Source organism: Gopherus flavomarginatus, chromosome 20, assembly GCF_025201925.1.
Source record: "Gopherus flavomarginatus isolate rGopFla2 chromosome 20, rGopFla2.mat.asm, whole genome shotgun sequence".
In the NCBI taxonomy this organism is placed as follows: domain Eukaryota; kingdom Metazoa; phylum Chordata; order Testudines; family Testudinidae; genus Gopherus; species Gopherus flavomarginatus.
Window position 1 is genome coordinate 4,415,231 of NC_066636.1, and position 140,203 is coordinate 4,555,433.

The 140,203-nt window shown below is 53.9% G+C and overlaps 5 protein-coding genes across 9 annotated transcripts; 2 read left to right on the forward strand and 3 right to left on the reverse strand.

Moving 5' to 3' along the window:
* Positions 1 to 5,069: 5,069 nt before the first annotated feature.
* LOC127038380 (trypsin-like) lies at positions 5,070 to 8,416 on the forward strand. The gene is made up of 6 exons (XM_050930957.1): positions 5,070 to 5,109; positions 5,573 to 5,729; positions 6,398 to 6,651; positions 7,254 to 7,390; positions 8,111 to 8,259; positions 8,332 to 8,416. Exons 1-6 carry the CDS (start codon positions 5,070 to 5,072, stop codon positions 8,414 to 8,416), a joined length of 822 nt encoding a protein of 273 aa, XP_050786914.1.
* Positions 8,417 to 14,183: 5,767 nt separating this feature from the next.
* Positions 14,184 to 28,988, reverse strand: LOC127037981 (kallikrein-15-like). The gene is made up of 7 exons (XM_050930296.1): positions 28,826 to 28,988; positions 27,080 to 27,247; positions 20,696 to 20,778; positions 18,371 to 18,524; positions 17,401 to 17,654; positions 15,963 to 16,099; positions 14,184 to 15,046 (listed from the first exon to the last, which is right to left on the reverse strand). Exons 3-7 carry the CDS (start codon positions 20,733 to 20,735, stop codon positions 14,894 to 14,896), a joined length of 738 nt encoding a protein of 245 aa, XP_050786253.1. The 5' UTR covers positions 20,736 to 20,778; positions 27,080 to 27,247; positions 28,826 to 28,988; the 3' UTR covers positions 14,184 to 14,893.
* A 10,814-nt stretch (positions 28,989 to 39,802) lies between these two features.
* Positions 39,803 to 74,040, reverse strand: LOC127037941 (dual specificity tyrosine-phosphorylation-regulated kinase 1B-like). 4 transcript variants are annotated; one of them, XM_050930144.1, is made up of 12 exons: positions 57,102 to 57,660; positions 50,198 to 50,346; positions 49,748 to 49,867; positions 49,303 to 49,491; positions 48,208 to 48,355; positions 47,357 to 47,643; positions 46,582 to 46,728; positions 45,620 to 45,760; positions 44,341 to 44,644; positions 42,590 to 42,753; positions 42,303 to 42,359; positions 39,803 to 41,280 (listed from the first exon to the last, which is right to left on the reverse strand). In XM_050930144.1, the coding sequence occupies exons 1-12, from the start codon at positions 57,229 to 57,231 to the stop codon at positions 40,861 to 40,863; spliced, it is 2,256 nt and encodes a 751-aa protein (XP_050786101.1). In that variant the 5' UTR covers positions 57,232 to 57,660; the 3' UTR covers positions 39,803 to 40,860. The 4 variants fall into 4 exon arrangements, with proteins under 4 accessions (XP_050786101.1, XP_050786102.1, XP_050786103.1 ...); XM_050930145.1 differs by lacking the exons at positions 42,303 to 42,359; positions 57,102 to 57,660 and adding an exon at positions 73,830 to 74,040 and having other exon boundaries at positions 42,647 to 42,753; XM_050930146.1 differs by lacking the exon at positions 42,303 to 42,359 and having other exon boundaries at positions 57,102 to 57,655.
* A 2,710-nt stretch (positions 74,041 to 76,750) lies between these two features.
* FBL (fibrillarin) lies at positions 76,751 to 80,947 on the reverse strand. Of its 2 annotated transcripts, none has more exons than XM_050930241.1 (9): positions 80,866 to 80,947; positions 80,203 to 80,298; positions 79,535 to 79,711; positions 79,091 to 79,185; positions 78,677 to 78,847; positions 78,334 to 78,466; positions 77,880 to 77,992; positions 77,169 to 77,314; positions 76,751 to 76,973 (listed from the first exon to the last, which is right to left on the reverse strand). In XM_050930241.1, exons 1-9 carry the CDS (start codon positions 80,873 to 80,875, stop codon positions 76,952 to 76,954), a joined length of 963 nt encoding a protein of 320 aa, XP_050786198.1. In that variant the 5' UTR covers positions 80,876 to 80,947; the 3' UTR covers positions 76,751 to 76,951. The 2 variants fall into 2 exon arrangements, with proteins under 2 accessions (XP_050786198.1, XP_050786197.1); XM_050930240.1 differs by having other exon boundaries at positions 80,182 to 80,298.
* Positions 80,948 to 130,262: 49,315 nt separating this feature from the next.
* LOC127038381 (CD276 antigen-like) lies at positions 130,263 to 134,310 on the forward strand. The gene is made up of 4 exons (XM_050930958.1): positions 130,263 to 130,428; positions 130,691 to 131,038; positions 133,451 to 133,744; positions 134,000 to 134,310. Exons 2-4 carry the CDS (start codon positions 130,768 to 130,770, stop codon positions 134,308 to 134,310), a joined length of 876 nt encoding a protein of 291 aa, XP_050786915.1. The 5' UTR covers positions 130,263 to 130,428; positions 130,691 to 130,767.
* The last annotated feature ends 5,893 nt before the right edge of the window (positions 134,311 to 140,203 follow it).

The window sequence follows — 140,203 nt, forward strand, 5'->3', positions numbered from 1 at the left end:
GTCTCTCCAGCCTCTGTATATAGGCTGAAATTTTCTCACCCCTTTGCTGTCAGGAATTAAGGAATTTACAGTAACTGTCCTCAGGGCCCTCTGCGCTCCCAAAGGTATTATCAAGGGCCTCTAGGCAGTCCTTCACACTGACCCCAGGGTCAATGAGCTTCAGGGTGCGAATTCCATCTAATGCTGGACCACTAAGGCTCTCTATTAGACATCGTTGCTTTTCTACATCGGGTACGGCCCACTCCCGCAGCATTTCAGTGGTATGCTCCAACCAGGGTTCAAACTCCTCTTCCCCAGCAAATAACCTTAACTTACGACAAGAGTTCGACGTAGCACAGGCCAACACAATCTTTTCCAGTATATGCCCCAGTGCTTTTGCCCAATCATAGGCTGCGTCTGCCGCCCCGAGCTAGAGGCTGCAGGACCGGGGCCCAACAAACCCGACATATTAGCCATTACACAAACAGTAATTTCCTCAAAATATAAAACAACTATTTCCCAATACAGTGGGACACTCAACAGGTGTTTGCAAGGGGTACTGACCCAGGGATCCCGGACGAGCCCCCAAAAATATAACCCTTCTGCCCCTTTGAGTTGGCAGCAACAAGGGCCGGGTTCAGTATCCAGGGGTTCCGTTTTAATAACACCTTGCATAACCGGCTCGAGCCCCCACCCAGTGACCTGGGACACTTACATACCACACCCTTCTGCGCGCCTCTAGGAGGCAATACTTCCCCTCTGGCAAGCACGGAGTCTGAGTGTAGCAAAATCCTTTTAATAAAGGAAGGAAACAATGCAGCATTCCATTGAAGAAACACCACAAACAGAATTATAACACAAACCATAAACAAAACCCACCTTTAAGTACATTTGGCAATGTCCTTTTTTCCTTAGGGTCTTAAGTTCAATTACCCCAAAGTCCAACAACCCAAAAGTCTTTGGTCAGTGCCTCCCCAAAATTTAAGAGTTTATTTGCAGAGCTTTACCCCCCCGCAGTCTGGGTGGAAATGGTGGGGGGAGTCCACACCGGATGTTAAGGGGCAGCTTTCATGGGCCAGGGCCAACTGCTTTGCCTTTCCGTGGAGTTCTGCTGCAGCCTTCACCACACCCAGCTCCACCACACCAGCTGTGCCACTCCTCCAGCTGTCCCTGCAAACCACTTCACTCCACTCACCCTTCCGTGCACTGCTCTAACACTCTGCAAACTGCTCCACTCTGCTAGCTGCTTAACGATAGGTCTTTAGGCTCCCCCACTGGTTAACACAGCACTCAGTGATTTCAGCTCTTAGTAGGGGAGCCCTGGTACTGGTGCACCATTGGCCCAACATGAATTCAGCTTAGCAGTCTCTAGATGGATTTCTAATGGAATCAAAATTAGCTCTACTCTTTGACATTGGGGAAGAGGAGAATGGCAAGGCAAGGCAAGGCAAGGCAAGGCAAGGCAAGGCAAGGCAAGGCAAGGCAAGGCAAGGCAAGGCAAGGCAATCAGGTACACACCCCAGACACCAATCTCTCTCAATTCATGGGGTTTTGGAACCCATGTCCCATGTTTAGCAAGTACCACCCAACTGAGGTTGAGTCATCTTTGTCACAAAGCAGTCCCACAGCTCCCCATTCACACAATCAGGGTGACAAACTTTTTTTTCTTCCTGCCCCAAATAACAAAGAAATTGGGGATCCCAGAGCTGTTAAAATAACCATTCCAGTCTGCTGTGGGCTTATGCTAAGTGGGGGGTGGATACCAATGCAAATATTCAAAATCTCTTTCCACACTCTTTGAAATTCTTGAATTCTTTCCACACTCCCTATAATTCACCACCAGGTGTCAGGGTAGCGCCCATCCTGACTCTGCTTACACATCTATTTATCTATCTATCTATCCTCAGGCACCCCCCATCCCCATACACCCACTCTATCTATCTATCTATCTATCTATCTGTCTATCCCCAGGCACCTCCCATCTCCATGCACCCACTCTATCTATCCCCATGCACTCTATCTATCTATCTATCTATCTATCCCCAGGCACCTCCCATCTCCATGCACCCACTCTATCTATCCCCATGCACCCTATCTATCTATCCCCAGGCACCCCCCCATCCCCATGCACCCAATCTATCTATCTATACCCATACACCCACTCTATCTATCTATCTATCTATCTATCTGTCTATCCCCAGGCACCTCCCATCTCCATGCACCCACTCTATCTATCCCCATGCACTCTATCTATCTATCTATCTATCTATCCCCAGGCACCTCCCATCTCCATGCACCCACTCTATCTATCCCCATGCACTCTATCTATCTATCTATCTATCCCCAGGCACCCCCCACATCCCCATGCACCCAATCTATCTATCTATACCCATACACTCGCTCTATCTATCTATCTATCTATCCCCATGCACCCTATCTATCTATCTATTTGTCTATCTATCCCCATACACCCGCTCTATCTATCTATCTATCCCCATACACCCCCTCTATCTATCTATCTATCTATCTATCTATCTATCTATCTATCTATCTATCTATCTATCTATCTATCCCTATACACCCCTCTATCTATCTATCAATCTATCTATCCCCATAAACCCCTCTATCTATCTATCTATCTATCTATCTATCTATCTATCTATCTATCCATCCCCATACACCCGCTCTATCTACCTATCCTGACAATGGAACCGCTAAAAGATCCAAGCATTGAGGACAGGTCGTGCCCAGGAGTATAACAGGAAAAAGGGGACAAGGGTGAGAAAGGGGAGATTTCTGTTCTCCTGGAAGGCAAAGGGCCTTTGGGGAAGGGGCTAGCTCATGGTTCTGTGTCTGTACAGCACCTAGCGCCACAGGTCCTGGGCCCTGCCTGCCGCTCAGAGCTGCTCCTGTAATACCCCTAATATATAACAACGATAAATATAGGCAGCAAGGGAATTCCCTCTGTGAAGGAAAAGCTGATGGCAAGCTTCAGGAACATGGCTGTAGCCATGAAATGAATCAAGCTCTGAAACATGGCCCAAGAGAGGTCCAAGTACCATGCGGGTTCAAAGGGGTATGGAGCTGAGTTACTACTTAGGACACCTGGGTTGTAATCTCTTCTCAGCCATTACGGGGGCCACTCAGTTGTCTTGTCTGTGCCTCAATTTCCCCCATGTGTAGAACAGGGATCATGATATTAACAAGAGCTGGTCAGCAAATGCCCATTCATTGAAATTGAGACTTGCCATGGAAGCAGCTTGATTGTGATGAAGTTTGGTTGGATTCATACCTCATTTCCTGGCCGCTCACCTGCTGGGCTACCTTAGAGTCAGGGAGACCGGGACAGCCAGGGTCTGCAGCACAATGGGGCCCTGATCTCAGCTGGGGCAGGGACTGTCTCTCACTGTGTCTGGGCAGTGCCTGGCACAACGGGGCCCTGATCTCAGCTGGGGCAGGGCCTGGCTCTCACTGTGTGTCTGTGCAGTGCCCAGCACAATGGGGCCCTGATCTCAGCCAGGGCAGGGACTGTCTCTCCCTGCATGTCTGGGGAGCACCCGGCATGATGGGGCCCTGATCTCACAGGAAGGTGTGTTGCGATGAGGTCACCTAGGAATCGGGGCAGGATTCTCCCCTGCTGTCTGGCACCTGTTAGAGTCAGCAGATGCAGAAAGCTTATGGCCCATCAGAACGCCCCCCACTTGGAGCAGGTGAATAATGCCAGGGAGCAGGGGAGAGCCACAACCAGAGGGCAGAGAGAGGAGAGGAAGGGGAGGGAGCAGGAGCTGCTGGGCAGCCAGGTGCAGAGAAATGTGTCTGGGTCTGGGCAGTGCCATGTGAGCCCAGAAAGGAGGGAGGGTGTGAGAGAGCCGCTGGCTTCAGAGAGGTCAAGGCGAACAAGGAGATCATGGCAGAGCTTGGCAGAGTGGAGAGGGAGGAGCCGGACTGGCACAGACCTGGAGAACCAGGAATTGAGGCTTTGATTGCCTGGGTCATGTGGGGCCGATGACTGGTTGCTGGTCCGGGGGATGTGTTCTTAAGTACAAGAGAGAACCAACTTGGGTTTGGATCTAATTGTGACCTTAGGGCATCTTCAGATCCACACAGGATGCTGGTGGCAAAAGTGCTTTCATCCCACACACGTTAGTGGGCTCCACAGAGGAATCCTGAAATTGATCGGGGGGGGGGGGGGAGCCACTGCAATGACACTGGAGGCAAGACGTCTGCACTGCAATTGACACTGGAGGCAGGGCATCCACACTGCAGTTGACACTGGAGGCAAGACGTCCACACTGCAATTGACACTGGAGGTGGGGCGTCCACACTACAGTTGTCGCTGGAGGCGGGGCATCCATACTGCAATTAATTCTAGGGGCAGAGCATCCAGCCTGCTATTGATTTAAGAGAATTGTGGGGCCACAGTAATTGACTTTAAGCGTCAGACTTGGTAAGGGTAGAGAGAAGCGAATTGGTCTGGAGGGGGAGCGAAAGGGAGGGCTGTTTTGAGGGTGCAGGTGGGAGAGATTGGGGGGATGAGGGGGTGTTTCTTCAGAACCCTGAGATTGTGGCTTGGGGGCAGAGGGGCTGGGGGCTGGGGCTTAGGATGGGGGAGACATTTCAATGTTTCCTAAGCCATTTCCCACCACCACCGAATTTCAGCTCCAGGGGAAATTTCAAAATTTTGGTTTTCATGGCAACAAATTTTTTGAGATTTCCCTCCAGGAAGAAAATTCCCAACTTGCTGCAGCCATACATCGAGGGGGGAATGTGGTGGGAAGGTGACACAAAGGAACATGGTGGTGCCAGATCATGACCATCTTCTCCTGGGCGACACTTTGCCAGAGGGACCCGGGTGGCGTTGGGGCCCAGCCAGAGAGTGGCTTGCGGGAGGCACAGGAGAGGAGGCGGTAGCTGGGGCTGTGAGCATGGACAGGGCTGTGGGCATAGCCTGTGCCATAGGAGGAGCAGGGACAAAGCAGTTGTGGGTGGAAAGGAGGAATCTCTGTTCCCCTGAATGATGCCCGTTTGGTCTCCCACTTAGTGACTTGGCAGAGAGACCCGCTTCAATACAGGCCTTTAGCAGGATGGCTATGGAGCTGCTGAAGATCGTGTTGGTGCTAGTGCCAGCAGGTAGGTGTGTGTGTGTGTGTGTGTGTGTGTGTGTGCGTGTGCGTGTGCGTGTGCGTGTGTGTTTCTCCCTGCTGCCCCCTGCTGGAAAGGATGAGTCCTGGTGTGTGTATGTGTGTCCCTGCTGCAGGGAATGAGCCCTGCTCTGTGTGTGTGTGTGTGTGTGTGTGTGTGTGTGTCCATGCTGCCCCCTGCAGGAGGGGATGAGTCTGCTCTGGGGGGCGCGGTACTCGTCAGCCCTCCTTCGCTTGCATTTATCATGTGGGCCAATTCCCCCTCACTCCCTCAGGAGTAAATCAGGAGTCACTCCTGTGCAGTCAATGGGGCTGGCTCATTATAAAACTGGTGTGAGACTAGAACCAGGCCCTTCGTTTTTATTGCAACTGTCTCCACACACACACACACACACACACATACACACACACACTCCAGCGTTGCAGTGCCGTGTGTTGCTCTTCCCTTGCAGTGATGGCACAGACAGACACGCGGATCATCGGGGGCTACCCCTGTGAGAAACCCCTGCCCTGGCAGGCCGCGATCTTTGATTCAGTCCGGCTGTACTGCGGAGGAGTGCTCATCAGCAAGGACTGGGTGCTGACGGCTGCTCACTGCCAACTGCCTGGGTAGGCCAGGGGGAGAGGTGTCCCTGCTGACCCTGCTGGAGGGGATGAGCCCTGCTCTGTGTGTGTGTCTCAGGGTCTGCGCAGCACCCGGCACAACGGGGCCCTGATCTTGGTCGGGGTCTGGGCAGCGCCCGTCACAGCGGGGCCCTGATCTCAGTCGGGGTCTGGGCAGTGCCCGGCACAGCGGGGCCCTGATCTTGGTCGGGGTCTGGGCAGCACCCGGCACAGTGGGGCCCTGATCTTGGTCGGGGTCTGTGCAGCGCCCGGCACAATGGGGCCTGATCTCAGGGTCTGTGAGGCGCCTGGACCAACGGGGCCTTGACCTTGGTCAGGGTCTGTGCAGCACCCAGCACAATGGGGCCCTGATCTCGGCCGGGGTCTGCGCAGCACCTGGCATAAAGGCCTGATCTCGGTCGGGGTCTGTGCAGGGCCTGGCTCAACGGGGCCCTGATCTCAGTCGGCGTCTGTGCAGCGCCCGGCACAATGGGGCCCTGATCTCAGTCAGGGTCTGTGCAGCCCCTGGCACAATGGGGCCCTGATCTCAGTCAGGGTCTGTGCAGCGCCTGGCACAACGGAGCCCTGATCTCGGTCAGGGTCCAGCAGCCTGATCTGTCAGTTGTTTTGCAGTCAGTTTCCCCAGACAAGCAGCTGTTTGCATTTGCTTTCAGCACCACCAATGTACGGCTGGGCGAGTACAACCTGCGGCAGCTGGATGCGACTGAGCAGCTCCGGATGGCTGCGAAGCTCATTCCCCACCCCAACTACAACAGCGCCAACAAGGACAACGACATCATGCTCATCAAACTCATCACCCCCGTGCAGACAAATAACAACGTGCACCCCATTGCACTGGCCAACAGTGCTGCCCCACCAGGGAGTGTCTGCCAGGTGTCCGGATGGGGCACCACCACCTCCCCGCTACGTACGCTGACCCATGGGACACAGCAGTGAACGTGGGATCTCTGGGCTCTTAATACATGAGCTGCTGAGCCAGCTGCATTAGCCATGGCTGCAGCCCACTCAGCCATGACTAGAGGGAGATATTGAGTCAGTCACATGTTGCCTTTGTCCCCAAATTATTTTCCAGATACTGAGAAAATTTCCCATCCTGAACCAGGAGGAAAAATTATATTTTTGTTATTTAAAATTTTCAATTTGGGGCCCATTGTAGTCTTTTGTTTCAATCACTTCAGAAAGTTTCCTTTCGCTTTCAAACTTTCCCCTTTTTTTCCCTAACATTTCAAAATAAAAAGTTGTTTCCACTCACACCCCCTCAACATTTTCCAGTTTGAAAATGTTGAAAAACTCTCAACAGTTTTGAAACTCTGTTATCCAACAAAGGGTCGAGTCGGGAGAGTGGCCAAAAACTCCCCTGTTCAACAAACCGGCACGTTTCAGTGCAAAAACCATTTATTGAGCAATTCTCCACCTGCGCTGATTTTCCCTTTTTGTAGCCCAGATCGTGCAAATGAGAATTCAGAGCCATTTATCTCTGATTTCTTCTTTTTCTTCTGCACCCAGCAGCATCATTCCCGGCCATGCTGCAATGCGCCAACCTCAAGATCATCTCAGCGGCGGAATGTCAAAAAGAATATTCCAGCTTGGTCAGTGACAACATGCTGTGCGCCGGTGTGCCAGAAGGAGGCATCGATTCTTGCCAGGTCTGGGGTGTCGTTGCAGATACGTTGGGTAGATGTCTGGGAAATGGGTTTCCTGTCCCGTGAAAAAATTCAGTGCTGACAAAGCGTCATTTTTCAATGGGAAAATGTTTTGTCAAAACTTTCCCAGCAAGCTCTACGTTTGATCTCGAGTGGCAGAAAGAGGATGAGGGACTGTAGCTGGCAGAGTGTCATAACATATTCCCAGATTTGGACCTTAGCGTCCAAATACAATGGGTATTGTGGAGTCCAGGCCAACCCCTTCTCAGCCCCTCACCGTGTCGTAGAAGCATGTGGGGATGGGTGTTGTAGAAAATTCCCCATGTGTGGGGCATCAGGGATCGAACCTGCCACTGCTGGGCCTTCAAGGAGGCCGAGCAACAAGGAAGGAGACCAAATGTACAAGAGGGACATGATCTCGGTCAGGGTCTGTGCGGTGCCCAGCACAATGGGGCCACAAAGCAGGGGCAACTGGGAATATTAGGGGCAGGGTTTCAGCACTGCAGTTGACACCAGGGCGGGGCCAGCCTGGGTTCTGCCCAGTTCTGTTCCATGTGATGTTTTATGCAAATTATTTCAGCAGTTGATTTGCATATTTGCCTACCCTGCTCCAAACGCATGCTTGCCTCCTTCCTCTCCACTGAGCTATTAACCCCCCCCCCATCCCCCATGGGCATGTCGGGGAGGGGTACACAGCTGGTGACACCAGTTCTATCTCCACAGGGTGACTCTGGAGGTCCTCTGGTATGCGATGGGATCCTCCAAGGCATTGTGTCCTGGGGGCTGGAGGAGTGCGCCCAACCTAACAAACCGGGTGTCTACACCAAGGTCAGCAAATACATCAGCTGGATCCAGCAAACTGTACGGGGCGGGTGAGTCGCCCCGGGAACCCCAATAAAACATGAGACACACACCCATGCCTCCGTGTCTTCTTCTGTCCTCAGAGCCCTGGGTTCCCGGGGCAACAGCGGATGCAGCGCTGCCATGGTGATGGGGCTGGCGGCCCCTCGGTCCCCTGAGTGCATCTAGCTCTTGGGTGGAGCTAGCCAGAGAAATGGAATTTCTGTTGATTAAGAGTCAGGCTCAAATTCGAAGGAAAAGTTGAAATACTGGAATTTCCTGCGCAAGGAAATTTTTCCCCAAATGTTTGGGTGTTTTTTTTTAATTGCTGCTAATACACTATTCCTAGCTTCCAGAGCCAGAAGGGGGCTCTGGAGAGTGGAGATCAATTCCCTACCCTAACACAGATGCTCCACGTGTGACTGTGGGCAAATAGCTTGGTGCCTCGGTTTCCCACCAATAAGCTGGAGATTGGCACACTGCCCTGCTGCCCAGGGGCATTGTGAGGATAAATACATGAAAGGTTGCTCAGATACTAAGAGGAGAGGGACCAAATAAGCACCTAAGATTGACAGACCATTCGGGTGAAATATCCTTTCCAGGATGCGGGAACACCAGGCTACCAAGAATGTGGGTCACACTCACAGGCTGCGGGGGCCAGTGCCCTGAAAAGCAGCTACTCTGGGAAGGACCCAGGAGTTCTGGTGGAACCAAGAGCCCATGAGCGTCCCAGGTGATGCTCTGGCTGGAGAAGCAGGGGGCTAGTGAGTAGGAGCCAGGCGGCAGGGTCCCCTCTGGTACAGCGGCAAGCAGAGCATGAGCGGAGACTGTGCCCAGCTTTGGGCCGGGGGGGGTGCTGCATGTCAAACAAGACATCAAGCAACTGGGGTTCAGCAAAGAGCAGGAATGATCTAAGGGCTAGAAAACCTGCCTGAAGCCAGACACTGAAAAGAGTTCGCGCCAGTGAGTTTCTCCCAGAGAAGGTGGAGAGGTGATTAGTTCCATTGGCAGCACCCTGTGGAGGAGATTTTGGGGAGCAGAGGGCAGACAAAGGCAGAGCAACACTTGACAGCTGACAGACAAATCCAGACTGGAAACAAGGGGCAGATTTCTCCCAGCGAAGGGAATTGATCCTTGGAACATGGGCCCCAGGGATGGGACAGATGCTCCTTCCCTTGGAGTCTTACCATAGAGATCCATAGGGATTTCCATGGAGATCGAGCTCACCCACTAGATATGGGTTTGAAATCGATGAAGGGGCAGAGTTAAGGGCACACAAGCAAGGGGGCAGAGTTAAGGGTGTGCTAGTTCAACCCCGAGACCTGGGCCTGAGGCGGGGATTCGGGGAAAGGTTCTGCAGCCTGGGTGAGGCTGCAAGGCAGAATGGTTCCTTCTGGCCTATAGATCCGTGGGCTGTTGCTTCGATGCTAGTGTAGCATCAATACACCATGGCACTGAGGGGCTTGTGCACTCTCCCCCACCCCACAACATCCACACTGCCCCTGTGTGGACGTGAGTATCAGTATCCCCATTTTGCTGATGGGTAAACCGAGGCACAGAGTGATGACATGAATTGCCTGAGTTCACACAGGGACTGCGTGGAAGGGGAAAGAGTTGGAGCCAGATCTTGTTAGGCCCAGACCAGTGTCTTAACCCCCGAGCCAACCTCCCTACAAAGACAAACACTCATTCTTTATTCTGAAACCGATCTGCCCCTATCCATTTAGCTCCTTGCAATTGCCCAGGGCACCATCTCAGGCTGTATTCTGGCTTGTGTGTTCACCTGACGCCCCAGATTTGTCCAGCGCCATGGGAAAGGGTTGCCCCCGCCCCGTGCAGAAAGGTCCTTTAGCTTTCACAAGCTATAAAGCAGGGGACGGGAAATCAGCTGCTGTGGCTTATGGGGGAACTGTCCGAATCTCCCAGAATGCAATGCAGCCCATTGGTTGAAATCCTCCCAAGGCAGCTGTCCCTGGATCACCAGCGGTTGCACCAGTCTTTGAAGTCACTAAGTGCTTCGTAAGTGGCCTGGGCCCTGACAATGGTTGTCATTATGATGCAGTAGTTCTGTTCCAACTCCGACTTCCACGGGAATGATGCAATGGAGCAAATGCCTTGCCCGCAGCAGGCCATAAAACCGCGTTCATTGACTTGCTGCCAGAGTAAATGATTTCCAAGGAATAAGCTTAATTAACGTGGATGTTCCAGTAGAATGAGGAGGGATAATTTTTGCAGGGGGGCCACTCCATGAATTTTGGTAAATCACCACAGGCCGCACATTTCTACACTATTAAGGGAGGCAGTTTGGGGGCTAAGAGGGAGTTTGGTGCAGGGAGGGATTCTGACCTGGGGCAGGGGTTGGGGTACAGAAGGGGGTGCAGGATCTGGGAGGGAGTTTTGGGGCAGGAGAGAGCTCCGGCAGGTGCACAGTGTCGGGGTGCAGGAGAGGGTGAGGGGTGTGGGCTCTGAGAGGGAGTTTGGCGCAGTAAAGGGCAGGGAATTGGTGTCTGGAAGGGCTGCAGGGGCTGGGAGGGAGTTTGGTGCAGGAGGGGGCAGGGGATTGGGGTGTAGGAGGGACTGCAGGGGCTGGGAGGGAGTTTGGTGCAGGAGGGGATTCTGACCTGGGGCAGGGGTTGGGGTGCAGGAGCGGGTGCAAGGTGCAGGATCTGGCTGGGAGGCACTTACCACAGGCAGCTCCTGCCTGCTATAGCCCCACACCGCTCCCGGAAGCAGCTGCAGCTGACTGCTGCTGGCACATCTCTGCACGCCCCTTGGGGGGAGGGGACAGCGGGTTTCCATGTGCTGCCCGCACCCGCAAGCACTGCCCCCGCAGCTCCCATTGGCTGGTTTCCAGCCAATGAGAGCTGTGAGGACGGTGCTGGGGACGAGGCGGCGCGCGGAGCTGCCTTCCCTCCCACACACACCAGGGATGCGCAGAGATGTGCCAGCAGCAGCCAGCCGCTTCTGGGAGCGGCGTGGGACCATGGCAGGCAGGCAGCCTGTCTGAGCATCCCGCTGCGCCATGGGACTTTTAGTGGCCCAGATTCAGAGAGGGCAGAGGAAGCCAGACAGAAATGTTAGACAGGCCGGATCCAGCCCACGGGCCGTATTTTGCCCATCCCTGCAGTAGAACCTAGAGGCCAGGATTAGACTGAGGTGACGCTGTTCAATCCAGGGGTTCTCAACCTTCTTCTTTCTGAGGCCCCCCACATGCTATAACAACCCCACTGCCCACCTGCACCATGACAACTGTTTTTCTGCATATGAAAGCCAGGGCCAGTGTTAGGGGGTAGGAAGCAAGGCAGTCACCCGGGGCCCCAGGCGACAGGGCTTGGGGTGGTGGGGCTTCGGCTTTCTGCCCTGGGCCCCAGTGAGTCTAATGCTGGCCCTGCTTTGTGGCCCCTTCAAAACCCGCTCGTGCCCCTACCCGGGGGCCCCGGGCCCCTGATTGAGAACTGCTGCTTTAATCAACACTTTTTTGCCTATGAAAAAAAAATGCAGGTTCAGCACCATGGAAACAATTTGTGTCAATTTCCCCACATTCTTTCGATCAGAAAACACCCTAAAATAAAATCTGCTCGTACTTGAAATGTCATCTTCTTCTCCACCTCGGCCTGTTTGGGTTCGAAACGCCGTGTCCTTGCATGCAATGTGCTGCTCCAAAAGGATTGTAAAAGGATTTTGAAAATGTGCAGCATTGAAAAAAGTGTCAAATGGCTGGGCGCTGACGCTTAGGCCTGAAGGGACACTTAAGGCCAGAAGGGACCATCGTGATCATCTAGTCTGACCTCCCGCACAATGCTGCCCAGAGAACCTCGCCCACCCGCTCCTGGAATAGAGCCCTACCATCTGGCTGAGTCACTGACGTCCTCAACTCACATTTAAAGACTTCAAGTTTCAGAGAATCCACCATTTACACTAGTGTAAACCCTCAAGTGACCCGTGCCCCACGCTGCAGAGGAAAGTGACCCCCCCCCCCAGGGTCTCTGTCAATTTGACCTGGGGGAACATTCCTTCCTGACCCCAAATCTGGAGATCAGTTCGACCCTGAGCATGTGGGCGAACCCACCAGCCAGACCCCTGGGAAAGAGGAACTCAGAGCCTTCCCCGTGCAATGTCCCATCCCTGGGTATCAGACACATTTGCTGCTAAGTCACAGAACGGCTACATGCCATTGTAGGGAAACTCATCACACCATCCCCTCGTGAGCGGCAGGTATCAAAGGCTGGCGGAGGCTGAGCCTCCCCAAACAGCCTGCATGGCCCGCCCATGTGCCGCCCCCAGGTGGCTCTTCCCCCATGGCCAGGGCCCACATTGGGGCTAAGGGAGGGGAGAGGCGTGCCACCCACCTGGCATACCGGATCTGGGGGCGCTCGGGCATGGGGTGGCACTTTGGGGCTTTCGCAGGAGGGGCAGGGCTTTCAGACTGTGACTTGAGCAGCTCCCCTTTACCACGAGCAATCGTCAGTCTCCTGATGTCACCTGACACTATTTCGAGCGAAAATTTTCTGAGTGCTGGTCTACACCGGGACCTTACATCGGCCCAGGGGTACATCACTCAGGGTGAGATGAAAAATCCATATCCCTGAGCGACGTCGTTAAACTGACCTAACCCCCCATGTAGACAGCGCTAGGTCGATGGAAGAGTTCGTCCATCAACCTAGTAACCGTCTCTCAGGCAGGCGGATTCCTACGCCGGGAGGAGAACCCCTCCTGTCAGCATAAGTAGCGTCTACACTGAACTGCTCCAGTTTTAAGGGTACCATAGGCGCTGACTCGGTGGGCACTCTGGGGATCAAGCACCCACATAAAAAAATAGGGGGTGGTGAGCACCCAGCAGCCACAGTGGTTCCTCCCCAGAGCTGGTCCCGCATCACCTGTCGGGCGGAGCCCCATGGGAGGCACTCAGAGCAGGGGCGGCTCCAGGCCCCAGCACGCCAAGCCGCCGAAGGCAACTTGCCTGCCGTGCTTGGGGCGGCAAAATGCCTAGAGCCGCGCCTGGCTCAGAGAAGGGGGCAGAGCGGAGGGAGCAGCAGGCGGGCAGGGAGAGGGCAGGGCAGGAAAAGGTGGAGTGAGGGCAGGGCCTTGGGGAAAAAGCAGAGCAAGGAAGGGGCCTCGAGGCAGAGCAGGGGTGGAGCACACACCGGGAAAAATCAAGTCTTCCCTGTGAAGGGAAGACTTACCCTAGGCGACTGCCAGTGGCTGCCTGAACCCTAGCGGTGATGATATCTGGGCAAACCTGGCTGACGCACCGGGGATGGGAGCCAGGGCCTCCAGAGCTAAAAGCAGGAGCTGCCACAGTGGGGCTCCATCTCGGACAATTTTTAAATCACAACTGGATGTTTCTCTGACAGATCGGCTCTGGGAAGGATTTGGGGGCATTTGTGACAGAGCCGGTCAGAGGGTCCCTGCTGGCCCCAGAATCTCTGAAGCTCTAAATAACAACATTTGGCACAAGAAACAAACATCATTTTTGTTCTAATTTTTTCATTTCTCATCCCCCCTCCCCCAACACATTCCAAAATGAAACATTATTTTCATTTGAGATGATCAGAGGAAATGCAAATTTTCCCCCATTTTTTTCCTTATTGGAAAAAAAAAAGAGGCAAAGATTTTTTAAAAGATGAGAAAAAAGCCCTATTTCCTTGCAGTTATTTATATTTTCCCACTGGGAAAGATGTGAAAAAAATTGTTTGAACCTCCTTAGAAACTTTATTCCTGTTTTTCTGCTGGGAAAAAGATTTTGTTGCATTCCGAACTTTTCAAGTTCACACACACACACACACACACAGAGCGTTTTCCAGTGAAGAAGGGTTTTGCTGAGATCAAAGTCTTTCACTATTTTCAAGTGTTCCTAGGAAAAAAAGGTTTTGTTACATTCAAAATTGTTCACTTTTTTATTCTGTTTTTCAGGAAAAAAATGTTTTTGTCGAGTTACACTTTTTTCACTTTTTTACCTCATTTTTCTGAGAAAACAAATTTTGAGTAAATTTTTTTCACTTTCCCCCCCCCCCTTTCTTGGGTGAAAAATAGATTTTGTCACATTCAACAATTTTCATTTTTTTTTACCCCATTTTTCCAGTAAAAAGATTTTTAGCTAATTCCCTTCACCCCATTTTTTTCTAGTGGAAAAAGCATTATCTTGCATTCAAAATCTTTCACTTTCCTTCCTGCTTTTCAGCAACAAAATAATCCCAGCAAAATGGCGTTTTTTTTAATTTTTTTTGTGTGGCAATTCCTCAGTCAGTTTTTTACTCCTTCCTACGTTTTTTCCCAGTGGAAAACACTGGGGGGAAGAAAGCTTTTACAAAGGGAGAGAAAGTGAAGGAGAAACAGCCCACACCCATTTCCTCTCCCGCTTTAGACTTTTGGGGAGGGGGTTGACTTGAAAATTGAAAAAAATTAAATGAAAAAGCAAAAGGAACGTTGGGAAAGAGGTCGGTTTTGAGCATTTTCATCAAAAAATGGGGAACTGAAATGAAAAAAATTTCCAGCAGAATTTTAAAAATTAGCAATTTTCTTTCAAAGTTATTGAGGGAGGGAAAAACCACTCGTGAGCGGGAGCACAGGATGCACAGGCCAAGGGGGGGGAAGGGGGGAGATGCTGAGGCTCAAGGGAGAAGCACCTGGTTTATTCTGGGGTCCCAGTCACAAGCAGGTGGGGGCTCAGTTTGCCCACATGGTGGCCAGCAGCCAGTCGTAGTATTTACAGACGTTCGTGTAAACGCTGGGTTTCATGGTGGAGACGCAGGGCACGTCGCCCCAAGACACGATGCCCTGCAGCTTCCCGTTACACACCAGCGGGCCGCCGGAGTCGCCCTGAGGAACCCACAGGGAAAGCGTCAGAAAACAAGGACAGGACACATGAGGTCACAGGAGATGTCTCCTCACCTCACAGACCAGCCTCCTGCACCTCCCCAATGCATCCCCTCAGTGACTCCCCCAGAGACATCCCCTCACCCCACCGACCAGCCCCCTGCACCTCCCCATTGCACCCCCTCAGTGACCCCCCCAGAGACACCTCCTACACCTCACAGACCAGCTCCCTGCACCTCCCAAATGCACCCCCTCAGAGATGCCCCCCAGAGATGCCCCCTTGCCCCACAGACCAGCACCCTGCACCCATCACACCTGCTCAGTGACCCCCAGAGACACCCCCTCGCCCCACCGACCAGCCCCCTGCACCTCCCCAATGCACTCACTCAGTGACCCCCACAGAGACACCCCCTGCATCTCCCCATTGCACCCCCTCAGTGATCCCCCCAGAGACGCCCCCTCATCCCACCGACCAGCCCCCTGCACCTCCCCAATGCACTCACTCAGTGACCCCCACAGAGACACCTCCTGCATCTCCCCATTGCACCCCCTCAGTGACCCCCCCAGAGACGCCCCCTTGTCCCACAGAACAGCCCCCTGCACCTCCCCATTGCAGCCCCTCTGTGACCCCCCCAGAGATGTCCCCTCACCCCACAGACCAGCGCCCTGCACCTCCCCAATGCACCCCCTCAGTGTCACCCCAAGAGACACCTCCTTGCCCCACCGACCAGCCCCCTGCACCTCCCCATCATACGCTCTCAGTAATCCCCCAGAGACACCTCCTGAGTGGTGTTATCCCCCTCGCCCCACAGACCAGCCCCATGCACCATCCCATCGCACCCCCTCAGTGACCCCCCCAGAGACACCCTCTTGCCCCACCGACCAGCCCCCTGCTCTGTCCCATCACATCCACCCTCACCTCACAGGAATCCGTGCCCCCGCCCTTCAAGCCTGCACACACCATGTTCTCGTTGACATGCCTGGGGAAGTCGGCCGTGCACTGCTCATCGGAGACAATGTGGATCATGGTGCAGTAGAGGATGATGGAGATGTTTTCTGGAAGAGACAGATTGGCCATTGTTAGCACAGGCACTCAGGGATGGAGGGATCAGCTTTGGGCCCATCTAACCCAGTATCCCGTCTCTGAGACGGATGGCGTTAGAGGCAGCGAGATGGGGGATGATCTGCCCGGCCACACCTCCAATTACACCTCCTCCTGGAATCCCAGAATGTGGGGAGATGGGTGTGTATAGATAGATAGATAGAGAGAGAGAGAGAGAGAGAGAGAGAGAGGGGGGGGGGTGTATGGGGATAGATAGATAGATAGATAGATAGATAGATAGATAGATAGAGAGAGAGAGAGGGGGGGGGTGTATGGGGATAGATAGATAGATAGATAGATAGATAGATAGATAGATAGATAGAGGGGTGTATGGGGATAGATAGATAGATAGATAGATAGATAGATAGATAGATAGATAGATAGATAGATAGATAGAGCGGCTGTATGAGGATAGATAGATAGATAGAGGGGGTGTGGGGGGGATAGATAGATAGAGTGGGTGTATGGGGATAGATAGATAGATAGAGGGGGTGTATGGAGATAGATAGATAGATAGATAGATAGATAGATAGATAGATAGATAGAGGGGGTGTATGGGGATAGATAGATAGATAGATAGAGGGGGTGTGGGGGGATAGATAGAGAGAGGGGGTGTGGGGGGGATAGATAGATAAGAGTGGGTGTATGGGGATAGATAGATAGATAGATAGATAGATAGATAGATAGATAGAGGGGGTGTATGGGGATAGATCGATAGATAGAGGGGGTATATGGGGATAGATAGATAGATAGATAGATAGATAGATAGATAGATAGATAGATAGATAGATAGAGGGGGTGTTGGGGGGATGGATAGATAGATAGATAGAGTGTGTGGGGGGATAGATAGATAGAGGGGGTGTTGGGGGGATAGATAGATAGATAGATAGATAGATAGATAGATAGATAGAGTGTGTGGGGGGATAGATAGATAGATAGAGGGGTGTGGGGGATAGATAGATAGATAGATAGATAGATAGATAGATAGATAGATAGATAGATAGTCTCCCCAGTCACTAGTTGTTTGTTTCACACACTAGCCGAGGATCCCTGGAGGTGGCCAGTGAGGGGGTGGGGGCCTGCGAACATCACTCGAATATCTCCAGTCCCTCTGACCCCCCTACCTTGGGCACCCTCTCCCCCAGCAGCATGCCCACGGCTTCCCCGCCCCCATGCCCACAGCTTCCCCTTCCCCCACCCCGTGCCTATGGCTCTGAGACAGCCGCCCTCCCCGCCCCAATCCTGGCCTCCCTACCGGGGGCGTTGAGAGCAATGCCCCACCCCGACACCGAGCACAGCTCGCCGGGCTCCGCACACCGGGAGGCCAGGCCCAGCGGCTGGACGTAGCGGTTGAGCCTGGCCGGGGTCTGCAGCTTGAGCAGCATGATGTCGTTGTCGTGGTCCGTGCAGTTGTAGTCGGGGTGGATGATGCTTTTGGCCACGGCTTTGTACTGCTCGGTCCCCTCACGGACATACAGGTTGTAATCCCCCAGGCGCACGTGAATGGGGCTGCAGGGGAAGCAAAGAGCTGGATTCACCCGTCAGGCCACTGCCCCAGGACTGAGACGCCTGAATCTGGCAGGGTCTCAGCTTTCTGTTAAAACAAAAATGGCCTTTCTAGCCCTTGTGGTTTTGGAGAAAAGGTGGGGAAAGGTCTGAGTCTGCAGAGAGCCTGAGCCTGTGGCTGGAAGGGGGGTGGGAGCTGCACTGGGTGTGTCCAACCCAGCAACACTGCCTGGTTCTGCTGAGAGCCTGAGCCCATCACTGGGAGAAGGGGGAGCTACCCCATGTTTGACCAACACAGTGACACTGGCTGGGTCTGCAGAGAGCCTGAGCCCGTCGCTGGGAGAGGGGGGAACTGCCCTGAGTGTCACTTACACAGCGACGCTGCCCGGGTCTGTAACGCAGCAGGTTTAAAACAAACAAAAGGAAATGTTTCTTCACACCACACACAGTCAACCTGCGGAACTCCTTGCCAGAGGATGTTGTGAAGTCCAAGACTATAACAGATACATGGAGAACCAGAAGCTGGGAATGGGCGACAGGGGATAGGTCACTTGATGATTCCCTGTTCTGTTCATTCCCGCTGAGGCACCTGGCACCGGCCACTGTCGGCAGACAGGATAGTGGGCTAGATGGACCTTCGGTCTGGCCCAGTCTGGCCGCTCTTATGTAATCCAAACCACACCCCAGGCCCCACCCACCCCACACTCAGCCCCACCTACCCAGTCAGGCAGTGGGCTGCAGTCAGGACCCATCTACTGCTGATGAGGGTGGCACCACAGTTGTACTTGGAGCGTTCGAAGATGGCTGCCTGCCAGGGCTGTGCGTGGGGGTGGCACGGATGCCCCCTGAGCTTTAAACTGCCCCAGGCTGCAACTGGAAAAATAAGATGCAGATATAGTGGCAGATCGTCGTCGCTCTCCTGGGATACTAGAGAGCAGGGGCTGAGCTGGCTGAGCAATGCACAGGGATGATGGCTGAGCAGGGGGACAGGCCCCAGCTGAGATCAGGGCCCCATGGCACCGGGCGCTGCCCAGATACACAGCCAGAGATCAGTGCAGGGCAGCGCCACAGCCAGAAGCAGAAAAGCCAGGCACCCAGAGTGCCCATCTGCAGGGCCGTCCTTACCCATACGCAAAGCACGCAGCTGCGTAGGCACCAGGGAATTTGCTCCAGCCCCTGCCCCGCCTCTACCCCATGGCCCCAGCCCTGCTCTGCCCCAGTCCCGCCTCTTCCCGCCCCTGCCCAGCCCCACCCCGACTCCTCATAGCTCTGCAGCAGGGCCGAGGCGTTGCATTCACCAGCGGCAGGAGTGTAGCCACCCAGCTCCAGCCACACCACTGGTGAGTGCTGGGGGGTGGTTGTCTCCTGCCCCCCCAGGCAGTCCTGCCCCCCATGTGGAGGCCTGGGGCCCGCCCCCACGCTCTTCCCTGCAGAGGCCTGGGGTCCCACACACACCCCTGCAGGGGGGCTGCCTCAGAATAGCTAGGGACAGCCCTGACCATCTGGTCCTGCCCCCCCAGCCCCAGGCTGCCCCTCCTGCAGAGCCCAGGCTGGAGACTCTTCCCCAGGGAGCCCTACATCCAGCCCAGCTCCGGGGGTCAAGAAAGAGCACCTTTAACTCCACCCTCCTGCCTGTGTGCCCTTAACTCTGCCCCTTTATAGATTTCAGGTCCATATCTGATCATTGAGCTAGCGGGGAGCTGTTAGATGGAGATGCCCGAGCTTGATGGAAGGGGATGAAATTGCAACACTACAAACTAAATATAGATTGTCCTTTGGTAGATGCAGACTGAGCCATGGCCATTACAGCCATGCATGCAATGGGGTGTGTACATGGCGCTGGGTCCCGGCCACGTGTGCGACAGGGTGTGTACGTGGTGCTGGGTCACGGCCATGTGTGCGACAGGATGCATACGTGATGCTGGGGCGAGGCCACGTGTGCGACGGTGCGTGTACGTGGTGCTGGGTCATGCCCACGTGTGTTGGGCTGTGTGACATTCTGTACCTTGGGGAAAAGCCCTGTAACCCCCATATTCCTCATTTATATATAAGTGTGATCTTGCATATAAAGCAGGCTGTGTGAGGTATCAGGGGAAAGGTTATGATCTGCTGAAAGACATTTCTCTATCCATATATGTATATCATTAATCCATACAAAGTTATGAGAATTGTGTTGTATGGTTGTCAATGAAACATGCTTCAAAGTAGCAGCCGTTTTAGTCTGTATGCGCAAAAAGAACAGGAGTATTTGTGGCACCTTAGAGACTAACAAATTTATTTGAGCATAAGCTTTTGTGGGCTATAGCCCACTTCATCGGATGCATGCAGTGGAAAATACAGTAGGAAGATATATACACAGAAAACGTGGCAGAGGGGCATTGCTGGCATATGATGGCATAGGATGTGCCAGCAATGTCCCTCTGCCATGTACATTGGCCAAACCGGACAGGCTCTATGCAAAAGAATAAATGGACACAAATCAGACGTCAAGAATTACAACATTCAAAAATCAGGCAGAGAATACTTCAACCTCCCTGGCCACTTGATTACAGACCTAAAAGTTGCAACATTACAATAAAAAAAAACTTTGAAAACAGACTCCAAAAGAGAGACCGTTGAACTGGAATTAATTGGCAAACTGGACACCATTAAATTAGGTTTGAATAAAGACAGGGAGCGGATGGGCCATTACAGAAAGTAAAACTACTTCTCCATGCTTATTCCTCGTCCCCACCAGTTCCCCACATCTTCTTGTCAATTGCTGGGAATGGGACATTTTCATTACCATGGCAAACAGTTCTTTTTCTCTCCTGCTGGTAGTAGCTCACCTTAACTGATCACTCTCCTTAGCGCGTGTATGGTAACAGCCATTGTTTCATGTTCTCTGTGTGTATATATTATCATGCGCACACAAACACACACACACACACACACACACACACGTGCACACGCACACGTTCATGCGTGCACACGCGTGCACACGCGCACACATGCACACGCACATGTGCACACGCACACGTGCACACGCACACGCACACACTAACCTGCAGTCCCCAGGAGCAGCACAATGCTTAGCAGGTTCATGGGGCTCGGTCGCGGTGATGGGCGGGGCTAAGGGCTGCTGGCTCTGGAGGGGAGATGGAAAAGGGGCGTCACTCCTGCTGAACTGGCCCCGCCCACTGCTACCTGCTCTGGGTTTGATGCCTGATTCTGATGGACCTCCTGACAACCGGCCCGGGGGGCAGTCCAGTGCCCATGGCTTGACCCATCCTTAGCATATCTGGCACAGGCAACATGGGCACTGGGAACGGGGCAGAGACGTACCTGCCTATCCATCCATCCCATAGACACCTCTTCCATTCTTCCCCCCGCCATCCCATAGACACCCCTTCCATTCTTCCCCCGCCATCCCATAGACACCCCTTCCATTCTTCCCCCGTCCATCCCATAGACACCCCTTCCATTCTTCCCCCGTCCATCCCATAGACACCCCTTCCATTCTCCCCCCGTCCGTCCCATAGACACCCCTTCCATTCTTCCCCCATCCATCCCATAGACACCCCTTCCATTCTTCCCCCGTCCGTCCCATAGACACCCCTTCCATTCTTCCCCCGTCCGTCCCATAGACACCCCTTCCATTCTCCCCCCGTCCATCCCATGGACACCCCTTCCATTCTTCCCCCGTCCATCCCATGGACACCCCTTCCATTCTTCCCCCGTCCATCCCATGGACATCCCTTCCATTCTTCCCCCCGTCAATCCCATGGACACCCCTTCCATTCTTCCTCCGTCCATCCCATAGATACCCCTTCCATTCTTCCCCCGTCCATCCCATAGACACCCCTTCCATTTCCCCCCCGTCCATCCCATAGACATCCCTTCCATTCTTCCCCCGTCCATCCCATAGACATCCCTTCCATTCTTCCCCCCGTCCATCCCATAGACACCCCTTCCATTCTTCCCCCGCCATCCCATAGACACCCCTTCCATTCTTCCCCCGTCCATCCCATAGACACCCCTTCCATTCTTCCCCCGTCCATCCCATAGACACCCCTTCCATTCTTCCCCCGTCCATCCCATGGACACCCCTTCCATTCTCCCCCCGTCCGTCCCATAGACACCCCTTCCATTCTTCCCCCATCCATCCCATAGACACCCCTTCCATTCTCCCCCCGTCCATCCCATGGACACCCCTTCCATTCTTCCCCCGTCCATCCCATGGACATCCCTTCCATTCTTCCTCCGTCCATCCCATAGACACCCCTTCCATTCTTCCCCCGTCCATCCCATAGACACCCCTTCCATTTTCCCCCCGTCCATCCCATAGACATCCCTTCCATTCTTCCCCCGTCCGTCCCATAGACATCCCTTCCATTCTTCCCCCCGTCCATCCCATAGACACCCCTTCCATTCTTCCCCCGCCATCCCATAGACACCCCTTCCATTCTTCCCCTGTCCATCTCATAGACACCCCTTCCATTCTTCCCCCGTCCATCCCATAGACACCCCTTCCATTCTCCCCCCGTCCGTCCCATAGACACCCCTTCCATTCTTCCCCCGTCCGTCCCATAGACACCTCTTCCATTCTTCCCCCCATCCAGCCCATATACACCCCTTCCATTCTTCCCCCAGACATCCCATATACACCCACCTTCCATTCTTCCTCCATCCGGCCCATATACACCCCACCTTCCATTCTTCCCTTATCCAGCCCGCATACACCCAGCCTTCCATTCTTCCCCCATCCATCCAATCATGCATCTGTCCCATATACGCCTGTCCCCATTCCGCTATCCCTCCCCATCCATCCCAATAGATAGATAGATAGATAGATAGATAGATAGATAGATAGATAGATAGAATGGGTGTGGGGGATAGACAGATAGATAGATAGATAGATATAGATAGATAGATAGATAGATAGATAGATAGATAGAGGGGGTGTGGGGGATAGATAGGTAGATAGATAGATAGATAGATAGATAGATAGATAGATAGATAGAGTGGGTCTGAGGGATAGATAGATAGATAGATAGATAGATAGATAGATAGATAGATAGATAGATAGAGGGGGTGTGGGGGATAGATAGATAGAGAGAGAGAGAGAGGGGGGGGGTGGGGGATAGATAGACAGATAGACGGGGTGTGTGGGATAGATAGATAGATAGATAGATAGATAGATAGATAGATAGATAGAGGGGGTGTGGAGGATAGATAGATAGATAGAGTGGGTATATGGGGATAGATAGATAGTGGGGGGGTGGGGCGGCAGATAGATAGATAGATAGATAGAGGGGGTGGGGGATAGATAGATAGATAGAGGGGGTGTGGGGATAGATAGATAGATAGATAGATAGAGGGGGGTGTGGGGATAGATAGATAGAGGGGGTGTGGGAATGGATAGATAGAGGGGGTGTGGGAATGGATAGATAGATAGATAGAGGGGGTGTGGGGATAGATAGATAGATAGATAGATAGATAGATAGATAGATAGATAGATAGATAGATAGATAGATAGATAGATAGATAGATAGATAGTTTTGTATCCCTGCACACATTTCTCCAAGGAGCTGAGAGCTGTCTATAAATGATGGATGAGATTTCCCAAACACTCCCACCTCCACACACCTACCACCTGGGGTCCAGGAAGTGTCAGATGTGGGACTGCCCCCCACCCCCCAAAGCTCAGTTATAATGATCCCTCGCTCCCTGCTGCCAGCTCAGACCCCAGGGATTCCATCGTCAGCCTGGCCTCCATGCGCCCAGTTCCCCTGCGGACCGAGTGGGGATGAAGCAGGTGAATTCCCCCCGCCCCACATCCACCCCTGGAGACACCCGCAATCCCCCTCGCTCCTCAACAGTGGACTCAGCTCCCTTACCTGGCCAGGGATCAGCACCAGACACTCGGCTCTGGAGGACACTAGCCAACGCCAGCTGTCTCCACCCTCCAGCCATCCTGCTTTTAACTGCCCGTCCAGCCGGCCTGGGTGCCAGGGGCAGCATTCACGGGGCACCAGACGCCAGCTGGCCTCCCCGCCCATACCTAATAAGTAGCTGGCGCTCTCTAATTAGCACCACTGCTAATCCGAATAATGAGGCTTCCAAGGGCTTCGCCCCAGCCTCATCCACGGCATGGCTCACATGGCCAGAGAGTTGAGCCATACCAGCTGGTGCCACGTTTACCAGCCGTGGTAGTGCCCAGAAACATGTCACGCATTTCTGGGCCCTGACTGTGATCTGGCAAAAGGAAGGAGTGCAGAGTTCTGCAGGGCTCTGGCTGGTATGCAGTGGTTTGGCAAAGCAGCTGTTCTCCTGGAGGGGGTCCCTGTTTTCATTTTCAAAACAGCCCGCGACTCTAGGGGTGGGGATGGGAAGATGACCTTGAAAAGGGGAAGCCAGAGTGAGCAACGCAGCAACCCTGCCTGGGTCTGCCGAGAGCCTGAGCCCATTGCTGGGAAAATGGGGAGCTGCCTCAAGTGTGACCAACACAGTGATGCTGCCTGGGTCTGCCGAGAGCCTAGCTTCTGCTGTAGTCATAGGCATGAGTGTCTCCAGCAGCCACTAGTCTGGTATGAGAGATATGGAACCAAGGATATGCTCGCTTGAGGGCTTTCCATGAGTGGCAGGACCACTCCCTTGATCTGGAGTCAAAGGAGGGGATGAATAATTGGAAGTGAATTCAAGAGTGGCTGGGGGACACAGCTGGGTGTAGTTCCTAGGCTGCTATGGGGCCCTGATCTCAGCTGGGGCAAGGACTGTCTCTCACTCTGTGTCGGGGCAGCACCCAGCACAGGGCTGTGGTTTCCAAAGCAGACGAAGGATTTATGAGTGGCATTTCATGGGGCGACAGCCTGACCCTGCTGAAGTCACTAGATTTGTCAGGGAGAACCAGGATTTCACGCCATGGTGTCTAATTCCCCTATCCTGGACAATGATCCCACACTTTCACAGGCCTTGGGTGGCAGGCCAGTCCTCGCCCACAGGCAACCTGCCAACCTGAAACATATTCTCACCAGTAACTGCACACCGCATCATAGGAACTCTAGCTCAGGAACCAATCCATGCAACAAACCTCGATGCCAACTCTGCCCACATATCTACACCAGCGACACCATCACAGGACCTAACCAGATCAGCCACACCATCACTGGTTCATTCACCTGCACGTCCACCAATGTAATATACGCCATCATATGCCAGCAATGCCCCTCAGCTATGTACATCGGCCAAACTGGACAGTCTCTACGGAAAAGGATAAACGGACACAAATCAGATATTAGGAATGGCAATATACAAAAACCTGTAGGAGAGCACTTCAACCTCCCTGGCCACACTATAGCAGACCTTAAGGTGGCCATCCTGCAGCAAAAAACCTTCAGGACCAGACTTCAAAGAGAAACTGCTGAGCTTCAGTTCATCTGCAAATTTGACACCATCAGCTCAGGATTAAACAAAGACGGTGAATGGCTTGCCAATTACAAAACCAGTTTCTCTTCCCTTGGTTTTCACACCTCAACTGCTAGAACAGGGCCTCATCCTCCCTGATTTAACCACCTCATTATCTCTAGCTTGCCTGCATATATATACCTGCCCCTGGAAATTTCCACTATATGCATCTGACGAAGTGGGTATTCACCCACGAAAGCTCATGCTCCAAAACATCTGTTAGTCTATAAGGTGCCACAGGATTCTTTGCTAATTCCCCTAGGCAACTCTGATTACCCTAGCTTAAATCTGCAGGCTCAGTCCCATGCTGTAAAATGGAGGTGATGGCCCCGCCCCATCTCAAGGGGTTGCACCGGGGAGCGGTCCAACCCACTTGCACAAAGTCCATTTGTGTCACTCCAGCGCCATCAGACAGTCAAGTACTGCCACCTAGTGGACTGTTGCAGAGGGCTGGGCCCCAAATATTTTCACAAATTCCAAAATGTTTATCCCAAAGTGGGACTAAAAAGCCAAAATCTCGAAAATTTTTATCAGCCGAGAAAACCGGACATTGTTTTCGGCTCTGGCCCACAGACACGGTCTGTTTGGATCATTTCAAAAAGGGTTTTTTTTTCATTTTGGGGCTCTGTTTTTTTAACCTTTTTACCGGGCTAATTCACTTAAGAACTAAATATGTTCATGGAGGATCGGGTCCATCAATGGCTTGTCACAGACTCACAGGTCGTGCCCACTCGTGGCCCCGTGCAGTCCGTGGGGGGTTCCCCTTTAATGATACAGCCCTTCTCGGGGGTCCACTCTCTCTCGGGGTCAGGCTCCTCCACCTCCCGGAGCCGCACCTCTCTGAGCCTCAGCACGTCTGTCTCTGCCATGGGCCCCCTCCGGAGTCTACGCACTCTGGACCCCTGGGGCCTCCAGTCCTGAAAGGGTTGATGCTACCCTGATCTCTAGCCTGGCGTGACTCTCAGCCAGCGTAACACAGGAGGGTTTATTGAGCGTGTGAACCCAGCACAGGAAACTCTCCGGCCTCAGGCCTGAGTTCCCTCAGCACAGCACATTCCAGTCTCCCTGCACTCAGGCGGGCCCTGCCTGCTCCCCCTTTCCAGCCCAGAGTGTCCTTGCTTCCCAGCTGGGCACCTGATATCCCTGGCCCCAAGCCCCACCTCTGTCCATTGTCTTCTTTCCAGGTAAACAAGGTTGTAAAAAGGGTGGCCTGGACCTCCTCTCCTCTCAGCCCTCCTGTGGCTGGAACAGGCTGTTCAGGTCACCGGGGTCCTCTCTTCCCAGCCCATTGTCCTCCCCCTGGCCAGAACCGGCTGTGTCTCCTGAGCTGGGTCTCTGGGTCACCAGGTCACCAGTCGCTGGGGTATCCATCCTCCCGGCCATTGGCTGGGGTCCCAAGTTCCCTCTCTGGTCCTCTGTACCAACAAACAACCTCTCCCCTCACCTCGTTAAACCAGTAACACCCGGGGACACTGAGTCCCCCTCCCTCTGCATGCACCCCACTGGAAAATATGAAAAAAAAATACAAGAAACTCCCCCACTCCATCACATGGCTATTAGCCAGGATGGGCAGGGATGGTGTCCTTAGCCTCTGTTTGCCAGAAGCTGGGAATGGGCGAGAGGGGATGGATCAGTTGATGATTCCCTGTTCTGTTCATTCCCTCTGGGGTGCCTGGCACTGGCTGCTGTCAGAAGACAGGATCTAGATGCACCTTTGGTCTGACCCAGTGTGGCCATTCTTATGTTCCTATGTTCTTAAAGTGCCATAGAAAGAGTCAGCTCAAGCCAGAAAAAAACAGACTTTGTTTCGTTTTTAAAATGTCAAAATGAAACATTTTGATACTAGCACAACTTCCCAGCCCACTCAAAATATTTTTTTTCAAATTGGAAGATTCATGGGAACCGCCCTGTTTACAAAGTTGCATTTTAAACAATTCAGCATTTTCAATGAATAATCATTTGGTCAATAAATCCCCCATTACCTGACTCCGTAACAGATTTCTGTGAGGCGTCTGATGTCACACACAGCTATGGGAATAACTGCTTTTTCCACCGGATAGCTGAACCAATAGATTCCGGTCGACACAAAATGAATTCTTTTCCCATTTGTCAGTATTTTGCTTCATTTTCAGGTCTTCTAATCGAAACTGCTGTGAAATTCAAAACAAAAAAAGTGTTTCAAATAAAATAAAAACCTCAAAATGTTCCAAAGTGTTGCAAATGATGAAATGCAACATTTTGATTTTTTTCTGTTTTTTTTTCCCAACTGACACAATTTGGAGAATTCAACTCAAATTTTGAAAATATTTTGATTGAAAAAAAAATTCTGACCTGAAAATGTTCACTCAGTTGCAGCGACAAATGCCAATTTATCACTGAGCCCCTGGTGCAAAATGAATAGCCTGATTATTACGTATTATAGCAAGGCCCGCAAACTCCAGGCACAGACCAGGAGACCCTATTAGGGTAAATAGATTTTAAACTGGCTAACTGATAGATCTCTTATCATAGCAATGAGGCGGAGCCTCCATTACTCCAACTTTTCCTTGAGATTGGGCAGCTCTGTCCAAAAGCTCCACTCTAGCTCATACGCCAGATATTACTCCTGGGAGAATTCTGCACCACTCTGCATGCACATAATTTATGTCCCCCGCAGATTTCTTTGCTCCCCCGAGAAAAATGACTTTCTGAAGGGGGAAGCAAAGGGAAGCCACAAGAGCGGTCATGTGACCCTCCCCAGCAGTTTTGGGTGCCCAGGGCAGCTGGCAGAGAGGTAAATCACTGTAAGGCAGGGGGCAGGACTGGGGAAGACCCGGCTGCTGGCTCCTACCCTGTGCCAGGCTCAGCTGCTAGTCCCGGCTGGGCTGGGGAGGAGGGGACTTCCTCTTCCCCTGCACGGCATCCAGATCCATAACAGACCCACCCCCAGATTTCTCCCCCAGCTGTAGGAATCTCTGCGAACTGCCCACCCATCCCTCCTCAGCTGCAGAGGGAGGGGTCACTGTATAGGGAGCTGTTCCCCCATCTGCCCAACCCCCCATGCATCCAGACCCCATCGCACCCACACCCACCCATTGAGCCTCACCCCCCCTGCACCCGGAATCCTCCCTGACAAGCCCCACTCCCCCTGCACCTGGACCACCTCCAATGAGCCACCTGCACCCAGATCCACACTCCACTGAGCCCCAACCAGCTTCACCCGGATCCCCACCCCAGTGTGCCCCACTCCCCCAGAATCTGGACACCTCCCACTGAGCTCCCCACACCCAGCCCCCCTGCCGAGCTTTATCCACCCCACACCCAGATCCCTCCCTGCTGAGCCCCAATCACCTGCACCAGGACCCCCTCCGGCAGATTCCCATTACCATTGCACCCAGACCCCCAACAAGCCCTTGTGCATCCAGATCCCTCTCCCCCCACCCCACTCAGATCCCCCACTGAGCCACTCGCATGCAGCTTGCCCCACATTGAACCCTCTCAACCCCCACCTGGATCCCCCCTCACTCAGCCCCTGCACACTTGGATCCTGCCTTGCTGAGCCTGCCTGCCCACACCTGGTGCACCTGGCACTGAGGGGCAGGGCCCTGGGGTGTTTCTGGGGCAGGCCTGGTCCTTGCGCTGTGTCAGGGTTGGGTGCAGCCTCCCCGCTGAGTCCACACCCCCTCTGGTCTTAAATTCTCCTCCACCAGCCAGATCCATAGCAGACCTAGAGCAATGCAGCCACTTACCTCAGTGGTGTCATGTGTCAGAGGGGTAGCCGTGTTAGTCTGGATCTGTAAAAGCAGCAAAGAATCCTGTGGCACCTTATAGACTAACAGACGTTTCGGAGCATGAGCTTTCGTGGGTGAATACCCACTTCGTCAGATGCACGCAGTGGAAATTTCCAGGGGCAGGTATATATATGCAAGTAAGCTAGAGATAATGAGGTTAGTTCAGTCAGGGAGGATGAGGCCCTCTTCTAGCAATTGAAGTGTGAAACACAAGGGAGGAGAAACTGCTTTTGTAGTTGGCAAGCCATTCACAGTCTTTGTTTAATCCTGAACTGATGGTGTCAAATTTGCAGATGAACTGAAGCTCAGCAGTTTCTCTTTGAAGTCTGGTCCTGAAGGTTTTTTGCTGCAGGATGGCCACCTTAAGGTCTGCTATAGTGTGGCCAGGGAGGTTGAAGTGCTCTCCTACAGGTTTTTGTATATTGCCATTCCTAATATCTGACTTGTGTCCGTTCATCCTTTTCCGTAGTGACTGTCCAGTTTGGCCGATGTACATAGCTGAGGGGCATTGCTGGCATATGATGGCGTATATTACATTGGTGGATGTGCAGGTGAATGAACTGGTGATGGTGTGACTGATCTGTTTAGGTCCTGTGATGGTGTTGCTGGTGTAGATATGTGGGCAGAGTTGGCATCGAGGTTTGTTGCATGGATTGGTTCCTGAGCTAGAGTTCCTATGGTGCGGTGTGCAGTTACTGTTGAGAATATGTTTCAGGTTGGCAGGTTGTCTGTGGGCGAGGACTGGCCTGCCACCCAAGGCCTGTGAAAGTTTGGAATCACTGTCCAGGATGGGTTGTAGATCCCTGATGACGCGTTGGAGGAGTTTTAGCTGGGGACTGTATGTGATGGTCAGTTTTCACACCTCAACTGCTAGAACAGGGCCTCATCCTCCCTGATTGAACTAACCTCGTTATCTCTAGCTTGCCTGCATATATATACCTGCCCCTGGAAAATTCCACTACATGCATCTGACGAAGTGGATATTCACCCACGAAAGCTCATGCTCCAAAACGGCTGTTAGTCTATAAGGTGCCACAGGATTCAGTTAAGATAAGTTCCTGTCTGCATCCTAAAAACTTGCCCATACCAGTATTGCCCTGGCCTCTTCTTTTGTCATTCAGTGTTAAACGCATTCTAAACTATATGCATTTCCTCACCTTTTGAGGGCAAAGCCAGACTTTTAGGCACTTGCTCCCCTACTTGGTGTAAACTTTGCTTGTACCAATCAGAAACGAACACACACAGTTTTTGGGCCCCGTCCCCTATGACACTTCTATGATGTCATAGTGGGTACTTTAGGCTGGTCTGCCATGTGCAGGCAGAAGTGGAGAAAGAAAAACGAATCCTGTGTACCTTGTGCACACCCGTAACCGAGCCTGATCACCTCGAAGCCTCTCTCAGCTCACGTGTTTTAAGCAGAGTTTCTACGTTTGCCGGTCGTTATGAGTTGGTTTGTATTCATAAGTATTGGTTATTACTAAATGTTGCATCTGTGCTTATAAATATTGTTTACTGCATCTTTGTTTATAAATATTGTTTGATAGTAAATACTTTAGCCATTGTATGTTTTAAGTTCCATTAACCCTATTAGCTAATCATACGCTGCTCCCCTACCCCTTGTAACTATACCCAGTAAAACTTTAAATTAATTAATTTTAGTTGTGTGCGTGCCTGCAGTTTGCATCGTGACCCATACCCTCCTTGCATCCCTTACCTATACAGTCTATTGCCACGTGCAGCCTGGTAAATAACAAGTCTGTATTTTTCTTTTGCCCCTAACAGTACGTGGCAATCTACAGATTCTTTGCTGCTTTTACCTAAGTGGGTTCAATGAAGAGCCCATCTTATCGGCACTGGCCCCTAAACTGGCCCCTAGGCCCCACAGCCCCCCCCCTTGGCTGCCTCTCTGCCACCAGCGTCCCCCCACCCCTGACATGTGGGACAGTCCTCTCAGCACATATAGACCTACCAGCTCCATTTGCATAGACACCCTCCCCCTACACACACACAGCTGGCTAGGTGTCTGTCTGTCTCTCTCCATACACATGCCGCATTAGCTAGCTAGCTATGCCCATTATACACCTGCACCTATCTGCCCATCTATCTCCACACACACCCCTCACCTACTTACCCATCTCCATAATTCACCCCATCTATCTAACCCACACGCCCCCTCTAGCACTGCTTATCGATCTGTCTATCTCGGTACACACGTCTGTCTATCCATCCATCCCCATAATACACCCCATCCCCTCTATTTGTCCATCCCCCGACACACCTCTCATCTCTCTAAGTGCTTCCATCACATTTTCCCTTCCCTGATTCTGCCCTTCCATGGACTAGCTGGTTCCCCGGACACAGAGAAGGTGGCAGGTCCAGCAGCGAGAGGAGTTGGTCCTGTCTACACTGCAGAGGAGGCAATCTAGGCATATGGGGGGGGCAAGGAATCAGACTGGGTCCTGTCATTGTCATTTACTGCCCAATCACCAGCTACCTGGCAATTCCCCAGCCCTGGGCCCTGACGGGCCTTACTGAGAAGCCTGCACTGGGCTGCGCCATCGGAGGGTTTTTGTGTGGTGCCTGGGAGGAAACCCATTCAGGGGAACAAAGCTCAGAGTGGATAGAATCAGGATTTGAACCCAGCTCTCTGGGGAGCAAAGGGCCAGGGCCAGGGCTAGGGCTAGGGCTAGGGCCTTACCACTCAGCCCTAATGAGAAAGTGCCTTAAAAATCACCACAATCAACCATCATCAGAAACGGGACTGAGAGGCTGCAAGTTGGAACTGAGGTGCATCACTGGGGGAGGCTGCAGCTTTGGAGGCTGAGGTTCCTGGTCTGAAATGGGGGGCTGCAGGTCAGGAGTGAGGTGCATCATGTGGGGGGGGGCTGCAGCTTTGGGACAGAGCTGTTTCTGTGATGTCTTCCCTGGGGTGACTTTCTGTCTTATTTCAGGGTGCGGGGCAAGAGGCAGGTGATTTAAGGCAAACTTGGCTCCAGGGTCTGCATCAGCTGGAACATTTCTGTACAAAATAGTCTTTTGGGAACAAGGGAATGGAGCACATAGGGCCACATGGGGGCGCTAGACCCTCAGGAATGAAAACCAAATGGGGTTATTCCCTGAGCTATGGACGGGTCACAGGGCTGGAGTCCTAGAGGGTTGTGGGAAAATCTGGGCTGGGAGGGAGGGAGGCTTTCTGCAGACTCAGGCAGGCCTCACTGCACTGATTACACTTGGGTCACAATTGACAGATTTGCTCTGCATCCGTCGTTATTGCTGCTATTGCTGTTAGGGCAGTGCCAGGAGACCCCAGCTGAGAGCACGGTGCTGCCCAGACACAGCGAGAGACAGTTCCTACCCTGAGATCAGAGTCCCGTTGTGCCAGGCACTGCCCAGACACAGCGAGAGACAGGCCCTGCCCCAGCTGAGATCAGAGCCCCGTTGTGCCAGGTGCTGCCCAGACACAGCGAGAGACAGGCCCTCCCCCAGCTGAGATCAGGGCCCCGTCATGCAGTTGTTCTCAAACTTTTATACTGGTGACCTCTTTCACATAGCAAGCCTCTGAGTGCGACCCCTAGGGTGACCAGACAGCAAATGTCAAAAATCAGGATGGGGTGGGGGGTAATAGGAGCCTATATAAGAAAAAGACCCAAAAATTGGGACTGTCCCTATAAAATTGGGACATCTGGTCACCCTAGCGATCCCCCTTATAAATTAAAAACACTTTTAAGTATATTTAACACTATTATAAATGCTGGAGGCAGAGCAGGGTTTGGGGTGGAGGCTGACAGCTCACGACACCCCCGTGTAATAACCTCATGACCCCCTGAGGGGTCCCAACCCCCAGTTTGAGAAGCCCTGGTGTTATGCCAGGCGCTGACCAGACACACAGCAAGAGATGGTCCCTGCCCCAGCGGCGATCAGGGCCCTGTTGAACCGCGTGCTGCCCAGACAGTCCCTGCCCCACAGCTTGTCTGAATAGACACGGCATGGTGGTGGGTAAACTGAGGCCCCCAAAGGGTCACCCCAGCAGGTCACAGTGGGGCCAGGCCAACTCGGGCCAGGCCAATGCGGGTCATAATGGGGCTAAAACAGCACCCGCCTGGCCCTGCTCCTCAGCTGCAGAAACTCCCCGCACCCCACTAGACCCCACCCTGCTGCGATTGTAGCTGACACTCACTGCCCCTCTGCAGTGGTGAGGGGGCTGGGCTGGCCAGGCTCCCTTCCTGGGGAATGGTTACAGGTTGGAAGCGGGGTTGGGGTCAGTCCAGTCAGGTGGGAGTGGGGCAGATTTGGGATTTGAGGGGTTGAGGTACGAGAGACGGTAGGGCCTGGCTCGGCAAAGGGATCACTGGGGTCAGGGTGGTGCTGAAAGGGAGGGCTCAGGGTAGCAGGGGAGTGGGGCAGGTGTGAGGTCGCATCAGAGGTTGGGGGTTGGCGTGTATTTGGGGTCACAGTTGAGGTTGGTGGAGGGTTTGGGATCAATGGGGGGCTTAGGTTTGGGAGGGTTCAGAGGGCTCAGGATTTGGGGTCACAGATGGGGGACATAGGTGGGGGGCTGAGGTATTGGAGGGGAAAGCTGGGGTGGGGTTGTGGGGGTCAGTATATGGGGATCACAGTTAGGGTTGTGTTGAGGGTCAGGATTTGGGGGCATAGCTGGGAGGTCTGCGGGTAGGGGGGTTGGGTCACAGCTGGCACTGGGGGGGCAGTCTCAGTCTGTGAGAAGGGGGAGCCCTGACTGTGACTTTGCTCCCCCCAGCCTCATGGATCCCACTGAGGACCGCTCTCTGCCCTGGGACACAGACAGCGCCAGCTCCAGCACGCTGGGGGACAGAGCTTGGGGGGCCGGGGCCAGGCCGGTGGGGGCCAGCAGCCTGCACTGTAGCCTGGAGGAGCTGCTGGCCCAACGGGAGTTGGGGGGGCGCCGGGAGGCCAAGCCACGGGGCAGGCGCCCCTGCCGGTGCCCCCCTCCTGCCCCCCTGGGCCCAGAGGGCAGCGACGGGGACACCTCTGACAGCGGGGCCGAGTCACCCGTCTGCATGGAGCCCCCATGGGCGCCCGTCCTCTGCCAGCATGTCGCTGGCACTGCCACCGCGCAGGTGGGGGGCTGGGAGGGGGGCTGGGATTAGGAGTGCTGGGGGGTCAAAGGGGTTTCAGGGATTGGGATCCCTGGGTTCAAAGGGAGCACTGGGCTTGGTGGGCCCTGGCTTTAAAGGGGTCTCTGCTCTGAGCCCAGTCGGGGGGGTTAGGGCGGGGGTCTCTGGTCCATGCCTGGTCAGGGAGCTTGGGTTGGGAATCTCTGGTCTGCCCAGTTGGGGGGGCTGGGATCAGGGGTCTCTGGTCCATGACCAGTCGGGGGGGCTGAAGTCAGGAGTCTCTGATCTGTGCCTGGTTCTGGGGGTTGGGGTCAGGAGTCTCTAGTCTGTGCCCAGCTGGGGGTGGGATTAGGGGGTCTCTGTGCCTGGTACTCATCTCTGCCCTCTGCCCCCAGCTGTGGTGGGTCACCCCCCGTGGGAGCGACTGGGTGTCTCTATACGAGCTGCGTCTGCAGGAGCCCAGCGGGACCCGCAGCCAGTGGTTCTGTGCCCAGGCGCCCGAGCGGCTGCAGAACCTGAGCCCTGGGACCCAGTACCGGATCTGCGTGCGGGCCCTCAATGCAGCGGGCCCTGGGCCCTGGAGCCCCCCCTACACAGTGAGCGGGGGCGGGAGGACGTCAGGACCTGGAGGTTGGGTGCATGGGGTAGCTGGGTGTGCAGGGATGGGGGAGGCTGACTGCATTGGGACTGGGTGCACTGGAGGGGCTGGGTGTATTGGAGGGATGAGGGGCTGAGTACACTGGGGGAACCAGGTGCAATGAGATGGGGGAGCTGGGTGCCCAGGCTCCGCCCCTCAGGGTGCCCTCCCCCCAACCCATCTTCTCTCTGTTGCAGTTTGCCACGGTGCCGCGTGCAAAGGAAGCCATCCCCGTCATGGTCACCGTTCGGCGGCGGCTGGATCCCCACAGGAAAATGCTCTATTTACCTGGCCCGTAGAGGGTGCCACGGGGTGGGAGGATGCCATGGAAATAAAGTGGGGGCATCCATCTGACTCATGCATTCCCTCCTTGCCAGCCAAGACCTCCCCAACCCCCCTAGTGCCCAAGCCATGGGGCCCACCCCTTGCCCAGAGGTCGCCTGCTGTCATACCTGGGCTTTCCCAGGAGACCCAGCCATGGGGTAGCCCTAATCCCTCCCCATCTCTGCTGGGGCCTCCACACCAGCCATGGGCACCTAGAGCATCTCCTAGGGCACCCACCCATGGGGGGGAACCTCCCTCAGGGCTGCAGGGAGAGAAGCCCAAGCAAACCCCAACCTGGGGTGAGAATCTGCCGAGAGTCAGGCAGGGTCTAGCTCCACTTGTGGGACAGGGACGAGTTTCTTGATCCCTGTGAGAATCAGGATTGCAGCGCATGATCATAGAGTATCAAGGTTGGAAGGGACCTCAGGAGGTCATCTAGTCCAACCCCCTGCTCAAAGCAGGACCAATCCCCAGACAGATTTTTGCCCCCGTTCCCTAAATGTCCCCCTCAAGGATTGAACTCCCAACCCTGGGTTTAGCAGGCCAGTGCTCAAACCACTGATGGGAACAAGGTGGAGGTGATTGGCCTTGCCCATGGAAACCCCACTTCCTCCTCCTCTGTAGCGGTTCTGGACTCACCACGCACCCACCTGGCAGGTTCCTTCCCAGGGAGGTTTAGAGCCAAGACATGACCAGGATGGGGATGTTGAGCTGACAGATCTTAGCCAACACTCAGCTCCACCCCCAGTTCTCTCAACCCCGGCCGACGCTCAGCTCCACCCCTGGTTCCCTCGACCCCGGCCGACGCTCAGCTCCATCCCAATTCCCTCAATTCTGGCCGATGCTCAGTTCCACCCCTGCTTCCCTCGACCCCGGCCGACACTCAGCTCCATCCCAATTCCCTCGACCCCGGCCGACACTCAGCTCCATCCCAATTCCCTCGACCCCGGCCGACGCTCAGCTCCATCCCAATTCCCTCGACCCCGGCCGACGCTCAGCTCCATCCCAATTCCCTCGACCCCGGCTGACACTCAGCTCCACCCCCAGTTCCCTCGACCCCAGCCGACATTCAGCTCCACCCCCGGTTCCCTTGACCCCAGCCGACATTCAGCTCCACCCCAGTTCCCTTGACCCCACCAACGCTCAGTTCCATCCCCAGTTCCCTCGACCCTGGCCGATGCTCAGCTCCACCCCCAGTTCCTTTGGCCTACATCAGCTCCATCCCAGTTCACTTTAAATTCACTTTAAACTGGCTCCTGGTGCCAGTGGGATGGAAACATGACGGTTTCCATAGATCCAGGAGTTCTAAGGTCAGAAGGGCCCATTCGATCATCCACTCTGCCCTCCTATACATCCCAGGCTGGAGAATCTCCGTTACCCCTGGATTGCCACCCATAATGCAGGATTGATTGAAGGATCTTCCAGCAGAGTCATCGATCTGGATTGGAAGACGCCAAGGGTTGGAGATTCCACCACTGCCCTGGGGATTTTGTTCCAATGGTTACTCACCTGCACTAGGAAAAATCTGTGATTGCTAACATTCTCCTTCACATGTGAGCAAAGGGGGGTTACAGGGCCTTGACATACCTCGTGGGAACAGAGGGTATATGGGGCATCTCTGGGGTGGTGGTGGTTTATATGGGGACCTGGAGTGTTTGCAGGGGGAGGGAGGCTACATGAGGACTGAAGTGTCTGGGAGGAGGGCAGGGGATATACAGGGCCCTGCTGTACCTCTGCAGGGGTTATACAGGAACACACTTTGGGGGGTAGGGGTTTACAAGAGGCCTTGGTAAGTCTCCAGGGGCAGGTGAGTTTATACAGGGCTCTAGCATGTCTCTTGGTGGGCGGTTATACAGGGCCCGGCCTGGTTGAGCTCCAGCACTGGGGTGGTCAAGGGGCAGATGCCCATCAGCCACAGATCTGAACCCCTGCCTGCTGCCTCCAGCTAAGGATCCCACGAGCACAGGCAATAGACGGGCTGGGCAGCGCCTGGCCCAAAGGGCCCTGATCCGTGCCCAGGAACCGAATGCTGCCAACCTCAGAGACGGGGCCTGCACTCACCCCAGCTCAAAGCTACTGCTGTCTCAGCCAGTGCCAGGATACAAAAACAGGTACTGCCCCACACTAGCTGGGCTGCAGCCCCCCATGGGTGCTAGGACCAGGGGTGTTGCAGGCTGCCAGAGTCCTGGCCTCTTCAGTCCAAACTGGTGGGCAGCCCCTAGCCCCCAAAGAAACTGTGCCCCCCCCCTCAGGGGGGCCAGGCCCCAGGCAGGTTGAAGCCACTGACTTGATGCCGGCTAGGAAGGCATCAACTGCTGGCAAACTCCAACCATCTGCTCCCAGCACTTGCTCCCAATCCTCTCAGCTGGCTGTCAAGCTGTGGAATTCCTTGCCAGAGGATGTTGTGAAGGCCCAGACAATAACAGGGCTCAGAAAAGAACTAGATAAGTTCTGGAGGATAGGTCCATCAATGGCTATTAGCCAGGATGGGCAGGGATGGTGTCCCTAGCCTGTTTGCCAGAAGCTGGGAATGGGTGACAGGGGATGGATCACTTGATGATTATCTAGTCTGTTCATTCCCTCTGGGTCACCTGGCATTGGCCACTGTCAGAAGACAGGATACCGGGTTCGATGGACCTTTGGTCTGACCCAGTCTGGCCGTTCTTATGGCTGCGCTGCCAGGGCCAGTCATTTCTCCAAAGAACAAAGAGCAGCGTCTCCACAGGGGCACGGTGGCACCTACAGCGGGCACTAGAGCTGCCCAACAGGGGTGGGTGGGGCGCTTTCCCTACAGAATTTCTTTAATTTTTGGCCATAAAAAGAACTCAGAACTAGCACGTCATGGTGCCCCACAAGACGTCCAGTTCAGGTACATCACACTCCTATTCTCCTCTCTGGGCTGGGCACTTTAGCTGGATATCTCCCATGATGCACTAGTCTCGCCTCTGGCTCTGCTCCCAGAGTTAACTCCCCTATTGTGGAGAAGTTGGAGTGCATCATGGTCAATAGACTGTTTACAGGAAATATTTCCCCTAAGAGGAAAATGGAAGCACGAGCCATTCAAACTACAACTCCCATGAAGCACCACTCTCCTCTCTGGCTCAGCCCCAGTGCCTCATGGGAGTTATAGTTCAGCTGTCTCACATACCCCATGAGCTGGGCTTTATTACAGACCCATATTGGCCATGATGCACCCCTCTTGCTCAGCCGCCACAGTGCATCTTGGGAGTTGTAGTGTCCTCTCTCAAAAAAACACAATGTATCATTGGAGCAATACCAAGGGTGAGTGCATTCCACACAAGAATGGGACCATGAGAAAGCCAACTTAAATTGCCCATGATGCATCACTCTCCCCTGTGGCTCAGGCCCAGAATGCATCACAGGAACTGTAATTCAGGTGCCTCTCTTATGCCGACCCCTCCCCCCATTCTCCATGATCTGGACTACATTTCCCATGATGCACCCCTCTTACTCTGCCACCACAATGCATCTTAGGAGTTGTAGTCTGATATACTATCAACGTGGAGTATATTCCACAGGAGAAAGGGGGCATGAGCCAGCCAAACTACATCTCCCACAATGCACTCACCAAGAGGCGAGGCTGCAGTGCATCACGGAAGATATGGTCCAGCCAACAGATAACAGAATTGAACTACAGCTCCCATGATACAGCACAGTAGCAGCACTTCACCAAACCAGCCCAGTTCTCCTGCCAGACACAGCTTGGCTGGCCAATTTCAGAGCAGCCCCAAGGGCTGGCCCCCGGCTCTTTAGCAACAAGGGACCCATGGCTCCAGAAGTCAGACAGCCCATCCAGCACCCTGGGCCGGCTGAACTCACCCAGCCCTGGGACAGTTGAGCCAGAAGGACCTGCCTGCTCTGGGGCTTGGTGGCTACTCTCCACGAACATTGCAGGAGACACACAGAGCAGGCCCCAGGCAAAGTGCACGTGTCCAGCTGCCATGTGAGGGGCAGCTTTGGATCCACCCGTTGCCATGAATCACCTCCAGTCTGCAGTGCAGGCCGGCATCCCCTGCCCCAAGGTGTGGACCCCATAGGGAGGCCTCTCCGTGGATGACAGCAGACGCTGGCAGGACACTGTGCCCCCCAACGGACAAGACTCCCCTGGGGAGGGGGTGGAAATCAATCCTCCCTGAGCACGGGCTCCAAGAGCTAGGTCTTTCCTAGCTCATTAGCTGGTCCAGACAGATGGTGACCAGTCCTGGCATCAGGGTCTCCAAGCCAAAGGGGGGGGGGGGGGTAAGGGGAGGAGGAGGCTGCCAAGGGCACCCCTGGCACGGTGAGGCAGTTTTACATTTGGCTTCTACTGTCCCAGTGATGTCTCCAAACTACCCCATGGTCTTGCCCAGTCCCCTGCCAGACGACTCAGCATTAGGGACTGTTCGGGGGAAACAAGACACCAACTTCAGGGTCCCATCATGCCAGGCACTGCCCAGATACAGTGAGAGAGTCCCTGCCCCAGCTGAGATCAGGGCCCCATTGTGCCAGGTGCTGCCCAGATACAGAGCCAGTCCATGCCCCAGCTGAGATCAGAGCCCTGTTGTGCCAGGTGCTGCCCAGATACAGCAACAGACAGTCGTTGCCCCACCTGAAATCAGGGCCCCGCTGTGCCTTGTGCTACCCAGACACAGCGAGACAGAGGCCCTGCCCTAGCTGAGATCAGGGCCCTATTGGGCCAGTCCCTGCCCCAAGGAGCTCACAGTCTAACCAGCCAAGGCAGATATATGGAGGCTCACCCTCTCCCCTTTCCACTGTCCCCCCACCCCGCCCCAGTGGTTCCCCCCAGAGCCAGCAGCAGCAGGCAGGTCTCCAGACTGCCTGCGGGCGGAGGACGCCAGCAGAGGGACCGGGAGCCGGCGGAGCTGCTGTCACTATTTTATTCACCACCCCCTCCAAAGCAGAGGCCCCGGGTCCAGCGGCGAGCGCAGGGGCCGTGCTGGGAGGGCCCGACGGGGCAGCCCCTCCAGCCTCTCCAGGGGAAGCCGCGCACCGTCTTTGGTACAATAAATTAAAGACAAACAGTACAGCACGAGCCACGGCCACGCTGGGGCCACACGACCGGCCCGGCTCGCTGCCACGCCAGTGCCAGGGTGTCGGACCACAGGGCTCATCCCCGGGGGGCTCCCACACACACGGGGGTGGGGGGGCAGGGCAAGAGGGGAGGAGGGTGGGGCAGGGCAAGAGGGACATGGGGCTCTCCCAGCAGGACATGGGTGGGGGAGAAGAGATCAGGGCGCTCCTTCCCCACAGTGGGAGGGGCCAGGGTCTATAAATATTGGCTAGGGCCCTGCTGCCCGGGGCAGGGGGCGGTTTTAGCAGCAATTCCAGTTGGACGTGGGGCGGGCAGCCCGGCCATCAGTCCATGAAGTGCAGAGGGACCCTCTGTCCGGCCGGCAGCCCCCCAGCGCCCACCCAGCCCAGGGAGCCAGTGTTAATTAGGAACCATTTACAGTAGGAACCACACGGACATGAGGGAGGGGCAGTGCCAGCTCCGGACCGTGGGGAATCTGGGGGGCAAGGGCAGTGCCAGCTCCAGGCAACCACAGGGGGCACTGGCTCTGCTGGCTAAGCAGTGGGACAGCAGGGGTGGCACTGGCTTGGGAGGGCAGAGGGCTGTGGGCACGGGGTTGGCTCTATGGGAGAGCCAGGGCCGCGGTGGCTTGGAGGTGGGCGAGTCAGGGACCGTGGGCGGTGCTGGCTCCGGGGCAGGGCAGGGTGCCATGAGTGCTGCCACCCCCTGGGGGTTGTGGTGGGCAGGGCCAGCTCCCAAGGCAAGGGGGCCACGGGCAGTGCCAGCTCCCGGGATGGAGGTGGGGGTGGCGGGCAGCGCCAGCTTTCGGGGCTGTGAACATCCGTGGGCACCATGCCCGCCCCCCGCCGGGCAGCGCATCCTAAGAGCGTTATGGCTTGAGGAGTCATCAAGAGCTGGCTGCTGTGCTCTGCGGGACGCACACGCCCAGCATGGGCGCCGAGTCCTCGGGCTCCGCCCGGCTGCGCAGGTGGGGGGGGTAGGCCAGCGGCAGCCCCACCTCTCCCACCCGCCCCCCCACCGCCGCTCTAGTCCGGAAGGCCGACGAGCCGAAAGGGGCACAGTCCAGGTGCCGGGGGCCCGGACCCAGCTCCATGCACTCGGGGCCGTGGGGTGAGACGGGCGGGCGGTGGTAGTGGGCGCGCCCAGCCGGCTGGAAGAGCGGGTGCGGGCCCGCCCCGTGGAAGTGCGGTGCCGCTGGCTGGCTGGGCGTGGGCTTGTGAGGTAAGATCGGCGGGTAGCCGTCGCTGGGCGGCGCCGGGACATCCCCCCCGGCCCAGAGGCGTGGCTGCTGCTGTGGAGGAGGAGCCTGCAGAAAGAGAGAGACGTGCCACGGGTGAGGGGGGCAGGGCTGGGGCCGGGCTAAAGGGGTGAGGAAGAGATAAGCTGGAGTGTCAGCAACGTTGGGGGCTCTGCAACTCACAGTCATTGTGGGCTGTGGAGAGCAAGGGGGCTGTACCTGGGGTGGTGGGGATGGAGATGGTAGGGGGCAGCGGGATCATCCCTGGAGTGCCGCATCTCGCAGTCGGTGTGGGCGGCGGGGGCGGGGGGAAGAGGGCCGTACCTGGGGGCTCTGCATCTCGGAGTCGGTGTGGGCGGCAGGGGGGATTAGGGGCCGTATCTGGATGCTCTGCATCTCGGAGTCGGTGTGGGCGGCAGGGGGGATTAGGGGCCGTATCTGGATGCTCTGCATCTCGGAGTCGGTGTGGGCGGCAGGGGGGATTAGGGGCCGTACCTGGGGGCTCTGCATCTCGGAGTCGGTGTGGGCGGCAGGGGGGATTAGGGGCCGTACCTGGGGGCTCTGCATCTCGGAGTCGGTGTGGGCGGCAGGGGGGATTAGGGGCCGTACCTGGGGGCTCTGCATCTCGGAGTCGGTGTGGGCGGCAGGGGGGATTAGGGGCCGTACCTGGGGGCTCTGCATCTCGGAGTCGGTGTGGGCGGCAGGGGGGATTAGGGGCCGTATCTGGATGCTCTGCATCTCGGAGTCGGTGTGGGCGGCGGGGGGGGAGGAAGGGGGCTCTGCATCTCGGAGTCGGTGTGGGCAGCGGGGGGGGCCATACCTGGGGGCTCTGCATCTCGGAGTTGGTGTGGGCGGCAGGGGGGATTAGGGGCCGTATCTGGATGCTCTGCATCTCGGAGTCGGTGTGGGCGGCAGGGGGGATTAGGGGCCGTATCTGGATGCTCTGCATCTCGGAGTCGGTGTGGGCGGCAGGGGGGATTAGGGGCCGTATCTGGATGCTCTGCATCTCGGTGTGGGCGGCGGGGGGGGGAGGAAGGGGGCTCTGCATCTCGGAGTCGGTGTAGGTGGCAGGGGGGGCTAGGAGGCCGTACCTGGGGGCTCTGCATCTTGCAGTCGGTGTGGGTGGCGGGGGGGCTAGGAGGCCGTACCTGGGGGCTCTGCATCTCGCAGTCAGTGTGGGTGACGGGGGGGCTTAGGAAGCCGTACCTGGGGGCTCTGCATCTTGCAGTCAGTGTGGGTGACGGGAGGGCTTAGGAGGCCGTACCTGGGGGCTCTGCATCTTGCAGTCAGTGTGGGCGGCAGGGGAGCTAGGAGGCCGTACCTGGGGGCTCTGCATCTTGCAGTCAGTGTGGGCGGCAGGGGAGCTAGGAGGCCGTACCTGGGGGCTCTGCATCTTGCAGTCGGTGTGGGTGGCGGGGGGGCTAGGAGGCCGTACCTGGGGGCTCTGCATCTCGCAGTCGGTGTGGGCGGCGACTGTGCTGGCGTAGTAGCGGTTGCTGTAGCGGTAGTTGCGGTTGTCATTGGAAGAGCCACTGGAGCCGCCTGTGGGGGGAGAAAGAGGCCGTCGGTGCTGGTGCCAGGCTGAGCCCCAGAGTGGGGCTGGAGGATCTGGAGGCCGTACCAGAGCATGAGATGAAGCTGGTAGTACTGGTGGGTCAGGAGCTGTACCAGGCCAGGGGCAGGGAGTCGGAGCCATACCCAAGCTGGAGATGGAGATGGTGGTTCTGGCTGTCACACTGTACACCCCAGAGGTGCGCCCTGTGACCCCCATATTCAACATTTGTATATAATTGTGGTATTGCACATAAAGCATGTCTTGTAAGGCATCATGGGAAAGGTTCTGATTTGCTGAAACCCACTGTTCTATCATCAGTGCATATGAAGTTCTGAGAATTGTGTTGTATGATTGTCACTAAAATCTGCTGTGGGTTTGGGAAGCGCCCAGATACTAGCTCCCCAGAGACAATAACCAGGGGGATCACCAACGTCGGGCGGCTGTCGCACAACCATGTACAGCCGTTGTCCAGCAAGGGAGCTACAATGCAACGACTCACCTGCACAAGGCCACACCAGGGAACTGCTCAGCCTTGCCTGGTGACTCAGCAATGCCTCCAGACATGCCTGGACTTGTGTTCTCCAAGCCCATGGACTGAGGGTATAAAACGGACCCCAAGGGCCCCATGCTGGACCCTTCTCCTGCCCCCACCTACACTGCAAGCAACAAAGACACTCAGAAGACTGAAGACTCCAAGAGAGGATACTGGCCCAGGTTTCAAGGGTGAAACCTGTGTGAACTGTAACATCCAGTGGGGTGAGAAAACTGCTTGATCTCAATACTGCCTAGCGTCTTACAGGTTTAAGGTTAGACTGTGCTAATTTTGTTCTCTTTCGTAACTAACTGACTTTTTGCTTAACACTTACAATCACTTAAAATCTAGCTTTTGTAGTCAATAAACTTGTTTTACTGTTTATCTTTACCAGTGCGTTTGTATGAAGTGTGGGGCGAATCTGCTCAGGTGTACAAAGGCTGATGAAGAGGCGAACCAATAAATAAATTTGCACTGCTCGTGCAGTATATTCCCGAGGTACAAGGGGCTGGGAGCTGGGGGGATCTGGCTGGTGCCTTTCTCTTTGTGATTCATGAGCAGCTCTGGGACATCCATGCAATCTAGCTGGGTGGGGGGCGCCACATGCTGTTGTGCTGAGTGATCACAGCGCCTGGAGGGGTTTGCTGCTTATCACTAGCAAAGCATTGTGAGAGACGGCCCAGGCTGGAGATGGAGCTAGTGGTACTGGTGCCACAGGATTGGGGGTCCAACACAGGAGGCCGGAGGTAGAGGATTGGCGGCTGGGCACTGGGGGCCATACCCGAGCTGGAGACAGAGCTGCTGGTACTGGTGGATTGGGGGCCAAGATAGGGGATCGGGGCCATACCCGAGCTGGAGAGGGAGCTGGAGGCACTGGTGCTGGGGAATCGGGGGCCGGGACAGGGGATCGGGGCCATACCCGAGCTGGAGACGGAGCTGGTGCTGGGGAATCGGGGGCCGGGACAGGGGATCAGGGCCGTACCCGAGCTGGTGGTACTGGTGCCGGGGAATCAGGGGCCGGGACAGGGGATCGGGGCCATACCCGAGCTGGAGACGGAGCTGGTGGTACTGGTGCTGTGGCTGTGCTCCATGGCTGGGCTTGTGGAGTTGCTGTTGCTGGTGTTGGTGCCCTCATCGCTGGTCTTCTTGAAGAAGTTGTGCTGCAGGGCGTAGAAGGGCGTGATGCGGCTGCGCGGCTCGTAGTCCAGCATGCGCAGCACCAGGTCCTTGAACTTCAGGTAGTCCGAGGGCGAGTGGCCCTGCTCACCCGCCCGGCGCCCCCCGGGTCCCCCGCTCTCCACCCCCAGCACCTCGTGCAGCCGCCGTGTGCCCGGCACCTTGTATTCCTGCAAGGAAAACACGTTTAGCAAGGGGTCCCGGCTGGGATCCTGGCGGGGGAAGAGAGGCAGGTAGAGATGCAGGCATCTCGGCAGGCGGCGGGGGGCATGGGGATCCCGGCAGGGTGGGGGGGAGTACAGAAGACATGAGTGTGGGGGGGAATGACATGGGGATTCTGGTAAGGCAGAGGGGGTTGTGGGGATCCCAGCAGAGCAGGGATGCAGTGGGTGGCTTGGCATGCAGGAGACGCGGGGATCCCGGCAGGGCGATGGGGAGCACAGAAGACATAAGTGTCGGGGGGAATGACACAGGGATCCCGGCAGGGCAGAGGGTTTATGGGGATCCCAGCAGAGCAGGGATGGGGTGAGTGGCATAGCATGCAGGAGACACAGGGATCCTGGCAGGTTGGGGATGTAGGGTGAGACACAGGGATCCTGGCAGGGCAGTGGGGAGCACAGAAGACATGAGTGGGGAGGAGGGGGGGGAATGACACAGGGATTCCAGTAGGGCAGAGAGGGTTTATGGGGATCCCAGCAGAGCAGGGACGGGATGAGTGGCATAGCATGCAGGAGATGCAGGGATCCCGGCAGACTGGGGATGTGGGGTGAGACACTGGGATCCTGGCAGGGGGACTCCAGCAGGGCGGGGTGGGAGTGGGAGAGGCAGTGAGGGGCAGCATTGGGGACATGGGAATCTCAGCAGTCAGGGGGCAATGTGGGGAGAATGGGGGAAATGCAGATGGAGAGCAATGCACAGGAAAGCGGGGTTCCTGGCAGCGGGGGCTAGGGAGCAGGGCAGGATATAGGGTGGCTTACGGGGGCAGGGGCAGCATGGAGGCACAGAGATCCCAGCAGCATGGAGGAGGGAGGGCTTGGCATCAGGGCCAGCATGGCAGGAGGAGGTGTATGGGGAGAACAGAGACCCTGCAAGGCGGGGAGGGGAGTTCAGGGGCATGGGGTGAGGACCCCAGGGCCCCCCATTACCTTTTTGACCTCCTTGTTCTTCTTGAGGGCCCAGCCCCCCTCGGGCAGCTTGTCGAAGTATTTCCGGGCCTTCGGCGCCTGCTCTAGCATGTGTGGGGGTGGCAGCCCCAGCACCTCCACAATCCTGTTCATCTGATCTGCCTGCAGGGAGGGAGGGACACGTCATGGGGCGCCCGTGCCAGCCTTGCTCCCACCCAGCCCCACTCCCTCCCTTTACGGAGGCAGACGTGCCCAGCCTCTCACCCCAGGAATGGGTGACATCCTGAGTGCCACCAGTCGGGAATTTCCCACCCAAAGGATTTCTCTGTGGACACGTGGTTCCTTCAAAACCTGAAAAATTCCCTGGGGTCAAAAGTTTGCATTTTGCCAAAATGTTTCCCTTTTCCGGGGGGCGGCAGGGGAGCCAAGCAGGACGCACAGGGGTCGGTTCTACCCCGCTTGAAATAGTTCAGTTTGCTGAAATGACCCAAACACACTTCGTTTTGAGTGTTTATCATTAAACTGCCCCTGCACAGGTGCCTCATGGGAGATGTAGTTCATGTGCTTGGACTCCCATCCTCTCCTCTGAGAGGAGCTCCTTGGATGGACTATGTCTCCCATGATGCACCATGGCATGCTCCCCTCCAAACAGGCAACAAGGTACCTCATGGAAAATATAGTTTATATGGCTTGTGCTCTCATTTCCCCCTCTTTGAGCTGGCTGGGCTACATGTTCCATGATGCTCCCCTCTGATGAAATGACGAGGTGATCAGAGTCACAATACTGTAATGCATCCTGGGAAATGTAGTCCAGTTAGGGAGTTTGGCCCAAGGCACCGAAACAAAAGCTCCCATGATGCACCATGGTCCTCCCCTCACCACCGATAGGGCCTGTTTCCCACTCCCACCTAGAGAAGGGTTGTGACCCTCAGTCTCTGCCCATGGGCACAGCCCCAGCGGCAATTCCCCCTCCCATCCCTCACCTCGTTGGAGCCGCTGAAGAGAGGCTCCCCTGTGTGCATCTCCACCAGGATGCAGCCCAGAGACCACATGTCGATGGCCAGGTCGTAGGGCATGCCCAGCAGCACCTCCGGCGAGCGGTAGAAGCGGCTCTGGATGTACTGGTAGATCTGTGGAGATGAGGGGCAGCATGATGAGTCCCTGATGGGAGCTGGGAGGAAGCCTGCACCGGGGCACAGCCTGGCCAGACCCACAGACTTTGCTGGGAAACACATCCCAGAGCAGAGATAGAGCTCAGTTCTGGTTCCCAGCACCTCTCTGCTCTAACGAGACCCCACACCCCTCCCAGAGCTGAGGGAGAACCCATGTCCTGGCTCCCAGCCTCCCTTGCTGTAACCACTAAAGCAGGGCAGTGCGGGTCTGGCAGTGGGGATGAGGTAGGGGTGGGACAGTCTGTCTCTCAGTCTGTCCCCCCAGAGTGAGGCTAGGGGACAGGTGAGGCAGGGCTAAGCACAGTCCCTGCTGGCAGAAGCTTCCAAAGTCAATGATCTTGAGGGTGCACTTGGGGTTGCAGGGCAGGGGGCATGGGTAGGGGTGGGGCCATGGCACAGGGGCTGCGGTTTGGGGGCAGGGCCGTGCTCTCACCCGCTGGCCCATCTGGCAGGAGTTGCCGAAGTCGACAATCTTGATGGCACTGGGCCTAGGGTGCAGAGAGGGGCCGGGGCCATGACACCGGAGGGAGGGGCCTATGGCTCAGGGGGCGGGGCTGCAGCTCGGGGGCAGGGCCGGTGCACCTACCCGCTGGCCCAGCTGGCAGGAGCTGCCGAAGTCCACGATCTTGATGGCACTGCGCTTGGGGTTGCAGAGCAGGATGTTCTCGGGCTTGAGGTCGCAGTGGATGATGCTGAGCTCGGGGGTGGCCAGGAAGAGCAGCGCCGTGCACAGCTGCTGGGCGAACTTGCGGGTGAGGTTGAGCGAGACGCCGCGGAAGTTGGTGTTGCGCAGCAGGTCATACAGGTTGTAGGAGAGCAGCTCGAACACCAGGCACAGGTGGCTCCGGAACATGAAGTGGCGCTTCAGGTGCACTGGGGGAGGAGGAGGGAGTGTGAGGGACAGCCAGGGGGGCACTTCCCCTGGGCCGCGACCCCCAACCTTACAGACGTGCTGAGCTCCCCCCACACGGCACAACGAGAAATCCTCAGTATAGCCTCCCCAGCCCCGCCGACACCCCCGCACTCCAACAGCCCCCGCTATAGGTCCCCCTGCTCCCTGACATCCCCCTGACTTCCAGACATATGCCCCAGCCTCCCAAAATCCCCCCATTCCCCAACATACACCCCTGCCCCACAACAACCTCCCACTCCCCAACAAACTCCAGGTCCCCCACGTATGCCCCCCACTCCCTAACATATGCCCCAAGTCTCCCCACATACATCTGATCCCCGGACATTCTCCCAACTCTAATATATGTTCCCACTCGCCAATGTACACCCCAGCCCCCTGACATACCTCACACTCCTCGACACGTGCCCCAGCTCCAACATACACCCAAGGCCCCTGGTGCATGCTGGCCCCCAGATACTCCCCTCCCCAACATATGACCTGGCCCCTCAACATCTCAGCCCTCACCATTGTTCCCCCTCACTCACCGATGTAGTATTTCATCTCGGTGTCATGCTGGTTCATGAGCTCCAGCAGCCGCAGCTCAATCTGGGCCTGGTTCAGAAATGCCTTCTTGTTCTTGATGATCTTAATGGCCACCCACTCCTGGTCATGGTGGTCATACGCCTTCACCACCTGGGAGGGACAGAGCATTGTCGGGGGGACGGCCGGACTCGGGGGGGGGGGGGGGGGGCAGACCAGTGCTGCGGGTGGATGTGACAGATGCAGGTGACTCTCAGCTGTGTGAAGGCGGCCTTGACGACCAATGAGTTCATTTCATAGCAGGGAATTAGAAAGTGGGGAAGAGGGTAAAGCAAGGGCTTGGGGGAGGGGGGGCAGAGTTGGGTACAGCAGAGATTCGGGGGGGCAGGGGCTGACCTGGCTGAAGGAGCCCTTGCCAATAAGCAAGTCGATCACGTAGCAGGGGGATTGAGACGTGGGGGCAGTGTGGAGGTCTGGCGGGGTTTTGGGGGTACGGCGGGGTTTGGGGGCTGACCTGGCCGAAGGAGCCCTTGGCAATGAGCGAGTCGATGTCGTAGCGGGGGGTTTGGGACGTGGGGGCAGTGTAGGGGTCTGGCGGGGTGGAGGGGGCACGGCGGGGTTTGCGGTGCTGACCTGGCTGAAGGAGCCCTTGGCAATGAGCAAGTTGATGTCGTAGCAGGGGTTTAGGGACGTGGGGGCAGTGTGGGGGTACAGCAGATTGTGGAGGTACGGCGGGGTTTGGGGGCTGACCTGGCCAAAGGAGCCCTTGCCGATGAGCAAGTCAATCTTGGAGCGGGGGGTTAGGGACGTGGGGGCAATGTGGGGGTATGACAGGGTTTGGAGGTACGGCGAGGTTTGTGGTGCTGACCTGGCCGAAGGAGCCCTTGGCAATGAGCGAGTCGATCTCGTAGCAGGGGGTTATGGACATGGGGGCAGTGTGGGGGCACGGCAGGTTTGGGGTACGGCAGGGTTTGGGGGGCTGACCTGGCCAAAGGAGCCCTTGGCAATGAGCGAGTCGATCTCGTAGCAGGGGGTTATGGACATGGGGGCAGTGTGGGGGCACGGCAGGTTTGGGGTACGGCAGGGTTTGGGGGGCTGACCTGGCCGAAGGAGCCCTTGCCGATGAGCGAGTCGATCTCGTAACGCTCCAGCCAGCGCTCCCCGCTCTTGACGATGTAGTCGTAGTTGTCGTCGTCGTACCCCTCGTTGTACACCTTGCGCTCCTTCTTGGTGCTCGAGTCCTCGGGCGGCACCTGCTGCGCCCGCCGCTTCTTCTTGGCATAGTACACCTGGGGGGTGGGGGCAGAGTCAGCACTGACCTTCTGGTACAGGGGGAGCCGGCGCCCCAGGCCTGGGAGCCTGCCCACGCCAACCCCCAGGGAGCCAGCATCTCAGGCCAGGGCCCCCGTCCAGGGAACAAACCTCCCGTGCTTTGCCCATTCCCAGCGCTCCATGCCGGCCCATAATCTGCATGGCACCATGGTGCTGTCCCAACGCGAGACCACCCATTGGTGCCAGCGCACTCCCTCTCCCCTGTGAGTTCACCTCATTGATGTGCTTGTATGTCTTGATGAGGTCGACAGAGAGCTTGCGCAGCGGCGCCGTGGCCGAGTCGCGGAAGGTCAGGGGGATTCGCCTCTGCAGGACGCTCAGGTCTGGCAGGATCTGCGGAGATTACGGATGGGCAGTCACAGCAAGGGACGGGCACACCCCCGCCCTCCCTTGTCTGCGGCTATTCCCTCCCGGCACAGTGCCCTCCCATGACACCGGCCAGGTTGTGCCAGGGCAGCAGGGATCCTGCATCTGGCCCTAAGCCCATCTGCCAGACGTATCCCCACTAAGGAGGGGAGGATCTCCAGCCCCTTCCAGGGCTCTTCTGCTGTTTGTCTGTCCCGTGGCAAGGGTCAGCCCGAGCCCTGTGCGTCTAGAATCCCTGCTGCAGAGCAGGCTCCTCCCCTAGGCACCCAGGCCAGAGGAGGCAGGGAGAGCCGGTACCTGCGGGTGATCAGCCATGGACTGGATGCTGGAGAAGGGGGCATGACCGTGCTGGCTCGACATGTTTGGCTCAGTGGGAAGGGAGACGCCCAGAGAGGCAGGCTGGCTGGCGGGCGGCAGCTGGCATCCTGCACTGCTGCTGCTGCCACCTGCGGGGCAGAGAGAGATGGAGACTGGATCAGTGCGAGTCCTTGGCCCGGCGGCCACCTCCTCGATCCCCAAGTGCCCATCTGCCCTCCCCACTGGATCCCCACGCCTCTGCCCCTCCCGCTGCAGGGTGCAGCCCCCAACTCGGTGCCCACCCCCGCGACACATAACCCAGTAGTATCCCTCCTCCACCACCAGCTGCCAACTTGGATGCCACTCCATGCCCCAACCTGCTCAGCTGACGGCCACACACACATTAGTTGCAAATCAGCTCGCTCATACGTGGTGCAAATGGCCACCGCAGAGCTGTGCCCCGCCAGGATCCACTTGGCCTTAAGTAACAGCGGGTGCAGGGACTGGGCGTTGCAAGATGAGCACCAGCCTGGCTGGGACTAGGTGACCTGGGCCCAGTGTCAACCAGAGCTGAGTGAGCAACTGACGGGAGGGGTTAGGGGGCTGCAAAAACTTAAACAAATACAATGAATCTGGTTCCCTTCCGAGCCAAATTGAAGCTTTGTTGAGTTTTCTCGCCAAACGAAACAAATTTTCTTGGAAGGAAACATTTTGGTCAACCCCAAACGCATTCCCCTGGACTTTGGTTCATTTCGGGGCGTTTTCACATCTTGGTTTTGTTTTTTAAAAATGAGCTAAAACGCTCAACGGAACCAGAGTCAAAACGCTGAGGGCCAGCGGGGTCCCAACACTCTCCCACCCGCCAGAACAATCAAGACCCCTAGGCAGAGCAGGGCTGTGGCATGCAGCCTGCACACTATCCTCGTGCCAGCTGAGGCACCGGTGGGCCAGGATCCTGCACACCTGGGCTGGGGCCCCACGACCCGCTGAGTGCTACCCGAGGAGATGGTGCACCAGGATTGGGGCCCTGTGACCTGCCTGGGCGCCAGCTGAGGAGCTCATGCACTGCAACCTGCCTGTGCACTGGCTGAGGACCTCATGCACTGGGATCAGGGCCCTGTGACCTGCTCGTGCACTGGCAGAGGAGCTCACACACTGAGATCAGGGCCCTGCGACCTGCCCTGGCACCAGCCGAGGAGCTCATGTGCAGGAATCAGGGCCTTGTGACCTGCCCGGGCATCAACTGAGGAGCTCACGTGCTGGGATCAGGGACATTTGACCCACCAGCTCACCAGCCGAGGGGCTCACATGCAGGGATCAGGGCCCTGTGACCCACCCAGGCACTAGCCAAGGAGCTCACACTCAGGGATCAGGGACCTACGACCCACCCGGGCACCAGGCGAGGAGCTCACAAGCGGGGATCAGGGCCTTCTGAACCACCCAGGCACCAGGCGAGGAGCTCACAAGCGGGGATCAGGGCCTTGTGAATCACCCAGGCACCAGGCGAGGAGCTCACAAACGGGGATCAGGGCCTTGTGAATCACCCGGGCACCAGGCGAGGAGCTCACAAACGGGGATCAGGGCCTTGTGAACCACCCGGGCACCAGGCGAGGAGCTCACAAGCGGGGATCAGAGCCTTGTGAACCACCCGGGCACCAGGCAAGGAGCTCACAAGCGGGGATCAGGGCCTTGTGAACCACCCGGGCACCAGGCGAGGAGCTCACAAGCGGGGATCAGGGCCTTGTGAATCACCCAGGCACCAGGCGAGGAGCTCACAAACGGGGATCAGGGCCTTGTGAATCACCCGGGCACCAGGCGAGGAGCTCACAAACGGGGATCAGGGCCTTGTGAACCACCCGGGCACCAGGCAAGGAGCTCACAAGCGGGGATCAGGGCCTTGTGAACCACCCGGGCACCAGGCGAGGAGCTCACAAGCGGTGATCAGGGCCTTGTGAACCACCCGGGCACCAGGCGAGGAGCTCACATGCGGGAATCAGGGCCTTGTGAACCACCCGGGCACCAGGCAAGGAGCTCACATGCGGGGATCAGGGCCTTGTGAACCACCCGGGCACCAGCCGAGAAGCTCACATGCAGGGATCAGGGCCCTGTGACCCACCCAGGCACCAGCCAAGGAGCTCACGCCCAGGGATCAGGGCCCTACGACCCACCCGGGCACCAGGTGAGGAGCTCACAAGCGGGGATCAGGGCCTTGTGAATCACCCAGGCACCAGGCGAGGAGCTCACAAACGGGGATCAGGGCCTTGTGAATCACCCGGGCACCAGGCGAGGAGCTCACAAACGGGGATCAGGGCCTTGTGAACCACCCGGGCACCAGGCGAGGAGCTCACAAGCGGGGATCAGAGCCTTGTGAACCACCCGGGCACCAGGCAAGGAGCTCACAAGCGGGGATCAGGGCCTTGTGAACCACCCGGGCACCAGGCGAGGAGCTCACAAGCGGGGATCAGGGCCTTGTGAATCACCCAGGCACCAGGCGAGGAGCTCACAAACGGGGATCAGGGCCTTGTGAATCACCCGGGCACCAGGCGAGGAGCTCACAAACGGGGATCAGGGCCTTGTGAACCACCCGGGCACCAGGCAAGGAGCTCACAAGCGGGGATCAGGGCCTTGTGAACCACCCGGGCACCAGGCGAGGAGCTCACAAGCGGGGATCAGGGCCTTGTGAACCACCCGGGCACCAGGCGAGGAGCTCACATGCGGGAATCAGGGCCTTGTGAACCACCCGGGCACCAGGCAAGGAGCTCACATGCGGGGATCAGGGCCTTGTGAACCACCCGGGCACCAGCCGAGAAGCTCACATGCAGGGATCAGGGCCCTGTGACCCACCCAGGCACCAGCCAAGGAGCTCACGCCCAGGGATCAGGGCCCTACGACCCACCCGGGCACCAGGTGAGGAGCTCACAAGCGGGGATCAGGGCCTTGTGAACCATCCGGGCACCAGGCGAGGAGCTCACAAGCGGGGATCAGGGCCTTGTGAACCACCCAGGCACCAGGCGAGGAGCTCACATGCGGGGATCAGGGCCTTGTGAACCACTTAGGCACCAGGCGAGGAGCTCATGCAGGCTGGGATTGGGGCCCTGCGTCCTCTGCTGCCCCGGCGCCAGCTGAGGAGCTCATGCGCCAGGACTAGGGAGGGGCCCTGCGACCCGTTCCAGTACTTGGCTGAGCGCCATCAGAGAGCCAGCTGGGAGGCTGGGTGGGGTCCCAAGCAGCACAGCTGCTGGGGTTATTTTTAACCCCCAGGGAGCAAGGCAATCCTGGCAACTGACTGGGGCGGTGGGAAAGAAGTAGAGCCAATTGCTGTGAAAAGATGGAGCCCGCGGCTCTGGGATCCTCACATACATAGCACAGGGGCAGGGTGCCAGGGCGTGTGTGAGCCACCGGCTCTGGGATCCTCCCATACACAGCACAGGGGCAGGGTGCCAGGGCGTCTGAGCCACCGGCTCTGGGGTCCTCCCATACACAGCACAGGGGCAGGGTGCCAGGGCGTGTGTGAGCCACCGGCTCTGGGATCCTCCCATACACAGCACAGGGGCAGGGTGCCAGGGCGTCTGAGCCACCGGCTCTGGGGTCCTCCCATACACAGCACAGGGGCAGGGTGCCAGGGCGTGTGTGAGCCACCGGCTCTGGGATCCTCCCATACACAGCACAGGGGCAGGGTGCCAGGGCATGTGTGAGCCACCGGCTCTGGGATCCTCCCATACACAGCACAGGGGCAGGGTGCCAGGGCGTGTGTGAGCCACCGGCTCTAGGATCCTCCCATACACAGCACAGGGGCAGGGTGCCAGGGCGTGTCTGAGCCACCGGCTCTGGGATCCCTCCTGCACACAGGACAGACAAGGCCAGTCCCAGTCCAACCCTGCTCCCCTGGGGGCGGTGATGGGCTACCTATGACACTCCTACAACATATGCTTCAAATCCCTTCCTTCCTGCCAGCCTGTACATCCCAACATATGCCTTGAGACCACCTTGTGGGTCAACAGAGACCTGGGACCCACCCCAGCTCCATGGCCCAGCTACCGCAGCGCCTCTCCACATCTGACCAGCAGTCCAAAACAGTCATAGGAACATAGAAGCAGCCAGAGTGGATCAGCCCCCAGGCCCACCAATTGCTCCTGGGGAAATTCTGCGCCACTGCGCATGTGCAGAATGCATGTCCCCTGCAGATTTCTTTGCTTTCCTGCAGAAAAATAACTTTCTGACAGAGAAGCCCCAAGAGCGGCATGCAACCCTCCCCAGCAGTATGTTTTGGGTGCCCAAGGCAGCCGGCAGAGAGGTAAATCACTGTGGGGCGGGGGTGGGACTGGGGAAGACCTAGGCTCAGCTCCTAGTTCCGGCTGGGCTTGGGAGGATGAGACTTCCTCTTCCCCTGCACAGCATCCGGGGCCAGGTCAGACCCACCCCCTGATTTCTCTCCAGACTGCAGGAAGCTCTGCAAACTCCCCCCGCTTCCCACAATCGCTCCTCAGCTGCAGGGGGAGGGATCACTGTATGGAGAGCTGCTCCCCCATCTGCCCAACCTCACATGCATCCAGATCCCCTCATACACAGACCCTTCTACCAAGCCTCACCCCCCCAACACCCACAATCCTGCTGCCGAGCCCCACTCCCCCTTCACCTGGACCACCCTGAAGAGCCCTCACACCTGGATCCCCACTGTACCGAGCCCCAGCGGGCTGTACCTGGATCCTCACCTCACTGAGCCCCACTCCCCCAGCATCCGGACCCCCCACCCACTCAATCCCCCACACCCAACCCCCGCCGAGCTCTATCACATCCAGACTCTGCCCCTTTCAGCCCCAACCACCTCTACCTGGACACACACACCCCCACGAAGTTCAATTACCATTGCACTCAGAACCCCGCAACACGCCCCTGTGCATCCAGAGTGCCTCTTGCACCCAGACGGCTGCACACAGAACCCTCTCAACCCACACTTGGATCCCGTCGGGTGCACCTGACACCAAGGGACCTGGCCCTGAGGTGTTTCTGGGGCAGGCTCGGTCCTTGTGCTGTGTCAGGGTTGAGTGCAGCCTCACTGCTGAGCCATGTCCGGGGGGTGGGCTGCAAAGTGATCACCTACCCCTGTGCAGCCAGTGGTCTGTACTCCCCAATGCCAGGCTGGAGCATCCACATTACTAGACAAATAAAATTTTCAGAATTTTGCAAAACTTTAAAATATTGTGCACAGAACTTATTTTTTTGGCGCAGAATGCCCTTTGGGGTTGTCTATCCAGGTATCCCCCCTTTGATAGCACCGATTGTTGAGAGGAAGGTGCAACCCCCCTGCAGCAGCAGACGGGGATAACCTGTGCCCACAACAGCTCTCACCCTGGTCTCAGGGAGCTCAGCTGAAGCTGCAAAGCAGCTGATTTCAGATCGCTGCCCCACTTTGGTACCATTACATTCTCTCTGGCCATTCCCATTATCCACAGAAATGCCAGTCTTCTCTTTGTACCTGGCTGAGCTCTTGGACTTATCATAAGAACAGCCAGACTGAGTCAGACCAAAGGTCCCTCTAGCCCAGTACCCTGTCTTCCAACAGTGGCCAATACCAGGTGCCCCAGCGGGAATGAACAGAACAGGTAATTATCAAGTGATTCATCCCCTGTCGCCCATTCCCAGCTTCTGGCAAACAAAGGCTTGGGACACCATCCCTGCCCATCTTGGCTAACAGCCAATGATGGACCTGTCCTCCAGGAACTTATCTAGTTCTTTTTTGAGCCCTGTTATAGTCTTGGCCTTCACAACATCCTCTGGCAAAGAGTTCCACAGGTTGACTGTGCGTTGTGTGAGGAAATACTTTCTTTTGTTTGTTTTAAACCTGCTGCCTATTAATTTCATATGGTGACCCCCCTAGTTCTTGTGTTATGAGAAGGAGTAAACAACACTTCCTGATTTACTCTCTCCACACCGGTCATGATTTTATAGACCTCTATCCTATCCCACCTTAGTTGTCCATTTACCACCATCCAGTGGCAGGCAGTTCCACAGGCCAATCACGCAGTTGATGACAAAGCCTTTCTTCAGATGGGTTTGCAGTTTCCCCATCTTTCAATTTCCTCACATGCCCCCTAGTCCTTGAGCTGTGAGGCTGGGAGAACAGACACTCCCGATACCCCTCCTCAATTCCACTAATCACTTTCCGGATCTCTACAGTAACAATTCCAATCTTTCTCCAGTTTTTCCAGGCTCTAGATCATTTTCATCCCCTTCCTCTGACACCTCCCCTCCCCAGTTCTGCAGTATCCTTTCAGAGCTGGGGTGCCCAGTAATGCACACATTATTCCAGGTGGGGCCGCACCACTGCCCTACAAAGAGGGGGCAGAGACGCAAGTCTCCCTCGTTAAACATTCCCCCTCTCAGCCCTTACGTGCCCAGACATGACAGGGGCTTTTCCAGCTGCGGCTGTGCACTGGGCAGAACTCTCCACCGAGCTGCTCATGATGAGTGCTCGAAGGTCGTTTCCACGCCTGTCTGCTGTCCAAGCGGTTTCAGTTTTTCCCTCTTGGACACATCACTTTGCATTTAGCAAACTTGACTTCTGTCTGCCACCAAGGTACTCTTTCACCCAGCTCAGTCAGCTCCCTCTGGAGCTCCTCGCACCCCTCCCTGGCCCCGTGTCAGCCCCATAACTGAGTCATCCAGACATTTCGTCACTTGGCCACTCACCCCCACATCCAGATCGTTCAGAGAAAAGTTCACGACACAGGACTAGTGTGCAACCTCGAGGCACCCGCTGGCCACCTTTTCACAGAGCCCTGCTCTCCCAGCCACCTCAGCCCTTGCTCTCCCACCCCATCCACACAACCTCTGGCCCCCGTGTCCACCATGCAGGGATGAGGCAGGCACCAGCGATCCCCCACCGCCCAGTGCCAGGGCCCACCTGTGGATGGCTGCCTGTGGCAGCGGGAAGATGGCAGGTAACACGCGGGCTCCTTCCTGCCCCAGTCCGTCTGCAGTGCCAGCAGCATGGCGGGAGGCGGCGGCACCTCAATGCTGGAGGGTATAACCATGGGGGAAAGTGTCCAGTTGCCCCTGGCGTGGGCAGTTGCTCCTAGCACGGAGCCTGCGAAGGTGGGGGAGCGAATGGAGGGCGCTAGCCCTGGCTCCCTGTCCCTCCCGGGGAAGCTGTCCTTGCGGTGCGCAGGCAAGACCGGAGGTCGGGGAAGGACGGCGGGGAAGAGGGGCTGGGATCAAGGCAGCTGTTTGAACAAAATGGCAAAGAAGAAACTGACGAGAGGAACAGCTGAGTGACAGCCCCGAAGCAAGCTGGACAGGAGTGTGACCAATTGGGCAACCCGGCCTGCCCTGCACAGGCAGAGCTGTGCTGCCACTCAACGGGAGCCCGCCTGCTAGGCCGGACCACAGCCAGGTTCCTGGCAGTCCCTCACCGCCCACGCACTGCCTCCAGACCAGCTACCTCTCTGAAGAAAATCCAGCCGTATGAGGCATTCTGCTTCCCACCAAACATGAGCCCCCTTGCAAAGACACCCAGACCCCAAGCAGAGTCGCGCCAACTGAACCCCATCAGGTCTCTTCAGAGGAGTTGCGACCAAAAGGGACCCTGATGATCCATCCTGCTCAGTCTTCTCTATAACACGGGCCAAGAAACCTTCTGCAGGGACCCCTGCATTTGGCCTACGGCTTCTGGCCAAGCTAGAGTGGAAAAGCCTGTTTCTTGGGTTGTTCACTCTGGGCCCTAACAATGACAGAGACTCCAGCAACATTGCTAACTATCTCTGAGCGATTCAGTGGAAGCAGCCATTTAACAAGCACTCTCTGGGTTACAGAGAGGCTGCCTATGGAGCAAAGACATGCCGCAGGAATAAAACAGGGGTGGGGGAGAGTCCTGAAAGACCCAAACAAAGGAATCAAGTGTAGGCAACTTTGCCTAACCAGCAGGTCCTAACCAGGCTTGGCTCTAGCTCCACCAGAATAAATTGGCTGAGCAGCCAGCCCCATCTGCACCTGCTACCAGCCAAGACTGGTCTCCTCACACCACAATGCCACCAGCACACTCCAGAGAGCTGTGCAGCACTGAGGGGACCCTGTGCAGGGAAAGAAAGGGTAGGTGGAAAGGCTCAGGGAGGCAGGGTCCTGGCCTGACCAGGTTCCTTACCCTGAGATGGAGGCGGCAGGTGGGTTCCAGGCCACCTTCGATTGGACCTGGGGGAGGAACGGCACATGGGCACACTGCAATGGTGCAAGGAGCATGGGAAAATGAGGCATCCCCCATGCGGCAGCCACAGCATCCCCCTTGACAGGGCTTCTCTACAGGCCTCCCAACCGAAGCTCTAGTTCCAGGGCCCTGCTTGCTTGGGATGGAATTGCCGCCATCCTTTCCTCAGCAGCCCGGAGGGTACAAACCTCCCGCTGGCCAGGGAAGGGCTAGCAAGCGGCTGTACTGCTCTCCTGGCAGCAGGTGTCAGGCCTGGGTAAAAGGAGAGAGCCCAGCTCAGGTGGGAGCTGGCTGGGAAAGGAGAACAGCTCACGGCGGGAGGCTCAGCTGGGGCTGGGAACAGCTGGGTGAGGCTGCTGCAGACAATGCCTCGCCTGAAGGGGGCGACAGCCACATCAAAGCCTTCTGTCTGGGCCCCAGCAGTGGCCACCTCGCACTAAGTCATCTGAGCTTGGCTCTCGCTGAGCTTATGGCTGGTGCTGTTGGACTAGATCAGCTTCCTGGGAACATCGTAAGGACCCAGCCACAGGGAATGACGCCCAACCACTCCTGCTGGAGGGACCTGATCTGACTAAGCCACAGCAACCCAAGGAACTGGAGTCTACAGCAGGGACACATCCATAATGAGCACACAAGAAGCCTCGCTCTGGGGCATAGCCACTTGATGCACGGACACCAGGCCAGCCCTGAGACCTGGCCTGCTCCACGCGTGGGCCCCACTGGCAGGGCTGCTTCGGGTGCGACCTGAAAACTTCAGGATGCATTGCTGGGGAGGGCCAGCCCCAGGTCTCTAAAAGCAAGGGGAGCATTCCCCTGGCTGGCGCAAAGTAGCTTAGGAGTGGAACTCAGAGCACGGGGAAGCAAACGCAGTGATGGCTGCCTGCAACCGAGATGGGAAGCATCTTGTTCTGTACAGCACCTAGCACAAAGGGGCCCTGGGCACCATGATAACACAGATAGTAAATTACATACAGCACCTAGCACAAAGGGGTCCTAGGCGCCAGGGTAGCACAGACAGTAAATAACATACAGCACCAAGTGCAACAGGGTCCTAGGAACCAGGGTAACGCAGACAATAACAACGTACAGCATCTAGTGCAATAGGTCCTGGTATGTGACTGTGGCTCTTAGGTGCTAGTGTAATATACACAATAAACAATAACATGCCGCACCCTTCACAATGATGTCCTGATCTATGAAAGGAGCTCCCAGTCACTACCGTAATACACCTAATAAATAACAACATACAGTGCTTCGCGCAGCAGGGCCCTGGGCTGTGACTGAGGATCCACAGCATTACGGTAATATCCGTAATAAAGAATAAATCATGTGGAGCTGAAGGATGGGACCCAGCATCCTGCACAACTTCACACCAACCGCACACAGGACTCTCTGCTCAGCACAAGCCGTCCCTACACAAAGACGACGCTCCCTACCCCCATCCGCTTCAGGTGCCTGGGGCTGAACCAACAATGGGTGATGAAAATGGGTTTGCAGTAACTGGGAAGCAATTTGATCCTCATTCCAAACCTGGTTTAGACTCTCCAGCTTGTAAGGTCTAGCCCCTAGTGGGGCATCAGCAATAGAGATCGAACCTGGGACCTCTTCATCTTAACGCATGGGCCTGCTGTTAGCTCACAGACAATAGCACCACCGCATGTGTCCCAGTCTCTCTCTAGAGGGCAACAGTTCCGCAGTGAGTGGGGAGGCAGTGACACCTAGTGGAGAGAGTACTGGAATGGGAGACCTGGATTCTTATTCCCCACTCTGCAGCCGGGAGACCTTGGGTAAGTCACTTCCCCCGTTACGTGTGTCTCAGTTTCCCCATCTTAAAGTGGGGAACGATGATTAGAGCTGGGTGGGAAACTGTTTTCCCATCCCAGGAAAATTTTGAGAGGTTTTGGAATGGGAAATTCATCCAAACTGCAGGTGAAAAATTTCGGTTTCCACGGATCAGCATTTTTGAGCAGCAAAACGTTTGTTCTAAAAATTCCTGACCAGTTCTACGAATGACGCTGACCCGCCTTTGTAAAGTGCTTTACAAGGCCAGAAGGGATGATCAGATCCCAGACGTAGCACAGACCACTGGCCTCCACCCAGCCACTCCTGCACTAAGACAACAGCCAGAATTAAACTGAAGTATTACAGCCCTCAAGAGACTCAACTTCTGTGTGCCACACTGGCAGAAAACAGTGTCTGAGGCCCCTGCTATGGACTGTTGTATATAAGACACCGCAGGTAACTGTCCCATTCTGCTCGGACTGGTGATGCCTCACCTGGAATACTGGGTCCAGTTCTGGGCACCAGCCTCTAGGAAAGATGAGACCAACTGGAGAGAATCCAGAGGAGAGCAACAAAAATTGATCAAAGGTTTAGAAAATCTGACCAGTGTGGAAAGGTTAAAGAACTGGGCATGTTTAGCCTGGAGAAACAACAACTGAGCAGGGTCCTGGGAAGAGTCTTCAAACCGGTTAAGGACTGTTATAAAGAGGACAGAGCTGGATTGTTCTCCATGTCCACTGAAGGTAGGGCAAGCAGGAATGGGCTTCATCTGCAGCAAGGGAGACTGAAGTTAGATATTAGGAAAAACTTTCTAACTCTCAGGGGAGTTCAGCTCTGGAACAGGCTTCCAAGGGGGGATCCTGCAGCCACATCACTGGAGGTTTTAAAGGACAGGTTGGGCAAACCCCAACAGGAATCAGTTTACTTGGACCTGACACAGCACAGGGGACTGGATTTGATGACCTCTCAAGGTCCCTTCCAGCCCCACATTTCTATGGTTCTATGGCAGAGAATCAGTCAAGTGAGGTAAGGTAAGTGCTGTGAAAACTACCGATTATCGTCTGCTGTAGAATTTTATTCTCCAGAGAGACTAAGACTGGGAAGCATCAGCCCAAGAGGGAAAAGGTTCATGAGACCAGGAACTGACTCTAATCCACAGAGGTCTCTCGGCCAGTGAACACAGGCTAGACACACAATCAGCCTTCTCCTTTGCCAGTGGAGCACCCTACAGTAAAGCTGGTCACCCTTGTACATGTGCTCGGTAGTGGCTTCACGACAGACTCTGGGGTCTATAAACTATCCCCATGGATGGGGAAACTGAGGCACAGAGACACAACTTGCCCAAGGCCACCCAGCAGAAGAGTGGGGAATAGAACCCAAGTCTCTCAGTCTAGGACACTATTCACCAAGGCGTACAGCCTCCCCAACTCCCCGTGGCACTGTCCCGCTCTAGTGGTGACTGGGCCACATCTAGAGGTGGATGAGCTTGCTAGCGGCCATGAGCTAACAGAGTTAGGTCTGTTAGCTCAGCCAATAGAGAGTGCTTTGAGATCAAAGGTCCTAGATGCAGACCCGTGGGCATGGCTTTACAAGCTTGAGAGTCAGGTTTGGGATGAGGGGAAGATGAAATAGCATCTTAACTCAGCCAGAGCTTCCCAGGAGCGTACGTAGAGCATGCAGCTGTTCTAAGAGCTCACGTGAGCTGTGCTGATTTAGTGACGCGTGAATCTGATTTGCCTTCTGAAACCTCTTCTCAAACAGCCTACACCCAATTCAGACAGTCCTGGCTTTAACCGATCTCCAAGTCCGACTTTGCAAGTTAACCAAAGTGAAAAGTGCCTCTTTCCCAAGCCAGCAAAGCAAGGCAGAAGAACTTCTAGTCTGCTAAATAATTCACAGCCAGGACTGGCGCTAGGGTTTTGAGCGCCCTAGGCGGACGGCAATTTCGCCACCCCACGCGCTGGTCCCGCGGCTCCGGTGGAGCTGCCGCAGTGGTGCCTGCGGAGGGTCCGGTGGTCCGCGGCTACGGTGGAGCTGCCGCAGTGGTGTCTGCGGGAGGTCCACCAGAGCCGCGCAAGCATCCAACCGTCCGCAGGCACGACTGCGGCAGCTCCACCGGAGCCGCGGACCACCGGAACACTCGCAGGCACCACTGCAGCAGCTCCATGGGAGCTGCCTGCCACCCCCTCGGGCGGCGCCCTGACCCAGGGGACACCCTGGGCTGCCGGCTGCCGCGGCGGCGCCCTGACCCAGGGGACACCCTGGACTGCCGGCTGCCGCGGCGGCGCCCTGACCCAGGGGACTCCCTGGACTGCCGGCTGCCGCGGCGGCGCCCTGACCCAGGGGACACCCTGGACTGCGGGCTGCCGCGGCGGCGCCCTGACCCAGGAGACACCCTGGACTGCCGGCTGCCGCTGGCAGCTCAGACTCCCTCTCTGTCCCAGCAGCAGCGGCTGCTCAACCATTTAAAAAAAAATTGGGGGGCGCTTTTTCACGCCCCCAAATCTCGGCACCCTAGGCAACCGCCTAGTCCACCTAAATGGTTGCACCAGCCCTGTTCACAGCATCACTAGGTGCAACACCAAGGCGAGCTAAGACAGCATAGCTGAGAGCTGCAGTCTGTAAGTATACTGGAAAAATCCATGCTGACCTTGTTATTAAAGCACACCTGCAGGACCTTGCTTAAGGAAAATGAGATTGGTACTTTGTCAGATACAGACATATACAACCCTACACGTGTATCTAAACTTGTGGCATAAAAGGAATGCTAGAACACAGGGATTAGGTAATTCAAACTGACAGGAAGGTAGCAGAACTGAGTTAAAAGCAAAAGGAACAAACTTTAATCTGCCTGACTCAATAACTTCATTGTACAAGCATAAGATTCACTTCACTCAGCTCTCTGGGGGGAAGTTTCCAGGTTTTATAAAACTGAACACCCAATCAATGCAATGCAGAAGGCAAGTAGGACCAGACGACTCTCTCTATCGTGCTATCCAGCCCTGCTACCACAGTACCTGAGCACCTCACCATTTCCCCTGGATTCATCCTCACAGCCCGGGAAGAAGGGCAGTTTCCCCATTTTACAGACAGGCTACATGACTTGCCCCCCGGAAGTCAGTGGCAGAGGCAGGGAATGTAGCCCCATTCTCCCAAGTTCTAGGTGAGAGCCCTAACCACTGGCCCATCCTGCCTCACAGGCTGGCGTGCTCTGCTGTCTGTGGCAAGCACGGAATAGCTTCCGAGCAGCCGGCTGTATTTAGGTGAAGTTTTTGAATGGCGATGTGACTAGCGCCTCCAACACCCTCATACCTTGTCTACACACAAAAAGTTACACCGTTTTAACTACCCTGATCTAGCTAATGCAGTACGATCTCCGTGTATTTAGACTGTGAGCTCCCTGGTGCAAGGACTATCTTTTTGTCTGGTGTTTGTCCAGAGCCTAGTGCAATGGGGTCCTGGCTCCTAGGCACTCCGGTAATACAAGTAATAAATAATAATAGTAGTGTGTATGCAATTTTACTGGTGTACAAAGGTGCCTTGTATCACTACAATTATTCATGGAATCACAGAAATGTGGGGCTGGAAGGGACCTCGAGAGGTCATAAAGTCCAACCCCCTGCATTGTGGCAGAACCAAATAAATCTAGACCATCCCTGACAGGTGTTAGTCCAACCTCTTCTTAAAAACCTTCAATGACGGGGCTTCCACAACCTCCCTTGGAAGCCGATTCCAGAGCTTAATTCCCCTGAGAGTTAAAAATTTTTTCCTAATACCTAACCTAAATCTCCCCTGCTGCAGATTAAGCCCATTACTGCTTGCCCTGCCTTCAGCGGACACCAAGAACAACTGACCCCCATCCTCTGTATAACAGCCCTTCAAATGTTTGAAGACTGTTATCAGGTCCCCACTCAGTCTTCTCTTCTCAAGACTAAACATGTCCAGTTATTTCAACTTTTCCTCAGAGGTCAGGCTTTCTAAACTGATCATTTTTGTTGCTCTCCTGTGGACTCTTTCCAGTTTGTCCACATCTGTCTTACAGCATGGCACCCAGAACTGGCATCGTACTCCAGCTGAGGCCTCTTCAGTGCCAAGCAGAGTAGGACAATTACCTTCCACATCTCACATATGACGCTTGTCAATATACCCCAGAACGATAGTAGCCTTTTTCACACCTGCATCGTATCAAATTGTTGATTTATATTCAATCTGTGATCCACTATTACCCTCAGATCCTTTTCTGCAGTGTTACTGCCTCCCAAATTATTCCCCATTTCGTAGTTGTGTATTTGATTTTTAATTCCTAAGTGACATATGTTGCGCTTGTCTTTATTGAATATCATCTTGTTGATTTCAGCCCAATTCTCCAATTTGTCCAGGTCATTCATGCAGGGAAAGGGGAGCTACCTACACCACTATAAGGCATATTTATACCAGCATATCCACATCTATGCTAGGGGCTGTTCTTATCTAATGATACCGGTAGCAAATAACTCTCCCCTCACACACACAAAATAGTTCAATCGGTACAAAAACTATGCCTAGACCAGGCACACCACTCCTTTGAAAATCCCAGCCTTGAGGGAGATATGTGCAGCCACAAGTAACACTGTGTGCTCCAAGAGTCCTGTCAAACTTGGCTTGCTTTGTGGACCTCAGCAAGATCTAAAAATCAAGCCATGGGTGAAAATTATAGCCTCAGTGTGGGGGAGTAACACGCAGTTCAGCCAGTACAACCATGGCTGCATCATACTGAGCACTCAGGGAAACTGGAGACAGACCCGCCCAAATCTGGCTTGATTTGTGGGTCCAACAGCTTTAACGTTTAAAGTCAGTACAGGCTGACAGACAGAGTTATTTTCTACTACCCATCCACAGTAGTGACTCTTCTATACTGGGGTTATAAGACAAAGCTATTCTCTGATGAGTGGAGAAGCATGTGCTGCTCATAAGGCAGCAGTCACAGGACAAGGTTTGCACCACTAATGGAGTCATTTTTCAATGCTTATTTATCTGAATGCAAAGAGGGTGTTATACAAACAACATCAAAACTCTGCAAGGGAGTTTGATTAAAGATCAAACCACAGGAGCTACCAGCCTGGATCAGACCCAGGGGACCGGTCAAGTTTGGTGCCTTGTGAGACCCCAGGGGGCCTATCTAACCTGGTATCCTGTCTCCAGAAAGTGATCCGCACCAGGAGCTTCAGAGGAAATGGCATGAAACACCCTACTGCTGTCAAGAACGGGATAACCTGACTCCAGAGGTTCCCTCCTCAGCTAGAGGTCTGAATTGGAGGATGATAGCCCGCTTCCAGAACTCTTGGATTGTTTTAGACAGTCACAGTATTGATTATAAGTGCCCTAGCTAGTCTTGTTAGTCACAACAATGACTAATCCCTTTCTATCTAGACAGAATACATAGGTCTCATAGCTAGCTCTTTCCATTCACAGACCTACTTCAAAAACCAGTATCGTTATCTCCTTTTCACAGAGACAGAAACTGAGGCACAAGGCGGGAAGTATCTTAGATGTTCATATCCCCCTCCCATCACCGCTGTATCTGTGCACCTCACAATCTTTAATGTATTTATCTCACAACATATATGTGGTAGGACAGCACTATCACCCCCTTTGTACACTGGGGGAAACTGAAGGTCAGAGACACTCAGGCTCGCGGGGCTCGGGCTGTGGGGATGTTTCACTGCTTTGTAGATTTCTGGGCTCGGGTTGGAGCAGGAGGGTCCCAGAGCCATGGAGAAAAATGATACACAGGGAGATGAGAGGACGCCAAACAACACTCTCAGGCTGCTGATTCTGAGATACTCTGTTACAAGTGCCTCATAGATCTGGTCTACAAGCAGGGAGGGAAACAATCTAAGATATGTCGACTTCAGCTATGCTATTCTCGTAGCTTACCTCGTGTCCTCGCGACGCGGGATCGACAGCTGCCGCTCGCCCGTCGACTCCGCCTCTCGCCCTGGTGGAGTTCCGGAGTCAACGGGGAGCGTGTTCGGGGATCGATGTATCGCGTCTAGATGAGACACGATACATCGATCCCCGATAGATCGATCACTACCCGCCGATACGGCGGGGTAGTGTAGACATACCCATAGACTTTAAGGGACTAACACGATCATCTAATCTGACCTCCTGCACATTGCTGGTTGCAGAATCTCACTCATCCACTCCTGTAATAGACTCATAACCTCTGGATGAGTTACTGAAGTCCTCAAATCACGATTTAAAGACTCAATTTTCTGTACTGCCTTAGGCCTTGGTTACACTGGCGCATTGCATTGCAGTGTTGCAACTTTCTCACTCAAGAGTGTGAAAAAACACCCCCGAGCGCAGCAAGTTACAGCGCTGTAAAGCGCCAGTGTAACAGTGCCCCAGCGCTGGGAGCGCAGCTCCCAGCACTGTAAGCTAATCCCCACGGGGAGGTGGAGTACCTGCAGCGCTCGGAGAGCTCTCTCCCAGAGCTGGTGCCGCAGCCACACTCGCACTTCAAAGTGCTGCTGCGGGAGCACTTTGAAGTTGCAAGTGTAGCCATACCCCCAGTCACAGACCAGGCCTCCACCACGCTAGGTGCTGCGTACACCAAACAAGGTTACAGTCTGAGTATTCATGCCAGCCTCTAGATGGTAGTTATCCAATACATTAGCTCCCATCACCATCACCACCACCAAAACCATAGTCTCTGGCTGCAGGATGGGAGCAGCCTGCCTCTGCTGCTGCTCAGACCTTTGCCAACAGAAGCAGAATGAAACTGACCCAAATCTTGTCAGTTTCACAGCTGTTCAACCATCTGGGTGATTCTGACCAGAGTCTGGCTCCTTCCGTTCTGTGGCAGCCTGGCAGAGCTATAAGCAGCAGCAGAGGCACCCGAGCATGGCTGCCTGCCTGCAGATGCAGGAAGACAGCACTGCATTGTCAGCTTCACCACTGGAAGGTTTAACTTCCCAGCCACAAGGGCCAGAAACTATTTTCCTGAAAGCTTAAAATCTGCAGGAATCAGTGACAATTTCCTGGATTACTAAGTACCTGAAAACTGGGGGATAACTGTAATAGGACAAATCCCATCCCCACAGGATATAAAAATCCCCCTGTGCAGCAACGAGGGGGAAATGACGCAAGGTCGGGGGTTCATTGGAAAGGTGGAAATGTAATTGTCAATATTTGCAATCCCCTGATGAGCTGTGACCCAGGACAGGAGGGAAAATGGACTGTTTTACTGTGTCTGTCTCTTGCAAAGCGCTTCAACCCACCCTGGCAAAGCACAGCGCCTGGATCTCCTGGCAAAGGGCCATGTCTGCACTTTGCTTCTAGGTCAGAGGCTGCAAAGTAAAACCTGGCCATTTCCAGGGCAGGATGGACACTTGGGAGCGTGATCAAGCCCCACTACCCAAAAAGCAGATCCCCAGTCTGGGCCCCTGCAGCCCCAGCTTGAGGGACACCTGCCACTCGCTGGGACCGGGCGGCTGCAACCCGGATGCCCTGACAGCAGATCTAGGGAACGCCTGCCTCTGAGTCGCCTCCGTGCAACAGTCCTCTGCCATGGCAACAGGCTCCCCATTGGCCACTCGGAATCCCCGGGAGCCAATGGGGAAGCAGCTCATGTTGCTAGGCTCTCTGGGATGCAGCAGGGACGATTATGCCCAAACAAAGCATGAAACAGGAGCAGGACAGAGAGGCTCCAAAAATACCCGCCTGGGAAGAGCCAGATCTCCTTCCAGGAACACAGGGCTATAAATAATCTGCTCCCCACTCAGCCGGCTGCCCCGGAGACAGCGGGGCCCAGACCGTTGGCACGGCACCACAGGGGGCTCAAGGCAGTGCCCGCTCCTCCGGGAGCACAGCGCCACCCAGGCACAAGCAGGGAAGAGCAGTGGAGGCGAGGCACAGGATGACAGCACCGCCTCTCCCTCCCACATGCCACCATGAAGCAGTTCACACAGGCCTGGGGTTGGCACTGCTCAACTTCCCTCAGGTGCCCCCATCACTCACACGTCACACCGGGACATGGGGTGGGGTGTGCAATCCAGCTCCCCCCACCACATGATCCATTCCGGGGATCCCCAGCCATTCCCCGATGTTCACAACCAGGGCAGTGCCTTGCTGTGGCACCCCAGGCACCTGCCACCTCCAGGTCTGAGCGCCCGGAGCTGCAGGGTACTCAGGAGTGCAGAACTCAGCCACTCGCTCACTTAAAAGGTTATGGTCATTGTGCTGTCCCAGCTCCTTGGGCACTTCTAGGCCCTGGTCTCTTCCCAGGCAAAGGATCATGAAGCAAGAGTCTCTGGCACTGTCAGCCCCCCTCTCCCGCCACCATGGCTGCAAAGTCTCAGTGCCAGGGCATAGCTAACTCACAGCAGGAAGCCTACAAGTTCCCAGTTAAGGCTGCACTTTAGAGAAAGCCCCAAGCTGCTGAATGCCCATTGGTGAGTGGGTGTTACAGCTCCCTCTCTGCACTCAATCCACAGAGGCTCCAAGTCTGTGACAACCTAAGGAGCCCTGGCTCTAGCTCTGCTGAAGCTGCTCACACGTCTAGTTCTGAAGGTCCCCAGTTCAAACCCCAGGGCGGTGGCCCACACACACACTGACAGGGCAGGCAGGGCATCTGCCCCCATCTGAAACTGAGCACCACCAGAAACTTTTACCCTTCCTACAAAAGTAACTGTTGAGGGAACAGCTCCAGGGGTCAGCATGGCATCTGCTCAGAGGCCATCAGAAGAGAACATGCTATTGCTATTAATTTTGCAGAGAGTGCATACCATGATGCTGGGCTGCAGGATAAAACTAGAAAGACAGGTGTGTCCAGGAGGAAAGATTTATGAGAGATTAGAGACACACACCAGAGCAGTATAAAGTGTGAGTGCGCCCCCCTTCACCTTTCTCACAACACAGACAGGCAATCTGGCTAAAAGGCAAATGCAGTGACCCTTTAAGCAGTTTGTGAGCCCTCTAGCAGTGCTCACCATGTTGCATGCCAGAAGCCAGCCAGAGCAGCAGTACTTATGTTAGGTAGGCTTTGCAAGCATATATGTATGTGTGTGTGTGCGTGCGTTTAATGAGCAGGGTTATTTAGGACCCAGCCAGGCTTGTGTGGATTCTTCATATTATTGCTGGGGAGGCAAAAGATAGAGCAACCTGATAAAAGGAAAAGTTGTTTTTTGTATACACAATGCTCTTCACCTGCGGAACTCACAGCCCCAAGAGAGGGGCCAGGACTGAGAAAGGGATTAGGAATGGGGCTGAATAATGAAAACATCAGAATTATATTACATGTGATTTTTTAAAAATAAGGGATATAAAAGCTGCTGCTTTGGGAAATAAACCATCCATCCTGGGGGTGAGAAGGCAGGATCCTGTCATGGTTCAGCACTGCACTTATTACTGTGGTAGCCCTAGAAGGCCATATCACAGTCCAGGCCCCATTGTGCTAGGTGCGCTATATTATTATTTATTAGGTGTATTATGGTAGTCCCTATGCCTACAAACCCCCAGCAAGGACAAGGCTCCCACTGTGCTACGTGCTGTCCATTATTATTAGCTGTATTAGGCTAGTGCCTAGGAACCCCCAGCATAGACAAGGCTCCCCCTGCACTAGATGCTGTACATTAGTGTTTATTAGGTGTATTATGGCAGTGCTTGGGAACCCCTAGTCATGGACCTCACTGTGCTGGGTGCAGCACATTATTTATCAGATGGCACTGTAATACACCTAAGAGCCCTACTAATAGACCAGGACACCACTGGGCCAGGAACTGTACGTTATTGTTTTGTTAGGTGTATTACGGTAGGGTCTAACTGTATTATGGTAGGGCCAAAGTGCCCCAGTCATAAACCAGATCTTCCTTGTGCTAGGTGCTGTACAGACACAGATTCAATGGACAATCTCTGCCCCAAACAGCTTCCAATCAGTTCCTGGGTACCCGCCCATCACACAGGCTTGTTTCATTAGGAAGTATTACCCCCTCCGTGACGGACAGACATGGCTCTCCCAGGGCAGCCCATGTGGGCAGAGTTAAAATGCTTTGGGTGGACCCAGCATGCATCTGTCACCTGGGATGTGTCCAGCACCCACCATCACCTCCTCCTGGCCCAGCTAATGGCACTGGCACACTCAGGGACAGGCTATACTCCAGCCTGAGCAGGATGGGGCCATGGCTCAGGGCACTACCAAACACCATAGTATGGGCTGTCCTACAGCACTTTGAAGGGGTCTCTATCTTATGTACTTACATGGCTTGCACCACAACAGGATCTGAGTGACATTATCCACCTGATACAGGTGGGGAAACTGAGGCACAAAGCAGCTAAATGACTTGCTCAAGGCCACGCAGGGAGACTGTGGTGGAGCAGGGAACTGAACCTGGGTCTCCCAAGTCCTTGGCTAGTGCTCTAAGGACTGGGATGGCTGCCCTCTCAGAGCAGGAGACTCTAGGAACTCCAGGGTCATTAAACTAGGAAAGCCCCTGACTGCCACTTCCCACACTGAGACAGAAAGATCCCCTTCCAACTAAGCCTTAACACGAACAAACAGATAGCTACTGTTGTTCCAGGAATCCCTTCCTTCTTCTACCAGGGAAACAGGGAAAGGGAGATGGCCAGGAAATAGAGGCGGGCCCACTGCGGGAACCGGCAGGAGAGATGAGGACAGACCCACGAGGTAGGAGAGGAAATGGCAGAGGGCAGGCACACGGAGTGGGGCCGGCAGGACAGAGAAACTCACATGGGGCTGGCCTATAGGGAGAGGAGGAAATTAACACTCAAGCTTACATCAAGGCTATAAGTTCTGGAGTAGCTATGACCTGATCAGTCCACCAGAGCAATGGCAAACCCAGCAGACCCTGAGGAAGGGAGACGCCCCGAGACCAGCCACGAGACATAGGCTCTCCAGCGCTGCCAGAACTCCAAACCCACACAGATGCCCTCCCACAGGCAGCACCCCAGAGTCAAGGAGCCCAGCGTGATCAGAACTGAACCAAACACAGTCTTTTGCTCTCCCCATTCCTGTGGGAGCAACACTCTCCAAACTCTGCTAGGAAACAAACCGGAATGACTGTACTCACATGTGCATGTAAAGGTGCCCTGCAAAAAGCACCAACGGCCGCGGCCTCTTCCAGCATCTGTGCAGCCAGAATGGGGCCCACAACCCCCAGAACCATATTTCTGTTTGACTCTGGGAAATGGGTCTTCACCACTCATTTCTATTGGGAGACTATGGACAACTGAAGAACTGGCTGGTGGGTGACTGCACAGACACTCAAGCCTGGTCTACACCAGAGTTAGGCTGACAGAAGGCAGCTTACATTGAACTAACTCTGTTAAGTGTCTACACTAAAAAGTAGCTCCCACCAACATCACTCGCCCACTACACCGACTTAACTCCATCTCCGCAAGAGGAGTAGCGCTTAGGTTGATGGAGTTAAGTAGATGTGGCATTGCTTACATCGACTGTCGCTGCCTTTCAGAAACTGTCCCGCAATGCCCCACATTGGCAGTTAAATTGATGCAAGTGCTCCTGGTGAGGGAACACACCGCCAGCCAAGAAGCGGAGTGTGGACATGTAAAACTGATTCAATAACTGCAGGGGCTGTACGTGGATGTAACTTAGGTTGACTTAATTTTGTAGCATAGACTTGCCCTCAGTAAGGGAAACCGAGGGCAGGCCTACACTTAAAATGCTGCAGCTACGCCCCTCCGTTCAGATCCCTCCCCATCACATCACCACATAGACCCTGTCCAAACCAGATCCTCTCCATCCCAGACCTGCTCCGGCCCTGCCCAGACCCCCTCACCTTAGATCCATACCACACAGTCTCTGCTCAAACTTGGATTCACCCCAACTCAGAACTGCATCACTCCAATGCAGATATTCCCACAAAGCACTAGGCGAAATCAACTCCCCCACCCCCAGTGCTCCTGTAGAGTGCGGGCCTCACCCCAGACACACACAAACCCAAAAGCAAAAACTCCACCCAGACCAAGATCAGCCCATCACCTCTCAAAGCTTGGGAGAGAGTGAAAGTGGGGAAGATAAAGCTACGGTGTGATACCTGGGATAGTGTAGGGCCAGGGCACAAAAGAGCTGTCAGGATTAGATAGGGAAGTGAGGTCAGAGGGACTCCAGGTTCCCAGAAGTGGGAAGGGGGCCAGGTTCCTTGGAGTGGAACAGGAATGGGCTGCATAGTTCGGGGGGTGGGCATGGATTGGGACAAGGCCCTAAGCAGCATATAGGAGCAGTTTTCTAGGAGGTACCATAGAAGATCAAGAGTGCTACCCAAGCAGTAGGGAGGGAACCATAGTGATAGTACCTAAGGGGGAAAAAATTTACGGTCCGCAGACAGCATCAGGAGAGAGTTTTCAAGTAGTCATAGATATGAGGGGGAGGAAGGAGGGAGCAGTTTCCAGGCAGTACCATAAGAGAAAGGTGCTTCCATGTGCTTTTGTGGGGTGATAAATGTAACAGAGTTCCCAGGGTCCAGACATCAGGGATACCCATGTGGGGCCAGGGTTCTCATGGGGAATGTGCAGGGTGATATTGAGGGGCGGGGAGGAGAAAATGCAATGGGTAGAGACTCCAGGTGGGTCCCGGGTGTGGGCAAGACAGTTCCAGGCAAGTGTCTGGGGGTGGGGTTCCCGTGGGGGATTTTTCAGGTGACATTCAGTGAAAACAATGCTTTGTAAGAGGAGCTGGGGCTGGAGTTTCTGGGTGAAGTACAGGGTGTTCCCAGAGGTCACGGGGGGTTGCCAAGTGGCTGTTTCAGGAGCAGCTACAGCAGGCAGAGGGCTATGGAGAAGGGGGAAGTTACTTCCCGGGCAGTGAGTTCCAGGGCAGGTGCAATGGGGCAACAGAGCGTCACTATCCGGGTGATGGGATCCAGGGCCAGGTACAAATACAGTGGGCCAAGGGCTCTGGGGCAAGATGCAAGGGCTCATTTTCTTTATGGTGGGTTTCAAGCCAGGTAGAGCAGAGCAGGGGTAGATTGATTTCTGAGGTAGGTTAGATCCTGGAGGGTCAGCTCCCAGGTAGGAAGAGCAAGATCCGGTACAGCAGGATAGTTTCAGGGCAGGCAGGCTTTCAAGTGGCCAGGGTAAGGAATCCATTCCCAGGAGATTTGGGGGGGGGGGAGGTCTATGCTGCGTACAGCAGAGTGGTTCCAGACAGATGAGGCTCCAGGCAGGGAGCAGGGACCCTGGATGATCTCACCTGCGGCAGCAGCCCTGGCAGGGGAGGGGACCAGGACAGGCACTGGTTCTGGGCCAGGCAGGGGTACTGGGGACAGAGGGTCAGGTCCTAGGCAGAAGAGGGAGGGGACAGAGATTTGGACAGCGGGTCTCCGCCCAGGGACTGGGGCCAGGCCCGCCTCACTTGTGGCAGCAGCCCTGGCAGAAGGGGATTCAGGGCGGGCAGAAGGGGTCAGAGTGAATACGGGGGAAGGGGGCAGCTTCCCGCTGCGGGTCCTGGGGCCGCGGCGCCCTGAGCAGAGGGGCGGAGGGGAGGGGAGGGTCCCGCGCTGGGAAGGGAGTTGGGGATGCCGGGCACAGGGGCCCGGTCGGATCCCGGGGGCGGGGGAAGGCGAAGGGACCGGGGCCGGTTCAGATCCCGGGGGCGGGTCCGGGCGGGAGGGTCGCGGCCGGTCTCACCTGCGGCAGCGGCCCTGGCGGGGGGTCTCTGGCGGGCCCGGCCCGGCGCGGGCGGAGGCGGGTCCCGGTCCCGTCCCGCTGCGGGCGGCGCCCCCCGGCGGCGGGTCCCGGTCCGGTCGGGCGGCTCCTGCGCGCGCCCCGGGATTTCCCAGTAATGCAACAAAAAATGGCGACCACAACAAACCGCCGCCGCCGCCAGGGCACCGCGCATGCGCCGCGCCGGCCGCCCACGTGATCCGGGCCTACCAGAGGGGCGTGCGCACGCGCGAGGCCGGCAGCCCACGTGATGAGACTGACCAGAATGAGTCTACGCATGCGTATTACGGAAAGAGCGCGTGACCAAAATCAGCGGGGCGAAGTACGCATGCGGAATGGCCCTGACAAGTGATGAGGAGCCTTCTGATGGAGTCATAAATTATCGCCGACACTACTGCCCCATTGGCGCTGAAGTACCACGTGACCCCTCCTGGCGGAGCGCAGGCGCCTTCCCGCACAGGACACGCGCCAGCACGTGACCTTTCCCGCACGCAAGCCACAGGCGCCGGTGGGGAGCCGCGAACTCCGCATGCGCATCCCCCTCCCCAGCCAATCAGGGGATTCAACGGGCAGCCCCACCCCTTCTCTGAAGTGTCCCCTCACCCTTCGGAGAGGGCTGGGGCCAGGGCGTTTCCTCCTCACTATGACCCCGCCCATCCGGAATAGGCCACGCCCCATTTGCTTAGGCCCCGCCCCTTAATGACCTGCCCCCTCGTGGCTAGCCCCGGCCCCAGCAGAATTCTCCCATTAACCCCGCCCCCTACCCATCCCCCCAAGGCTCGCCTAGTGGCAGGACTCCCCCTCCCCCTCTCCCAGCCATAACCCATTTTAGGGGTGCCAAGGGCCTAGTCTCACAAACCCAAACACCCACACCCCACCCTGCCTCTCCCCGGGCCCCGCCCCTTCTGAGGCCCCACCCCCTACACACACTCCCCCACCCTCACTCTCACTGGGCTGGGATGCAGGCTCTGGGCTGGGGCCAAGAGATTTGCAGGGTGGGAGGGGGCTCTAGGCTGGGGCCAAGAGATTTGCAGGGTGGGAGGGGGCTCTAGGCTGAGCCTGGGGGAGGGAGTTAGGGTGAAGGCTCTCGAAGGGAGGTTGGGTGCAGGAGCGGACTGGGGCAAGGGCACGGGATGGGGTTCAGGGTGCAGGCTCCAGCCCAGAGGTGCTTACCACCACTGGCTCCCAGGAGCGACATGTCCAATATTAGCTCCTGGGCTCAGGGCAGCCAAGCGACTGCGTGCTTCCCCTGCCTGCAGACAGCGCCCCGCTGGTCCCACGGGCCACAGTACCCTGTTCCCAGCCCATGGGAGCTGCTGAGTTGGCACTAGGAGCAGGGGCAGTGTGAAGAGAGCCTCTGGCCACCCCTTCACCTAGGGCAGCGGTTTTCAAACTTTTTCTCTGGCAACCCCGTTGAAGATATTTGTTAATGCCTACGATCCAATGGGTGAGGGGTTTGGGGTATGGGAAGGGCTCAGGGCTGGGGCAGAGTGTTGGGGTATGGGGGGGGTCAAGGCTCTGGGGTGGGGGTCAGGTCCCAGGGTCGGTTCAGATCCCAGGGGTGGGGATAGGGGATGGGTCAGGTCCCGGGAGGGGCCGAGGATAGAGGACTTAGTCGGGACCAGTCCCGAGCTGGAGGGTCACTGCCAGTCTCACCTGCAGCAGCGGCCCTGGCGCGGGGGGTCTCTGGCGAGCCCAGCCTGGGCGGAGGCAGGTCCCAGTCCCGTCCCACTGCAGGTGGCGCCCCCCAGCAGCAGGTCCCAGTCCACTCGAGCAGCTCCTGCACGTGCCCCGGGATTTCCCAGTAATGCAACAAATAACGGTGACCACAACAAACTGCCACCGCCACCAGGGCACCACAGATGCGCCGTGCCAGCCACCCACGTGATCCAGGTCTACCAGAGGGGCGTGCGCACACGCCTGGCCGGCAGCCCATGTGATGAGACTGACCAGATTGAATCTACGCAAGGCTCTGGACTGGGGCCAGGGACGAGGGGTTTCGAGTACAGGAAGGGGCTCCGGGTTTAGAGGGGGCTCAGGACTGGGGCACAGGCTTACCTCGGACAGCTCCCGGTCAGCATTGCAGCGGGGTGCTAAGGCAGGATTCCTGCCTTTCCTGGCACTGCAGATCGTGCTGCGCCCCAGCAGTCAGCAGCAGGTCCTGCTCCTAGGCAGAGACACCCAAGCGGTTCCAGTGGCTCTCGCTTGCAGGCACTGCCCCAACCCGTGGCCTCCCTGCCTAGCAGCCAGACCTGCTGCTGGCCACTTCCAGGGCACAGCACGATGTCATAACAGGCAAGGACTAGCCTGCCTTAGCCAAGCAGCCCCGCCAACGGGACTTTTAACAGCCCGGTCAGCAATACTGACCAGAGCCACCGCGACCCAGGGCCTCACGTTCTGCGACCCAGATCCGCAGTTTGAAAACCACTGGTCTAGGGCCTGCAGGGACATGCTGTCATTTCTGGGAGCAGGATAGAGCCGGGGAACCTGTCTGGGCAGCCAGACTTTTAGCAGCCTAAAATCTCCCAGATGGGCTTCAGTAGCATCCAGGCAAACAAGCCTGATTCCGGGAGACTCCTGGTGAAACCAGGATGGTTGGCAACCCTACCCTCTCCAGGTACCTGCCAACCCCCCTCTCCCCCTTTGGAGAGATCAAGGAACAGGCCCCTGGCTTCCCCCAGGGATACTCCCCCTAGGGCTGGGGCTGTCACCTCTCCACCAGGCCAAACCCACACGCATCCCCAGCAGGCACTGAGCTTCCCCAGGGTGACAGTCACCCTCAGGGTTGGAGGGGAGCCAGGCAAATGGCCCAGGCAGAAGCCACTGAATATAGGGTCACTACTCATGCGTGTGAACTGCCTGCCCAGCACACACAAACCTGCTGCTACCATTTTCCCATATTTTAATAAAAATACATCTGGAGAAGAAAAAAAAATCCACAAAGCTGAACAGAAATGAGTCCCGGGGGAGAGGTAGGGCGAGCAGCAAGACGACCCCACACCCAGGGAGCACTCCCAGGCCCAATGCCAGCAGATGATAGAATCCGGCCTGGCGGCCCAGTGACAAGGAGCTCCAAGGAGATGCTACTATTTCTGTTTGGGGGCAGGTCTGGAAGAGAAAGACAAAGGTTAGATCCACGCTCTGAGCAGAGCTATCTCCCAGCCCCACAGGGCAAGCCTTTACCCACCATGCCTGCATGCATGTTCCCATTAGGGGGTACATGGACACCCCCAATCCCTCTGCTGGGTAAACCCAGCCATTCTCTCCTCCCCAACCCCGCCTCTCATATTGACGCAGCCATACCTGTAAATCCCCACCACCACAGCATGGTCTCGCTCGTAGGGCTCCAGCGTCAGCTGCTCCTGGGGTTTCATGTTCTCCTGCTGCATCTTCTTCACCTCAGAGGCGAAGACGGCCTCAGGCGCCGCTGTGGAATCGATGCAGTTGGCCTGAAAAGAAGCAGTGAGCAGTTAAGCAGCTTTCCCCTCCTCTGCGAGCAACTCTGTCCTTGTGTATCCCCTCCCACTGCAGTAAGTTGCTTCCCTGACAGCCCTGAACCTGCCCCACAGCTGAGACCCCTCCTTCAGGGACACAGAGGGTCCTCCAGTTGAGGGCATGGAGGACCAGCTTTGGCCCAGGAGATCCAGCAGACCTCCACAAGAGACAACGTCCGCACATGGTTCCTGCAAGCCATGGGGATCCAGCTTGGGCCAGAAGAGACGGCCTATGCCCCCTCCTGCCCCAAAAGACAGCACAATGCACAGGGACTGCCCAGCCCAGGGGATCCAGCATGGACCCCAAAAATAGATCCCAATGCACAGGACTGCAGCACAGGGGAGTTACCCTGTGCTTGTTCAGCACCTTGTGCACCAAACCCCCCGATCCTTGGAGACTACTGGAAAAACTTGGAACAAGTGACGAGGAGGCGCCCTGCTGAGCCCAAACATTAGACAGCCCACGGGTCACACCCCTGGGGCACTGGGAGGGGCTGCAGCCAGGCCCTGCTGCCGTTACCTTGATGGAGATGACGAAGTGCCCTCCGTTCTTCAGGAAGTTGTGAGCATTTAGGGCCACAATGCGCGACTGGTCAGGCTGGGCCACGTCAGCGAAGATCACGTCCACCATCCCTGCAGAGAGAAGAGGGTGGTTTAGATCCCTGCCTCCGCCATACCCCCCAGCCAGGGGGCAGCGCCAGACCCATCCTCTCAATGCCCTGCAATCCAGCCCCAGCTTGTGGAAGTGGGGAGCATCAGCCCAGGCTCTGTGCATGGCGGAGAACCTCTCTTGGTAGCTCTCCCCACAGCTGGGGAAAACCATTCTGTGGGGGTTACAGGACCATGAGCATGATGGGAGGAACCTCACTCTGTAGCCCCCCATTGCTGAGAAAGCCATTTCTATCAGCAGGGGTGGGGATCCTGGCCATGGCGGGGGATCCTCGCTCTGTAGCCTGTCCCCCCACAGCACTCACCAATCAGCATGCGGTACTTGTGCGGGTGCCGTGCATCCTCAATGACGGGGATGATGTTGGTGCGTTTCTTCGCCACATTGATGAGGTCACGGCCCGAGCGATGGGAGAACTCCACAGCGTAGACCAGACCGTCCTGGGTGTGGCAGAGAGCCGAGGTCAGCCATCTCCCCCAGAGCAGAGCAGCCTCTCTTCTCCCTGCCACCCCACCCTGCCACCGCAAGACAACCAGGCACCGTCCTCTTTCAGCACAGCTGAGTCAGACCCCGTAGATCTCCTCCTCCCCACCTCCCACCCCGTTACAGACCCAGGCCCAGCAGTGGCTTTGGAGGGAAAGACTCCTTACCGGCCCCACAATGTCAGAGACGTGCGAGACTGTGGTCCCGGAGGCAGCTCCCAGGTACAGGACCTTGGCTCCCGGCTTGATGTGTATTTGATCAATGCCGCCCAGGATGGCCGCCGCCAGCTTGGAGCGGAAGGGGTTCCAGGCACGGTACTCCACCTTCAGCTCACCATCCTGTGGAGAGAGCAGTGGGGTCAGAGCTGAGCCACTCAGCTCCCCGTGGGGCTTCCAGCTGGCTGTAAGCATGCTCAATAGCGGCATCCTCCCCCACCCCCCAACGCCCTCCCTGCTGTGACAGCACCAGCTCTGGTCACAAAGGAGCTGCCCAGGCAGGCTGGCACCATCAAACCCCCAAATCCTGGCGCAGCCAGCGCTCCCCTGAACCTCCCTCAACCACGGCCCAGCAAGGCCGCCTACCTCCACGGAGATCCTCTTCTCCCCATACACAGACTCGCCAGGTACCAGATTCTTGGTCACCAGCGCATCCTCCTTCCCCCTGCAGATGAAGACGCCTGGGGTGGGGGAGAAAGAGATGGGAAGCCATCAGAGCAGGGGGAGCTAGGGGAACACGCCCAGCTACGAGAAGTAGTCGAACACTCCTGAGAATCATGAGGGGATCTCAACTGGGCAACCAAGCCATGGCTCAGCCGTGCAACCTCCCAACAGCAGTATTGGAAACACTGGACACTGCCCAGCCCCAGCTGTGCCCCAACCAAGCACGACCCAGCATCTGGTCGTGAACCCCAGCGCCACCCTGTTCCCATTTAGACAGACCACCTTGGCCACTTGGCCCCCACTGCTCTGGGGAGGAAGAACTGGTGCATCTCATGCCGCTCCAGCACCCATGGCCTGGCTGGTTACCTTCATGCCTATGGGGTTCCACAGTCACCTTCTTGCCTCCTTTAAACCCTCCTCGGCCACCCCGACCTCCGCCTCCACGGCCGCCCCGGCCTGGCCCGCCTCTTCCCTGGAAACCACCGCCACCTCCTCTTCCTCTGAAGCCTCCATCGCTTCCACCTGGAGATTTAAACCCACCACCTACAAGGGAGAGAGAAGATGGGAGTAACATGCATGTCCCCCTGTACCAGCGCGCCCGCCTTACATGGAAAAGGGAGGGGCACAGCAGCTGAACTTTTTGGGACAGGATGTGAAGGGGACAAATGTCCCTCTGAGTTCGCACGGGGGAAATGACTTACACAGGGATTTGGTCAGGGCACCCCGATAGAGCTGGGGCAGGACACACTCTGGCTGAGGGTAGACTTTGACTGCATGGACAATAACCACTGTGCGAAGACAGCACAATTCTCCCAACATTCACTGGACGGGGAGACCCTGCAGACACGGCTGCAACGTTGGGTGCTGCACAGCCAGGCTGGCTACTGGGGGGTGGGGAGACAGCAGGAGATGGGGGAAAGAGAGGGCGCTAGAAACAGCCAGGGAGCAGGGCTGGTTCCCCGGTCAGGCACTCCTCCCTGACCACAAAGTTCCCCCAGACTTAATGATGCCACTAGGGCACCCAGGGCACTTACCTCGGCCTCCCCGGAAGCCACCTCGGCCTCCCCGGAAGTCCCCTCGGCCCCGTCCACGGTCTCCGAATCCACCGCGCCCCCCACGGGGGCTGAAGCCTGCAACCAGGATAGAGAGTTAGAGATGGCACCCCAACACTCCCCCCGCCAACACCCCAACACTCCCCACACCCAACACTCCCCCCGCCCCCCACACCCCCCACACCCAACACTCCCCACACCCAACACCCCAGCACTCCCCCCGCCAACACCCCAACACGCCCCACACCTCCAAAACCAGGGGAGAGACAGAGCTCGGCCTGCAGCCCAGCACCGCTCCCCACCATTGCTCCCCCCCCCACCGCTCTTCCCAGGGATACGCCCCCCCCCCACAGTATCCCCTGCTCCCCAGCCCCTCCCACCCCAACATCCCACCCACCTGATATTCCACATCCGCCCTGCCCCCCGGCATCCCTCCAGCACCCCCCTCCGCGCCCCTCCCCTCGGAGACACGATCCCCACGGTACCCCCCAAAATCCCCCAACCCCCATCTCCCAGCGACAGTGACCCCCCCCACGTGACTCTCCCCCACTGACCGCCACCCTTCACCAGCCCCACGGCCCCCCCCGACCGGCCCCCTCTGCGGGGACACCCCCCCCCCAGCCCACGTGGGCCGCCCGCGCTCACCCGGCCTCATGCTGCTCCGCTAGCGCCGCGAGCCGCCACACAGCAAACTAAGCCACCCACGCACGCGCAGCTCCGCTCCGGAAGAGCCGCAGCCGCGCATGCGCACAACCGCTCCGCTCACCCCGCCGGCAGGAGGCACCACGGGAAATGTAGTCTTCGCCGCCGGCGCCTGCGCGCAGCCACCCCGAGCGGCTGCAGAGAGCGTGTGCAAACGTGTGCGTTGTAGCAATCCCCGTGTGCTGCCCCAGAGCAGGGGTTCAGTGTGGGGTACTGCCCCTCCCCCCCTCAGGGCTGATGAGGACAGGTGGCTGCAAGGGTGATGAGGACTGGAGAGCAACCCCTGAGCTGCTGAGGTGGGGGGAGACCAAACACCTAGCAAGCTGGGGCATCCTGCGGGATAATAGCGGACTTAATAAGTTTGTTAATCTGTGGAACTCCTTGCCACTGTAATTGCAGGTGTAGCTGAGCTCAAAAAAGGCCTGGGTACGTTCTTTGGCTATTAGCCGAGATAGCCAGGGATGCAACCCTGTGCTCCAGGCAACCCTAAACCTCTGACTGCCAGAAACAGGGAGGAAGGGAGGGGCAAATCACTCCAAAATTGCCCTATGCTGTGCTCTGCCCCTGAAGCTGTGGTATGGATGAGCCTGTCAGAGACAGGCTATCGGGCTAGATGGACGCTTGGTTTAACCCAGTGTGGTAGCCCTTATGTTCTCATTAATCTGTAAACCCTAGGATTTTGCCCCACAGGAGTCAAATTTCATATAGAACAAAAATGTTGCAATGTCTTGCTCCCCCCAAGTTGCCTCCATATATTCAATATTTCCCATGAAAAAAATCTGACATGTCCCATGGAATTTTTTTAATTTATGCAAAACAAATATTTCAAACATTTTAATGCAATAAATTTCCCACAAAAGTAAAAGAAAATCAAAATTTCCTATGAAACATTCCAAATTTTCTCATGGAAATTTTTTTTAAATCAAAATCTGTGAAATAAAAATTCCAAAATTTCCCAAAGAAAAAAATTTGCCCCTCAAAATTCAAATTTACCCAACAAACAAAAATTCTGAAAATTTTCATAACTTTTTAAATTAAAAATTTCCTGTAAAATAAACATTCTGAAATTTTTCCTGGAAAAATATCCCCCCAAAATTTCCAGCAAAAATAAAAGTCTGAAATCTCCCCCACAAAAAAAATAAATAAAAAATTCCCATGATATCTTTTTAAATCACAATTTTCTACTAAAAAAACCCTGAAATTTCCAATGGAAAAAATCAATTTTTTTCCAAATTTCCTGCCAAAAAAATTCAAAAATTTCCTATGAAAAATATTCCCCATAAAATTCTAAATTTCCAGTGAAACAAAAATTTCCCGTGAAAGGAAAATTGTAAAAAAAAATCAATTTGGGACCTTTGAAACATTATTGTTTCAATAGTGTCACAATGTTTACACTCATTTCGTTTCAACTTTTATATTAAAGTATTGCATATAGATTGGAAGTAGATTTTTATCAATGAATGTCTGTAAACATCAATTTCAGAAACAAACAGAAAATGTTTCGATTAATAATAATTGAAAATTTCTAGAGAGGCAAAGTAAGATAAAAGCTGCTTGAGACCATATTAGAGTTTGATTTAAAGTTGTTTACTTTGTATATGTGATGTTGGCCATTTTTATAAAGCTTTAACTGTTTGAATCTCAATGTCTATTGTCACTAAATAATTGTTGTCTGACATCTTCCCACTCCCCGCATAATTTCCAACAACTGTGAATATTTAAATAAACAAATATTTTAAATATGCTCCCACATGCTTCCCGCCCCCCCCGCCCATTCATAGGCGCCGACTCCGTGGGTGCTCCGGGGCTGTAGCACCCACAGGGAAGGTGCGCTGTACCCACTGGCAGCGCCCTGCCCCAGCTCACCTCTGCCTCTGCCTCTTCCCCCGAGCATGCGGCAGCTCCGCTTCTCCCCCTAGCTCCCAGCTGGGAGGGGGAACACAGCATGCTGGGGGAAGAGTTGGGGCCAGGATTTGGGGAAGAGGTCCAATAGGGGCAGGGAGGGGAACACCCACCAGTGCCGGGAAAAGTTGACGCCTATGCCTCCCCATTCTCTTCCTACCAGACGTGAGGAGTGAGCTCAGGCCTTCTGCCCAGCGAGGAGAGGAGTCTCAGGGCTTCAACAGGAGCAGGCTTAGAGCCCTGAACCCTGGCAGGCACCTCCCGTGGGTCTAGTGCCCTGAGACCCCACTCCCTGCCGCAGGGCAGAAATTTTGAGCTCTAGCAGGCATGGCCTCTTATATGTATTTGATTCCTTTAACCAGTTTTTAACTCACTCTTTCTTTCTTTCAACATTTAGATGTTAGCTACCAAAGGGAGGAGGGATAGTTCAGTGGTTTGAGCATTGGCCTGCTAAACCCAGGGTTGTGAGTTCAGCCCTCAAGGGGGCTACTTAAGGAACTGGGGTTTAAAAAAAAAAAAAAAAAAAAAAAAAGTTTGGGGATTGGTCCTGGCTTGGACAAAATGATCTCCTGAGGTCTTTTCCAACCCTGATATTCTATGATTGGCAACAGCATGATTTTGGGATAAGATCTGAGTTGTATGTTGAGCTGAGTATGCAGCTGGTCCTTTGGAATCAGAAGAATCTTTTGTTTGATGAGACTGGTTGTAAAGAACCACTCATCTTTAAATCCAGTGTTTCCAGGAGTGATACAAAAACTGAGGAAACTGCTTTTCTGACTTCTTGTTAGCCAGTGTTGCTGGTTTGGTATATCTCATGGGAGAATAACCTCCAGTTCTGGGGTGTCTCTGCCCCATTTCTCAGCAGTTTGTCCTGACTTTGGTGTTTTCAGTTGTGAGACAGTTACACACATGGACTAAGGATATAAAATAGGGAACAGTAGCAGCAGCCTTTGCCTTTCTCCTCCCCCACCTACGCTGGAAGCAACAAGAACGCTGGAAAGACAAAAGACTTCAGCTGAAGAGACTGGCCCAGGTTTAAGGGAAAAAACCTGAGCATTAAGAACTGTAATAGAGTGAGCAAATTGCTTGAGCTAAGTACTGCCTAGTGTAATAAGGTTTAAGATTTAGATCATGCGCTTATCTTTTATTTTGTCTACCACTTAGAATCACTTAAAATCTATTTTTCTGTACTTAATAACCCTGTTTTATATTTTACATAAAACAGTGTATTTGGCTTGAAGTGTTTGGGAAAGCTGAGCTTAGGTTACAAAGGCTGGTGCATTGTCCTCTCCACGTTGAGGGCAGATGGACTGGGTAATAAATGTAAACTGCTCAGGCTTCTGACCAGGGCAGAACAGCACAGCTCTGGGGTGCAAGGCTGGGAGCTGGGGGGTTTGGCTGATGCCTTTCTCTGTGTGAGTCATGAGCGGCTCTGGGAGCATTCATGCAATCTAGCTATGTGTAGGGCTCCATATGCTGTTGTGCAGAGTAATAACAGGACCTGGAGGGATTTGCTGCTTGTCACTAGCAAAGCATTGTGAGAGACAGCCCAAGCTGGAGAGTTAAGGGGGCACAGCAGTACCCTATTTCCAAGCTGCACCCCAGGCATCCTGTCACACAGGGTTAGTGGTAGCTCTTGTGCTGAAGGGCTCTATGTACAGGGGGAAACATGAGCATGGCTGATGTGACTAGATGTATGCACCATGTGGCATCTTTGCAGACTGTTGTGTGAACTGGGTTTTGTGAAATTGCATCATCACCGCCTTCCCTGTACCCAGCTAGCCAACCTCTCCAGCATGCCCTGGCAAAATGGCCCCAGATTCAGACCCTGTGCTCCATCCTTGCCCTTGAGCTAAGTAGCACTGTTAGGATATAGATATTCAGGCCTGTCTGCAAAGGCCTATACTTCAAGAATTTAGGTGGATTCTTATCACTTAGCTAATTATAGAGGTATAAAAGAAAGAATAAAAAATCACTGTCTGTCTGTGTAATGGCCGTCTCTTATGTGACAGTGAGAGGCCTCGTTCTTCGGCTAAGCAGCAAAGGCAGCCATAAGCTGGGAAGTGTATGGTCACATCCTCACGTTCCAAACTAGTCACATTGAAATAAGGTGCTATTGGGCTATTAGGAATACAATCCTGTCCTGATATTCCTCTCACCTCCAGAGAAAGGGAAGAGCCTAGAAGATGCAAAAGGAAACTTAGTTTGATAGCATCCTGTCTGGCAAGAACTCACTTCTCAATAGCTGGGATGTGAAATCCTCATTTCTGTATTGTTCTATCAGTGTAGTCTCCACTTCCCTATTGTTTGTCGGTATAATCTGTCTGGGTCTGTGATTGTTTCTGTCTGCTGTGTAATTAATTTTGTTGGGTGTAAATCAATTAAGGTGGTGGGATACAATTGGTTAAATAACCATGTTACAATATGTTAGGATTGGTTAGTTAAATTTCAGTAAAATGATTGGTTACGGTATAGCTAAGCGGAACTCAAGTTTTACTATATCCTCTGCAGTCAATCAGGAAGTAAAAGGGGGGGTGGGAACAGGGACTGGGGTTGGGGGTGGAATTGGGATCATGTTTTGCTAAAGGGGGGAATGGGAACAGGGAAACAGGCAAGGCTCTGTGGTGTCAGAGCTGGGAAGGGGGACACTAAGGAAGGAAATTGGAATCGTGCTTGCTGGAAGTTCACCCCAATAAACATTGAATTGTTTGCGCCTTTGGACTTCGGGTATTGTTTCTCTCTGTTCATGCGAGAAGGACCAGGGAGGTGAGAGGGTGAAGGAATAAGCCCCCTAACAAGCACAATTTCAGATTCATCTGTCTCTGCATGGGGATTTTGAAAAAATTTAACTCTAAAGAGAAAATCTGCGGTAATTGGAAAAATGCTTAGGGATATCGCCCCCTAGTGGCAAAGCTATATTCCTGCACAGAATCTTTTCAATGGGGACGTATCAGAGGGGTAGCCGTGTTAGTCTGGATATGTAAAAAGCAATAAAGAATCCTGTGGCACCTTACAGACTAACAGACGTATTGGAGCATGAGCTTTCGTGGGTGAATACCCACTTCGTCAGATGCATGTAGTGGAAATTTCCAGAGGCAGGCAAGAATCAATCTAGAGATAACGAGGTTAGTTCAATCAGGGAGGATGAGGCCCTCTTCTAGCAGTTGACGTGTGAACACCAAGGAAGGAGAAACTGCTTTTGTAGTTGGCAAGCCATTCACAGGCTTTGTTTAATCCTGAGCTGATGGTGTCAAATTTGCAAATGAACTGAAGCTCAGCAGTTTCTCTTTGAAGTCTGGTCCTGAAGATTTTTTTGCTGCAGGATGGCACCTTTAAATCTGCTATTGTGTGTCCAGGGAGATTGAAATGTTCTCCTACAGGTTTTTGTATATTGCCATTCCAAAGATTTGACTTTTGTCCATTTATCCTTTTACGTAGGGACTGTCCGGTTTGGCCGATGTATGCGCCAATACGTCTGTTAGTCTATAAGGTGCCACTGGACTCTTTGTCCCTTCAATGGAGAAGCTGTGCAGTATCTACCTTGTTATCTACCATAACAGGGAATTTTTGAGCCCGAGGCAGGGGCCGGCTCCAGGCTCTTTGGCGACGGGTCCCTGAGTCCCTCTCGGAGGGAAGGACCTGCCGCCAAATTGCTACCGCTGCTTCATTCATTCTTCGGCAGCAATTCGGACCCGCCGCCGAATTGCCACTGAAGAAACGGCGGCGGTAGAGCTGCCGCCGAAGCGGCGCCGATCGCAGCTTTTGGTTTTTTTCCCCTCCACCCCGCTTGGGCGGTAGAGCTGCACTCTCCGCTTTCTGCACCCAAGGCCAGTGCCACACTTGCTTTGCCCTTGTTAAGGCTCTGTCTATCCAGCACCATTCCTAGGCAAGCAAAGAATAAATAACAAGAGTCAGAACCAGGAGCCCACCCACAGGCCCCCGGCTGAATAGATGGGCAGGAGGTCACTAACCCAGAGCCCCAGATATCAGTGGGTCTACGATGGGTTTGCCACCCTCCTGGGTCATTTCTAGTCCAGCACAGTCCAGCTTTGCATGCTCATCAATCTGTCCGGTGGGGCTCATATCCCAGGGACTTTGACGGTCATCGGGGCAGGCGAGAATGATGGATCCACCTGCCGTACAACAGCATCAGGGCAATGGGGCCAATCCAGACACACAGGAAAGGGATCTGGCTCCAACTGAGCCCCAAAGAAAAAAAGGAGCCAGAGGATGTGTCCACAGTGCAATGTGAGCCTGGGGCTCGAACTCAGAACATAAGAATAGCCAGACTGGGCCAGACCAAAGGTCCATCCAATTTAGTATCCTGTCTTCCAACTGTGGCCAACACCAGGTGCCCCAAAGGAAATGAACAAAACAGGGAACCATCCCTGGTCACCCATTCCCAGCTTCTGGCAAACAGAGGCTAGGGACACCATCTCTGCCCATCGTGTCTAATAACCATTGATGGACCTATCCTCCATGAACTTACTTAGTTCTTTTCTAAACCCTGTTATAGTCTTGGCCTTCACAACATCCTCTGGCAAGGAGTTCCACAAGTTGACTGTGTGTTGTGTGAAGAAATACTTCCTTTTCTTTGTTTTAAACCTGCTTCCTATTAATTTCATTTGGTGACCCCTTGTTCTTGTGTTATGAGCATGGGCAGCATGTGACTCCTCCATTTGGAGAGGCTGGGTGCTCCCGGGCTGTGGCCCCACCCTGAGGCCCATCCTTGCTCAGTCTCCTTCTCTGAAAGTCTCGCCAATGCTCCGCCCCCTACCCCGCTCCCCCACCACTGCTCATGCCTCTTCGCCCCCTCACCCAGACACGTACCTCCCAGCTGCCCACTGGCCAGCCGACTCACCGCTCGCATGCACGCACCTCTTCACCCCCTCCCCCGGCCCTCCTGCCTGCCCACCCATGGGCTAACCAGCCAGCCGGTTGATCATTGCTCGCGCATGCCTCTTCACCCCTCTCTCATGGCCCCCATGCAGGTGGAGTGAGGCAGGAAGAGTCGGAGGGAAGTTGAGGCCTCGGACAAGCGCACGTGGGGCCTCGGGGTGGGGCACCCACTCTTTCAGCAGCAGTGCTCTCCAGAGATAGTGGGCCCACTGTCTGGGGAGGCTTAGCCTCCACTGGCCTCTTCTACCCGCCGCGTCTGGTTATGAGGAGTCAATAACACTTCTCTGTTTACTTTCTCCACCCCAGTCATGATTTTATTTTGATAGACCTCTATCATATCCTCCTTAATCGGCTCTTCTCCAAGATGAAAAGCCCAATCTTTTTAATCTCTCCTCAGACGGACGCTGCTCCATATCTCTAATTATTTTTGTTGCCCTTCTCTGTACTTTTTCAAATTCTAATATATATTTTTTTCAAATGGGGCGACACAGAATTGCAGGCAGGATTCAAGGTGTGGGTGTCCCGTGGATTTATACTGTGGCATTAAGATATTTTCTGTCTCTTTATCTCTCCCGTTCCTAATGGTCCCTAGCATTCTGTTAGTTTTTTTGACTGATGCTGCACATTGAGCTAGGGTTGCCGACTTTCTAATTGCATAAAATCAAACACCATTGCCCTTCTGCTTCCCCACCCCTTCTCTGAGGCCCCGCCCCTGCCCACCCCCTGCTCACTTCATCCTCCCCCCCTCCATCTCTTGTTCTCCCCACCTTCACTCACACATTTTCAGTGGGCTGAGGCAGGGGGTTGGGGTGTGGGAGGGGTGAGGGCTCCAGCTGGGGGTGCAAGCTTTGGGGTGGGGGCAGAGATGAGGGATTTGGGGTACAGGAGGGGGCTCCAGGCTGGGGCCGTGGGGTTTGGAGTGGGGGAGGGGGCTCAGGGCTGAGGCAGGGGATTGTGGTGTGGGAGGAGGCATGGGGTGCGGGCTCTTGGAAGCAGATTGGGTGCAGGAGAGGACTCAGGACTCAGGGCTGGGGAGGGAGTTAGGGTGTGGGAGGCTCCGGACGGCATTGACCTCAGGCAGCTCCCAGAAAGTGGATGGCATGTCTCTCCGGCTCCTGGGCGGAGGTGCAGCAAGGCAGTTCTGCATGCTGCCCCCGCCCGCAGGCACTGGCCCTGCAGCTCCCATTCGCCACAATTCCAGGTCAATGAGAGTTGCAGAGCCAGTGCTCAGGGCAGGGGCAGTGCGCAGAGCCCCTATGCCTGGCCCGAGCCGGAGGGACATACAAGCTGCTTCCCAGGATTTACGCAGAGATGGGTAGGAAGCCTGCCTGCCGCACACCAACCGGACTTTTAACGACCCGGTCTGCGGTGCTGAGCAGAGGCGCTAGGGTCCCTTTTCAACCAGGTGTTCCAGTTGAAAACTGCACACATGGCAACCGTACATTGAGTGGATGTTTTCAGAGACCTGTCCATAATGACTCCAAGATCCAAGTTCTTGAGTGGTGACAGCTAATTTAGACCCCATCGTTTGATATGTATGATTGGGATTATGTTTTCCAATGTGCATTACTTTGCACTTTTCAACGTTTAATTTCATCTGCCATTTTGTTACCCAGTCACCCGGTTTCGTGAGATTCCTTTGTATTACACACAAATCACACTAACCCAGGACTCAGACCAGGATCCCACAGGGGTGGAGGGTCCGAGTCTGGGTTGATCCAGGCCCTGGGGTTCAAACCCTACAGCTGTGCAGTGGAGACACAGCCCCACCGGCCTCTTGCTCTGGGAGTCCGCCAAAAGTATCCCATGGGCTGACTTGCTTCGTCCTCCGGGCTGTCAAGTTTGGTCGACAGTCAAGTTTTACTACGTGTCACCACGAATCAAGGGGTAGAGCTCTGGGGCTGGAGCACCCATGGGAAAAAAACAGTGTGTGCTCAGCACCCACAGACAGCCCCACTGATCAGCTCCTCCCCTCCCTCCCAGCCCTCCCGCCCGCCAGTGATCAGCTATTTAGCAGCATGCAGGAGGCGCTGGAGAGGAGCAAGGGTGGGGTGTGCTCGGGGGAGGTGCGGAACGGGGTTGGGAAGAGGTGGGGCAGGACCTTGGGGGACAGAGTGGAGTGGGGGCGGGGCTTAGGGCGGAGTGGGGGGTCAAGCCCCCCCCCGGGAAAGTGGAATGTTGGTGCGTATGGCTAGAGCAGCCACGGTTTGGAGGAGGGTGAGGAGGCATGGAATAGGGGAGATTGGACTCCGGGCTGCGTAATGCTGGCACTCCAGGTTGGAACCCAGGTTCCAACAGTTCCAAACGTGGCTTTGCAAACGAGTGCAGAAGCTCAAGCTGCAGGTTAACAAACCCAGGGTCTGCTCACTCGAGTTCTACGAGCCCCAGCTTATGGTGCAGTGCAGACGTGCCTTCTGCGATCCCGGGGTCAGGGCGTCGCTCCCATTGCTGCCCAGGAGGAACAGAAGTCAGATTTCATGCTGTGGCAAAAAGCACCTGCCCCCCATGTGAGCGATTGGCTGCACTACGGCAGAGTCCAGCTAGGAAGCGATGGTGAGACAAGTACCCCGGCCCAGGAGGCAGCCCCCAGCCAATGTGCATCGCCGTGCCCAGGTGTCTGTCCTGCTCAGAACTGGGCTGAGAATGAGCACGCTCATCCCACCGAAGAGAGGACGGCTTTGGCCTGCACTGCCCTGGTCCGGTGTCTAGGGGAGAGGCTCCAGACACTGTTACCAGTAACCAGCCCCCCCGCCCATTGTAGTCTGTCCTCCCCCTGCCACTCAAGAGCATCTGTGATCAATGAAGGTGGGGCAGGGGGCCGGGGGGGGCGGTAGCTCCCTTTTATGGACACCCACCCAGCCAGTTAGCTATAAAATCGCCGTTAGTAACTGTTCTCTACCTGCTTTAGCTGTAAAGGGTTAAAAAGTCCAGGTAAATGGAAGGGAGCGAGCACCTGACCAAACGAGCCAATGGGATGCCTAGAATTGTTTAAAATTGGGGAAAAGCTTTTCCCTGGGCTGTCTGTGTTGGCTCTCCTGGAGAGGAGGGGCAGAGCAGCGATGCTGTAAAAAGCTTTGAGCCAGGTATGAAAATCATCAGATCATACCTAGAAACTACTCGTTGAAACCCCAGGGTACATCTACACTACAGGATAAATCCGAATTAGCTTAAACTGTTTTATAAAACAGATATTATAAAGTCGATTGTGTGCGTCCACACTAGGCACATTAATTCGGTGGTGTGCATCCGTGGTCCGAGGCTAGCGTCGATTTCTGGAGCAGTGCACTGTGGATAGCTACTGTAAAAGAATGAGGCCAATAACATCGATTTGCGTCCACACTAATCCTAAATCAATATAGTAATATCGATTTTAGCGTTACTCCTCTCGTTTTGTAGGAGTACAGAAATCGATTTAAAGAGCCCTTTAAATCGATATAAAGAGCAGTGTAGTGTGGACGGGTGCAGCGTTAAATCAATTTAACGCTGTTCAAATCGGTTTAACAGCGTAGTATGGACCAGGCCCCAGATATGTGAGTAGATCAGGAAATGTCTAGGAAGACACAATTAGGTTTATCTCTTTTGATTTCTTTATGGCTTGTGGATTCCTCTGGGCTAACCCCAAAGGCTTTTGTTTTGCTTGTAACCATTAAGCTGGACCGCAAGAAAATCATTCTTGATGCTTAATTATTATATTTGCGCTTTTTAAATCAAGCAATAGTCTAGTTCCAGATGTATTTTCTTTTATTTTCTTAATAAAATTTACCTTTTTTAAGAACAGGATTGGGGTTTTTGTGTCTGGCTGCGACATCTGTCTCCCCATTGATCGCCAGGGTTGATTCGGCTGATCTGGCTGGGTAGGCGGGTGTCCCCTTCCTCCCTCACCGCTCCATGTGCATCCCTCCCAAAGCTGCACGCTCAGTCAAAGAGGACGACCTCCCAGATAGAGGAGTTACATTCTTCGGTCAAGGGTTTACGGTAGCTGCGGCCCCCTGGTAGAACCTCCAAACGAGCTCAAGAGTTTGTGCACATGTTGTTTAATTAGCTGGTGACAACAGCTGCTTTTCTTTGTTTTCTTTCTCAGTTCTTCCCCGGAGCGGGGGTGAAAGGGCTTGAAGGCACCCCACAGGGAGGAATTCCCAAGTGCGCCTTCCTGGGTTCTCAAAGGGTTTTGTTTGCACTTGAGTGCTGGCAGTATCTACTCATCCAAGGTCAGAGAGAAGCTGTAACCTTGGGAGTTTAATAACAGCCTGGAGTGGCCAGTATTAATTTTTAGAATCCTTGCGGACCCCACCTTGTGCACTCAAAGTGCCAGAGTGAGGAATCAGCCTTGACAACGTCCCAGTACAGAGAGAGACTGGGACAGCTTAACTCCATCGCCCCGTGACTCCCCACTAGCTGAGGGCTATTCCCCACAGCCCCTTGCCCCTCATTTGCCTGGTCCTGGAACCATTCTAGCCCATTGTCCAAGGGTCTCCCGCCCAGGCCCCATCACCAGGCCCACCATGAGGTTGTCGACATTGAACCTGATCTTGCCCAAAGGCACCTGCTTAAAGATTTCCAGCTCCCAGCAGCCACCTTGCTTGGGTGGAGACTGGTGTCTCCCGCCCATCCTGCTGCACCTCAGTGTGTCTTCCCTGCTCCCCAGCCCCCTGCTGAGCCCGTGGTCACCCCTTCTCCAGCAGCTCCAGCACCAGGCGTCCCTGCCCAGCCTTTGCACAGCAACAGCCGCTTGTCCTTTGGGTAAAAGCTTGCAGAGAAACCATTGAAATCCAACAGACGTTCCCGTCCACTTGCAACAAGCTGACCAGCGCCCGCTTAGCAGTCGTAGGCAGCTGCAGGAGGCCAAAGTCTTTCCAACCCCGTCTCGGGGTGGACCCTGCCCCGTGAATCTTTTGGGGCCTTAAATACAGGCCAGGCCACTCAGGCTCCTTCCCCACCACCGAGCTTTTACTGCCTTCTTCCAGCTGGGCTACCATCTGTAGCGCTGGGTGCTTGAATTTACAGCCCCCCAGGAAGAGGGCCACTGACCCACTCCCGGAATAAGGGCTATTCTGATACTTCCAGGAACAGTGTGAACTTGCCCACTGCCGGCATGGCCACCTGCTCCCCCCCCACCACCGGCATGACCCCAACCCTCAGCTGAATGACCCCGCCTGCTGCTGGGGTGACCCTGCCCCCTCACCTGAATGACCCTGCCCACACCTGAATGACCCCGACCCTGCCAGTGCGACCCTGCTCCTCATAGGCAGGACCCCTCCCCTGCTCCTATTGGCATGACTCCCCCATGCCAACATGACCCCACCCCCCACTGGCATGACCTCACCTGAGTAGCCATTGATTTTGCAGACGTTTTGAGTATGCAGTTAGCCCTGTCCGAACATTCAACGCCTGGAACATGTGGACAGCTAAAGTGACTGGACTCAATTCCTGCAGCAGTTGTGTTAAGACTTTTCGTCTTCTGAACTGTTTCAGGCACTTTTGTATTAATATGTGTGATGGTGAAGGAGCCGAGAGACTGCTGCCTGGCATGTCAGCGGTTAAAGAAAACCTCTGGGTTCAGCTAGCCCTGCCCTGTTATACCTGCAGCCAATGCCAGGCGTGGAGGAGAGAGAAAAGAAGGGAGCCTGGCTGAGCCAGTGGCTGACTGGCGAAGAGGCAGGAACTCTCCGTTTGTCTGCCTCAGGGCTCAGCCTGGCACCCTGCCAGTCACAGGAAAGGAGGACATTTTCCCTCACTAAGGGGAACCTACAGCTAAGCCCTGGCTGCCGGGAAACTGGACTACTGGGGCCATGCCCCAAACTTAAGGACTTCCATAGGGACCAGCCCCAGGCAAGCGTCCTGACCCCCCCCCCTTGGCCCCTCCTCATGGCTGGGAGAAAGATCTCCCACTACATAGGCCGCGTCCACAGTACAGAGTAAAATCGAAATTAATAAAATTGATTTTATAAAACAGATTTTATAAAATCGATTTTACGCATCCACACTTGGGCACATTACTTCGGTGGTGTGCGTCCATGGTCCCAGGCTACCATCGATTTCCGGAGCGGTGCACTCTGGGTAGCTCAGTAAAAGAATGGGACCAATAACTTTGATTTCCGTCCACACTAACCCTAAATCGATTTAGTAATATCGATTTTAGGGTTACTCCTTTCGTTTAGCTGGAGTACAGAAATCGATTTTAAGACCCCTTAAAATCGATTTTAAATGCCTTGTAGTGTGGACGGGTACAGCGTTAAATCGATATAACGCTGTTTAAATCGATTTAATGCTGTAGTGTGAACCTGGCCTTAGAGGCGTGAGTAGGGTGACCAGATGTCCCGATTTTATAGGGACAGTCTGGATATTTGGGGCTTTTTCTTACATAGGCTCCTATTACCCTCCACCCCCTGTCCCGATTTTTCACACTTGCTGTCTGGTTAGCCTAGGTGTGAGCCGCTCAGGACCCTGGGCCAGGAACTGAGGGAAAAGGAGGGGTCAGGCCCCTCTCCTTCTGCCAGGTGAGGGTCAGGTGGCTGGAGGTTCATCCTGAGCTGGGACAGGAAGAAGCAGCTCAGGGTCACATTTCCCCCCGCCCCGCCAACCAAGCGGTGATGGGCGACTTGGCTGTGATGAACCCTGAAAGGGAAACAGTCAGGGGCAGAGATCCCACTGCCCAGCAGCCCTAGAGATCCTGGCGGCAGCTCCAGCTCCAGAACTCCCGGGGAGAGGTCAGAACAGAGATCCCGCTGCCCAGCAACCCCAGAGATCCTAGCTGCAGCCCCGGCTCCAGAACCCCCAGGGAAAGCTCAGAACAGAGATCCTGCTGCCCCGCGACCCCAGAGATCCTGGCTGGAGCCCCAGCTCCAGAACCCCCTGACTGTCTGGTTGGTGGCGCTGCCCTGCAGTGGAGCTGGCAGGCTCCCTGCTAGCAGCTGCGTGGCTCCTGGGTCAGGAAGCAGCCGGCATGTCTGGCTCCTAGCCTTAGGGGTGGCCAGGGTGACTGCATGCTGCCCCGTTCCCTGCCCGCAGGGGCAGCTCCCATTGGCTGGGTCAGGGCACAACTCATGAGCGCTCAGCAGACGGCTGTTGAGGAGTCATGGCGCACCCCTCTCTCCTCGTGCTCCTCCTGTGGCTGGGCTAGAGTTCCAGCCCCTGCTCCTGCGGCGAACCACACGCAATCTGTCACCCCATCGCCAGCACCCAGGAGTTCGAGGTATGTGTATCCCTGTCTCTGAGTGCTGGGAGTGGGGCTGCATGCCCATCATTGCATCCCTCCCTATCCTGCACCTCCATCTCCCTCACTGCATCCCTCCTCGCTCCAACCCCACGTACCGCCACTCCCTGCACCCCATCACTGTACTCCTCCCTATCCTGCACCCCCAACCCCCTCACTGCATCCCTCCCTGTCCACCCCCACACACACACTTTTTTCCCCCTCCAACCCCCCCTCCTCCCTTTCTGGCTGGGTGATTTAGGCAGCCCATGGAAAAGTGTATGAAAAAGTGTCTCTGTGCAGGCAAGTGTGCGCATGCCGCCATTGTATGTGTGTAAGAGACTGTGTCTTTGTGTAGGGACGTGTGTGTATTGCTGCATGTGTGTATGCCTGTGTGAATAAAATGTGCAGCCTCTTTGACTTTTATTCCTTTTGCTGGCTTGCGCACAAAAATTTGATGACATAAAATATGTGTATTCATTTCATAACAAGTTTTTAAAAGAGAAGGTTACTCTAAAAACAACGTATTATTTCTTCAAAGGTGAATGTTGTTGACTAGTAATTGGAGAAGAGACAATGTAAAATGTACAGTGTACAAAACCCACCTACATCATAAACTCGTTGCAGACACTCTCTTTTTATGTGTGTGTCCAGCGCCTAGCACCCTGGAGCCCTTATCTTAGTTGGGGTCTCTAGGCACTAAACAACACTTGCAATATTAAATAGTGTAATGTGGAAGTATGTGTTAGTACATGCGAGATGTGTACCCATGAATACACGTGTGTATCTGCATGTACGGGTGGGAGTCAGTTTCAACAGATTTATTTCTATAGGTGTCTGGACAGGTGCATTTTTGTGGCTGGGCTCTGTGGATTTGTATTTGGGCTTCAGGAGTGGCCTTTGATGGACCCATTGTAGCTGTGATAATGTGTGGTCCTAATTCCACACATAAAATTACAGTAACTCGCATGAACAAAACATGGAGCTGGTTATGAAAAATGGGAGGAGGGAAGGGAAAGAATCATGAAAAACGGTGTGAAATTTCTTTCTTTTTTTTGTTTTAAATTGCCCTTTTTGACTATTTGGCTGCCAGGTCTAGCTTCATCTAACAAATAAAAGCTGAACTTAGCATAATTTATGCCTGTTTGTGTCAAAGTCAGACTCAGGACTCACAGGGTGTCAGACTACTCTGTTTTATTAGCACCCTGCTCTACTAATGACACCCAGATAATGTGAGCACCATGCAAGACGCAAACTATCTTATTTATACAGATAAAAGGTCGGGAACTTAACAAGATAACAAAGGAAGCAGAATCTGATATGCATGTCTGGCCCAGGTAAACTTATCTTATTTCCTTGCTAACTATCACCTATCTTCTGTTAACGTTTCACCATTAGCTTGTGTTTCTTTTCCTGACACCTGTAGTTCAACATTTCTTATTTCTGCGTAAAGGTACAGCCAGCATTTCTTTAATCCATTCTTGTTTTTACAATATAACTCATTCTACTTTCACATTTGAGTCTTGCAGTGAATATGAGCACGTGAGAGAGGGTGCAAGAGAGAAAGGAAGGGAGGATGGAGGGAGCAGGAGTGGGGCTTCAGAGAAGGGGGTGGGGCAAGGGTGTTCCATTTTCTGGCATTAGAAAGTTGGCAACCCTAGATCCAGAGAGAGAAAAACAGCCTGATGCTGGGTCCTGGGGTTGTATGGCGTTTCCTGCGTGCTGCCTCCTTCCTCCAGGGAGTGCTGAGAACTGCAGCTGCTGGCAACCCTCAAGCTCCCTCCCTGTCCCTCTCTCTCTTCCCCCCCACCCCTCCATGGCCGGCTCCAGCAGCTCCCAGTGGGAGCCAGCAGCTCTGCAGCCCGTTTCTGTGGAGGAAAAGGAAATTCTGTGCAAAAAACATTAATTTCTGCACAAATTCTGCATGCACGCTGATGCGAAATTCCCCCAGAAGTAGCAGGTGCCTTGTACCTCACTGCCAGAGACAGGATACCAGGCTAGATGGACCTTTTGGTCTGATCCAGTGTGGCTGGGTTGGGAGATGTTCCCCATGCTCCAGCCTCCCCCCCATCTCACCCTCTGTGACGCTGGTAGATGAGGTGAGCCCCGGACCTCACTGAATGCTTACAAATGCATGGCTGGAAGCTAGGCCGATTCACTTGGGTATTAGTGTGGATCTAAGTGATTGTGAGATGTAGTTGGGGTTTAAACATCATGAAAATTAATGAGGTGTTACATGCCTTGTTTTTACTTCTCTGTACCCCATTATAAGGTAACAGCAAATGTTTACATGGTGTACATCCCTGGAACTAAATAACCCACCCAACGAGATGCCCTGTGGAGTGGGTTGCCAACTTTCTAATTTCTGACATGAGGCCCTGCCCCTCCACTCTGGGCTTTTCCCTGGGCCCTGCCTCCACTCCACCTCTTCCCCCAAGATCCTGCCCCCACTTGCTCCTCTCCCTTCCTCCCCCATCGCTTGCTGCTCTCCCCACCCCTTTCCTCATCTCTGGATTGTCTCCACCTCCCTCCCCACCATCTGGGCTCCCTCTGCTCCTGGGCTGGGCTAGGAGCTGCTCCAGCCTGAAAAGGAACCTACCTGCAGGTAGGAGGCAGCCCGGGTTGAGCAGGGGCTGGTGCAGGTTAATGACCTGGGACCCCCCTGCCCTGCGGTCACCGGATGTTCAGTGTTCGGTCCGTACATCTGAGCGGACACTGCCAGGTCCCCTTTATGACTGGACTTCCCAGTCAAAAACCGGACACCTGGCAACATTCTGCAAATGAAGCACTTTAACGGAGAAGGGCTAATTTCAAAGCAAGCGGGGGCTGTGTGTGACGGTCAGAGGTCAAAACCTCTAGCTTCGTTCCTGCCTGTCCTCAAAGCAAGAGCCCACATGGATGGTGACCCTGTCAGCTTGTTTTCCTTGTATGGATTCAGGGAAAGATCCTGCATCTCTGGACTGTTTGGGTTCTAACAGGGCAGGAGGAGGAATAGCTCAGTGGTTTGAGCATTGGCCTGCTAAACCCAGTGTTGTGCCTTCAATCTTGAAGGGGCCACTTAGGGATCTGGGGCAAAAATCAGTACATGGTCCTGTTAGTGAAGGCAGGGGGCTGGACTCAATGACCTTTCAAGGTCTCTTCCAGTTCTAGGGAAGTGGTATATCTCCAATTATTTTATTTTTTATTTATTTTTTACCCAAATGAGAAGATGGAAATCCCCAGAGTTAAGTCCTTAGAGACTTCTGTGCAACTACCTCTTTGCTACCATTGGGAATTACAGACTGTCTCACTTCTGCCTATATTGTTTAACCTCTCAGCAACTCCCCTTTCTTTTTCTTAGCTAATAAACCTTTCGTTAGTTTACACCAGAATTGGCTACAGGCGTTGTCTTTGGGGGAAGATCTAGGCCAAGGGTTTAAAACCTTTTTATATTTATTGACCCCTAAAAAAACCCTGAATGACAGTCTGGAGCCTGCCCTGAGGTGGGCAGCAGTGACACCCTCATCCTGCCACCTGACTCACCTGTGCCCCCTGTGCCATTCTCTAGGAGTCCCTTTTGCCAGGTCTGGCCCTCCCAGGCCCATCCGCATGGCTCCTGGCAGCCCCAGGAGGACTGGCAGGGTGTGAGTGCTGAATTCCTCTGGGAGGAGAGATCTGGGGAGGGGAGAGGGAACTACTGGGGAGGGGAGGGAGATGGGGACACGAGCTGTGGAGGGGTAGGGGAGAGACAGGATGAGAGAGAGAGGAGGGGACTGGAGGGGGAGTGAGGGGGCAGGAGGGGGAGAAGGGGGTTGGGAGGGAGGATAATGGGCAGGGAGGGGGGCACAATGAGTCACGGAGCAGGGAGGGGATGAACTATTTCAGTGGGGGCGTCTCACTTGCAGGACAGTTTAAGTGACGCTGAAGCCTCATGATATTTGCTGAGCTCCTGGAGTCAGGGGAGCGGCTCGGCACCTGCCTGGCTGCACAGGAAAGCTAGAAGACAAGGCCCACAAAGGCTCAGAAATGAGCAGGCCAAGGCCAACAAAGTTCCCCTGACCTCGCTGGGCCACACCAAACCCCTCCCACACCCACCTCCGGGGGACAAAGCCCTCGCTGCCGGCCTCTGCGTGTCACAGCAGGGGGACGGGGCCAGGTCTGGGCAGAAACCTGGGGCATTTTGGTGCATTTCAGTTTCACAAGAGCTTGAAAAAGAACCTGAAACCTACTAGAGACGGGGGAGGGTTGTTCAACCCAGGGCGGTTAAGGACACTTCTCTACAGCGTCACACTCTCAGAGCTGGCAACGTCCAGCATTTCCCCACTTAAAAATGCCTCCTCCCACCCCCTAAAACCCCAGTACTCCAGATCATTTTCCTACATTTCGGCAAGGACATTTGCCCTTCAGCTCGCAGCTCCCTGCCCCGAATGGGCCCTTCTCCTGTCCATCTCCAGGACCTTTGCCTATGAGCCGCAGATCCCCTGTCCCATCGAGCCTAACATAGATCAGAGCCTCCCCCACCCACAAGTGGGCTGACCTCCCTTCCCCTCAGCCCCATGCCTTACTTTGCCGTCGGTGCCCGGGCAACCGTGAAGGTGGTTTCCCATTGTTCCAGTCTAGCCTGTACCAGCACCCCTGGCCGGGGACGGGTGGGAGGGACAGAGGGGTGCCTGGCCCATATGGGGAGAGGGGTGTCACCCAGCCCCCTCCTCCACCGCTGACCCCCCCATCCCATCCTGGGCTCCCTCCCATTCTCCTTTCCCCAAGAAAACTAACACCACTGGCAGCAACAACGGCTCCTGCGATGGCACCTACCAGTCTGGTCCAAATGGGGACTGGAGCCACCGACTGGCCAGGGCTCCAACCCAGTGCTGACCAGGGAAGGCGGGTGGACCCTGCGGGGCTCAGGACTCTGCTGTCCTGGATTTGCTCCCTGCTTGTCAAATGATTTTTAGGTGTCTAAGCAGGGTCTGAATGAGCTCCCTGACATTTAGCGACGAGCTGGGGCCAAAGCCTTTAGGACCAGACCTTGTTTGCACAGAACACGCCCACTCTGCCTCGATGCGCAGCATGTGGGCGCTGCTTTGCCCAAATCACACTAGTGCTGAGGGACGTGGTAATGAAGTGTTGTTATCCCGATTGTGTGACCAAAGGGGCGGCAGAACTGTGCTTCGCACGCCTGATCGAGGGCTTTCACCCTCGGTGAAAATGCACTGGCTAAGGCTGTGGGCTCTGCCTAAGTGGTGTAAGCGCTTTTTGAGCCTTCCTTTCTGCACTGTTTAAAGACAGAGCTGATTAGACTCAGGGGTTTGTGGGGAGCGATTGCTAGAGCTGAAATCACAGATCACTAGGGCTAAGCAGTGTTAAGCCTTACAGCCAGGGCTGGCCTCAGGGGTGGGTAGGTTGGGTGACTGCCCAGGAGTGCCCCTCCTCACTCTGCAGCCACTCCTGGCCAAGCTGCTTCCAGGAGCCTCCTATCTGCTGTGCAGAGGGTGGGCGTGTTGATTTCAGGCTGTCCTCTCTGCCCCTGCCTGCGTACCCAGTCTCTGCTGAGCTGGGGTGGGGTACAGGAGTCTGTACTGCTGCTTCTGGTCAGGAGTGGGAGCTGGGAGCTGCTGGACGGAGCAAGCCTTCCTCAGACTAGTAAGTGCTGTTCTGAAAAGTGACAACGCACTGCCTCTCACAGTCCCCCAGCACACACACTCCCCCCAACACACACACATATTATTATTGTTGTTATTACTTGGTACTTCCTGTTAAAATGCACGATGCACATGTAACCCTTCTGCCCCTCTGAGTTGGCAGCAACAAGGGCCGGGTTCAGTATCCAGGGTTCCATTTCAATAACACAACACAAAACCGACTCGAGCCCCCACCCAGTGACCTGGGACACTTACATACCACCCCCCAGGTGCCTCTAGGAGGTAATACTTCCCCACTCGCAAGCACAGAGTCCAATGTGTAGCAAAATCCTTTTAATAAAGGAGGGAAACAATGCAGCATTACGTTGGAGAAACACCACAAACAGGATTATAACACAAACCATGAGCAAAAAACCCCACCTCCAAGTACGTTTGGCATCTGCAGAGTTTTACTGCCCCCAGCCTGGGTGGAAATGGGGGGGTACACACAGGCTGTAAAGGGGCACCTTACGTGGGCCGAGGCCAACTGCCCTGCCTCTCCGAGGAGATCTGCTGCAGCCTTCACCACGAACAGCTCTGCTCCGCTCCTCCAGCTGTCCCCGCAAACTGCTCCGCTCCACTCGCTGTTCCATGGGCCGTTCCAACCATCCCACACGCTGCTCTGCTCCACCAGATGCTCCACTCCACCAGCTGTCCCCACAAACAGCTCAGCTCAACTCTGCTGCGCTAGGCTGCTCCAACCGTTCTGCAAACTGCTCTGCCAGCCACTTAGCAATATATCTTCAAGCTCCCCCACTAATTAACACAACACTCAGTGATCTCAGCTTGTAGTAGAGGAGCCGCAGTGCTGATATACCATTGGTCCAAAGTGAATTCAGCTTAGCAGCCTCTAGCTAGATTCCTAATAGAATCAAAATTAGCTCTGCTCTCTAATAGTGGAGAGAGACAGAGAAAGAAGAGGCAGCAGCGCATGGCATGGCATGGCATGGCATGGCACGGCACGCACTTGTCCCCTAGCTTCTCTCAATTCACTAGTTTTTGGCACCCATGTCCCTAGTCTAGCGAGTGCTACTTACTTGATGGTGAAACTCTCTGTCATAAAGCAGTTTCATAGTTCCTCATTCACATAATCAGGGTGACAACACTTTATTCCTCCTGCCCCAATAACAGAGAAATTGGGGATCCCACAGCTGTCAAAGTAACCATCCCAGGCTGCCGTGGGCTATGCTAGGCAGGGTGGGTGTGCACATGCAAATACCTGAAATTCCTTTCCACACTCCCCATAATTCACCACCAGGTGTCAAGGTAGAGCTCATCCTGACTCTGCTTACACACATGTATTCTCTGGAATTTTATTCTTTCAAACTTCGTTAAGGATTGCTGTGCTGTTATTTTACTGTTTGGACTGGTCTGTGCATTTCATAATTTTATTTCCCTCTAATGCTGAAATTTAATTCTTTTGAGTAGCGAGTTCTAAAATGCCTAACCTGTCCTGGCTGGAGTAATGATCATTACTACTTTTATTACCATATTGTACTTTGTTGTTCCTTATTTAAAATGGTACAATCAAATAATCATATCCTTCTAGAATGTAACTTTAGCTTGTACTCACCTTAGCAGTGCCAGTTTAAAAAACATTAGCTAAAAACATAACTTTAGATACTGGGCAGATGAAGGTCACTTATTTTCAAATTGTATTTTTAGTTATATCTGTAAAAGAACTTAAAATGTGCATGAAAATAAATGCAGTTCTAGGTATGATACTTATAGCAATGATGGAATCAAATGTTAGTGAGTCACGTACATGATTGTGATCGGTAAACATAAATGCCAAAATAATTAGAAAAAGAAATCCCCGTTTTTAATAAAAGTGTGGGGGGAGGGAAACATCCACCTCCCCATCCAGGGCTTTATTTGTCCCAGGGCTTGCCGAGGCTGAGTAAATCTACTATGAAAAGTGACACCTCTGTGTTTGTTAATATCACTTTTCACAGCAGCAGACTTACTAGCTAGGAATAATTAAATTACAATGATTTTGATGGGCATATTTATTTGTTTTTCCCAAAGTTAATTATTTTAGGAAAAATTGTCAAAGCGGCCACTAGCAAGACTTGGTGGCCGCACTCTGAGACCACCAAAAAATTTGTCATGATTTGTACTCCTGGTACAAAGTATCAAACGTGTTTCTGAGATCAGTGTTAAAGCATCAGAACTGGTACCTCAAGGCTTGGTTTTGGGAAAATTTTTTTGTATTATCTCCTGATTGTTCTTAATTTACATAGAAATTTTAAACAAGGCTTTAATTGGCGTTTGTATACATATTTTCTTTCTCTATATAACAATTAGATGCAGAGCTCCTAATTCCTAAGTTATTATCTGCAAAAGCCACTAGAGGTTTCAGGTTTAAATACAATTTAAATCAGGTTAAAATCACTGTTTAAATTTCCTCCCACCCCCGAAAATCTGAAGTGGGACCTGGGTGAGCCAGCCCAGAGGGCTGCAGGAGGGCCATGGGCTCTGGCAAAATGCAGCCCCCTGGGATAGGGTGAAGCCTTGAGGCACATGGGAAGCAGCAGGCACCACAAGCCACAGCAGCAGCGCAGACATAAGGGTGGCAATGGTGTTGCCGGTGGTGTTGCCTTCAGAGCTGGGCACCTGGCCAGCACCCCCAGTATTAGGATGCCCTGCCATGGCTTAATTTGTGCCAAGACTGAGCTCTGCCATCTCTTTCAATACAAATTAAGCACTGGGGGTAGGCAGCGGGGCCCAGAGGTGATGGGGGAGTGGGGAATAGAGGGAGCCTCTGAAGGCCGCAGAAGGGTGATGGGGGCACCAAAATACAAGTTCACCCCGGGCGCCATTTTCCCTAAGGCCGACCCTGCTTAGCCTTGCTGTGGCACAATATTCCTGTGGAAGAATCTGCCCAGCCTGCCCTATCTGTGAGGTTCCCCCACTATCCGCTGAAATCCCGGAGAGCCGAGGGGAGCCTCAAGAGACCGAGTGGCAGAATCGCAGCAGAGAGGCAGGTGGCAGCAGAAACTGACAGCGCAGGGCCATCAGCGGCGGGCACACAGCGGTGCGGTGGTGACAGCAAAGGAGGAGCTGCTCCACGTTCCCCTCCAGTGGGAGATGAAGTCACATGAACACACCTCTGACCTGTGGGTCTTCGCTGACCCAGGGCAGCAGTGGTGAGTGGGGTGTGGTGGGGGTGAAGTGGGAGCAGGGTGTTAAAGGGGCATTTGTCTGTCGAACTTTCATACTGCACAGTGAGAAACTGAGGCAAAGGACGCTGCCCAGACGACTCAGGAGCGGGGGGTTTTCTGATGGTCAGATGTGTTTCAGTTATAACTGTGATGTTTTCCCAAATCAGTGCCAGGTTTTGTTCCCCTTTCTGTTAAAAGTTTTTCTTTGCTGTGCACTGGCTCGGGGTGTCAGGAATCAGGGTGTCAGACTCCTGGGGCTGGTGGGTAATTTCCCCTGATTAGTGGGTGGGGGCTCGAGCCGGCTCTGCGCTGTGTTGTTAAGAGGGACTCCTGGGTACGGAACCCGGCCCTTGTTGCTGCCAACTCCACCTGGCAGAAGGGTTCAGTTACCACAGGATACGCTGTGGTCACAGGCCGTTTAACCCCCCAGCCATTGATGGGTCTGACGGTTTAACGGTGAGAAGCAGCAGATCCCTCAGAGGCTGCCTGTGCGTGTGGGTCAAGGACTAAAGCAAACTATGCGGGATTCCATCTTTGTTTTGCCTTCCGCCTTGGTTACAGGAAATTGGTCATGGTGGGCTAAAACCAATCAGTTCCCGAGACACAGTAGAGGTTTCGGCAAGATCGTCATGAGGCCACGTCCTAGTGACAGAGATGTGCTAATGGAAACTCCACAGTCAGTTGCATATCAATAGGCTGCTGGGAATTTCCTAGCTCAGCAATTTTAAATACCCAGCCAGGAGCGACTGATATTCAGAGCAGGCTTCAGGAGGCCACACTACCTGTGCTGGCCCCCCATTTCCTGACTGCGACTGTCTCTGGGCTCTGTCTGCCGGGTCCTGCTGGACTGCTCCAGTGAATAGGTCAGTGACTCAGGTTGCTTGTCTCAGACAGCGTCCGCCTGTCTCCACGGTTGGGATGGGATCTGCCCCGTGGCTGAGCGGCGATGTCTGATCCAGGGCATGGACTGTCTTGACCTCTGATCGTGGCTGGGGAGCGGTTGTGGTGCAGCGAGAGGCGGAGGGAGGGGAATAGGGCATGGGGGTGGGATGGTGGGCTCAGGAGGGTGCTGATACGCTCGGAATGGGGCTGGCTGAGCCAGTACATCCATTAGGAGGTGTCAAATGGGACTGGCTTTTGCTTGTCGCTGACCTGGGGCCAGGATGAAGTCGCTGGTTTGAGTTGGGTCCTGCTTGGGAGCTGGGAGATGTTGTTGGAGGATGGGGAGCGTAACTATGAAATCAATTCCGTAGGGCGCTGGGGGGTCGCTTTGCCAATCAGTGTCTGTGCTTCTCTTGCAGGGCAAATCTGAGTCTCTGCAGCGTGTGATGTGCCCTGGCCTTTGTTCCCCAATTTTCCTGTTCCTTGTGTGGGGGGCTCATTGGGGTGAGTATCTCACTTGCTAGCACCCCTGCTGTCCTGTCCTGCCCTGTTTACAAACCACGGGGAGTTTCCTGAGCTCTCTTGTAGTGCCCAAGCTCGGCTTCAGGGCCGAAGCTTTAGTGCCCACCAGTGTGGGGAAGTGGTGTTACTGAACACTAACAGGAAAACAAGTTGATATTTGTTCAGCTCTCTCAAACCATTTTGATTAAGAAACCTCCTCTCCCCCACATTCTGCCCGTTCGGTCCCAGAGGGTCACGACTTGGTGGTATTGAGCGTTTCACGGAAAGCCCAGCTCTTGCTGACTATGGATTACAGAGGAATTATTTGGTTCAAAACTAAGATTCTGCCCCCACGTTTGTGGAGAAAAGCTTTAAAGTCCGAGCGGGCTGGGATGTGGATTTTTTTTACCAAGAAAAAAGTCAGTGGAAAAGTTTGGGGTTTTGCTGAAATTTTTCCTCAGAAATTTTGCAGCGTTTTCATTGAAAACCCTGAAAACTAGAAAACTGAAAATATTTTTGCTTGTGACTGAAATTTGGGGGATTTTGGCTGCCCAAAACCGTTCAGCTGTTGAAGAAAGGGTGTGGGGGGGACGTGTGTTCATTTAAACCTCAGAAGCCATTTTTTGTTTGAAAACAACAATTCAGACCAAACTTGTGACCTGCTCTATTGCAAACTCAACCTGGGTGCAGCCCGAGAGCTCGGAAGCCAGAAGGCCAATGAGCAGAACAGCATGTGTATTATTAGTTACAATTGCCTCATTTCTAAGCCGATCTCATGGCTTTTGGGGGCCTAAATCACGAGTGTTTGAGGGTTTGGGGCTGGTGATAGAGAACTCACTGGGCCCTCCAGTGTTCAAACACTTCCCCAGCCTTTATGTTTCAGTGTCAGTCATGCCCATGCTAGGGGAGAGAGCATCACAGAGATCCTTTTCTCACCCCTCCACCAATTTGCCCCGTCACGGTATAACCCCCACTCTGAACCTTAGCGTCCAAAAGTTGGGGTAGCAGCATGAATCCCCCTAAGCTTAATTACCAGCTTAGATCTTGTAGTGCTGCCACCAACCAGGACTTGCAGTGCCTGGTACACTCTGGTCCCCCCAAAACCTTCTCAGAGGACCCCAAGACCCAGACCTCCTGGATCTTACACAAGGAAAGTAAACCCTTTCCCCCACCGTTGCCTCTCCCAAGCTTTCCCTCCCTGGGTTACCCTGGAAGATCACTGTGATTCAAACTCCTTGAATCTTAAAACAGAGAGGAGTGCACCTTGCCTCCTCCTCTTTCCCCCTCCCCAAGAGGTAATACAGATTCAAGGTCCATGAATCTAAAACAAAGGGATTCCACCTTCCCCCCTCCCTTCTCTCTCCCTGTCTCCCACCAATTCCCTGGTGAGTACAGACTCAATTCCCTTGAGCCTCAACAAGGGGAAAAAATCAATCAGGTCTTAAAAAAGAAAAGCTTTTAATAAAAGAAAGAAAAAAGTAAAAGTTATCTCAGTAATTAAGATGGTAAATGTTACAGAGTCTTTCAGCTTATAGACACTAGAGAGAACCCTCCCCCCAGCACAAATACAAATTAAAATCTTTCCAGCAAAATTCACATTTGCAAATAAAGAAAACAATCAAAAAGACTAAACCACCTTCTACTGGTATTTACCATTTGAACAGAAAATTAGAGAGCCTGTAGGTATGTCTGGTCACTCTCAGAACCCAGAGAGAACAACAGACAAACAAACAACACAAAACAAAGACTTCCCTCCACCGAGATTTGAAAATATCTTGTCTTCTGATCGGTCCTCTGGTCAGGTGGTCCAGGTTCACTGCTTGTAACCCTTTACAGGTAAAAGAGACATTAGCCCTTAACTATCTGTTTATGACAGCCCTATTGCCATATAGGGGGATGGCTGGAGATCAAGCTCTGGAGCCTGTCAAGCCTTCAGCCTTTCTGCTGCTAAGCAAAGGGCCAGTTGGGAGGGCGGTTTTATTGGTGTGGGCTGAGACCCACCAACTCGTCTCACGTGCAAGCCACTGACTGACCTAATGCTCCATGTCCTGGTCCCTGAAGCATGTCAGCCCGTGTTCCCTTTCATCTCTTCCTGCTCCCAAGCTCCCATCCCATTTGGTACTAACCTTCTGCGGTTACAGAGAACCCAGGGCTGAAGGAGCCTGGGCAGTGGCCAGAATCTCTGTCCCTGACTCTGTTTCCCTTTCAGGGCTCATCACAGCCCAGTCGCCTGTCACTGCTCATTTCGGGAGGGACGTCACCCTGAGCTGCCTCTTCCTGTCCAAGCCTGGGATGAACATCCAGCACCTGACCATCACCTGGCAGAAGGAGCGGGTGGGGGCAGAGGCCCTGGTGGTTCATAGTCACTATTACGGGAAGGACCAGCTGGGGAGACAGGATGAGGCTTATAGGAACCGGACCCAGCTGGATCCAGAGGCGCTGGCTCAGGGGAATGCGTCCCTGACACTGAGGGGTGTCTGCACGCAGGATGAGGGTGTCTATCGCTGCCATGTCACCTCAGAGCTGGGCACGACTTCGGAGACGAGGCAGGTTACAGTGATGGGTATGACTCATTCAACCTGAGGTTTCTCCTAAGGCTCCATTGCCCTTCGATACCCAATGGGCTGAGGGAGGCTGGGCTGGAAGCTAGTTTATTCGGAGATAATCTCCCACCTCACACCAATGGGCAGCGGCACGGGAGAGGTCAATGCCCAGCACTGTAGGTATAATCAGCACTGACACCAGATGCTGTTACTTAGGTTTACAGGCTCCACCAGCTGCCCAGAGAAGATAAGGTTGACTCAGACCCATGGAGCCACCTAGCCCGGTTGCCCATTTCCAAGCATGGCCACTGCTGGAGAGGCAGAGGCATGGGTAACTCTAGTGCACAGTGGCAGATGAACATGGACATGGCATCTTAGCATCGAAATGTGGGGCTGGAAGGGACCTCGAGAGGTCTCCTGGCAGGAGCAGAGATTCGAAGATCTCCGACCTACAGCTGATTCCCCAAAGCAGGAGGGTTTGCAGTCCCCGACCATTACTCTGGATGCTCTGCTCCATAGCAATGTCCAATCATTTCTTCAGTCTTTCGGTGCTCCTGGCCTCAGTGATCTCTGTGGCAAGGAGTTCCGTGGGTTAGGCATGTCCTGTGGTGGGAGAAATATTGCCTAGAATCAGCCTTTACTGCTTTACCGAGTCCATTTAGGGGCCTGGGGCTCAAAGCAATGTGCTATAGAGGGCTGAAAGGTGGCAGAGATTGGTAGTTAGTCACAGATTCAGAACTGTGTCCTTCTAGGCTGGCCACCGGCACTCTGGACTCTACGGTTCAGACTGGGGTAGGGTGCGTAGAACGAGAGGCACAAGTTGGGTTCTGTCCCTTAAGCAAAGGAAGCTGTCATGGGATAAGAGGGAAGGTTCTCTGATGGATTGGTAACTCGTTAATAGACAAGTATCCGGGGGTAGCCGTGTTAGTCTGTATCCTCAAAAACAACAAAGAGTCAGGTGGCACCTTAAAGACTAACAGATTTATTTGGGCATAAGCTTTTGTGGGTTAAAAAACCCACTTCAGATGCCTGGAGTCTGAAGAAGTGGGTTTTTTACCCACAAAAGCTTATGCCCAAATAAATCGGTTAGTCTTTAAGGTGCCACCCGATTCTTGGTTGGTTTTTTGGGTTAAAAGACAGGAAACAAAGTTAGGAATAAATGGTCCATTTTCAGAATGGAGAGAGGTAAATACATAGTGGGGTCCCCCAGGGGGCTGTAGTGGGCCCAGTCCATTTAACGTATTCATAAACGATCTGGGAACAGGGGTAAACAGTGAAGGGACAAAATTTGCAGATGATACAAAACTACTCAAGTTAAGTCCAAAGCAGGTTGTGAAGAGCTACAAAGGGATCTCACAAAACTGGGTGACTGGGCAACAAAACGGCAGATGAAAGTCAGTGTTGATAAATGCAAAGTAACGCACATTGGAAAACATAATCCCAACTATACATGTAAAATGATGGGGTCTAAATTAGCTGTTACCACTCAAGAGAGAGATCTTGGAGTCATGGTGGAGAGTTCTCTGAAAACATCCACGCAATGTGCAGCAGCAGTTAAAAAATGAGGAGAATGTTGGGAATTATTAGGAAAGGGATAGATAACAAGACAGAAAAGATCATGTTGTCTCTATATAAATCCATGGTGCGCCCACAGCTTGAATACTGCGTGCAAATGTGGTCGCCCCATCTTAAAAAAAGATAGATTGGAACTGGAAAAGGTTCAGAAAAGGGCAACAAAAATGATTAGGAGTATGGAACAGCTGCCATATGAAGAGAGATTTATAGGACTGGGACTGTTCAGCTTGGAAAAGAGACGACTAAGGGGGGATAAGAGTGAGGTCTATAAACTCATGACAGGTTTGGAGAAAGTCAGTCAGGAAGTGTTATTTACTCCTTCCCATAACACAAGAACTAGGGGTCACCCAATGAAATTAATAGGCAGCAGATTTATAATATAGGGAAGTCTGTGGAACCCATTGCCAGGGGCTATGGTGAAGGTCAAGACTATAACAGGGCTCAGAAAAGAACTAGATAAGTTCATGGAGGATCGGATCCATCAATGGCTATTAGCCAGGATAGGCAGGGATGGTGTCCCAACCCTCTGTTTGCCAGAAGTTGGGAATGGGCGACAGAGGATGGATCACTTGACGATTGCCTGTTCTGTTCATTCCCGCTGGGGCACCTGGCATTGGTCACTGTTGGAAGACAGGATACTGGGCTAGATGGATCTTTGGTCTGACTCAGTCTGACCTTTCTTATGTTCTTAAATATCAATGGGAGGAAAATGAAGCTAATGTTGGAAACATGACTGAAAACCTCAGGACAAGATTCTCAGCTGAGTTATCCAGCATAGCCCTATTGATTCCAATGGCACCATTGCCGATTGACACAGGCTGGGATCTGAACCCAAAACACCTCTGCAGAAGGAAACCAGTATCCCTGTAAATGGTAACTGGCTCTGGCTGGTAAGACCAAGGTGAGGAGAGTGTTCATTTGTGGGGTGGACACTGGCCATCCTGAGTGGATCTGATCTCAGACAAACAGTAGGCGATGTCCCTCCTCAAAGCTGGCTCAAACCCCAAACTTCATTGCTTAACCTCAAACTGCACAGCTTAACCTCTTGTGCTGTGTTGCTGGGCAGCTGTTACCTGGCTGTTCCACTCCAAAGACGGTTGCATCTCTGCACTGGGGAAGCAATTCCTGTGTTTGGAGCCTGTCAAGCAACTGGATGTGAAAAACTCCAGAGACATGGAAAGTGTTTTTCCTTTCAGCACCTTACAGCGAGCCTCATCTGACCATTGATCCCTCATTTCGGCCGGGCCACACCCTCTTGACCTTCAGCTCAGGGGGTGGGTACCCCCGGGCAAGCCTGGCATGGAGGGACGGGATGGGAACCAACCTGACGGAGCTCAGCAGTACCACAGAGTCCGTGGACGCCTGGGGCCTTTACACCCTGCGGAGCAAGCTGGCCGTGCCCATGGGGCAGAGCACCAACCTCACCGTGCTCCTGGTGACAGCACCTGGGCAGGAGACCCCCGTGCAGCACATCACAGTGGCAGCAGGACCCGGTGAGTGGGGAAGGGGGATGGGAATTGTCCAGCTGGTGCAGGGCTCTTCCCCACAGCAGGACATGGGGAGGGGACTAGCGGCTGAGCACAATTTAACCCATTGTCACCCTCCAGTGGCAGAGTGGGGTATTGCTGCTCGGCAGCCCCTAGTTTGGGCTTTGCCGCGTTGGTCCAGGCGAGAGGGCAACACGCTGAGCCTGGGAAGCTCGCTCCGGCTCTCAGGCCCTGTTCACAAGAAGTTCTGGGCTCTCTCTTGCAGGGCAGAGATGCAGCTGGGACTGGCTTCTGGTGGCCTGTCTGGGCGCCGTGGCCCTGTCTGTGATGGTAGCTACAAGGATCCTTCGTCCTCCCAGCCGTGGGACTTGCGGACGCTGCTCAGAGAGTTGCCTTACCAAGACAATGGATGTGGAGGATCCTTGACCCCAGAGCCAGCTGGGCCTTGGCTCCTGCCCAGCCCTGGGTACACCCACCCTCAGCCTCGGGGCTGATCTCCCGGCAGCTCCCTCACTTTCACGCTTCTCTAGTAGCCAGAAGCCACTAGAATTGATGGTCGCACTTTATAGCAAGAATGTTGCAGTTCTATGGGCAGCACAGAGCCACTGCACCAGGGCTTGCTCCCATCCCTGACCCTGGTGAAGGGAGAGCTCCCTGCAAGGCAGGGACTGACCCATGTCAAAACAACGGGGTTGGGGAGCTGTCCCCAGAACTCCTCTGTGTGTGTTCAGTTCCAGCTGGCTGGAGCACCCCTAACCCTCATGCACAGGGCTCCGGTAGCCTCCCCTGGTGGCCCAGAGGGCAGATGTGACTATTTATTTTGACTATTTATTTATGATGTTTTAAAATCTTGTGATTTCAAAGCCCATCTCATGGGATCAGCTGGGGTGGGTGGCAGGAGCTTACGGGATTTGTTGACATTCAGGAAGTTATTGCTCATAATGTTCAGCTATTGGTGTCACTTATTTATTTCCGCTGGTAGACGGAGCGATTTTCTTCAGAAGAAACAAGACTTTCTAAAATGTGTATTTTTATACTTATTTTATTCAAAAATGGGTATTTTTAACTCTGTTGCGTGTTCTTTGAAAGAAACAAAGAGAATGTATTTGTAATCTGTGGCATTACTGACATAAACTGTAACCGTATAGATCATTGTTGCAACCACTGTTCTATATTTGCAGCAAATATTGTTGTCATAAACAGATAAGAAAAGTTAATAACACAGAAGTACTTTATATCTCTTTTGCCTGGAAAGGGTTAACAAGAACAGTGAGCCTCGCTGTCACCTGACCCAAGGACCAATCAGGGGACAGGATACTTTCAAATCTTGAGGGAGGGAACTTTTTGTGTGTGCTGTTAGTTTTGGTTGTTGTTCACTCTGGGGGCTCAGAGTGACCAGATGTGCAACCAGGTTTCTCTCCAATCTCTCCGATACAGGCTCTTATAAGGTCAGAATAGTGAGTACTAGGTAGATAAAGCGAGTTAGGCTTATGTTTGTTTTCCTTATTTGCAAATGTGTATTTGGTTGGAAGAAGTTCAGATGTGTATTTGACTGGAAGGATTTTAATTTGTACTTGTATACTTAGGCTGGGAGGGTGTTCCCAGTGTCTATAGCTGAAAGACCCTGTACCTATTCCATTTTAAATTTACAAAGATCATTTTTACTGTTTTTTCTTTCTTTAATTAAAAGCTTTTCTTGTTTAAGAACCTGATTGTTTTTTTATTCTGGTGAGACCCCAGGGAACGGGGACTGGATTCACCAGGAAATTGGTGGGGAGAAAGGAGGGAAGGGGGAGAGAGAGGCTGATTTCTCTTTGTGCCAGGATTACTGTCTTTCTCAGGGAGAATCTAGGAGGGGAAAAGAGAAGGAGGGAGGAAGGTGAATTGTCCTCTCTGTTTTGTGATTCAAGGCGTTTGAATCACACAGTGATCTTCCAGGGTAACCCAGGGAGGGGAAGTCTGGGAGAGGCAAAGGTGAAGGAAAGGGTTTACTTTCCTTGTGTTAAGATCCAGAGGGTCTGGGTCTTGGGGATCCCCAGGCCAGGTTTTGGGGGGACCAGAGTGTACCAGGCACTGTAATTCCTGGTTGGTGGCAGCGCTACAGGTTCTAAGCTGGTAATTAAGCTTAGAGGAATTCATGCTGGTACCCCATCTTTTGAACGCTAAGGTTCAGAGTGGGGAATTATACCATGACAATTGTACAGAGGTTGTGTGAGGTGTCTACGAAGAGGTTGTAATTTGCTGGTTATGATTACGCGAGCTGTACATGTGTCATTTGTGAAGCTGATGTTATGAATATTGGCTCTATAGCTGTATATCAATGTGTTTGATTCTAAGTAGCCTCAGTGAAGCATTTGGTCTTGAGTTTCTTGAGAAAGGACGATTCTCAGTAAGTGCCCAGGCAAGAAACACTTAACTGACAATGGACTTTGGGAGACGCCAATCCACATCTGAGCTTTCCTGGGAACATTCAAACTAACATGTAAACAATGGTGTCAGCCTGCAAACTGAGCCATGCACGGACATGTGACTTGCCCATGTGACTCCAAGCTCCATCTTGCTGCTGTAATTTTCCACAGTAAGAACAAAGAGGTGTCCTTCCACCTGGAAGAGACTATACAAGGCAGCTGTCTGATCTCTGTTTTATCTTCAGTCCAGCTTCTTACTTCTGGAGGAACCTTGCTACGGATGGAAGCTCTGAACAAAGGACTGAATGACCCATCCCAGCAGGGGATGTTCGCCAGAGACTTGATTTGAACCTGCAGTTTATTCCATCACTGCTACAAGCCTGAACCAAGAACTTTGCCATTACTGTATGTAATCGATTCCATTTAACCAATTTTAACTCTCATCTCTTTTTCCTTTTATGAATAAACCTTTAGAGTTTAGATTCTAAAGGATCGGCAACAGTGTGATTTGTGGGTAAGATCTGATTTGTATATTGACCTGGGTCTGAGGCTTGGTCCTTTGGGATCAGGAGAATCTTTTACTGGGGCATTGGTTTTCATAACCATTTGTCCCCATAATGAGTGGCACCGGTGGTGATATTGGGAAACTGGAGTATCTAAAGGAATTGCTTGTGTGACTTCTGGTTAGCCAGTAGGGTGAGACCACAGTCCTCTCTGTTTGGCTGGTTTGCTGAGCCTTAAGAGTAAAGGAGCTGCAGCCTTGGGCTGTAACTGCCCTGCTCTAAGCAATTTGTCCTGAACTGATACTCTCAGAAGTGTCCCGACAAGGGCAGCATCGTTACGGTGTTGCAGCCAGCAGCAGCAAGGGCTGGTTCAGTATCTAGGGGCTCCTTTTCAACAATACAACACAAAACCAGCTCGAGCCGCCATCGAGTGACCTGGGACAATTACACACCACCCCCAGGCACCCCTAAGAGGCAATACTTCTCATCTCGCAAGCACAGAGTCTGAATGTAGCAAAAACTTTTAATAAAAGGAGGGAATCAACACAGCATTAATTTGGGAAAACACCACAACTAGGGCTCAGAAACACAAACCATGAGCAAAAGACCCATCCCCAAGTAGGCTGGGCAGTGTCCTGTTCCCCTCAGAGTCTTAAGTCCAGTAACCCAAAATCCCCTTTAAAGTGCCCATCCCTTCTCTGTACCCCACTCACAGTTGCTATCCTTGGCCAGAGCAGCCCCAGAGTTCAGAGGTTCATCTGCAGGGTTCACCTCCCACCCTGTGTAGAAGGCAGTGGTAAGGAGGCACCTTTACAGACTGTACTGCTTGGGCACTCGCTCCTCGCCCTAACAGCCACATGCCACCCCTCTCCACCAGCTGCCCACTCACCAAGATGTCCTAGACCCCACCCCAACCTAACACAGCTCTCATTGATTTCAGCTGTTAGTGGGGGACCCTCGCTGCTGGTGGACACTGGGCAGTCTCTTACAATAGATTTCAGAGTGGTAGTCGTCTTAGTCTGTATCAGCAAAAAGAACAGGAGGACTTGTGGCACCTTAGAGACTAACGCATTTATTTGCATCATAATCAAAAAGGCTGACAAAGCAGGTGCTGTCGTCATCATGAATAGGTCGGAATATGAACGAGAGGCTGCTAGGCAGCTCCGTAACACCACATTCTACAGGCCTTTACCCTCTGATCCCACTGAGGCTTTCCAAAACAAATGACATCAGCTGCTCAAGAAACTCCCTGAAAAAGCACAAGAACAAATCTGCACAGACACACCCCTAGAACTCCGAGCAGGGGTATTCTATCTGCTACCCAAGATCCATAAACCTGGGAATCCTGGATGCCCCATCATCTCAGGCATTGGCATCCTGGCAGCAGTATTGTCGCTATGTAGATGCTCTCCTCAGGCACTACACCACCAGCACTCCCAGCTATCTTCGAGACACCACTGACTTCCTGAGGAAAGTAAATCATAGGTGATCTTCCAGAAAACACCATCCTGGTTACTGTGGATGTGAAAGCCCTCTACACCAACATTCCACACAAAGATGGACTACAAGCCGTCAGGAACAGTATCCCCGATAACGTCACAGCAAACCTGGTGGCTGAACTTTGTGACTTTGTTCTCACTCACAACTATTTCACATTTGGGGACAATATATACCTTCAAGTCAGCGGCACTGCATGGCCCCACAGTATGCCAACATTTTTATGGCTGACGTAGAACAACCCTACCTCAGCTCTCATCCCCTAACGCCCCTACTCTACTTGCGCTACATTGATGACATCTTCATCATCTGGACCCATGGAAAAGAAGCCCTTGAGGAATTCCACAATGATTTCAACAATTTCCATCCCACCATCAAACTCAGCCTGGACCACAAGAGATCAATTTCCTGGACACTACAGTGCTAATAAGTGATGGTCACAAACACCACCCTATACTGGAAACCTATTGACCGCTATACTTACCTACATGCCTCCAGCTTTCATCCAGACCACACCACATGATCCATTGTCTACAGCCAAGCTCTAAGATACAACCGCATTTGCTCCAACCCCTCAGACAGAGACAAACACCTACAAGATCCCCATCAAGCATTCTTACAACTACAATACCCACCTGCTGAAGTGAAGAAACAGATTGACAGAGCCAGAAGAGTACCCAGACGTCACCTACTACAGGACAGGCTCAACAAAGAAAGTAACAGAACACCACCAGTTGTCACCTTCAGCCCCCAACTAAAACCTCTCCAGCACATCAAGGATCTACAACCTAGGTAGGAGCCACATGTCTCCCGAGGCTCCAGAGACCTCTGTCCAGATCCCAGAGCTTCCTCAGAGTCCTAAAGATCCCAATGGAATTTAGCCTCTCTCCCCTCACTTTAGCAGTCCAGAAAAAGTCTGCCCCAGTGAACAGGGGCTAGATGGATACTGGGCAGTAGCCAAGACTGAGGTGAAGTGGGGTGTGGCAAGACATCTTCTCAGTCTCTCCAGCCTCTGCTGCTTTTAGCCTTGGTGAGACAGGCTTGAGTAGTCTGGTTCCCCCTTTAGACCCAGGGGAAGTCTGTTCCCTTCCTCCACCAGTCCTTTTTATGGTATATTTCTCCCTTGTGGGAGAGAATAGTGCTTCTCCTCCTTGTGAGGCTCGCTGTCTTGCTACTCCTCACCTCCTGGCAGCAGGGCTCCTTCTCTCTCTTCCCTCCTCCTTCCCAGGGGAGGGTTTAAAAAGGTCTCAGGCAGCCCTTGGTTGGAACCAGCTGATCCTAATTAACTTCTGGTAGCTTTCTCTCAGCTGATTCTAATTGATATCTTGGCAACCCCTTCTCAGCTGAACCTGATTGACCTGTAGTTACCCCCCAGTTGATAGGGAGGAGGGCCTTTTAACCCTCTGAGACTGGTTTCTACCCCTCCCTTGTAGCTCTCTGTCTTGAGTTTATCACAGGGGATAGTGGGTGGGGGTTCCCCTGGTAGGGGGAGACCCAGAGCTGTGGGGGTACTGCGCATCAAAAAAGTGAATAAAATGTTGGGAAGTCATTAGGAAAGGGATAGATAGCAAGACAGAAATGTAATATTGCCTCTCTATAAATCCATGGTATGCCCACACCTTGAATACTGGAGCTGGTCCCCCCATCTCAAATACAACATTGTCCCTTCAAATGCTCACTGTTGTGACCACTGTTCTATATTTGCAGCCAATATTATAGAAAGGTTGTTGTTTAAGGGGTCTATGGACAGGTTCTGACTGGCTGATTGTAATTATGCTATCTCTAGATGTGTATCATTTTCGTAGCTGACATTATGAATATTGGCTCTTTGTTGTCTGTGTTTCAAACTTGTGCTCTGCTTCCGGGGACACCCCAGACACCACAACATTGTCCCTTCAACATTGCTGTGCACTGGCTCGGGGTGTCAGGAATCAGGGTGTCAGACTCCTGGGCTGGTGGGTAATTTCCCCTGATTACTGCATGGGGGCTCGAGCCGGCTCTGCGCTGCGTTGTTAAGAGGGACCCCTGGATATGGAACCGGGCCCTTGTTGCTGCCAACTCCACCTGGCAGAAGGGTTCAGTTACCACAGGATACACTGTGGTCACAGGCCGTTTAACCACCCAGCCATTGATGGGTCTGACAGCTCCACAGTGAGACGCAGCAGGTCTCTCAGAGGCTGCCTGTGCGTGTGGGTCAAGGACTAAAGCAAACTATGCGGGATTCCATCTTTGTTTTGCCTTCCGCCTTGGTTACAGGAAATTGGTCATGGTGGGCTAAAACCAATCAGTTCCCGAGACACAGCAGAGGTTTCGGCAAGATTGTCATGAGGCCACGTCCTAGTGACAGAGATGTGCTAATGGAAACTCCACAGTCAGTCACATATCAATAGGCTGCTGGGAATTTCCTAGCTCAGCAATTTTACATACCCAGCCAGGAGCGACTGATATTCAAAGCAGGCTTCAGGAGGCCACACTACCTGTGCCGGTCCCCCATTTTCTGACTGCAACTGTCTCTGGGCTCTGTCTGCCAGGTCCTGCTGGACTGCTCCAGTGAATAGGTCAGTGACTTGGGTTGCTTGTCTCAGACAGCGTCCGCCTGTCTCCACGGTTGGGACGCGATCTGCCCCATGGCTGAGCGGCGATGTCTGATCCAGGGCATGGACTGTCTTGACCTCTGATCGTGGCTGGGGAGCAGATGTGGCACTAGCGAGGCAGAGGGAGGGAAATGGGGCGTGGGGGTGGGACGGTGGGCTCAGGAGGGTGCTGATATGCTCGGAATGGGGCTGGCTGAGCCAGTACATCCATTAGGAGGTGTCAAATGGGACCGGCTTTTGTTTGTTGCTGACCGGGGGCCAGGATGAAGTCGCTGGTTTGAGTTGGGTCCTGCTTGGGAGCTGGGAGATGTTGTTGGAGGATGGGGGTCGTAATTGTGACATCAATTCCGTAGGGCGTTGGGGGGGTCACTTTGCCAATCAGTGTCTGTGCGTCTCATGTTATGCTATTGCCCAGCACTTCTACACCAGGGCAGTGCACACCTGAATGATCGATCACTTTTAAGCGTATGGGATACCTTCTTAGTAGCATTTTCAACAATTACAGCACACATTCTTCCCCCTTTTGCAATTCTCCACCAAAAAGGTTAAGCGTACAAAAAGCACACGAGATCTTTTTATAAGGGAAAAGGCAACACGCCGCATTTATTGAGAATACAGCAGTTAGCATATGCTTTTCAGTCACACACACACACACATACACACACCATGCACACAGTCCCACCAGTCGATGTTTATACTTGCCAGTCCAGAGTCTGGATCAGTCTAGTGGCCAGCCAGATTGGTTGCAGAGGAAAGCTGCTCTCTGTCGGTCGTGATCCGTTGCTCCTGGAGTTGTTGGCAAGACAAACCCAAAGCCCCATGGCAAAGCACCCTGTTTTTATAGTCCTTCTTCTCCATTGAAGTCTATGGATTTTGCTGTGTCAGTTCATGACCGGTTACTCCTCAGTGCCTGTTATCTTTTGATGGCCCAAAACACCTCCAGGAGGGTCATCCTGTCTGGTTTAATCAATGATCTTGTGTTTTAAGGGTGCCAGCCTTCACCTCAGGGTTGTCAATCTGCCCCTCCTCAACCATGGATGCGCACTGATGGTTCTCTGGTGTCTTTAAGTTTCTTCAGTCTCTTCACTCCTCCTCCCTTGGCCCTTTGGCTTCAGCAATGGCCTTCACACCTTATCTTCTCCTGACACAGGCACTCCTCATTCACACAAACAGTTCTTTACAAAGACCTTCAAAAGATAACAAATAGCACTGTTTTATGTTGAGTAAGAAGGGCCTTGTAAATTAGGCCTTACTAAATCTTGCAAGTATCTTTTCCTACTTTGGGACATAGGCCTTTGAAATTCCTCTAATCTAATTAATATAGACACGGAAAAGATCCTGTCTGTTACTTGCAAAGCATGAATAAAAAGAAAATGGCTAATATTAGTATCCACTTCCTATTCATTTATTCTAATACCTGAATTCTTACTATAAAACATACACGGTATATAGCCAAAACATAACCAATTATATAGCACAGGACCCCTGCTACAACACTCTTGCAGAGCAAATCTGAAGTCTCTGTAGTGTGTGATGTGCCCCGGCCAGGGCCGTCCTTAGGATTTACGGGGCCCAACGCAGTATTATTCAACTGGTGCCCCTGTGCCCGACTTGCTCTTAGCAACACAAACAGAAGCTGCAAAGAGTCCTGTGGCACCTTATAGACTAACAGACGTTTTGGAGCATGAGCTTTCGTGGGTGAATACCCACTTCATTGGATGCATGCATCCGACGAAGTGGGTATTCACCCACGAAAGCTCATGCTCCAAAACGGCTGTTAGTCTGTAAGGTGCCACAGGACTCTTTGCTGCTTTTACAGATCCAGAATAACACGGCTACCCCTCTGATACCAAACAGAAGCTGACAGTATTGGAAAACTTGCCACGTGCACTTTATTAAAAACAGTTTCATTGTGCCGCCTTCGCCTCTAACCCCTGCACTTCCCTCCCACCTGCACCCCAACCCCAGCCCTGCCCTGCCCTGCCAGCATGCCCTGCCATACCGCCCCCCTGCCCAGTACCCCTCATCCCCTTATGCCCAGCAATCCCCATGCCCAGTGGCCTCTCACCCAGGGATCTCCACCACAGATCCCTATGCTCAGCAATTTCCCACCCACAGCCCCTCCCACTGCCCAGTGCCCCTCTCACAGCCCCCCAACTGCCCAGCCTCCCATATTCCTGGGGGAATGCAGCACCAAAACATTAAATTCTCTGCACAATATTTTAAAACTGCAAAATTCTACAAATTTTGTCAATAAATAAACATTGAGGCAACAACATGGCAGTGGTAAGTGCAGGCCACTGGCTGCATGGAGGTGGGAGATCACCCTGCAGCCTTCCCCCCCTCTCCTCCCCTCCCCTCCTAGGATAGGGACCTGGCAATGAGATACCTGTGTGCATGTCAAAAGGCCACAGGCAGGGCTGGCTTTAGTAAGTGTGGGGCCCGATTCGTGGGGCTTGCACTCACTGGGCGACGCTCTCGATCTTCGGCGGCACTTTGGCAGCGGGTCCTTCAGTGCCACCAAAGACCCGGAGCGGGTGAAGGACCCGCCACCAAAGTGCCGCCAAAGACCCAGAGCGAGTGAAGGACCCACTGCCGAAGTGCCACCAAAGACCCAGAGCGCCACCGGATGAGTAAAAATTAAAAAGGCCACTGGGGCCCGATTCAGGAGAATTGGGGGAATCAGCCTAAAGCCGGCCCTGGCCACAGGGAAGCATTTTACATGATGGCCAGGATGTGAGCCGTGACCCAAAATCCATTTGAATAACAAAAAAGAACTAGCTGATACCAGTGGCTTAGTCCAGCCCTCATCCAGGCCCTTACTTGCCACTGCTCTGGGCCATCAACTTGCAAATGGCCTGTCCTTCTCCCTAAAAGAGAGCATTGCCCTCTCATCCTGACACGTGAAGAGGTGCTTGGGATGTGCAGTTCAATAAAAAGAGGAACTATAGTCAGGCACCAGGCTTTTTTTCTGCCCTGATTTACACACCTGGTTGCCCCACACAGCTCAGTGGGATCGTCCTGGGTATAACTCAGCTCACAGTTTCAGCAATGCTTCAACAGGGGGCTGGAGCCATTAACCAGCCAAGTCTCATTTGAACAGTGGTGGCTCTTGTTTTGGATTATTTAGGGCCATTTTTAAAGGTCTTTCCCACAGGGGAGGAAGAAGAGCGGACAGGGGGGTTTGAGAGGGAGCGCAAGAGATCCTGCTGCTGAACAGGCTACCAGGTGAGAGTCCTAGCTGTTGGTGTGAGTGAGTGTGCTCGACTGTTTGAATTTTAATTGGGATTCTGATTTCAGGTGACTTCAGTTTCAGTTACAGCTGCTGTGGCAGTTGGGACTGAGTGCCTGACCTTGTTTCCTTGATTGCCTTTGATTGGCCTTCCCCAGTCTGACTCATGAGGGGGTGGGACTGACCTAGGCAAGCAGGCTTTAAAAGCCAGAGGCAGAGTAACCAGGGGAGTTTGACAGAAGGAGGTTTATGCTGGTTAGGAAGACCTACAACACCTGTGTAGAACTGATGAATGAAATTGTTTTTAATTGTTCATAAGTAAAGTTTTATGAATGAAACAACATTCATTCATAAAACCGGTTACCCCAAGAACTGGCTAATTGACAATGAAGATGCTTGTTAAGAGCCATAGCTGTTCAGTCAGCTGCCTTTGTAAGTTTCACTCAGTCCAATTCCTATTTAAATCACTGAGACTTGCGCTGTTTCAGTATTGTAACTTCTGTTCACCATTTATTACACTCACTTGCATTGTAACTTCTGTTCAGTGTTTGCCATTCACTGCACTTGTCTATATTGTAACTTCTGTTCACTGTTTGCCATATTGTAATTCAAACCCCATTTTAAAACACTCACTCCATTTTGTAAAAGCTTCCTCCAACCATCATTGTTGCAAACCCTGCTGTAATCTTAGTTTAGATGTGTGACTGAGGTGTGTATGGATGATGGAATCAACCTTCAGCCCCAGCCTGTCCTGATGAAATAGTTCAAACCTCACCGACTGAAGATGCAGACAAGAGCCCTAACAAAGTAAGAAGTGTCCACCCTAAAAAGAAAAGGTAGACTAGAAGGAAGATCAAAGCCAGGTCCCAGGCTGAAAGTCAGGCCTGCAATTGACGGGTGATCAATCACCAAATCCAGAGGCAGCTTGACACAGAAAGACCTAGGGCTTGGCTACGCTGGAGAGTTGCAGCGCTGGTGGTGGCTTTACAGCGCTGTAACTTACTCCCCGTCCACACTGACAAGGCACATACAGCGCTGTATCTCCCTGGCTACAGCACTGGTTGTACTCCACCTCGACGAGAGGAATAAAGAGAACAGCACGGGGGTGCCAGTGTAAATAGTGATTAATCTTACTACGCTGTAACTGACTTCTGGAGCCCTCCCATAATGCTTTTAAGTAAAGATAACACTCTTTGTTTTGTTGTGATGCCTCCGTTTGTTTTGTTGTGAATTCAGGGCTCCAGCAGCTGCTTATCTAAAACACAAACACAGCTCGTTTGCAGTGAATGAGCAGAGGCAGGGAGATCCCTTTGGAAGGCCCACAGCTAGTGTTTGCTTGAGGAGAGAAGCAGCACGGCAGGTGGGAGGGGTGGGGGTCCGTTTGGAGCAGCTGCTTATCTAGTCTGTGAGGAAAAAAACAAAGAGGGCTGTTAGCATTTAGTGAATGTGAGAGGGATGGGGAAAGGGGTCAGAACTTGCAAGGCAGGGAGCTGATACAGTATCAGCTCCAAAAAATCCACTCTCTCTCTCTCCCCCACGCTTCCTGTCACACTCCCTCCCGACTTTTGAAAAGCTCGTTGCAGCCACTTGAACGCTGGGATAGCTGCCCATAATGCACCGCTCCCAATGCTGCTGCAGATGCTGCAAATGTGGCCACACTGCAGCGCTTTCCCTACTCAGCTGTACGAAAACAGCTGTAACTGCCAGTGCTGCATACCTGCAAGTGTAGCCAATAGACTCTGGGTTCCAACTAAAGCCTACAAAAAGGATGGGTGAGATGGAAGACTTTGGAGGGTAACATTCTGCTGCCAACATAGAAGGGCATCTGTCATAAACAGATAGCTAAGGGTTAATGTCTCTTTCACCTGGAAAGGAGTAACCTGAAACACCTGACCAGAGGACCAATCAGGAAACAAGACTTTTTCAAATCTGGGTGGAGGGAAGTTTGTGAGTGAGTCCTTTGTTCTTGTCTTGTGCCTGTCTCTCTCTCGGCTATGAGAGGATTTCTGTCTCTTGCTTTTTAATCTTCTGTTTCCAAGTTGTAAGTACAAATATAGTAAGGCAGTAAGGTTTATATTGTTTTCTTTTGTATTTACATGTGTGTAGTTGCTGGAGTGTTTTGAATTGTATTCTTTTTGAATAAGGCTGTTCATTCATATTTCTTTTAAGCAATTAACCCTGTATTTGTCACCTTAATACAGAGAGACCATTTTTATGTATTTTTCTTTCTTTTTACATAAAGCTTTCTTTTTAAGACCTGTTGGAGTTTTTCTTTAGTGGGGAACTCCAGGGAATTGAGTCTGTGCTCACCAGGGAATTGGTGGGAGGAAGAAGTCAGGGGGAAATCTGTGTGTGTTAGATTTACTAGCCTGACTTTGCATACCCTCTGGGTGAAGAGGGAAGTGCTTGTGTTTCCAGGACTGGAAATAGGAGAGGGTGGAGTCCCTCTGTTTAGATTCACGGAGCTTGCTTCTGTGTATCTCTCCAGGAACCCAGGGAGGGAACACCTGGAGGGGGGAAGGGAAATGGTTTATTCCCCTTTGTTGTGAGACTCAAGGAATTTGGGTCTCGGGGCCCCCAGGGAAGGTTTTTGGGGGGACCAGAGTGCCCCAAAACACTCTAATTTTTTGGGTGGTGGCAGCTTTACCAGGTCCAAGCTGGTAACTAAGTTTGGAGGGTTTCATGCTAACCCCTATATTTTGGACGCTAAGGTCCAAATCTGGGAATAGGTTATGACAGCATCGGTGTCTGCCCAACAGAGACCTAGTTCGTCCTTGTGCCCGGCTTTCCTGGTCAGTTAGCCGCCACAAGCTATGAACCCAAGCTGCAAAATCAAGCCACGAACTCAAGCTATCTTCAGGACTGTGCAGCAGCTGCAGAACATCTGATGGATGTGTGTGTGTATGAATGTGTGTGTGTGTGTCTATATTAGGTATAATGTGTGTGTATAAGGATTAAGATATTAGTTATTGGTCATAAATCAAATTGCTATCATAATAAATGTGGCATCTTTGTCTTGCTCCCTGAAAAGATCCTGTGTAGTTTTGTCTGCATAACACCTGTGCCTGTAGCCAAATAGAGCGCCTGAGCATGGATTTCTACCCAGATCCTGGTGTGGTTTTGCAGGGACTGTAACTTGCAATTTCCACTTACTGATATCCAGGCTGGGGGGGCAGGGAGGCATCCAATGTGAAAGGTGCCTACTGGTGGAATCTCTCAGGCAGCAGGTGGCAGAGCTACAGGAGGAGATGGCTAGGTTGAGGAGCATCCAAATCCATGACAATTCCTGGACAGTGTCCATGTGGAGACAGCTGAGGTAGCTGTCCCAGTACACAGGACTGCTGACGCACCACTGGTGGAGGCAGAGATGGCTCAGGGTGGACACTGGCAGCTGGTTACTTCTGGCAGCAGGCAGTGCACTCACTATCCCTGCTCCAAACCCTCCCGCCATGATAATAGGTAACCGTTATGCTCTTCTTGATACAGGAGAGAAGGAATCACCCCCTACAATAAAGGAGGAGAAGCCTCATACCCCTAAGACTGGGAGGTCTGCTGCCACCTCTGCGAATAGGAAACATAGGGTAGTGGTGGTCAGAGACTCTCTGCTGAGGAGGACGGAGGCGCCCATCTGTCGCCCTGACGTTTCATGTCAGGAGGTTTGCTGCCTGCCAGGGGCTGTATCCGAGACGTTACAGAGGCATTGTCGAGGATTATCCAGCCCTCTGACTACTACCCCATGCTACTCATCCATATGGGCACAAATGATACTGCAAGGTGTGACACTGAGCGGATCAAGAGTGACTACAGGGCTCCGGGAGTACGGGTTAAGGAGTTTGGAGCGCAGGTGGTATTCTCTTCGATTCTTCCTGTCAAACGTAGGGGCCCGGGCAGAGACAGATACATCATGGAGGTGAATGCCTGGCTGCGAAGATGGTGTCGCCAGGAGGGGTTTGGCTTCCTCGACCATGGGATGCTATTCGAGGAAGGACTGCTAGGCAGAGACGGCGTTCACCTTTCGAGGAGGGGAAAGACCCTATTGGACACAGACTGGCTTTTGCCATGTGACTTGTACACTTCCTTTGTTCCAAACACAAGCTTCACAGCACATGGCATGGAAAAGCCTTAGAGTTCTCTGTCCACAGGCCTGCCCCTACAGGCCTTGCTGCCTCATAAGTGTATCCCCTGGCTCCTTTCAATGGGTTCATTGTACAGCTGATGACCTCTGATGGGCCATTGACCAGGCATGGCAGTGCTGATGCCAATCTGTGATACAAATATATAAACAAGATTGTCATACTTGGCAGATCATAACGTTTTCACAGATACCTTACACAGCTTCTCTGGCACAATTCATTGCAATTTTATAATATTGGTGTCAATAATATCACAAACTGTTCTGAATATTCCATACAGCATCACAACATGTTCATGGATTTTAAGGCCATAGGTGGGCAGATTTAATACTACAAATAATAAATAATAATGAGTAACAGCCTGCTTTAAACAGCTGCTCTCACGACACTTGACAAAGGACAGCAGCAGTGTTATCCCCATTTTCCAGATGGGGAAACTGAGGCACAAGTGGGGAGGTGATTTGGTCCAGGTCGCCCAGGAGCAAGAAAGATCAATGAACCTGATTCGACCACGGAGACTCATCCACTCCAACAGATTGCAAAGCTGGCTATAAGCCAACTGCACCCACTCGCAGGCCAAGAAGTCAAGGACCTTTCTGTGCTGGCCTCGGCCATTGACACTGTGACACTCTGTACCTCAGCGAAGCACCTGGAACCCCCATACTCACCACTGTGATAGAATTATGATGTCTTGTGTACAAAGTCTGCCCTGTGAGGTATCATTTTGTAAGGCTTGAGCTGCTGAACAATAATACCCTGTTGGATTGTATGTGCTGACATTGTATGTGGAGTTATGAAGTATTGCTACATGTGCTACTGAAATACATTGTGAGGTTGGCAACACCCACAACCAGCCTTTCAGTTACAATAGAGAAGTGCCTGATGGCATTAATGGCCCATCAGGAAAAGAATCCACTATCCCAGCGAGCCCCAGCTGACCTTCAACCACTCCAATGCCAGGGTCACGCTGACAATCCACACAGGGGGCGGGTACCCCGCGGCCACGGTGCGGTGGCCGGACGAGGCGGGCAGGGATGTCACAGCAAAAGATGCCACGGAGCAGCAGGTCGATGAACAGGGGCTGTGCCACATCACCAGCTGGGTCACGGTGCTGCCTGCGACCCACAGTGCCAGGCTAACCTTCATGTTGACCCCTCGTGTGCTGGGGGCACCAATCACCCGGCCACTGAGCCTGCAGCTGAGCCCAGGTGAGGCAGGGAGGGGAGACCTGGATTTCAGCCCCCAGGGGCAGCTCAGTCCTGAGGACCTGAAAAAGAGTGGGGGCAGGAAGCCCAATGGGGGTGGGGGAGCCCCATCTATTCCTCCCCAGTCTATTTCCCCCAGTGGTAAATCTGCCCTGCTGATGCAATTGGGCTCCCGCCCCTTTCTCTTGAGCATTCGCCCCAGCTGTCTTCAGGGCACGACCCCTGCACTACATCACAGCCCCATCCTCTCTCTCTGTTGTAGGATTCCTGGGTCCCCCGGCCTTCTGCCTTGGGGTCTGTCTGGCTGTCATCTGTGCCACCAGCCTCTTCATCATCCTGCTGGCTGTTGCGTTTCTCTACCACCTCTGCCAGAGCCCGGCTGGATCCCGCTCCTGGAGGAAGGCTGAGGACGAGGAGGAGCAGAAAGAGATCTCCTGCCCAATCCCAGCCGGCCCCACTGGCCACCAGCTGCCAGCCGGGGCCAAGTCCTAGGGATCGGCTGGGGCAGAGCTAGAGCCACCTTGAGCAAAATCTAGCACCACCTGGGCTCAGTCATCTTCCAGCAACCGAGCCCCAGGGGAGCCAGGACAACCCCACTGCCCCAGCTCTACCATCCAGCCATGCCCCTCCGCCTGGTGCCCTTGACCTGGCCAAGAGCTGAGAGACCCACATCATCCTCTAGCAGCATCACCATGGGGTCTCCAGCCTTCACTCCAGCCACAGCCTCCGTTTTCCATCAAGGACCCCTGACGCAACACACCCTTCTCTTCTCCTTCTCCCCCACCCCCTGCAGCTGGATTCTGACCCATTGACTCCAGTGAAGCTACAGATGATTAACCTCAGCTGGGATCTGACCACAGGCTGCACCCCTGATCTTTATATGGGCTGTCGGATAGGCTGGGCCAAGGCCACGAAGTGCTGTGAAGATAACGACCGGTCACTATTCTGTGAGGTGGGATGTGCTCACGGCAGCATGCACAGCTGAGATGCGCTACAGTGTTTGGTACTCGTCGCAGTCCCTGTGTGCTGGAGGCCTCCCGCCCGGGCCCATCATGCTGCTCTCATCTAGCCGGGAGGTGCCGAAGGTGGGGAGCACAGGTCATCACCCGCCAGGACAGACGGAGCCTCCTAGCCAGTCGGAGCGGCAGAAAGTGCCACGCGTGGCCCTTGGGATGTGAGAGCCCAGCGTCAGTGAGGAATCCCGGGGTGCTCCTGGACTATGGGCTGGACTCGTTGGGGGGGGACGTGAACCTTCAATCAAAGGCAGCTGCTGCAGACTGCGAACGTCCCTGAGTGCTCTCCTCTGCCCACCTTGCTCAGGTTCAGCGCCAGCCAGCTGCTCCCATCCCACAGCTGATCTCGCCTGGCACGGGGCCATCGGGGGGGTGCGGCTGTGGGTGGGTGCGATGAAGGACAGGTCGAGCTGGGTGTTACCTGCTGGTTGCTGGCGCTTGAGTCTGTGGTGTCTGACCAGTTCCCCCAGTAGCTGCTTGTAGGATTCTCTCCAGTGTGGGGCAGCAGGGGCAGAAGGCTGGACGGCCGGACTGGGACAGATACAGAGACACAGGATTATTTCTCCCCAGCAGGAGGCAGCAGTAACAGACATTCTCTGTCTCCTTCCCTTGCACCTTCTGTAAAATACCAGCCACCATCTCCCTTCTATTCTCACCCATCCCCATGTTTTACCAGCAGCTCAGAAGAAAGAGCTAATTTCCATGCTCCCCCTGCCCTGTTCCCAGCTGTCTGGTTGAGACCTGCACCACAATCAACTCTCCTTCCCACCCAGGCCCTGGGGCTGGAGAATCAGCAGCTCCTGGACCAGCCCCAGTAGGAAACCTCTGGTGTATTTCTGCAGGTGAGCAGCTTGCCCAGCCGCGTTGGTAGCATTCAGGGTCTGGAACGAATCACACCTGGGATAGATTGGCTGGGACTGGGAAGGGTTTTCCCTCTTCCTCTGTAGCATGGATCACCTGGGTGTGGCAAAGCAGCCCGTTCCCACCTCTTTTTGTGACCCAGCCCCCAGTTAGGTCACAATTTCATCCCACCCCCTTTAGTCCCCTTGGCCTTAGGAAAAGATCTTCAGCCTCGGCTCTAGGCCCCATGGTCCTGGCCCTTCTCCAGTTTCACACCACCTCCCCCATGGCTGGCAGGGGAACCCGCTGGCTGCACTGGGCACCAGGCCAAGGACCCTAAGGCTGGGCAGCAGAATTCAGTCCACCAGACCTTTTGCTGTGACCTCCCTAGACTTCCTCCCACCCAGCCACCCTCAGCCCTTCTCCCCATGTCCTCGCGAGTCTCCCACTTCTTTCAGGGCCGGGGATCCCCCAGTAAATCTCCAACATGTAATTCTCAATCCAGAGCCAACGCCCTCCCTGCACTCTAATACCGGCCAGCGACTGCAGAGCCCCTTTGCCATCCCACCTTCCTCGGATTATAATCCTCTCCCCAGCTAGGGTCCATCACCGTGGGGCCCATCCTCCAGGTGAGCCCCTCTGTGCACTGGTCTGTGAAGGGTTGGGTGTTTTAACCCTTCGGGCACTGAGCCGTGCTCCCAACCTCCACGTAGTTCTTTCTCTGGGAATTTCCTAGGGTTTTTTCTTTTCATTATTAAAAAGTCCCACCAAGCGCGAGGCTGTTCCCCGGGCGACATGTCGACTGATCTGAAGATCGGCAGGATTAACTTCAAACAGTTTTTAAAAATTAAACATTTAAAGGGCTGTTCCTCGGTGCCCCAGCACAGCAGAAAGCCACCAGAGCCCCCCGGCCGGATACAGCTGGGTTTATAGCTGCTTTGTGTCTCCAGCTGCCGAATCTGGCCCTCAATGCGCAGTTGACTCTCTGGTTTAGGGGGATGTGTTGCAGAGCGGAGCTCTGTGGAGTGGATGGAGGGAACTGTCCCTGAGTCACCGTATCACTTTGTCTTTAAGGGGGGCTCCTGCCTCAGCTTCCCCAGCACGGCTGCCTCGCCACACACAGGAGCCTGGATTTCTGAGAGCAGTGACAGATGGGCCAATACTGGCGTTAGCTCTCAGCCTGAAGAAGTCCCCTGGCTACCGGGGCTACACCCAGACGGCCTCCCCGGCCCAGCGCCCGCACTCTTCCTCGCCAGAGGCTGCAGCTGGAGGAATTGCCACAGCGCCAAGAGCCCAGCCAGCTGCTTGTGAGCAAGCTCCGTGTGAGGTAACCTGACAACCCATAAAGGACGCCACAGACTCACGTGCCTGGGAAAAGCTCCCTGGAGCTGAGCTCCACTCCAGTCTGGGGCTGGTCAGTGTCAGTCCTTCCAACCCCACCTCTGGGTTTTCCCCGTGGCTCCTGGCTCAGAACCAGAAGCCAGGCTGGGCCTGGTCTCACCCGTCTGCAGTGCAGGTCAGCAGCCACATGTGCCCCTCTCCACAGGACCGAATTCTGGAGATGCTGGATTCCAGGGGAGTAATAATCGCTGTGGCGGTTTGAAGAGGCTGCCCTGATTCCCGGCAGAACCTCCCCATTCGCATTGCTCCCTTCCGGCTCTCCAGGCATCCGGTCTAAGGGGTCTCACTTGAGGAGCTCACGGCGGGAAACAGGGTGTGTGTGTCTGGGGGCCGAAGACCTAGTCCTGGAGGCACTGAGTCAGCAGGGCAGGGAGGACGCTAGAGGAGGGAGTCTCTAGGGCTGGCACAGTAATGGGAATACTGGTTAAAGGGGCTGTTTGAAGGCCCAGGCCTGACTCCACGACCCCCTGTAAATTTCCTAATCGGTTTTCTGAATTAAAATGACTTTACAAACGGGGCCGTTTAAGAAATTTTGCCCCTGGCATGAAACGATCTGACAGGAATGATGCTGGGAACATTCCCGCTGTGGGGGATGTATTGAAATCTCATGCACTGGGTGGGCCAGTAGGAATCTGGCAGTGACCAAGACACAGGATGGCTTGGTGTTCCCCTGTTACAGATGGGGAAACTGAGGCACAGAGGTGGACATGCTGCATCTGAGGTGCACAGAGGGTATGTGGCAGAACAAGGATTTCAACCCAGGACTCCTGAGTCCCAGCCATTAATCACTAGGCACCGTTCCCTGCCGCCTGGAACAGCCACAAAGACTTTCCTCGTCCCTTGGCTGCACTTTCCCATTCTGTTCATAGGAAAAGGTAACTGGGAATGTCACTCATGGCATCGTACTGGGATAATGGCAAACCCTTGCGCATCACAGCCGGAGTGAGCTCCTCCCCCAGCCGGCATTCCCACCCCCTTCCCCACAGTTCCCCCCACAGGGCCAGGCTGGGGCTGGAGGATTCGGGAGCTCCCGCGAGGCTGACAGTCCCACCCAGCTGCCCACAGCACCCCCTGCTGGGAGAGGCGAGGCTCTCACACCCTAAATCTCACTAACCCCTGTGTTTTTCCCCCCTGCAGTACAGTCAGCACCAGACGTGGTAGCTCATTTCGGGGGGGACGTCACCCTGAGCTGCCTCTTCCCGTCCCAGCCCGGGATGAACCTCCAGCGTCTGACCCTCACCTGGCAGAAGGAGCGGGCGGGGGCAGAGGCCCTGGTGGTTCATAGTTACTATTATGGGAAGGATCAGCTGGCAAGACAGGACGAGGCTTATAGGAGCCGGACCCGGCTGGATCCAGAGGGGCTGGCTCGGGGCGATGCGTCCCTGACACTGAGGGGCGTCCGCACCCAGGATGAGGGCGTCTACCACTGCCACGTCACCTCGGAGCTGGGCAAGACGTCTGAACACAGGGAGCTGAGAGTGGCAGGTGAGTGCTGGGGCTGCTGCATCCCAGGATGGGCCTGGCTAATACACAGCAGCTCCTTGGACCTGGTAGTGACTGCAGCCTGCGTGGCTCTGTGTCCCCGCCCCAGTCGCTGCCACCTGTGTGGCTCCGTGTCCCCCTCAAGTGGTCACAGCCTGTGTGGCACCATGTTCCTATCTAGTGGCCGCAGGCTGCATGATTCTGGGTCCCTCTTTAGTGGTTGCAGGCTACATGGCGCTTTATTAGCCTCCTCGCTGTCAGAATTCCCTGCGAGACCTCTTTCCACCCGGCTTCCCAAGAACTCAGTTCCACGCCACACTTCGTCCCTCGAGTGTTTTTAATCTGGCTCACGGTAATGCGACACTGATCTGAGCTGCTTCAAATGCAGGGGGTTGATGTGGGATTTGTCTTGGCTCTAGCGTCCCTAAGAAGCTTGTTTTTGTTATAGACTTTTACCGATTGCATCTCATTTACACTACACTGCGTCCGACTTTACAATTGGCTGGTTACTTAGCAGGAACCAGTCCCTGAGCTGCACGCTCTGCCTACGTTTCGATTTCCTCTTTCCCTCATCTCTCCATTCCTAACGTATCCTGTCCCTTGTTAGCTGGTTCACAGTACATAGGTCCTGAAGTGTTCTCCCTCGTCTCTTAGCTGGCTCAGACATTCTGTCTTTTCAGCCTGCTGACCTCTTGACTCATCTTCTTTAGCATAAATGTTGTGTTTCCAGCCTCATGAGTCATTTGCCCCCTAATCCTGTCTTCCAAAGCATCATTGGGGGATCTACAACCCATCCTGGACAATGCTCTCTCACTTTCACAGACCCTGGGTGGCAGGCCAGTCCTTGCCCACAGACAACCTGCTAACCTGAAGCATATTCTCACCAGTAACTGCACACCGCACCATAGTAACTAACTCAGGAACCAATCCATGCAACAAACCTTGATGCCAGCTCTGCCCACATATCTACACCAGCAACACCATCACAGGACCTAACCAGATCAGCCACACCATCACCGGTTCATTCACCTGCACGTCCACCAATGTAATATACACCATCATATGCCAGCAATGCCCCTCTGCTATGTACATTGGCCAAACTGGACAGTCCCTATGGAAAAGGATAAATGGACACAAATCAGATATTCGGAATGGCAATATAAAAAAACCTGTAGGAGAACACTTGAATCTCCCTGGACACACAGTAGCAGATTTAAAGGCAGCCATCCTGCAGCAAAAAAACTTCAGGAGCACACTTCAAAGAGAAACTGCTGAGCTTCAGTTCATCTGCAAATTTGACGCCATCAGCTCAGGATTAAACAAAGCCTGTGAATGGCTTGCCAACTACAAAAGCAGTTTCTCCTCCCTTGGTGTTCATACCTCAACTGCTAGAAGAGGGCCTCATCCTCCCTGATTGAACTAACCTCCTTATCTCCAGACTGATTCTTGCCTGCGTATTTATACCTGCCTCTGGAAATTTCCATTACATGCGTCTGATGAAGTGGGTATTCATGCACGAAAGCTCATGCTCCAATATGTTTATTAGTCTATAAGGTGCCACAGGACTCTTTGCTGCTTTTACAGATCCAGACTAACACGGCTACCCCTCTGACACTTTCCAAAGGATGAGGCCTCATGTCAGGTCAGGTCTCAGCTACACTCGCACTGTTGAGTCACTGCGGCTGGTTCTTTAGCTCAGGCAGCTGCCGCTCAGGGGGTTACACCCAAAGGTCATTGGTTCAAGCCCCAGACACAACCTGACGTTGTTCTCTTTTTAAAATGTCTTCCCTGCAGATGAAGTCGGCTGCTGTCTTCCCTGCTGCTTGGTGCTAACCTGTTATTTCCTGCAGCTGACTCTATCGCAGGGGTTCTCAAACTTCATTGCACCGCGACCCCCTTCCAACAACAAAGGTTGCCACACGACCCAGGAGCGGGGACGGAATCCTGGGCCCGCTCGAGCCCCACTGCCCCCAGTGTGGGGGCCAAAACCGAAGCCCAAGGGCTTCAGCCCCAGGTAAGGGGCCTGTAACCTGATCCCCACCTCCAGGGCTTCAGCTTTGGCCCCAGGCCCCAGCAAGTCTAAGCCAGCCCTGGCAACCCCATTAAAATAGGATCATAACCCACTTTGGGGTCCCGACCCACAGTTTGAGAACCACTGCAGTGTCGGGTTAATCCCACATGCTGGGAGGGTGAATCCTGGAGCTGGAGCCCTCTGAGCGTGGCTGGAATCTCTCTGCGCTGAGGCTGCCCTGTATGTCCCAGCTGTGAATTGCTGAGAGCTCCTTCGGTGACCCCAGTGTGAGCCCTGCTCCAGAGCAGACTCAATCCAGATTCACAACTCAGGGCAGGACCCAGCCTGTGGGGCCCAATTCTGAGCCCCCTCCCTAAATCCACCCCCATGTTTCTTCCCTCCAGCCCCGTTCAGCGAGCCCCAGCTGACCTTCAGCCTCTCCAGCGCTGGGGTCACACTGACCGTCCACACAGGGGGCGGGTACCCCGCGGCCACGGTGCGGTGGCTGGACAAGGCAGGCAGGGACGTCACAGCAGAAGGTGCCACGGAGCAGCAGGTGGATGAACAGGGGCTTTACCACATCACCAGCTGGGTCACGGTGCCGCCTGCGACCCACAGCCCCAGGCTGACCTTCATATTAACCCCTCGTGTGCTGGGGGCACCAATCACCCGGCCACTGAGCCTGCAGCTGAGCCCAGGTGAGGCAGGGAGGGGAGATCTGGATTTCAGCCCCCAGGGGCAGCTCAGCCCTGGGAACCCTGAAAGAGACTGGGGGCAGGAAGCCCAATGGGGTGGGGGAGCCCCATCTATTCCCCCCCCCGTCTTATACCCCCCAATGGTAAATCCATCCAGCCAATGTGATTGGGCCACCGCCCCTTTGAGCATTTGCCCCAGCTGTCGTCAGCCGTGGCCCCTGCAGTACGTCATGGTCTAATCCCCTCTCTCTGTTGTAGGACTCCTGGGTCCCCCGGCCTCCTGCCTTGAGATCCGCCTGGCTGTCGTCTGTGCCGCCTGCCTCTTCATCGTCCCGCTGGCTGTTGCGTTTCTCTACCATCTCCGCCAGGGCCTGGCTGGATCCCGCTCTTGGAGGAAGGCTGAGGAGGAGGAGGAGAAACAGAAAGAGATCTCCTGCCCAATCCCAGCCAGCCCCACTGGCCACGAGCAGCCAGCCGGGCCTGAGGCCTTGGGGATCTTTGGGGGAGAGCTGGAGCCACCACGAGCAAGATCTAGCACCACCCAGGCTCCATCATCTCCTGGCAACTGAGCCCCAGAGGAGTTAGGACTCTTCGGAGTCCCTGCGTGCTGGAGGCTTCCCGCCCTGGCCCATTGCGCTGCTCTTGTCTAGCCAGGAGGTGCCGAAGGTGCAAAGCACAGGTCATCACCCGCCAGGACAGACGGAATCTCCTAGCTAGCTGGAGATGGCAGAAAGTGCCACGTGTGGCCTTGAGATGTGAGAGCCCAGTATTAGCAAGGGATCCCGGGGCATTTCTGGACTATGGGCTGGACTGGCCGGTGGGGGACGTGAACCTTCAATCAAAGGCGGCTGCTCTGGGCTGCGAACATCCCCAAGTGCTCTCCTCCGCCTACCTTGCTCGGAGCCGGTCTTAAAGGTGATCTCACCCGGCACAGGGCCATCGGGGGAGCAGGGGGCGGCTGTGGGCGGGGGCGGTGAAGGACAGATCGAGCTGGGTGTCACCTGTTGGTTGCTGGCACTTGAGTCTGTGGTGTCTGACCAGTTCCCCCAGGTAGCTGCATGGTGTCGAAATGGACCAGAGAGAGAACTGATCCTGGTGGAGCTGCTCTCTCCAGGAGTCTGGGGCGGAGGAACCGTTCCCCATCACTCCTCGTTGGGCATGTCTGTTGAGCAATGGTGCAAAGAGAAGTAATTTCTTGCCAGTACGCTGCACTCATGGGAGAGACACAAAGGGGGGGGCAACGTGACCTCTGCATGTGACCCCCCCCACATAACTCCTCCCTGCTCCGCCCCCAGCCGGGGGCCCTGGCCCTTCCCCAGAATTCACATCCATATCACGTTACCTGGGGGGTGGGGCTCTGTCCTCCTCCTGCTGCGCCAGAGACTTTTGCTGCACAGACCCCAGGCTGGAGGACTCAGGAGACACATCTGTGTGGACGGGCTGGGGGCGGGACAGCTGCACCCGAGAAGCTGCTGGCGTGGAGCCGCCCTACTTGTTTTTCTGCAGTGGTTCTCAGGAAAGCCTAGAACTTCAGGGCTCCCCTTGAACCACAGCGGCGAACGTAGCAGAACGTGCAGCTCCTCCGGCATGGCTGCTCTACCCAATAGGAAATGTGTCAAAAGCAAGATAAGGTCATTTCACACCTTAGTACAGGCTGGGAAGTAGCTTCATGGCTGAGGCCCTGGAAGGCTGGTCCCAACCCACATGTCAGTGAGGAACAGAACAGGTTAGAGAACTGGGACAAAGCGAGGGGTTGGGTTCCAGTGACGTGGGAAGAAATTCGCAACTTGTAAAATCATATCACTGATACCCGCCGAAATGTATACCTAGGGGAGCAAATGTTCTGCACAGTGGGACTCTAATGTGATTGCACAGGACAGCTCTTCGGCGACTGGTATCATTTAGAACGTCTCTCCTCTAGCATATTAATAAACCTGACCGACGCTGGTTATTTTGTCTCTTGAATATATTTCATAACGAAAAAATGAACCAAAGATTGGTCAAGCAATTGACTACACCAGTGGCTTTCAATCTGTGATCCGTGGACTCATGGGCATCCACAGACTAAGATTTCCAAAGGGCTCCTCACCTCCATTTGAAATTTTTAGGGGTCTGCCAATGAAAAACTGTTGAAAACCACCGGACTATACGATTTTGCCTGCAGGGGATAATGTGCATATTACACACGTTATGCAAAGTAGCATTAGATTGTGTCACTGCAATTCAGAGTCCAAGGCAGAAGGAGCCATAGCAAGTGGCTACTCCAGCTGTTCTCAAGCTGTGGGGCAGGCCTCCCACCAGAGGCGCAGGAATGTGTCAAGGGAGGTGTGAGCTAGGTGCTTTTTTTGTTTTTTTAAGAGCTCTGGCTATCTATATTGGGTGGTTGGGGCTTGTGCAGAAGGGCCGTGCAAACTCCAGAGGTAGGGTTAAAGGGGACAGCTGGAGCCTCCTGGTCCCTGGGGTACAGCCTGCAACTTATAGACCACTATGTGCATTTAACTCTCCAGCCTGGGCTGTCTCTCACACTGCAATCCCAGTGACAGGCAGCAAACCCCTCCAGGCGCTGTGATCACTCATCCATCAGCATGAATGATCCCTGAGCCACACAAGCCAATCACCCCAGCTCCCAGCCATACCGTCTTACTGCCCAAGACTCCCTTGGACAGCGCAAACTCATTTAGTAGTTCACCACTTTATCAAAGGAAAGTGGACATGCACCAGCCTTTACAAGCTGAGCTGAGATTCCGTGTGTGACAGGTTTGGTCACAGAGACCCCACCTTGGGACTGTCACCTGATGTGCTGAATTTACTTCTGAGCCCGTTTTCCCTGGCAGTTTGGGACTCCAGAACCCTGCCTTGTTGAGCCAGACACACTAGGCTGCTGCAGCACAGACCCAGGTCTGGTTTACGACCCCAAAGTTGCAGACTTTAACCAAAAACTGTTTAGCAAGTTACCTATCTCCAGCACTCAGACACCCAGCTCCCACTGAGATCCAATCTCCAACTAAATCTGTTTTACTCCGTATAAAGCTTATACAGGGTAAACTCAAATTCTCTGCCCTCTATAACACAGAGAGATTGCACAGCTGTTTGCTTCTCCAGATATTAATCACTTACTCTGGGTTAATTAATAAACAAAAGTGTTTTTATTAAGTAGGATTTAAGTGGTTTCAAGCAATAACAGACAGAACAAGGTAACAGGTTTCAGAGTAGCAGCCGTGTTAGTCCTTATCTGCAAAAAGAACAGGAGTACTTGTAGCACCTCAGAGGTTAACAAGTTCTATTCTATGCTCAGACAAACATACAGTAAGAAGATATATATACATACATGCAGAGAACATGAAAAGGTGGAAATTGCCAACTCTAAGAGGCTAATTAATTAAGAGGAGCTATTATCAGCAGGAGAAAAAAAAATTTTGTAGTGATAATCAAGATGGCCCATTTGAGACAGTTGAGAAGAAGGTGTGAGGATACTTAACATGGGGAAATAGATTCAATTTGTGTAATGACCCAGCCAGTCCCAGTCTCTATTCAAGCCCAAGTTAATGGTATCTAGTTTGCAAATTAATTCTAGTTCAGCAGTTTCTTGCTGGAGTCTGTTTTTGAAGCTTTTCTGTTGCAAAATTGCCACCTTTAAGTCTGTTACTGAGTGATCAAAGAGGGTGAAGCGTTCTATTGTTTTTTGAATGTTATGATTTCTGATGTTGGATGTGTGTCCATTTATTCTTTTGTATGGAGACTGTCCGGTTTGGCCAATGTACAAGGCAGAGGGGCATTGCTGGCACATGATGGCATATCATGTTGGTAGATGTGCAGGTGAACGAACTCCGAATGGCATGGCTGATGTGATTAGGTCCTATGATGGTGACACTAGACTAGATATGTGGACAGAGTTGGCACCGGGCTCTGTTGGAAGGATAGCTTCCTGGGTTAGTGTTTTTGTTGTGTGGTTGCTGGTGAGTATTTGCTTCAGGTTGGGGGGTTGTCTGTAAGTGAGGACTGGTCTGTCTCCCAAGATCTGTGAGAGTGAGGGATCATCTTTCAGAATGGCAGCAAAGAATCCTGTGGCACCTTATAGACTAACAGACGTTTTGGAGCATGAGCTTTCGTGGGTGAATACCCACTTCGTCAGATGCATCTGAAGAAGTGGGTATTCACCCACGAAAGCTCATGCTCCAAAACGTCTGTTAGTCTATAAGGTGCCACAGGATTCTCTGCTGCTTTTACAGATCCGGACTAAAACGGCTACCCCTCTGATACTTTCAGAATAGGTTGTAGATCTTTGATGATGTACTGGAGAGGTTTTAGTTGGGGGCTAAAGGTAACGGCTAGTGGCGTTCTGTTATTTTCTTTGTTGGATCGGTCCTGTAGTAGGTGACTTCCGGGTACTCTTCTGGCTCTGTCAATCTGTTTCTTCACTTCAGCAGGTGGATATTGTAGTTTTAAGAATGCTTGATAGAGATCTTGTAGGTGTTTGTCTCTGTCTGAAGGATTGGAGCAAAAGTGGTTGTATCTTAGAGCTTGGCTGTAGCCAATGGATCGTGTGATGTGTCCTGGATAGAAGCTGGAGGCATGTAGGTAAGTATGGCGGTCAGTAGGTTTCTGGTATAGGGTGGTGTTTATGTGAGCATCGCCCATTAGCACAGTGGTGTCCAGGAAATGGACCGCTTGTGTGGATTGGTCCAGGCTGAGGTTGATGGTGGGATGGAAATTGTTGAAATCATGGTGGAATTCCTCAAGGGCTTATTTTCCATGGGTCCAGATGAAGATGTAGCGCAAGTAGAGTAGGGGCGTTAGGGGACGAGAGCTGAGGAAGCGTTGTTCTCAGTCAGCCATAAAAATGTTGACATACTGTGGGGCCATGCGGGTACCGGTAGCAGTGCCGCTGACTTGAAGGTATATGTTGTCCCCAAATGTGAAATAGTTGTGAGTGAGGACAAAGTCACAAAGTTCAGCCACCAGGTTTGCCGTGACATTATCGGGGATACTGTTCCTGACAGCTTGTAGTCCATCTGTGTGTGGAATGTTGGTGTAGAGGGCCTCCACATCCATAGTGGCCACTGGAAAACACCATCCTGGCCACTAAGGATGTAGAAGCCCTCTACAGGATCTGGCTTCCTGCACAGCAATTTCTTTGGCGAGGCCAGTGCCCGGGTGTCACTGGCAGCCAGAACTTGTCTGCAGGGGGCATTTTAGTGAGGTCATCTGAGAACGTGTACGATCAGCACCAGGCAGAGATTCAGCAAAGGGACCCAGCAGTCGCCCAGCCCTGCAGCAAGAAAGGGAAGCCGGGGGGAGCTGGCAATGAGTTACAGCAGGGGCAGTCAGTTATTTTTTGTCAAGATCCAAATTCTTAGTCAAGGCCCCAACTCCAGAGAAACACAGATCATATGAGAATCCCAGACCCACCACAACTAGAACCAGGGCAGCCAGTAGTGGGGCTCAGGGAAGTAGAAAGTGATTGACTGTCCCAGCCTGGGGCTGTCCCCCACGGCTCTGGCAGCACCCCTCAATCCTGATCTGTAGCCCCCTCTGTCCCAACCCTGGGCTCCACACCCCACCCCCACTGGTACACCATAGTTCTCACCTGCAGCATTTCCTGCAATCCTGGTCACTATAACCTGCCTCATCTCCGAAGTCATGCCCAGTTCTGAGGTGACATGGCAGTGATAGACACCCTTGTCCTGCATGCGGACACTCCTCAGTGTCAGGGACGCGTTCCCCTGAGCCAGCCCCTCTGGATCCAGCTGGGTCCGGTTTCTATAAGCCTCGTCCTGTCTTGCCAGCTGATCCTTCCCATAATAGTAACTATGAACCACCAGGGTCTCTGTCCCCACCTGCTCCTTCTGCCAGGTGAGGGTCAGACGCTGGAGGTTCATCCCAGGCTGGGATGGGAAGAGGCACCTCAGGGTGACGTCCCCTCCCAACCAAGCAGTGACGGGCAACTTGGCTGCAATAAGCCCTGAAAGGGAAACAGAGTCAGGGGTACAGATGGGGCTGCAGCCCTGACCCACCCTCCAACCCCCACTGCCCAGCGACCTCAGATGCAGCCCCTCCCCGAGTGACTCTACAAATCATAGCTGCAGATATGCACAAGCATCACAATTTAGTTTGCAGATGGAAGAATGGAGGCACAAAGGCAGTGAACTGACTGACTCAAAAGTCACCCAGAGGCAAAGGAAGGAAGAGAACCCAGGAGTCCTGGCTCCCAGCCCCCACCCTGCACTAACCGCTAGACCCCAGCCCCCTCCCAGAGCCAGGGCTCGAACCCAGGAGTCCTGGCTCCCAGCCCCCACCCTGCACTAACCACTAGACCCCACCCCCCTCCCAGAGCTTGGCTCGAACCCAGGAGTCCTGGCTCCCAGCCCCCACCCTGCACTAACCACTAGACCCCACCCCCCTCCCAGAGCTTGGCTCGAACCCAGGAGTCCTGGCTCCCAGCCCCCACCCTGCACTAACCGC

Excerpts from the sequence above, each read along its gene's own strand:
- LOC127038381 (XM_050930958.1), top strand. The coding sequence starts at position 130,768 with ATGAACCTCCAGCGTCTGACCCTCACCTGGCAGAAGGAGCGGGCGGGG. Across the intron at positions 131,039-133,450 it reads CAGGGAGCTGAGAGTGGCAG|CCCCGTTCAGCGAGCCCCAG; the intron begins GTGAGTGCTGGG and ends TCTTCCCTCCAG. Across the intron at positions 133,745-133,999 it reads GAGCCTGCAGCTGAGCCCAG|GACTCCTGGGTCCCCCGGCC; the intron begins GTGAGGCAGGGA and ends TCTCTGTTGTAG.
- LOC127037981 (XM_050930296.1), bottom strand. The coding sequence starts at position 20,735 with ATGAACCTGCTAAGCATTGTGCTGCTCCTGGGGACTGCAG. Across the intron at positions 16,100-17,400 it reads CATTGCTCTCAACGCCCCCG|AAAACATCTCCATCATCCTC; the intron begins GTAGGGAGGCCA and ends TGTCTCTTCCAG. Across the intron at positions 15,047-15,962 it reads GGGGCACGGATTCCTGTGAG|GGCGACTCCGGCGGCCCGCT; the intron begins GTGAGGGTGGAT and ends TGGGTTCCTCAG.
- LOC127037941 (XM_050930144.1), bottom strand. The coding sequence starts at position 57,231 with ATGGTTATACCCTCCAGCATTGAGGTGCCGCCGCCTCCCGCCATGCTG. Across the intron at positions 46,729-47,356 it reads CCTGCCAGCTGGGCCAGCGG|ATCTACCAGTACATCCAGAG; the intron begins GTAGGTGCACCG and ends TCATCTCCACAG. Across the intron at positions 42,754-44,340 it reads CAGCTCCGTCTCCAGCTCGG|GCGGCTCCAGTGGCTCTTCC; the intron begins GTATGGCCCCGA and ends CTCCCCCCACAG.
- LOC127038380 (XM_050930957.1), top strand. The coding sequence starts at position 5,070 with ATGGAGCTGCTGAAGATCGTGTTGGTGCTAGTGCCAGCAG. Across the intron at positions 5,110-5,572 it reads GTTGGTGCTAGTGCCAGCAG|TGATGGCACAGACAGACACG; the intron begins GTAGGTGTGTGT and ends CTTCCCTTGCAG. Across the intron at positions 6,652-7,253 it reads CACCACCACCTCCCCGCTAC|CATCATTCCCGGCCATGCTG; the intron begins GTACGCTGACCC and ends TGCACCCAGCAG.
- FBL (XM_050930240.1), bottom strand. Across the intron at positions 79,712-80,181 it reads TAAGTGCCCTGGGTGCCCTA|GTGGTGGGTTTAAATCTCCA; the intron begins GTGGCATCATTA and ends TCTCCCTTGTAG. Across the intron at positions 79,186-79,534 it reads GGAACCCCATAGGCATGAAG|GCGTCTTCATCTGCAGGGGG; the intron begins GTAACCAGCCAG and ends CCCCCACCCCAG.